General features: G+C 44.8%; 3 protein-coding genes, 1 long non-coding RNA gene and 1 pseudogene across 4 annotated transcripts; 4 read left to right on the forward strand and 1 right to left on the reverse strand.

The window, feature by feature from the left end:
- The first annotated feature begins 10,958 nt into the window (after positions 1 to 10,958).
- LOC135393353 (caspase-3-like) lies at positions 10,959 to 96,347 on the forward strand. Its single transcript, XM_064623827.1, has 7 exons — positions 10,959 to 11,023; positions 25,943 to 26,087; positions 40,591 to 40,732; positions 40,823 to 41,013; positions 95,225 to 95,336; positions 96,085 to 96,284; positions 96,339 to 96,347. The coding sequence occupies exons 1-7, from the start codon at positions 10,959 to 10,961 to the stop codon at positions 96,345 to 96,347; spliced, it is 864 nt and encodes a 287-aa protein (XP_064479897.1).
- LOC135378939 (uncharacterized) lies at positions 47,246 to 49,077 on the forward strand. Its single transcript, XM_064612121.1, has 2 exons — positions 47,246 to 47,270; positions 47,599 to 49,077. The coding sequence occupies exon 2, from the start codon at positions 47,629 to 47,631 to the stop codon at positions 48,862 to 48,864; it is 1,236 nt and encodes a 411-aa protein (XP_064468191.1). The 5' UTR covers positions 47,246 to 47,270; positions 47,599 to 47,628; the 3' UTR covers positions 48,865 to 49,077.
- On the reverse strand, positions 55,085 to 55,561 carry LOC135379160 (uncharacterized). Its single transcript, XM_064612406.1, has 3 exons — positions 55,427 to 55,561; positions 55,203 to 55,259; positions 55,085 to 55,117 (listed from the first exon to the last, which is right to left on the reverse strand). Exons 1-3 carry the CDS (start codon positions 55,559 to 55,561, stop codon positions 55,085 to 55,087), a joined length of 225 nt encoding a protein of 74 aa, XP_064468476.1.
- On the forward strand, positions 62,288 to 62,828 carry LOC135379161 (uncharacterized protein K02A2.6-like; annotated as a pseudogene).
- Positions 89,721 to 90,216, forward strand: LOC135375160 (uncharacterized). The gene is made up of 3 exons (XR_010417173.1): positions 89,721 to 89,917; positions 90,050 to 90,085; positions 90,143 to 90,216. It is a non-coding gene; the product is annotated as an uncharacterized LOC135375160 (long non-coding RNA).
- Positions 96,348 to 144,179: the final 47,832 nt, after the last annotated feature.

Raw genomic sequence — 144,179 nt, forward strand, 5'->3', positions numbered from 1 at the left:
ATACCACTACAAAGAAGGTAATTCTTAATCAAACTCATCAGAAAATAGACATGTTAAAAATGAACTTCACCACATAGTACGATCCTAGCCAACAACCAGATCTAATGATATCTATCCTGATTTGTTCAAGACGGGTGCCAATAGGTGTACGGAAGACCACGGAACACGAACGACAAGAACGACACGAACACGAGAGGAAATAAAATCTATACCACTACAAAGAAGACATTCCTAATCAAAACAGCAGAGTAACCTATCATTCAGAAAATCAAAAGAAAAAATCAAACTCATCAGAAAGTAGACGTGTTAAAAATGAACTTCACCACATAGCACGCTCCTAACCAAGAACCAGATCTGATGGTATCTGCCCTGATTTGTGGGAGACGGATGCCAATATATGTATGGAAGACCACGGAACACGAACGACAAGAGGAAATAAAATCTATACCACTACAAAGAAGATATTCTTAATCAATACGATTACAATCAAATTACAAGTTGTATTATAAAAAGTCTAATATTCCTATACGTGAGAACCATTATTGCAATAGCGTGAATATCTGTCATAACATTTCGAGCGCAATAGGGAATCTCAGTTTCATATTCCAACATTACTCAACTTTTAATTTCTTATTAAGTGAACAGCATAGACGTAAGGAAATAACGAGAAACAGCACAATCAACAGCTACAATTAATAGAGAGCCAAACCTGCGCACCAGCCAACACATAGAGAAATAATAGCTAATCAATCTATCAAAGGCGAAATAGCACAGACTTAACGCTGAAGAACAGAGGAACACGCGGCGACACGTAAACAACAACAGAGGAAAATAATCTATCATTGAACCATCATAAAATCGGCATATATACAATTTTCATTCTAACAAACACTACGAACCTTGATGGAGGTATCGAAGACGTAGGAAATATGCACTGCTTTCACTCTTTTCCTCAAAGCCAGGAGACTTTATGTCTCTATCTATGTGACCATAGCACCGCGCATGCTTTATCACTCAAAGGGTTAGGGGCTATATTACTTCGTCCAGCAAACGGGGCGCTCTAGAGGTCAGATAAGACAGTTCAAAGGCGATATATTTTATTGTGCAGCGCAAATAGATGTCGATATCACTCGCGGGGGTCACTATCTTTTCGCATCATTTCCCTGAAACGGAAAGCTTTCGTCAAAGTGGTTGACAAGTCGACTAAGTTTGTAGAGATGCGATATTGTTATTTAACATGTAGAGAGTTTCCAAATTATTAAATGGTATTAACAATACTCAATCAAAAACGGGAAACAAATGTAATTACATCAATTTTTGTAATATCTTGCAACAGAAAGTTCTAAGGAACCACACAGAAATATCAAATGTGAAATGCAACTCAGAGGTATGAGGCAATCCAATCTTAGAGGTACTTACTTATGTTAATCGAGTGAACAATTGAAACAAATACAAGACAATAATTATTTCAGGCAGTGACTTCACAACGTATAGAATATCAATCGAGTGAATACTTGAAACAAAGTCAAAACAATAATTCTCACGACAGGTGGAGATCATAGCATTCTAACCAGATAATAAAATTTTAATCAATAAAATGAGCATAGATATGCTTTTAATGAAGTGTAGACGTACACTTGAAAACAGAAGAGACATTTGCTCTACATTGAAAGATGGACATATTTTGTAGCTTCCATAGCTTCCATTATCTCTGCCTTCCAATACGTCCTAGACATGGTCGTATTCGGAGATATGGTAAAAATTACAGAACTGAAGGGGCAAGTTAATTAATTAAAGTTAGCTTCCATATTGTGCTCGAAATTACTTACATCTATCAGGTTCTTGCATCTCAGACTTTTTATAATAAATCCTCTTTGATTAAATGTGCTATCCCTTCTGATTCATTGAAAACTTGTGTGTATGATTAGAGTTAATAAAAAATATTGTGTTTGATCTGTGATACCTATTCAATGCTATTGTATCGTGCCTGTAATAAGTATATTCTTTGTTACGTGTGTTGTATTGTGTTTCTTCTGCTTCAGATTTTTGGCTAAGTTTTTCTCCTCCACACAGAGTCACAACATAATTCCCTGCACTATTGAATTTAATAAATATATTTTCGCTTGTACTTTTGTGTATGGCTATCCTTTGCATGTAAACAGCTTACTGCACACCTGTTGTATTGGAAAAAAATATGTGAAGTCGGCCCACGTATGACGAAAGAAGTCGAACCCTGGCGGAAGGGTGAGTGCGCGCGCAGCCCTCCAGCCACGCGCCTCCCACCGGTAAGCGCCTCCACCCGAGCGCCGCCCACTGGGTGCGTAAAAAAATACGCGAACCAAGTCGACCCAGGTGGCAAAATGACGAAAGAAGTCGACCCAGGCTGAAAAATGTGAGAAGGTAAGCGCGCACGCAGCCCTCCCTCCGCCGGTAATCACGTGGACAACCCTCCGCACACGCGCCGCGCAGGGAAAAATACGCGCAGGGCTCAGTGGTAGGGATCCTGTAGTTTCGCCACCCTGTAATTTCGGCCCACCCTCCTACTACTCAAAATGTAAGATAAAAACTAAACAAGTTTCATTAAAATTTCACTGTCGCTAAGTTTGCCACAGCCCCGTTACTGCGGAGCTATTTTCTTTTTTCACACCGCATGAAATGCAAATGGCGCCGATTTGGTGCGAACTTCACTGGAAGCTCAATTATTTTTCTGTGTTTGCTGTCAAACTCTCGAAGGATTACTGATTGTTGGTGATTATAGGTTACGGCTGTTGTACGCTTCTGAAATATAGTTTGTAAGTTTCTCTATGCCCTGGATTCTTTGTGAGCCCCAGTGCAAGTACAAATAAAATGCGAGCCCCAGTGACATATAAAATCCCTTAGCCATATTGCTGTATCTGAAATGGTGACTACCCTGGACTATAGGCCTGTACATCATCAAGTGGATGCAATCAGTGCACTTCACACAACGTTAAAACCGGACACACAAAATTAAGCACTTTTTTGCGTGCGTGTCCGTAGATGTGTGCAACCAACGGGCATATGCTTTAGCATGAGACTACAGAGTGCATCAACCGTGGTAATGAATATATATAAACACCCGCACGGTGGGTGGGGGAGGGTAGACTTCCGCGGGATAGTGGGGAGAACTCAGTCACAAAGATTGTTTCAACCACTTTGGCCTAGGGTATGTCAACCACTGTTCTACAGTACATCCTGCCAACCGCGTATAAACATTGGCAGGCCGACGGCGTCTCAAGCATTGTTATGTGCTACTTTGGGCCACCGTCGTTTTAACATCGGCAAGCCGACGGTCGTTGGCCGACCCGCAGCCGACGATTATCCGACCATTAGCCATCGGCCATTGCTTGCTTGGGTATGGACGAGAGCGAACGTCCATGATTCACCAGAGTGAATTATGGACGAGAAGTTGACAACCAGAAGTCGGGTTGCCCTGGACCGGTAATCCAGAAGATGTGGGTTCGAGTCCTACAGCTGGCTGGTCTTCAGTGACTTCCATCTTTCATCCTTAAGACAACCGAAAGTCGGGCTTAGACCGGAAAACGTGCTTAAAGGGACTCCGACCAGAAGTTGTGGGAGCTCTTTCGTACTTGCAGTCGATAGAGCACCCAACAAGGACTCTCCATGCGAAATTTCACGCATTAAAACCCCACAATTTCTCTAAACTTGAATTTTAAACATTCGACTTCATCCGAGTGCAGCACGCCTAGCGTCAAACCGAGAAAACATACGTTTATATAGAATATCCACCCCGGCCCACCATCAAAATGACGTCAACATGAGGGCCACTGGCAGCACCCACCATTGGCTCAAACGTGTCACATGGTCACGCAGTGCCCTGTCATTTCCCTTTATGAAATGACATTTATATGTTAATGTGTTTTTGTTACAGAGTCTCAAAAAGAAAAATATACCCTGCATTTAGCACATGCAGTAGGTTCAGCGATTGCCATTTCACTTTGCGTTCTGTTGTCTTACGTTCCATATGGTTCCGTATCCGGTCAGCTGTAATGGCTGCCATTTCACGAGCTTGCGAACTTGTGTGATTACCGGCTCCATCCTGCCTTTTTCGGGTCATTGTATTTGGTGTTGGAGTTGTTCGCCATATAATGAACGTTTCACCTATCACTGCGGCGTACTGTTCTTCACCTGTTGCGTAGCAACGAACCGCTACGGCAGTCACTCGCCTCAGCGAAATTCTGTCTGCTGCATATCAAAGGAGCATCGGGACCTGATGATGTACTGCAAATGCTGAAGTTGAATTCTCTGAACCTTCATCTAAAGAAACCAAGTGTGCTCTCGTGTGGTTCTGAGGGAAAGCCAGTTTCAACAAGGTTAGCACATTTATTTTTCAGTTCCAAGTTTACGTACTCAAAACCATGCAAGTGCATCCGATCATTCTCGTAGCTGTTCTGTAGCACGTATGCTTTCTTACGTATCCCACAGAACCCTCCGCTTCATGAACCCAGTTATATTTTATGTGGCTCATCTGATGGCTCCTGACTACGCTATGCCGCTCTGAAGCATTGATATGACGAAAGGTCGTGTGGGCTGCACGTCTGCTTTCGAAAGATGAATCAGTCATTCCACACTGTGCTTACTGGATTCGTATCGAGTCTGACAAATCCGACAGACCTGGAACTGCCTTTTTCAAGGAAGTTTGAAATGTAAGTATGTGTCATATTGGTTTCACATATCCCCACCACATAGTGAGTCTGTATATCGCTGTATTTTTGATGCTATAGCATGTCTAGCGTACATTATTATTGAACACCTAGTGTGGAAAAATCGACACCAGCCACACAATGCCAACAATTGTTTCTGCATTTTCTTCCACTGCTTGATCCGGAGTTGCTCATTTCAGAAGAATAGTCACTGTGAAGTTTGTTTTCGGAAACATTAAGAGGACTAAAACCAAACGATTTTCTTTCAGACCATCCCTTGTGCACCTGCATTTCAATTAAGATTCGTGTTAGAAGAATGACAGACTACTCAACAGCGATGAACATTTGAAGGTAGAAGTGCTGGAACGAAGATGCGTTAATCTGTGCGAAAGGTGCTTTGTATATGTCTGAGTCGTGGGTATAGGTCACAAGCTAATTTCTTCAGAAGAGGTGTCAACTATGCTCTTTCTATCTACTAACTAGCTCCACTTTTTTGGGTTCCCTGTAAACTAATGGAGCACATCATATGCCAGCACGTTGTTAACCATGTTGAGTCTATCAATTTCTTTTTTTAAATTCCAGCATGGCTTTAGAAAAGGGTATTTAGACAAAACGAACATAATTCAGTCACAGGAAGGGAGTTGCCTCAGGACAGAAGCCGCCGATATTTCGAACAGAAGAACAGTCTCTGTTCGAAATATCGGCGGCTTCTGTCCTGAGGCAACTCCCTTCCTGCATCTCTGCCGGTTCGCTGGATTTCTACCCATCTAATTCAGTCACAGCATTTTAAACTGTCTTGATTTCTGGGTTCACGTAGATGCTGTATTTTTTTTTGTGAGGGCTTTTGACACTGTGCTTTATGCTTGCTTATTGGCCAAACTAGCCTCATTAAAATTTGATCCTGCTACCCTTAACTGGATATGCGGTTTCTTGAGTAACCGCAACCGTCCCAATAATTCGTGAGGAGAACCTATCATATTGCCACAATGCAGCATTTGTCACGTTACATTTCCATCACATTTTTATCTAGTGTGAAGCAATGACTTTAGGTGATCGGTCTTGTATAATTACACGTCCCTCCGTTATGTAACACCACACGGTTCTTCAACCTGTGACAGATAAATAAATATATTGCCAAGTAAATTGTTTACAAGGCTCATAACCCCATTTCACCACATCACCCCAAGCAATTGTTAGAGTAGTGGCCCAGGCTATGACGCTCGCCACTAATCATCATTCAAACAAAGTTCATAATGTAGAATCCTTTACTGAAAACACCAACTTAACACAACAATTGAGAACAAAGAGAGTGAACGTTTCGTCGACTATCCGGATGGCATGATCGCTACAACAGAGAACAGTCAAAAACAACATCGAAGGAGTCAAATCAGTGGTGTGCATTCCTCTCAACCAATGTATTTCATACGCCATTTGAAGGGCACTGTACCAATCAGGCGTTAAGACAGTGCATATAAAGTTAAGTCCATAGACTGTGATGCAACCTACATTAGCGAGACCGATAAACATGGGACAAGACTAAAAGAACACACAAGGGATGTTGCCAAGGCTTCTAATGCTACTCAAACCAGGACCGAATTAGTCTACCATTGTTGGCCTAAGGGACATGTATTTAATTTTGATGGTTCGGTAACCTTTGCACATGACTAGCGATGTGACCCTAGAAAGTGCTTAGAGTCCTGGTTTATCAGACGTGATGCATCAGCCTGTAATACAAACCGTGGCCCCCTATCGGATGTGTATGACGCCCTCTTAGATAAGTAGGCTGACGTGCTCGTCTTTGGCCTCTGTTGTACTGATGATGCCACCCGGGTAGGTGGCAAAACGTTTACGCTCTGTTTTTAATTTGTGTTAAGCGGTGCTTGCAGTAAAGGCTGCTACATTATGAGGTCGTCACCCGGCATTTGGAATATATTTTCAAATAAAGTTGTTGTTTTACAAAGCTCATTACATTGTAGAAATCATTCTTACTGCCTATTGTTTAGGGGATACCGCTCTTGCAGTCACATGAAGCACTGAAGGGCCAATTTCGAAAGTAAAGGCAATCTGATTGATGTTCATGCCGACGTGGCACAGCGTATGCACGAGGTAGCTCCATTTCAGGAGCCTGAGAACAATCAAAGCAATTAGTATGCTAGCATTAGATATTGTCTGCAGCACTACATATTTGCTTTTGCTAGGGCAACTAAGAAGGGTGGATAGAAAGACAGTTGCAACCTGTTTCCACAGAAGACACTCAGATTCATTAGCAATTTCCGACAAGAGGGCTAAAGCTTTTCCAGATTACTAGAACATGGGTACCTGATTGTTGATAACAAAAACTCATACACCAGAGGTCACTGTGACATACACCCTGCTTTCCATCAAAACTGTTAAAAGGCGTGACCCCTAAACCTGCACAAAATTCCTGGTGTGTTCACTGGGCATTGTCGCTGTTCCTCTCATTAGGTGCTGCTATGGACCTGACTCCCAGTTCTGGATGCACTGCCTGAGGTAACTCCAGTATGCTTTCCCAACATGAATGGTCACAACTTCTATTAGCAGTGTTGTACTTACTGCAAGCAATATGAAATGCTATACCTTGACAGGTTATGTTGATATCCTTCTTAAGACCGCCAGAGATATGTTCCTTGCTCCCTTTATTCCAAACCTAACAGTCAGACACAAGCCCACTTACCGCCAAGCCGATGAGTATTGCCTCACAGTCAGGGTAATCAAGGGAATCAATAACTCAGGCTTAGAAAAGCTGTTTTCTATGGGGATCTCATCCAAGACATCAGTAGCCCCGGGAAACACCAGGGTTTCTTTGAATTTAGATGTGTCAGCTTTAAATTTCCTCCTTCCCCTTTTTTATGTAGTACCTGATTACTTTAGCCTTGTACAGCTTTGGAGACTAAGGATGTGGAGATGATGTAAGGGGTGGAATTAGGCTTTAGGCACACTGAGACAAAGTGTGACAACATACCTTCTGAGAATGTTTATATATCATTCACACAAAAAGAGTATAGGTATTACAATATATGTTACATCTTTTTCTGGTTTTGATATTTATTTATTCATGAATATACTTCAATGGCCCTTACAGGCATTACATGAGGAGGGACAACAACATGGGTCACTTAACAAATACAGAAGTTACAAGGAACATGCATAGTTGAAAGACAGACTCTGCTTTTCATTTGTTCACCAGTCTTGCTCAAGCAATTGTTCAGTGTAGCAACGGTACACAATGTCATGAAAGGAGTGCTCATATATCGTTCCGCAAGACTCATGAAAAAGGACTAGTGTTGTGTTTCAACACAACATATTGAACTCATGGACCATGCATCATCCTGAGAGCTATTAGTAATCCTAAATACAGATACTGAATTAGTTTAAATGCGATAGACGACCTGTGGGAAGAGGTACCTCCAGTTAAGTTGTTGGGTACTTGAAGCCTGTGGCAGTTTCTGTGTGGAAGGCTCGCCAGACCCTGTTCGCTGCACAGGCTGGGATGACCATGTTCTTGGTTTTCCCAAGCTTGTGGTAAAAACTCCTTACAAACTGGCGATACGCAGTATATCCATATCGTCTACGCAGATGTACATAAAATATAATTTAGGCAAATAGGTAGCCGGTCACAGTACAGGGTGTGTGTCGTGGCATTTCCACATGTACTTGAGAGCGACTGCAATTTGTCTGCACACGCCCTGTATATACACATGTTGTGCTCTTTTAGAAGCTAACAGTTTTTTACTTTTCAGTGAATCGAAAGTAAGAACACTCAATATCGCTAAAAATCTACGCTGAAAACCTAAGCACAGTGCAAGACATAAAAAGGTGACTTAAGACACAGCCCACTGACAATTATGCAGTTGCCTATATTGCTTTTTAGTTCACAGTTCTGTATTGTGTCGTCTTTTATATGGTGTGCCCTGTACTGGAGTTTTTGTGTGGGAGCGATTTAGTGAACGGATTTCACGAGGGCACTACACATCAAGCACAACACACACGCAAGATCAACGATACAGGACGATGCAAAATGCGGCTATTAACAAATGAGAGGCAATGAATGATAAATGATCATGGATGGGGAAAAATATGTACCAAATATGAATACGCTTATACGCTTTAGCGACTTCAGTGCAGGACCAAACCAATTTTGAGCGACCAAATTTTAACATCGTTCGACAGGGCCAAATGTGACTTACTTGTGAATATGGTCGCTCGTAGGTTCGCGCTGCCCACCTAATTCAATATATGTCACCTTCAGGACGTTCGTATATTGAGGCATAGAAATCCGTAGCATAGAGATCCGTAATGCACTTATATTGCTGTCATTCGGCTGCGCTTTCGAGCTCCTTGCATCACAAGCATTCGATCTCCTTCGGCATTATGACACACCAGCCGCACCGGCACCTTAAACAGCAAGTACGCATTAAATATGAGGACACGAAATTTCAGAGAACGCGTTTACATGTTCGATCGCAGTGTGCGTTAAAAAGCTAATCGATTACCTGTCTGTCGAAGACAGGCGACTGATTGCTTCATCTGTGACCGTTGTTCGTAGAGCTTAATCGACTTGGGCTCGCGTTTGCGGCATCGGCGACGTTTCGAAAGCGAGGCTTCCGAACTGTTCAGCACACAGATTCCCTTCTCGATCGCAGAAAGGTCACAAAAAAAGTCGAAGTCTCGAGGTCTCCGCATTTCTTGCTTCGACGTTCATATTGAAGATCGGTTTCCGGATGCCGCCGCTCTCACAAACTAACAACAGAACTTCCGGTCCGGGCGCCGAATGAAACATGAACCTGATGTTTTCGTCACGCACACGGAAATTGGCGGATAACCACTACAAAGAGGCTAGATTTCGGCGCCGATTGCGCGAGTTGAGGAGGAAAAGCCAAGCTGGTTTTCAGCTCCCCGTTTGGCAAACTTTGCCGCCGCGCACAGCCAAAATATTTCGCGTGTGGCTTGGAGGCATATTATACCTTCGCAATAGATGCAAATGAAAGATTTGTTGAACTTGAAATTTGAGGACACTTTAAAATGAGCCCTCAGGTGGGCAGAAATAACCCGGTTAAGCAGCCGGTTAAAAATCAGTGGCGATTTAGCTGTAACTATGAGGGAAACACGTCAGCATTTGGCACTTTTTCCGGTCTAAGCCCGAGTTTCGCGTGTTCACTGACGGTCTAAACACAACATCCTGTTGTCCACGTCCGGTCCAACTTGGCTTCCAGTTCTCAACTTCCAGTCTAACCTTACTTCTGAGTGACTGTCTAAAGCCACTGGCAATATGGTTTATTATACTACTCATGTTCAACACGTCCAAACATCCACCTGAGTGGAATCATGATGGAAGACACGGAATAAAGCGCAAAGTTGTGCCACCCTTTTGCCACTGTAGGCTAAAGGGCACCTTTGGAAACATGTGCGCAGTAGCGTGACGTCATATGCAAACGTTGTTCATTAAGTCATCCGCTCGGAAAAAACGGAAATACTCAATTTGTGAAACTTTTATAAACAGCTCATGGTTGTTACGCTGGAGCGTTGCAACTGCCCTCCGTACCTCGATGTACTGGACCTTTCTTGGAACACAGTCGACATAATTCGCCAGAGGTAGCGATCATTTCCCTCTATATACTCCGCACAGTGGACTGTCCCTCTCAGCAAGTACTGGGGTTCTTTAAACGAAACGCTTGAGAACATACTGACGGCTGAGAGGACTTACGCGAAGAGTTTCCCTCACAAAACAAAAAAAGAGAGAGAGAGAAAAAAAAAGAAAAAGAAGAAGATAAAACCGTGCGAGTGATTTGCTCGAAACGACGGTGAGGAGATTCTCACGTGAGATAGGTCTTGGAGGTAAAGTCACCCCACAAATGCGTTTCTTCAGTTTCCATCGCCAACTTAGCCCCGCCTTATGTTCGAGCGCTCTGGACCAACCACTGCCGGTATAGGTGTCGGAGGCGATTCCAGTAGACTCGGTAAACGTTTTCACGTACTCAGCGGCGTGAGTAGCGTGTGCCTGCCACGCTCTACGATGACAACTGCTGAAGAAAAAAGCCGAAGGCACCGAATTGGACTGAAGAAGAAACGCTCGAACTCGCGTAGGAGGACAAGAAAATATATTATCAAAAAAGAAAAAAGAAAATCAACAAAGGGTTTCGAAAGACGTGACAACTCAAACGAAACGAAAAGCTTGGGGAGAGGTGACGCTAGTATTGACATAGAGGTTATCCCACCACCATAGATCGCTGCAGGAGGTTAAGAAGAGGGGGGACAATGTATGCACATGAATGCACAGGCAATACTGCTAAACTGGACAAAGAGAAAAATGAACAAGACAGGTAAGTACGCACGACGACGCATGCTGTATCCATATACCTTGAATTCATTTTCCGTTATGTGAAGCCTGTAGTAGTCTTAAAATTGCGTGAGTTGAGTTGTTTTTAAATCAACACTGATTCACAATTCCCCGCTTTTCATGCGAGGGAGGTGGATATGCAAAAAAGGAAAAGAAAGAAAAATGCTTTCATGGGGATTCGTTCACGAAAAGTATGTGGAGGAGTGGAAGAGATGAGTACAACTAATCCGTTTTTGAGGTGTCTGAGACTGGCAACATATTTTTGTTAGTTTGTTTTTAGGTGAAAAGGTCCAAATTGTAAAGATGCCTCTCATGTATGCCTGTTAGAGATGCCTGTCACGTATGCCTGTCATGTCCGCTGCCCTTGAGATCATAGGGACACGGTCGGCAGGCGTAATTGGGATTACTGGAGGGATTGATAGCGCAGAGACTCCAGTGAAACTGCTGTAAGTTACCATGCGGCATTCTGTACAACAGTATTCATCTTTAATTGGATGATCAGTCAAATTGAATACACATACATTTCGGCCTTATTGGGCCTTCATCAGCAATGCGTAGGTGGACCACCTACACATTGCTGATGAAGGCCCAATAAGGCTGAAACAGCTGTCCAATGCTGGTGTGGCGACGTTTGGGACTTATAAACATATGTTCAACGTGCAGCCAAAGAGCCTAGGCTTTTTTTTTTCACTATATATATTATATGTTGTGTGCCTAGCCAAGGCCAGAGAAAAAAGCGGCTGTTAGCCGTTCCCGTCCTAGAGTATTTTCAGAATGACACTTCGGGATTCCCGGCTGTGCTGTCTGGGGTTTTTCCTGGGCTTTCCTCAGACGCTTGCAGACATATGTCGGCACAGTTCCCCTAGAAGTCGGCCCAGGACGCACATTTCCCCAGGGCGTCAGTCGTGACGTTGCCCATATACGTGAGGCCGACAACGGCAAGCCGCCCTTTCACCATCACCACCACCACCACCAGAATGACACTTTATTTTCCTCCCCACGCGTTCGTGCCCCATCTTCGTCCTCCTTGTACAATATATATGATCGAATTTCTTAGAGGACGGTTAAAAAAACAGAAGGAAGAGCAAATATTCCTTTAGCAAGTACATGCTAACATTTCAGTGGACATGTTTGCAAAATGTTTAGTGTATGTTTAGTATTCCTGTGACACGTTGTTTGTTTGTTTATTTGGAAGTCGATGAGCATGTCAATCACAGGCTTACATCAAATATCAATCGAATAAGTTTTCCGCGTATCATTTGTCTCTTGTGCATACCTGAGCATCATTACGTAGTGCTCTACTTGTTGTGAATACTTGAGTAAAATGCTACGCGCATAATGAGAGAAGCAACGCAAAGATGCCGCGTTGCTTCTGTTGCATGCGTTGCTCGTCTCTTATTCTCTGGTTCCTTCTCTCACCGATCCCACTCCTTATATAAGCAATCTTTTTGTGTGCTGCTTTCGTCTGAAGAAGGGCAGACTCGTATTAAACAGTTACTCTCTCTTCGTGCTTCTTTCTTTCGTTGTTATTTCTCTGAACGACTCTCCTTCATGTGTATAACACGGCAAAAGGGATCTCTGTCGCCTACAGGAAGAGCGAAGTGGTTGTTCCGGTCCCGAAATCAGGCAATCCCCCAAAACTGACGGAAAGACCGGAAAAACTGATGGAGGGAATCATTATCGAGTCATCGTCTCTACTGGTGACTTGAAAACCGAGGTATTTCCCCTGACGAAATGGCTGGAGCTCTTCCAGTGCACGCCGGAGTCTTCCTCTCGAGAACGGCTATTTTTCGGTGCATATCCTACAAGACACATCATTTCTCGTTTTATGAATAGGCAGCTCAGAAACACACACATGCAGTTACTTTCAAGCCAACAGTAAGTACTGACCACGTGTATCCGGAAACGCTACAAGGCTTCTGGACGCCATTAATTAGCAATTACAGCTAATTGGGACCCCCCACATTAATGAGCATCATCCAATGAGTCATCACACTAATTGGGGAGCGTCTAACTAGTGTCCAGACGACCCTGTGCGTTTCCGGATAGACGTGGACATAAAAAATAAAAAAATAGATAGAGAGAGAGTGGAGAGAAGGAGTTTAGTTGAAGATCAACGACGCCATCTTGAAGAAAGCGGCCCGGAAAGGCCGCTGACCGTCGCCGGGCGACAGAGCACAGAGGCAGGTTGCAAAGCATCTCAGCTATGACCACAAGTTCCGGACATCCTGTGACGTCAGCTGTGACGTCATCATGGCATGTCTAGGCAAGTTAGGACAGCTCTGGACATGCAAGGAGAAAAACACTCGTAATACAGAGGCTGGGAAAGCAAGAGTATGCAAACCACCAATAGCTAACAACAAAGAGAATTAATTACACAACAAATGAGCCCACCAGAACAGGAGCGCAGAACCATGCGACTGCTCCATCCGAGCGGCAGGCAGAGAACTGACTCGTAATGTTTTTTTTCTCCTTTATAAAGCCCCGCAGCTGCACCCCCTAGCGGCTACTTTCTCAACTACTCTCACAACAAAATTATTAAGAATCACGCCAGCGCTACTCCCGGTCCCAAGGCAGAAGAAGATAGAAAATGACGGGAATGCCCGGACAACAGCAACCAGCACCCGACATGCACGGGCACGAAAATCACGAACAAAGCGGGAACAAAGTTAGCGAAAGCATTAGTTACACAACAAATCACCTCACCACAGCAGGAGCGCAGACCGATGCGACTGCTCTCTACGACAGCCAGCCAGAAACTGAGCGAGCGCGGGGAGCGCACGTCTGCTTTCCGCGACAGCCGGAGAGAAACTGACTGGGCGCCGCTCCGCGGCCGCTACGCATACGCGCTCCTAGCGCCCTCTGGGCCGACTACCTCCGAGAGGCTACGAGTGAAGAGCATTCCTGCGCCCCCTGCTGGCCATTCTCATTGGTCGTGAGGCTAAGAGAGAAGAGCATTCCTGCGCTCCCTGCTGGCCGTTCTCATTGGTCGTGACGTCATCCTATTGTCTCAGGGCTACCCTGTTTTTTTCCACTAATGCTCCTTTGGTCAATCTACAATGAAGCCACAGTATGACGTCATCATGCACCTGCAACCAGTAAACTACCACTGCTCTTTTTAAATAATAAGTGAGACCACTCAACATCACCTCCAGGATTATGTAATACCTGACCCTTTCTATGCTCATACATTCGTTGTCTGAGGCTACACCTGCGAGCAAAAAGGCGGGAAAGCCGGGAGCAAAGTTCCATTCGCGCACGCCAAAACACAAGACAGAACGCCTTTACGGGAACACGATGGCATTCGTATACTATATTAATGATTATTGCATTGCAGTTTAGAAAAACTACTACAAAACTATAATTTTAGGAGCCCATTAAAATTCTACTTTCTATGGAAACTATAATTGCCCTATTACTTGGATCGCTATTAATGAAGCGCTCCAATTTTTTCTCTCTTCCCATTTCAGCCTTGTCATGCAGGGAAGCAGACTTACATCCAAAATAATTAATTTACACTGAGGGTGCCGTGCTTCAGGAATTCCTATCCTGCGCTCAGATGCAAGCATTTCTTTACGGATACAGCTGACTTCCTCAACATACCGAGCTCCTAACAACATCTAACAAACAATCAAAGAAACCCTCTTCTCAGCTGTACCATGCGACTGTCTTCCTCGTAAAATCGGTGATTTGAGGAAGAGAGCAGCGAAAAATTGCGCGCACTTGTGCTTGACTTAAAAAACCTGAAGCATATGCCAATAAACCAAGAAAAAGACACTCATGTCTGCTATCTGATAGTGCCACATACACAGACGCATTGTCGCAAAGAAAGCACAGGACAGGGATACACAACTTTCCTTAGGTGAGCAGGGAAAAGGCTTAAGACCTCAGGAATAATAGCAGAGTCACTGGACATCGCTACGCGGCTAACACAAGATAATAGCGGCGGGTAAAATTGCAACACTGCTAAACAAGCCCCAACATGCCATCATGACGTCGCAAACCAGGAAAAAGAAGCACGCGCACGCACACAGCAGCTCAGGAATGCACAAGGAGAGGTGCTTTATAGGGATTTCTACTCCACACACTCAGATACCAGCATTTCTGCACAAATGCCTATAACGGCTGACTTCCTCAACATATCGAGGAAAGCGAATACTGACACTCAACATATAACAAAAAACAAACAAATTCCATTCTCATGAACTCTCCTCTGCCGAGCGGCTTTCTCCTGCTCTACCTGGATGCTGACTGTTTCCCCTTATCTACATTCTGAGTAAAAGCCGTGAACGGAGAAAAGAACCGCGAAAAATTACACGCATTTGTGCTCCAATAGCTGTACGTAACTGCAAGAAACCGTAGCGCACGCCAATACACTGAGAAAGAGACACCCATTCCTGCCACCAGATAATTCTTGCATAATGCCACATACACAGCCGCATTACCCTTGCGTGAAGAAAGCACAGGACAAGGATACACAAATTTCCATAAGTGACCAGGGAAAAGGCTTCAGTCGAACCGCTCAGAAATAACCGGAGAATCAACGCTTATCGCAACGAAACTCGACGGCTAGCCCAACATGACACCAACAACATACTAGCAGCGGGTAAAATTGCAACACTGCTAAACAAGTCCAGACATGCCACGATGACGTCACAAATCAGGAAAAAAAAGCACACGCATGCACGCACAGAGGACAACGCATTAAACACACGGAGCGCTCAGGAATAATCGTAGCGTTACCGCACATTGCTACGAAGCTCAACGTCTAACACAAGACGGCAGCAACAAGATATTAGCGAAGGGTAAAAATTGCAACACTACTGAACAAGTCTAGACATGCGACATCGAATGCGAAAACACTGGTGATCGGGGAAAAGGCCTAAGCCTGCGGTGGATCCTCATAGAGCATACACAACTTCATTTTTCTATTTTGCGTAAACTAAACGCGGTCTGCTTGGAAAACGGCGTACAAATTTTCTTAGGGAGCAGAGAAATATAGAAATTTGTACTCCGTGCTCAGATACCAGCATTTCTGCTCAAAAACCTGCAAAATTAAGCTCTGCTTACTTCGTCAAGATATCGAACACCCAACAAAATCAAACAAACAACCCCACTTCCACTGGTAGAACACTATTCAGCTTTTACGCAGGAGGCTTTCTTCTACATAAAAAGTAGAGAAAATAAGAAAAGAGCAGCGAAATATTACACGCACTTTTGCTCGCATAGCTATACGAGAAAAAAATAAATAAAACAACGACGCACACGCTAATAAACTGTGACAAAGACACCCATTTCTGCTATCAGATAATTATTGCATAATGCTAAATACTCATTTGCATTGGCCCTGCGTGAAGAAAGCACAGGACAGGGATACACAATCTATCTTAAGCGAGCACGGAAAGTCACTTCTACTCGAACAGCTTAATACCATACAGTCTGAATTTTTGCAAAGAAAATAAAGCTTGAACAGCGCTACGAAGGTGACAGACACATACTAACAAACAAACAAACACTTCTTCGAGTCTGTATTATCTTTTAAAAAATAACGAAAGCACACATAAAAAAAATCAAATCGGCTAGGTAGCCTACCAGACGTTGTGCCTTAAAATTGGCTGCACGCAATGCGCGGAAGCATGCTGTGAAGCCAACTTGCGGTTTTGCTGGATGCACATGAAGTCCGATTCCAATTGGAAATCGCGCTAAGGACGTGCCAAACGTGGAATTTTCGCAAGATTAATCCCAATACCTGGAATTCTGTTCATTTTAGCGGAAATGCTGGCGCTTGTGCTCCATTATTCGAAATTTTCGAATATTCGAATTTCTCGATTATCAAATTTTCGAATACGAATAGGGTTCGAATATCAACAATATTCGAACAATATTCGAAATTTCGAATATTCGCACACCTCTAGTGAATACTGACACTCAACGATATATGACAAAAAACAAACAAATTCCATTCTCATGAACTCTCCTCTGCCGAGCGGCTTTCTCCTGCTCTACCTGGATGCTGACTTTTTCCGCCCTCACCTACATTCTGAGTAAAAGCAGTGACAGAAGAAAGGAACCGCGAAAAATTACACGCATTTGTGTCACAGGACAGGGATACACAAATTTCCTTAAGTGAGCAGGGAAAAGGCTTAAGTCGTACCGCTCAGGAATAATCGGAGAATCACCGCTTATCGCTACGCGGCTAGCGCTTGAACAACGCTACGAACGTGACAGATACAGATACAGATACAGATACAAACAAACAAACAAACAAACAAACAAACAAACAAACAAACAAACAAACAAACAAACAAACAAACAAACAAACAAACAAACAAACAAACAAACAAACAAACAAACAAACAAACAAACAAACAAACAAACAAACAAACAAACAAACAAACAAACAAACAAACAAACAAACAAACAAACAAACAAACAAACAAACAAACAAACAAACAAACAAACAGACAGACAGACAGACAGACAGACAGACAGACAGACAGACAGACAGACAGACAGACAGACAGACAGACAGACAGACAGACAGACAGACAGACAGACAAACAAACAAACACTTCTATTCATTTCTATTGATAAAGGCGTAAACCACACTACAAGAACAAAGCACGCTGCTTCAGGAAAGCGTATCAAATGCATCGCAACAGGACCGGCTCTCATAAAATAGCCTGCCCAAAACAAAGACTTCACCAGGTTCGCGAGGTAATTCCATTAAAAACGCTCTCGGTCTATCCTACAGATAGCAATGCAAGCGCTGCTACCCTTATTTTTTAAGCCACTATTCCACGCAATAGTACATAAATGTATCACTCGTGTCACATGAAAAGGCACACACACAAAGAACTTACTTGTCAAGTGGGATCCCTGGTTCAGGAAAGCGCCCGCGCCCGCGCACACACATACACAGACACACACTCACATTTTCACACTCACAAACACAAAGTCTATTCTCACAACCACATAAATCCATATTATTCCTCAGGTCAATAATTATCCTACCATCGTCAAAAGATGGCTCACTCTTGTATGCGATCGCAAAGCGATAGGTCCTCGTTCCGGATGTAATAGGATATCGCCACTCGGCCGACGCGAACCAAAACAGAAAGAAAGGAATGCGCGTTCGCTATACCTCCACAAAGAAAACGGTGCCGTGCTTCTACGCAGCGCTCATCATACAGGAGTGAATTGTCTTCTTCGTTTTCCTTTTATTTTCTTGCACCCATATATTTTGCAAGAATACTATAGAGCAGAACGGACAAATGTGAACATCATTCGCTACACACTGTAGCTCTCATCATTTTTAAACCAAACCACTTAACATGTGTTCATAGGTCTTTACTAAATAGGTGAGCCGATAATGACTCAAAATGAAATGAAATCAAATAAAATAATCATTCCAGCATCGCTGGCTGCAAGCTTGGGTACCCTGCTTGGGTCTGCTGGCGCTGGAATAAAAGATTTATCGCGAGGGTACTACAATGGTGAGCTCTGCTGCTGTTTAAGTGATAAAACAGTGCGCCTGCTCGGGGAAAGAGATCGCGCGCGTCCAAACCGCGAGGCCCGCGTTGCGCTCGCACGGGGAATCGCGCGCGTCGCGTCCCGAGAACGGGTCCGCGCGCGGCTCGCGTGGGGCGCGGTTCGGGAGCACTGTTTTATCACTTAAACAGCAGCAGAGCTCACCATTGTAGTACCCTCGCGATAAATCTTTTATTCCAGCGCCAGCAGACCCAAGCAGGGTACCCAAGCTTGCAGCCAGCGATGCTGGAATGATTATTTTATTTGATTTCATTTCATTTTGAGTCATTATCGGCTCACCTATTTAGTGAAGACCTATCAACACATGTTAAGTGGTTTGGTTTAAAAATGATGAGAGCTACAGTGTGTAGCAAATGATGTTCACATTTGTCCGTTCTGCTCTATAGTATTCTTGCAAAATATATGGGTGCAAGAAAATAAAAGGAAAACGAAGAAGACAATTCACTCCTTTATGATGAGCGCTGCGTAGAAGCACGGCACCGTTTTCTTTGTGGAGGTATAGCGAACGCGCATTCTTTTCTTTCTTTTTTGGTTCGCGTCGGCCGAGTGGCGATATCCTATTACATCCGGAAGCAGGACCTATCGCTTTGCGATCGCATACAAGAGTGAGCCATCTTTTGACGATGGTAGGATAATTATTGACCTGAGGAATAATATGGATTTATGTGGTTGTGAGAATAGACTTTGTGTTTGTGAGTGTGAAAATGTGAGTGTGTGTCTGTGTATGTGTGCGCGCGGGCGCGGGCGCTTTCCTGAACCAGGGATCCCACTTGACAAGTAAGTTCTTTGTGTGTGTGCCTTTTCATGTGACACGAGTGATACATTTATGTACTATTGCGTGGCATAGTGGCTTAAAAAATAAGGGTAGCAGCGCTTGCATTGCTATCTGTAGGATAGACCGAGAGCGTTTTTAATGGAATTACCTCGCGAACCTGGTGAAGTCTTCGTTTTGGGCAGGCTATTTTATGAGAGCCGGTCCTGTTGCGATGCATTTGATACGCTTTCCTGGAGCAGCGTGCTTTGTTCTTGTAGTGTGGTTTACGCCTTTATCAATAGAAATGAATAGAAGTGCTTGTTTGTTTGTTTGTCTGTTTCTTTGTTTGTTAGTATGTATCTGTCACGTTCGTAGCGCTGTTCAAGCGCTAGCCGCGTAGCGATAAGCGATGATTCTCCGATTATTCCTGAGCGGTACGACTTAAGCCTTTTCCCTGCTCACTTAAGGAAATTTGTGTATCCCTGTCCTGTGACACAAATACGTGTAATTTTTCGCGGTTCTTTTTTTTCTGTCACTGCTTTTACTCAGAACGTAGGTGAGGGGGTAAAAAGTCAGCATCCAGGTAGAGCAGGAGAAAGCCGCTCGGCAGAGGAGAGTTCATGAGAATGGAATTTGTTTGTTTTTTGTTATATATCGTTGAGTGTCAGTATTCACTAGAGGTGTGCGAATATTCAAAATTTCGAATATTGTTCGAATATTGTTGATATTCGACCCCTATTCGTATTCGAAAATTTGATAATCGAGAAATTCGAATATTCGAAAATTTCGAATAATGGAGCACAAGCGCCAGCATTTCCGCTAAAATGAGCAGAATTCCAGGTATTGGGATTAATCTTGCGAAAATTCCACGTTTGGCACGTCCTTAGCGCGATTTCCAATTGGAATCGGACTTCATGCGCATCCAGCAAAACCGCAAGTTGGCTTCACAGCATGCTTCCGCGCATTGCGTGCAGCCAATTTTAAGGCACAACGTCTGGTAGGCTACCTAGCCGATTTGATTTTTTTTATGTGTGCTTTCGTTATTTTTTAAAAGATAATACAGACTCGAAGAAGTGTTTGTTTGTTTGTTAGTATGTGTCTGTCACCTTCGTAGCGCTGTTCAAGCTTTATTTTCTTTGCAAAAATTCAGACTTTATGGTATTAAGCTGTTCGAGTAGAAGTGACTTTCCGTGCTCGCTTAAGATAGATTGTGTATCCCTGTCCTGTGCTTTCTTCACGCAGGGCCAATGCAAATGAGTATTTAGCATTATGCAATAATTATCTGATAGCAGAAATGGGTGTCTTTGTCACAGTTTATTAGCGTGTGCGTCGTTGTTTTATTTATTTTTTTCTCTTATAGCTATGCGAGCAAAAGTGCGTGTAATATTTCGCTGCTCTTTTCTTATTTTCTCTACTTTTTATGTAGAAGAAAGCCCCCTGCGTAAAAGCTGAATAGTGTTCTACCAGTGGAAGTGGGGTTGTTTGTTTGATTTTGTTGGGTGTTCGATATCTTGACGAAGTAAGCAGAGCTTAATTTTGCAGGTTTTTGAGCAGAAATGCTGGTATCTGAGCACGGAGTACAAATTTCTATATTTCTCTGCTCCCTAAGAAAATTTGTACGTCGTTTTCCAAGCAGACCGCGTTGAGTTTACGCAAAATAGAAAAATGAAGTTGTGTATGCTCTATGAGGATCCACCGCAGGCTTAGGCCTTTTCCGCGATCACCAGTGTTTTCGCATTCGATGTCGCATGTCTAGACTTGTTCAGTAGTGTTGCAATTTTTACCCTTCGCTAATATCTTGTTGCTGCCGTCTTGTGTTAGACGTTGAGCTTCGTAGCAATGTGCGGTAACGCTACGATTGTTCCTGAGCGCTCCGTGTGTTTAATGCGTTGTCCTCTGTGCGTGCATGCGTGTGCTTTTTTTTCCTGATTTGTGACGTCATCGTGGCATGTCTGGACTTGTTTAGCAGTGTTGCAATTTTACCCGCTGCTAGTATGTTGTTGGTGTCATGTTGGGCTAGCCGTCGAGTTTCGTTGCGATAAGCGTTGATTCTCCGGTTATTTCTGAGCGGTTCGACTGAAGCCTTTTCCCTGGTCACTTATGGAAATTTGTGTATCCTTCTCCTGTGCTTTCTTTACGCAAGGGTAATGCGGCTGTGTATGTGGCATTATGCAAGAATTATCTGGTGGCAGAAATGGGTGTCTTTTTCTCAGTGTATTGGCGTGCGCTACGGTTTCTTGCAGTTACGTACAGCTATTGGAGCACAAATGCGTGTAATTTTTCGCGGTTCTTTTCTCCTTTCACGGCTTTTACTCAGAATGTAGATAAGGGGAAACAGTCAGCATCCAGGTAGAGCAGGAGAAAGCCGCTCGACAGAGGAGAGTTCATGAGAATGGAATTTGTTTGTTTTTTGTTATATGTTGAGTGTCAGTATTCGCTTTCCTCGATATGTTGAGGAAGTCAGCCGTTATAGGCATTTGTGCAGAAATGCTGGTATCTGAGTGTGTGGAGTAGAAATTCCTATAAAGCACCTCTCCTTGTGCATTCCTGAGCTGCTGTGTGCGTGCGCGTGCTTCTTTTTCCTGGTTTGCGACGTCATGATGGCATGTTGGAGCTTGTTTAGCAGTGTTGCAATTTTACCCCCCGCTATTATCTTGTGTTAGCTGCGTAGCGATGTCCAGTGACTCTGCTATTATTCCTGAGGTCTTAAGCCTTTTCCCTGTTCACCTAAGGAAAGTTGTGTATCCCTGTCCTGTGCTTTCTTTGCGACAATGCGTCTGTGTATGTGGCACTATCAGATAGCAGACATGAGTGTCTTTTTCTTGGTTTATTGGCATATGCTTCAGGTTTTTTAAGTCAAGCACAAGTGCGCGCAATTTTTCGCTGCTCTCTTCCTCAAATCACCGATTTTACGAGGAAGACAGTCGCATGGTACAGCTGAGAAGAGGGTTTCTTTGATTGTTTGTTAGATGTTGTTAGGAGCTCGGTATGTTGAGGAAGTCAGCTGTATCCATAAAGAAATGCTTGCATGTGAGCGCAGAATAGGAATTCCTGAAGCACGGCACCCTCAGTGTAAATTAATTATTTTGGATGTGAGTCTGCTTCCCTGCATGACAAGGCTGAAATGGGAAGAGAGAAAAAATTGGAGCGCTTCATTAATAGCGATCCAAGTAATAGGGCAATTATAGTTTCCATAGAAAGTAGAATTTTAATAGGCTCCTAAAATTATAGTTTTGTAGTAGTTTTTCTAAACTGCAATGCAATAATCATTAATATAGTATACGAATGCCATCGTGTTCCCGTAAAGGCGTTCTGTCTTGTGTTTTAGCGTGCGCGAATGGAACTTTGCTCCCGGCTTTCCCGCCTTTTTGCTCGCAATGCGCGAATGGAACTTTGCCCCCCCGGCTTCCGCGCTTTTTTGCTCGCAGGTGTAGCCTCAGACAACGAATGTATGAGCATAGAAAGGGTCAGGTATTACATAATCCTGGAGGTGATGTTGAGTGGTCTCACTTATTATTTAAACAGAGCTGTGGTAGTTTACTGTAATTCTAATGACCATGATGAGCCTTTGGGGTGAAAATCGTTAATATGCAGGGTGCTTTTTTGTTGAATTTTAATGAGAGAATGAATGTCATTAAGAGTAGGACAAAGGAAATAATCTTGCGATTCAATGAATAATAGGAGTCTTTGCCGCTGTCTTCTTCTTCAGACAGGATGTGATGACGTTACGCAGTCTGTAGCAATGCATTCACCGTCACTGGAAAAAAAGTGTAGCAATAGAAAAATGGTGTGTATTGCCCTGGACGGATTTATGATGCGCACTGTTTTTGAATAAGAGGAGTGTGTGTGCTTAGAAATAGTTTGATGCTGGTTTCCTTCTTTGTTTCTTTTCGCTTTTCCCCCTTGTTGCACATGCACTGACATGCCTGGGCTTGTTCTGATATGCTTTCCTTCTACATGTAGCTTTTTCTTTTTGTACAAGAAATATTCTTGACGATAGTGCTGCCTTGAATGGGAGTAGAGCTATTCTTAATAATTTTGCGATTCATTTAGTTCAGAGAGTAACCGTGGGGGGGGACAGGTGTGTGACTTTATTCAGGAGGAACAAAGCGTCATTATTCACTTAGCTGCATGGCTCTCGGCTGGGATGGACATGTCTTGCTGAACCATTATTTTTTTCCCTGTACAGTAAGACTTTGGGAATGAAATGCTACAGCCTCCTCTTGTCTATGGTGCTCTTCTGCAATAGTTTCCTATGCAATCATTATAGTAGAATAAAGGAAATAATCTAGGGATAGTGATTCAATAAATAACAGGTCCCATGTCTAGAGCGTACGCGTCCTTGAGCCACGCACCTGCATGATGACGTCATACCACGAGACCATTGTTTCAGGTTGATCTTGTCTAGAGGAGCATTAGTGGAAAAAAAACAGGGTAGCCCTGAAACAATAGGATGACGTCACGACCAATGAGAACGGCCTGCAGGGGGCTCAAGGATTCACGTCTCTCTTGGACACTGACGGGTCTGTACACGCAAATTTTGCTCCTGGCGTTGACCGTCAGTGGAAGGACGTAGCTTCGGTGGGGTTCTGTCTGCCTCTGATGGGATGCGGATGTGTGGTTCGTCACTGGTGAATGGTGTTCGACGATGCAGGTGGATTTTGTGACGAGCGGATTTACAATGAGGGAATGGTGTGAATGGGAAAAATGATGGTTAGTGTCTTTTTCACTCTGTTCAAGTGTTTGTTTGTTTTCCTCTGTTGCCCAGCAGTCGTACAATTTGTCCTGACGTGTTCTGACATGCCCCGATATGCATGCTTTCCTGTGTTGACATTTTGTATTTTTTTTCTTTTTTGACAAGGAACATTGTTGTCTTGACGATAGCTGCCCTGAGTTTTGCATTCCTGTTTACCCGTACTCTGTGTTGATTTGTTGAGTACCTAGTCCTCTTATTTGCCGTTGATGGAGTTACGTGTTAGGATATTTTGTTCTTTTGCAAGTCTCATTGAGTAAGACTTTGGAATTCCTACAATCAGCTTTCATGCATGGTGCTCTTCTGCAATAGTTTTCTATTCAATCGTTATAGAAGAATAAAGGAAATAATCATGGGATAGTGATTCAATAAATAATATGTCCCCTGTCTAGAGCGTACGCATCCTTGAGCCACGCAGGTGCATGATGACGTCATACTGTGGCTTCATTGTAGATTGACCAAAGGAGCATTAGTGGAAAAAAACAGGGTAGCCCTGAGACAATAGGATGACGTCACGACCAATGAGAACGGCCAGCAGGGAGTGCAGGAATGCTCTTCTCTCTTAGCCTCACGACCAATGAGAATGGCCAGCAGGGGGCGCAGGAATGCTCTTCACTCTTAGCCTCTCGGAGGTAGTCGCCCCAGAGGGCGCTAGGAGCGCGTATGCGTAGCGGCCGCGGAGCGGCGCCCAGTCAGTTTCTCTCCGGCTGTCGCGGAAAGCAGACATGCGCTCCCCGCGCTCGCTCAGTTTCTGGCTGGCTGTCGTAGAGAGCAGTCGCATCGGTCTGCGCTCCTGCTGTGGTGAGGTGATTTGTTGTGTAACTAATGCTTTCGCCAGCTTTGTTCCCGCTTTGTTTGTGATTTTCGTGCCCGTGCATGTCGGGTGCTGGTTGCTGTTTTCCGGGCATTCCCGTCATTTTCTATCTTCTTCTGCCTTGGGACCGGGAGTAGCGCTGGCGTGATTCTTAATAATTTTGTTGTGAGATTAGTTGAGAAAGTAACCGCTAGGGGGTGCAGCTGCGGGGCTTTATAAAGGAGAAAAAAATCATTACGAGTCAGTTCTCTGCCTGCCTCTCGGATGGAGCAGTCGCATGGTTCTGCGCTCCTGTTCTGGTGGGCTCATTTGTTGTGTAATTAATTCTCTTTGTTGTTAGCTATTGATGGTTTGCATACTCTTGCTTTCCCAGCCTCTGTATTACGAGTGTTTTTCTCCTTGCATGTCCAGAGCTGTCCTAACTTGCCTAGACATGCCATGATGACGTCACAGCTGACGTCACAGGATGTCCGGAACTTGTGGTCATAGCTGAGATGCTTTGCAACCTGCCTCTGTGCTCCGTCGCCCAGCGACGGTCAGCGGGCTTTCCGGGCCGCTTTCTTCAAGATGGCGTCGTTGATCTTCAACTAAACTCCTTCTCTCCACTCTCTCTCTATCTATTTTTTATATTTTATGACCACGTCTATCCGGAAACGCACAGGGTGGTCTGGACACTAGTTAGACGCTCCCCAATTAGTGTGATGACTCATTGGATGATGCTGATTAATGTGGGGGGTCCCAATTGGCTCTAATTGCTAATTAATGGCGTCCAGAAGCCTTGTAGCGTTTCCGGATAGACGTGGTCAGTACTTACTACTGCCAACCAGAATTTGGGGAATTCATTATATTTGTATTGACTTGTCAGAACCGCGCAGGGTTCATTGCATAGTAACCTTTGAGAAATGTTTTACTTTGATACAAGTGTTAGTGAACACGAAGTGTGCGCTTCGAAGTGCTTGTGACACGTACACTCGCTTCGATGAATTCTGGTCGAAATTTATTTTAATTGTGACGTTTTATTCCTCTGAAGCTTGCTACCTGTGGACACCGACGCGGGAGAAGATGACTTGCAAGACATTAGCATACCCGAACATTATCGTCATGATGACACCTGGTACAAGATGGACATTCTGAACGCAGAAAGCGAGCGTAGAATATGTGTCATCATAAAAGTTGTGAGTGACGTGTTTGGAACACAAGCATTTTCTTACAATATGTGTGTACAGACCCTGTGAAAAATGAGAAAGAAAACGATGTGGAGGATGGGGGTAGTGACATAGTGCAGTGATATCCTCTCCGGAATTTTGTCAAATCATGTGTGCTAAGTCAGTGGTTCCGAAACTGTGAAACGTTCACAAATTACCAAAAGAAATGACACGAGTGTGTCCGCTATCCTTCGTTACCAGGAAGCCCGTTGCTGCAGACCCGGAGGTTTCTCACAAACGCACTCACAAACAGGGTGCGCAACGCTTTAGATGCATCACAAGAAACTCGCTTTCAAGCCTTATTTGACACGCAAGAAGGCCAAAATCGATGTCGTGAGGTCCACTCACTCCCTCAAAAGGCCACAGCGTCTGCGTCAGTCGCGGCATACACGGACGGGCTGCCTTTACGATGCACCGCGCAGTCGTGTGACACTGCTGAAGCTCTCAGTTATATTAAAGGGCATATCTCGGATCTCTCAACATTCAGTTTGAGAAGTAGTTCGCGCAGAGCCAGGGCAATAAACACGACTGGACGCATTTCGCACAGTTTCTCTTTCCGACGGCTTTAGTACAGCAGACGAAGGGCATGGGCATAAGTTCAGATTCAAGTTTGAGGCTGCAGTTTCCGCAACGATCGCTTCCCGAATTTTGCAGATGTTTGGCCGCGGAATGCCCGCTATTGACAAGAAAAGTAAAAAAGTAAATTGCTTCCATTCGTCACAACGTACGAGTGCGACAACGTACGAGTTTAGCTTCTCCGCTGTGGACTGAAAACGAAGTGGAGGCCACCCCTCCATATCATGCACGGGCTGGGAGTTGCGGTGCCGAAACGCTGTCCTCGTCTAGAGGAACTATGCCCCCTAAAACAGGCTCACTTTCATAGTATGCTCTCATGGCCGTGCGATGCTGCAGTTGCGCAGGACGTTTTGGCTGAGTAACTCGCTCTAAATGTAGCCCCAAGAACACGTCATAGTATCGTTTTCGGCTAACATTCATGGACTGAGATGGGAAAACGTCCGGCATCGTGACAAGGAAGGGAGGTCGCCTCTATTTCGATGGGCTGCGGTATGGTCAAGTTTCGGAACCATTGTGCTAACTATTTTCATATGATACGTTTTCTTGTTATGCTCATTAGCTCTGAACCTATAATCTCATGATATGTGGAGTTTAGAATTCGTGAGGAGACCTGCATATTATGCATTGCCTACCTCTCGTGTGTTCACCTATTGCGTCTGAATATACGCCTAAAGGTCACATATGCAGATTTTTAATGCCATAGAATTCAACGATACTCACGCTACGTGTCCATTAGGGAACACTGAACGTGTGGGATAAGTATTTTGCTCCAACTATTCGTAGTTCATTAGAAAACCCATTCCTTAGTTTCCCAGCCATGCGCTCAAATCGTCGGCAAACCGACGTCACTGCTCTAGTTTTTAATTGTCTTAGCATGGCATAAGCTGGCCTCTTGGATTCTTTGGTTTCCTTCTGTGTGCACCGTGCATTAGCAAACAGCTGTTATGCATTGTTAACGCACGAAACAAGTGACATGTGAACATTTCTTTGCCATGACATCGTTCGGAAGCTGCACCGCCTTGTGCTCACCTTGCCTTTTATGAGCTGCAGCGATTTGTGATATGCCAGAGCGGGGTTGTCGGGAATGCGACGATGCTACACTCTCGGCTGTTAGAAGAATTCACCTGAGCATTCCAGTGTTACCCATTACAAAGTACCAATAGTGCAAAGTGTGCGAAGCTCTTGACTCGCAGCGATTGATTGCCGTGCGGAGTAAGTTCCACACGCGAAGACAACGATTTACTCTAACGATTTCGTCCATGAATGCTATCATACACAACGTGCGACTCCAGAGGCAATCTGGAACCTCGTTAAGTAATCGTCTAAAGCTACATGCCGTACACAGAAATTTTCAACGTGCTGCGGAGGACCAAGGCAAAAAGAGAGAGAGAGCACAATGGAGGTAAGTCGAGGTTCAAGTTCATGCTTATGAAAAATATAGCTCCTACAACAGAACAGTCGTGTTAAGACACTTGCGATATGAAAATAGGAGGATTCATGAATCCATTGTGCAGCTGTCTGTTAGTTACGGCGCTCCGTCTGAAATATCCACTAGTAAAAACACAATAGTATTAAGAATATAACTTGCGAATTATCACAGGCGGACGATGAAGGTTGAATGAAGCTGGGTCTGTCTGGCATCAGGTGCATAAAGAAATTGCTGACACGTCACATGCAGTCCAGCTGCCATGTACACTAAACGCGTACAATCTACAATACTTGTTTTGCACTTGGTGCATTACTGTCGCGACTAATGCCATATTATTTACATTGTAGAGGGGCTACTGCACAAATGTTGTGGGTGTACGGCATACATCCTGTTCACTAGGAAAACATACCTAAGTGGTATCGTGTTGTCTTTTAATCAGAAGTACATAATATTGGTGCGAAAAATTACACAGTAATTATGGCTATCCATTTCCTGTCGCTAAGCTTTCTTTCTTTTCTGCAGTGGTGAACAAACTTGAAGACACATGCAACACAAAGAGTCATCTCATCTTCTCATGACGAATCAGTTGTTCATAAATGGTTCATGTACTCATACACAGAAAGGCTTCAAGAAGTAATTCACGAGAAAGCCAATGCATCGGTGCCAGCACCAGAAGTTGAACATGGACCCCCCTGTTACCGATCAGGGATGTTACATTTTAGGCCCTCATTCACTTTTCGTGAATTACTGCTTGACATTGTCCCCGCTCTTGCAGGCTCTATGTATATGTTTGTCCATAGATGGAGCTCGCCACAGCTCATTTGCCTATCGATTAACGTTGAGGCTGGTGTCGTATTGTCTCTTTGTGTGTCATGCCCATGATTTGCGAACACGTCTACCTAAAGTGTGCTTAGCCTAATAGCACGTGGCGTGTAAGTCAGGCAACGTTACGTTTGTACACGTGTATTGGCGAGAGAAGGCATGAAACTCGAAGGGAAGGAGAACAGAAGAGAATGGGTCTCTTCCTTTGATTAGTGCTAACGGGTACTGCGTGGCATGCTTGATGAGCATTATTCATGTTGCTCCATCACTTTCAAATGCCATCTTTTTAGACGAGTATCGCTCGTGCAAATGGCATTATCAATGCCGTCATACCTCCGGCGTATGAATCCCTGAAGTATGCGTATAAAAGGAGTCAAACTTTTTTTGTAAGTATTGTGCGCTGCACTGGAACAATACTTAGCGCGTAATGTTAGTAAGGGTCCAAAGATAATAAGTCTATTTTTCCTCGTTAATTAATTCGTTAACTGAAATTAATGGGTCATTTAAACTGCAGGGACCATAGCAAAACGGCCAATGTTGTTAGGGGGGCCTTCGATCCTCATATGCGTTATTATGTACCATCTCTGAGTTATTTTTCTTTTCCCCCGGTCTCAAAATAAAAAATAAAAACAAAGAAAAGGCGCGCCGGAGTTTTGCCGAACGACGGCAGCACAGACCTAGGGCTGTCAATCGGGATATCCCGGATTCCGAAATCCCTGCTAATTTCTGACGTCCCGAAGCCTCGGTATTTCTTAAGTCCCGGATTTCGTGAGAGCAAATATTCCAAGAAAATCAAACCCGTGCAAGCCATCACGTACAGACTGACTCCTTGATAAGGAAATGGCATTTTTTTATGACTGGAAGTGGCAGAGGACCACTGCCTACACGTGCATACATATATTTGCTGATTGTCGTTTCTTACAGCGCGGAAGCTGAACTGGCCTTCAGTTCGACAGCCAGTGTTTGCACAAAGTTCGTTCCGAAACGGGGGACACCACCCTCACCGCTCTGTGCTTTCTCACGTCGTGTTTCAACATTGTACAACGTGATAAGCACGCTGCGGCGGTATTTTAAACCATTTAATGTTTCGCTGCTTTCCATTCTTTTTTTTTTAATTTTTTGTTCTTGCTGTTCTTCATTCAAGTGAAGCGGGACTCGGCACTCGGGAGTCGGACTCGGCGGGACACGTGCAACAGTAAAAGAAGATGAAGATGACTAAAACAAGAGTGACATTATCATAGAAAAAAAATTAACTATTTCGCCATCACTATTTCACCGATGTGGTTACACTACGAATTTTCGAGTGTTTTCCTTCAGGAAAAGTTAGAATTGACAAAGCGCACATGGACTTTGCACAGTACGCCGATATAGTCAAGCCAATATAGTCACAGTAGAGTCCTGCATGGCCCGTGGGATATGCGGGCACCCGCGCGGGTGACCCGCACGTTGTTGCGGGTGTAAGCTTTCGATGGAGCGGGCAGCGAGTCGGGGGCAGGAGTCATTATTGACTGCGGAGCAGGGCAGCGGATCGGGTGCCGTCGATGCCTTTTACCAAGACACTGAAATTACGCTAAGTCGCCCAATTGCTTAGGCGTCTGTGCTGCAGTCGCTCAAAATATGACGTGAAACGTCGCTGACAAGGGCGGATCAAACGCTCACACGTTAGACGGCGTAAACGGCTCCTGTGTGTGCCTTTTTGTCCATGTCGCGTTTGGTATCACCATGCCTGAAGTCAGACACCAACATGTATTTGCATCTTTTCCCCATACAAGAAACATGCACACAGACACATCTAACCATCAGGCGTAGACCACGAAGTACTTTTAGTTTATTTATCAACGTTCATCGGGTTGCGGGTAGCAGATCGGATGCGGGTGAACTTTTGGAAAAAAAAACAAAAAAACATGCGGGCTGGGTGAGTTGTACAAGTAGAATTCCTATAGTCAAGAGTTTTCTCGAATCCAAGAGAAGGTAATTCTAATCCAGTTCTAAGCCAAAATCCACTTCTAATCCAACACAAGCTAATTCTAAGCCATCTGATCCGTCGCCATTAGCTCCGCCCACTTCACGTTGATTGGCCCATGCTAAGCCTACTGATCGTTGATTGGTTGACCGTAGCTCCGGACCTGTATGCTAATTAGTTGGGTTGGCTCTGCCCACTTCACGTTGATTAGCCCATTCTAAGCCTACTGATCGTTGATTGGTATACCGTAGCTCCACCCCTTAATGCTAATTACTTGACTCCGCCCACTTCACGCTGATGGGCGCATGCTGATCGCTGAGCACAGCTCCGCCCCTTTATACTTATTAACTGGCTCCACTGATTGGTCCATTCTATGCTTACTGATCACTCTCCACATTTTGCAGATTTTCTAAGCACTCTCATTGGCCATCCTCAATCTAAGCCTAGTGATTGGCACACTCTGAGCCCACTGGTTGGCCGACTAAGCCCGCTGAACATAGCCCTCATTAGCGCCCGCCAAATGGTGCGCTCGGCAGCGGCCCCGCTGCGGCTTTATCTCAGATGTCCAAACTTACCTCATTTGAGCGCCACCACCTGTCGCAACTCAGGTGCATCACCTCGACGTGGTTCCATTTCGACGCTCCACACGAGCGAGATAAATTTGTCGAGATGTGTTGCCATGTATCATGATCCTGTTTCATCAAAAACAAGCCGCGGGACATCGTACACGAGGGCTTCGACAATTACCTGTGAGCTTACAGGGAGCAATCACTGCGCGAGCTTCAGGAACTATGTCAGGAAGATATAAGACTCCTGCAGACGATCATCAATCATTCTAGGAGCAATTGATGAAAATAAAGATGCAGCACACCTCGCTACACAGTCTGCTCAAGTTATTCCACGATGCACATGCAGTTCCAGCACATCGCTCGAATTCTCATCTCAGGCGCCTCCATGTGTGGCAAGACAGTGCTCACGCAGAGTATAATGGTACACCCCAAGTTATTTAGCATTCCACCGCAGAAGATACTCTATGTACGCAAGTATGCAGCTGGATCCGAAAAGGATTTCGTATGGCATGGAGTTCATGGACAGGATACCCACAGACTGGGATGAACAATGTCCAACCCTCATAGTTATTCATGATCAAATTACTGAAACGGGGGTTCTATCGGAGCTAGAGCCACTGTTTGTGCATGGGAGTCACCATAAGAATGCGTCCGTGATCCTGATCACACAAGCCTTGTTTTATCATAATGCCGCTTTTCGAACGATATCCCCGAACGGCAGTTATATCGTATTGTTGTGGAACGCTCGGTCCGTACAAGAGATCGAAACCTTTGGACGTCAAGTATTCGGGAAACTGGGGCTCCCCTATTTCCTTGATGTATATAACCAGGCGATGGAGAAGGTGCGCCGCTATTTACTTGTAGATCTTGACTCGCAAACACCTTCGTGTCGAAGCCTGCAAACGGGTATTTTACCGCACAAGCGGCAGTTCCTGTTTGAGCCTGGGAAATGAGCGATCTTAGAAGACATCTCACGCTCCTCAAAGTATTGGCCACCAGCAAACGGCGCACCTCCAGAGTTAATTAAAGAGCTCTGCTGCGACGACATTCGAATCCTTTTGGAAATCTATCTCCTACGTGGAAATCCTACACACATCCTACGTGGAAATCCTACACACATCCTACGTGGAAATATCCCACTTTCAATGGAACTTCATAAAAACTTGAAAAAACACAAAAAAAAAACATGTACTCCTCCACTTTGTGGGGGCAGTTGATAAGTGCCCACAGCAGCAAGGGACAACAAGGTGGTTTCATTCCCATACTTCTACTGGTGCTCTCAGGGCTCTCAACTCTCGCGGCGGGAGCCGCCGGGCGAGCGATATCCAAAGCCATCGGTCATGGCTCATACAATAGAAATAGGTGAAGTTCTGAAATGCAACGATTCCGACGATATAAAAGTGGGCACAATACTGGAAGCCGTCTATTACTTGCTCAACCGCGCTCACTATCGTCCTCCTCCTCTGGAACCTATCCATTCGGAACCCAAACCGAAACCGGAACCCAACCAATTTGATTTTAATCTTCTACCCTCGGGCGTTGATGAAGCACGCGCGAAATCTGTGCTAAAAGAACTGAAGAAAGTTTTCCCCTGGCATGCGGGTAATGTTCTAGTATATGTATATATCTAGGAAGCGAATCAACCGCTCAAACATTGTGGCTCTCGTGAGCTACTTAGCACGTCGTAGCGCACTGATCATGAAACCCAGTTGGAACAAGAAAGTATAGAAAATTATAAGCGCTCTCAAAATACACTGAACTACTCGCTGGAGCAAATCTGGGGCCCTATAGAAAGATGAAGGAGAAAGGGTTAGGTGGAGTGGATCGATACCAACGTTATCAGAAGCTCACGCACAGAGAACCACCGAACAGCTGAAAAAAGATGCTTGCCCTTCACAAGCCCCTGAAGAAAAAATATCGGTGCTCTATCATTGCAACTCACATGAGGGATTTATATCAGGTGGACATTCTGGATATGCGGAAATATCAGAAATTTAGCAAGTGCTGCAAGTACATCTTGACAGTCACAGATACGCTATCCAGGTATCTGTACATGATCCCAATTGGCACAAAGCGCCTGCAAGAAGTAAATAAAGCTTTCCAACGAGTTTTCCTTCATGGAAATCTGAAGAATCTCCTCACCGATTGTGGAAGCGAATTTTGGGGTTCCCCCATTCCTCAGTATTTTCAGTCGCTAGTAAAGCTCTATACAACACAAAGCGGAATGAAGGCGGCCTCCTGTGAACGCGTCCAGAGAACAATTAGAGAAAGTATAGCCAGCCATTTCACTAGTACGGGGAAGTTCAATTATATCAACGCGCTGCCGAAGATAGCGGCCAATTATAAAGACTCGGTATATTCCATCACAGGCCAAAAGCAGAAAATTCTGGGAGTGAAGCAGTTCTGTTCAACAGAATGAATCGTAAGACGACTCAGCCCGAGACCAAGTATAAAGTAGGGGTCCAGGTGAGGCTCGCGTTTTAACGCGGCGTGTTCGCCAAAGGCTACGATCAAATGTGGACGGCCGAGGTGTTCGAGGTGTCGCGAACGCGAAACCCCGATCCACCCGTAGTGTATGTGAAAGATTTGACGGGAAAAGAAACACTAGGATCATTCAACGAGCAGGAATTGCAGCCCGTCTGCCATCTTTCCTCGTACGATTAGCGACTGATATCCGTGGTGATTAGAAAGAAAAAAATTAACGGGGTATTGCACTACTTGGTTCGTTGGTCCGGATACGACAAAGATCACGATTCTTGGGTACCCGCCAGGGTCATCAGAAAATGAATTTTGCGTGTATATGCTCTCGAATGCCAGCATGTGCCTGCACTCATCCAATACTCTGAACGACTTCACGATGGCGTTATAGATAAGCCGCTACACCTGGATTATTCGTACCTTGTTGGTCTAGAGGAATTTTCCATTCCCGACAGCTTCCTGAACGTGAGGCAGGCGCCGGGTAACCTGATAACTCTATCAACGGTAAACGGGCAAACAAAACAGCTCACTTTCAAAGACACAGACACACTATTGAATACAATATTCCCCAAATATGGGATACAGGGGACTTTCGAGGAAGATCACTACGTGTTTAAGCTATCATCGCGCGTACGCTCAGTGATATTAATCGACAGACCGCTGCATCTCGCTTTTGGAATCGCCGACGTCGATGGAGATCATCTGGAGGGCGGCAGAGTACGCACCGTCCCAATGGTGTTACCGCTTGCGGAGGAAAGAGTCGTCATCATGCTATCTCGCCAGCCGTCATTATTGGGGCGATAGTGATCAATAATGATCTAACTTTGGAAGCCCGATCGCTAGTTACTGACACATTCAACGAATTCTTCTGAGCTACGAACGATAGAGAATCAAGGGTGGAATACAAAGACAACACTTACTCGCTTTCTCTCCTGGTGAATTTCAACCAATGTCTTCAGTGTCAACCATGTTCCTGGACCTCATTCAGGTGAAGCACATCCGCGTTGAAGGATCCTGAAAGTACATCACGTGAAATCCCATAGTGAAGACGTAGTGCCTTGACATAAACACTCGAGAGACGGAAACTCGGCACATTTCACATCCAACAAATTACTACGAAACACCCGAAGCTCTTTGAGCGCCGTCAATGAGCGACTGCAATCCGAGGCTTCACTCGCGTACGATGCATGGGCGAGGAGGTGTTCACTGAGCCTGCGAGAAAACGTGTCGCTTACATTTGATTACTTTGCGTACCCACTGGGTTTCGGCGCGAAAACCATATTTACCGAAAATGATACGGGCGTCGACGAAGTCACCATAGATCTTCCTATTAACTGTATTATGATATAGACGGATCTCGTCACGCCCTCTGTACTGGGAAACGGACGTCACCCGATACTGAAATTATGTACATTTGTTTACGATAGAACGAAAGAACAACTGAGTTACAGCTTTCTTCATGTTCAGTACTTTAAGTTAGTGCAGTGCAAAATTTTCCCAATCACCGAATACACGATGACACCGGTCGCAAGCTACCGCTACAAAATCGCAGCACATCGACGCTGACGCTGCAGTTTAAGGGTGTACACTAAAGCAGTACCAATCTGCGGATTTGGCGTTCCGACGGTATACAGGTCGCACCTGTACCAAAAGGGAGGCAATTTCTTTTCTCAGCTCTGGCGTTTCGCTATTCCACTCTCTAAACGCGTATCGCCATGCATAAAAAAGACGGCTGTCGCCGCAGCTAAGCGAGTGGCCAAACAGCTGTCGAAGGAAGATTCTTTCCAAAGAGCGCTTAAAAGATCGGCTAAAGATACGGGCCAAGAAATTCTACGAGATCTCGGAGGTGCCGGACGAAGAAAGAGGAGAAAACCGGACGCCTTCGACAGCATAAATCATGCCGGTGGCGCGGCAACAATTTAGTTGTGAGATGGACACAATTACCGTCGTACACCCTTACACTCCTCTGTTGGAGAAGTCGAAAACACAAATATTTTCTGTGCCGGGAACGAAATAGCATATACTGAAGGGAAATACGAGGTATTCTACCCGGTCGCTGACATATCCTCAGTCATAGAGTTCCAACTCTCGAATTTGGGTCATCACTACCTGGATTTGAACTCCGCGTACACTCTAAATCAGGTAACGCATATGTAACGGTAAAGTACCCAGTGGCGTATCTAGAGCTACCGGCGCCCATGGCAACATGGTTAACATGATGTCCTTGGGGATGCGTTTTCGTGTTTTCCGCACTAGGTTTCACACTACAACCTCTCTAATGGAGGGTGCTTCTAATGGCGGGTGCTCTAATTGGCGGGTGCTTGTGCCAGGTTGAGTACCCGACCTGGCACATTAACACCCGACCACATAATGGCGCCCCTGTTCACCTGGCGCCCATGGCACCTGTCCACACCTGCCACACCCTAGATACGCCACTGAAAGTACCGCTTGGCCAAGAGGTACATTTTTAAAAAATGTACCTCTTAAAATTAAGAGGTACACGTGCCCTCACATGCGGTACATGTAACGGATAGCGCGCAGCGATTTAGGCCTGGTTTAGGTGGTTCCCATCCTCCACGATATATTAACAGCCCCAGGAACCTACGCTGCACGATAAATATAACAAACAAATACCTTTATTCGAAAATTACATCCATTTCAGGGGGTGATGCTTGTCCATCGCGAGCGTGCATTGTCATGATGCACAAACGACGAACACACGGGACACAACGTATATGGATGAACGACGACTACTGCATCTCTCCTTCGCCATTGCAGCTGCTCTGTGGTCACGCTTCTTTATCTCGTCCACACCTTTCGATTGCTGTTCTCCCCCAACTTCCGTTTCTTCCGCAGAACGTAACACCAACCACAGTAGACGATTCACTCACCCATTTACGACATCGCCTGGACGTAACCACGGAGAAAATACAATGTAAAAAAAAAACTAACAACGGAAATAGCTTGCCTGAAAAACATGCCTATTGCTTGTGTAATCCAGGTGTAAGGTGCAATCTAGGCTCCTCTAATTCACGCATCAACGTTCGTGCATGAAGCACAAAGTTCGTTGTTTCCGCCCTCAGTCGTTGTGTCCAGCCTGCCGGTGATCAGGATCACTGGGAATCAGAGCGAAGATGAACGAAAATGCGTCGTGCAGACGAATAATTACTTCAGGGATATAATACGCACCTTAAATGACTCCAATCTTGAAAGCGTCGAACAAATTTCTTCGAACACCGAGCAGACTCGTCCTCGCTCCCCGACGTTTCAAAGCAAACTGATTTGCAGCGGTTGCAAGAAACGCATTCTTCCCAAACGTACGATCCCTCACGGTCACGGGTTCTAGTTATTGCACTTCTTTTGACAGAATGATAGTGCTCATCGATTACGGCAACTGCTGCATAAGGGAATTTATTGACTGGCATTCGGAATCACACGGAATATTTTTGCAGCGCATGGATATCGGTACCTAGGCGGTACGGATGGGTCTCGGAGCCTTTGTACCGTTTGAATTTCGCAGTGGTCGCGAACTGTACCTGCTGGTTGAGGACTGTGCCTCATGTGTACCGCTTGGCCAAGGTGCGGGTCCTCTTTCATGCGGTACATATCGGGTGCCGGATTTAGAGTGTAGGTAGTGACGAAAGTCTGCATCGTACGTGATGATGGGTCCCTACCGGAAACAAATACGGGTGATGGGACGACGGGACGACAAGGTGTACCCCGTCAACGCGTTCGCCAGCTCGCTTTTCATGAACGTAGCCGTTTTCTTGAATCAGACTGTTATGACGAATAATTATTTGTATAGCTATAGATTTTTGCTTCACGCCAGCAGCACGGAGCAAAATACCGTGCATAAAGCGGGTCTGTACACGCAAGAAGAAGCACGTCAATCGAAAAACAACATTCGCGCTCGTGGACCGGCCCAACAACCTCAACACGGGGCGGCGACCACCGACCTGGTTTCCAAGATCAACTCGGACATTTTCCTGTAGCCCAAGCTACTCATATCGGGAGTAGAAATTAGGCTTTTTTTTTTTTTTTTTTTATCAAGGCTCCGACGAATTCCGAATTATGACGACCGATCAGGAGCAACACACGCATAAAGCAGACTTCATGAGTGCTGCCTTGTACATAAGGAATATCACCGTGTCTCCCCATCCTATTCCTCAGGCACGAAACGGAATTGCTGCAGCGCAAGGCTCTCTACACACTGGCCGGAAGTGCATCACGTATTCGTTCAGTACTAGTTGGCAACCTGGATGCATGCCTGGAAGATTTATTTCCAGAGAAGATACCGTCTAAGGTGGTGGTTGCGTTCATGCCCACCCTAGCCTACCCGGGAGGTTGAATCGGCGATGCTCACTGTGAACTGGACGCAGCGAATCGACACTTTCGATTTCAACAATAACTTGAGCCACCGAACCTATTTCAATCCCCTGGAGCAACTGCGTGAGAGGCACGTCTTTCACGAATAAGACCACAACGTTGGAAATAAGTTCCTAGTGCACTACGACCTGGATCCCGATCAATCCTCCGTCCACCTGTCACCCGTTAGGCGTGGAAACGTTCGTCTGCAACTCAAGTTCCGGCGCGCCTTGGCCAAACACGCGACCGTATTCATATTGTGCGAGAGTGTGAGACTTTTAAACTACAACGATTACACTTCGGCGCTCTTCCGTGGTGTATACACTCCAGATGATCGTCTGCCCTCTCTGGATAGACCGGGAATAATCGCGGTCAACACGGATCGGCGACAGCAAGCCGAGGAGCATTGGATTCTCTACACAAAAATGAAGGATAAACTGATATACTTTGATTACTTCGGATTGTAGCCCATCGAAGATTAGCTTAAACGTCTCACCGTCGACGAATATAATGATGTCTCTATTCAAAGCCTGTATTCTCTAATGCGTGGTGTGTACTGTTGTATCGTGGCGACATTGTTGGCGAAAGGGAAATCACTGAAGAGCATTGTTTCCTGTTTTCCAATAATCTCGCCAGTAATGACCTAAAATAAAAAAAAAGATGCTAGAAATGTTGTTTGTTGCCTAAAAAAGCGTGGTGTTCTTTATTCTCTATAACCCCCTACAAGCTATACTTGCTTCGTCGATGAATACGTGTTATAATCCTTGTATATAGCTCCCTATCATATCATTCTGTCAATATTGCCTCCTATCATACCAGCCTATCTATCTACCTCACTAATCCATCAGAGCAACACAACATTTGTTCTCTTAAAATCAGAAATACATGTATTTTTATTTTATTGATGATAGCTTATGGGACGCGGAGTTTCGCTGGTCTCGGTGATATGCGTCACTTTTTCTTCGTGTGAGTAAAGATGATGTCGGGCGATGCGACTTTTTTATCATTCGTGAAGCTCTCTTTCTTCTCTAGTTTCAGATCTGGTAATTCACACATTTCTTGCAAATCTTCATCTGTGAGTCGCTTAAAACGACTGGGTAGATACACCTTTACGCGTTTATCGTTTTCCATTAGGAGTTCCACGTACACGGCCTCCCCATATATAGTGTCCACGTTGTGCAAGTCCAACACGTCGAACTTTTCGTTCTTGAGAACAATGCCCATTTTCTGAATGTCCCCCATCACCTGTTTTTTTTAGTTCATCCAGCTTCTCGAAAATAGATGACATATCTTGCTTACTTCTCAGTGCAACTCTCTACAAAAACCGAATGAACTGAAAATGAGAACAACTGTTACCTAACTTTTTTCATCTTGGAGATAATAGTGACACACAGCTTTCTCGTTGTGCGCTTCACCCGGAGTCCACTTTGTGCAGTGATGTCCAACATATACAATTTTTCGATATTATCAATGTATTAGCTTTGAGCACCCTACGAAAGGACGAGGCTGTTCTCTATCATGCACTCCTTTGTTCTTTGTTTCTCACGTCACGAATCGGTCCGCATATGCATGAATTCCTCCCATCTGTGACATGTCAAAAAAAGAAATACAGTAATACACCTTGGGCTGTAGGTCACCCATAACTTCAACTTGTGTTTCAAAGCTTCGTTCAATGCAACTTTTTACGAGTGTGGCGTGATCCCTTCTTGACTTCAGCAGCATCTTAGTGAACATAATAGAAGGGCCCCAATATTCGCCGTCTCCTTACGCCGTTTTTATTGTGCGTATGAAAACAGCTGTTAGCTGAAAAAACGAAGACCATAGCACATGCGGTACCTACCTAGCAGGTAGCGATTACAAGTAGCGGGGTCAGACCGCGTGCATTTACAAAAATATCGCATTAACGGGGCAGCCAAGTGCAAAAATTTCTCTTCGCCGCATGAATGGTTACATTATCTAAACACCAAGAGAAAAGGAATGAGGCTGATCACTTGCGTGGTTTGTGAATTTTGAGAGAAAGAAAGCGCAATTATAGCTTTCGAGGGGATATTTTTGCATTTGAGTTCCGCTTGAATGAAACGTTGACGGCGTCTAAGAAAAGATAGGTGCAATGCGAATACTATCAATAGCTTGCTAATACTGCGGTAACAACTAACGTATTTGCGGGCAGGTCTCCTAAGAATGAGAGGTAGCAGATATGCCTTATCCCAGTACATCACTTGTGGCAGCAACACACAGTTCACAACATCTCAGGCTGCCGTTTATTTGCAGAAGAGTCCTGACGCGCAAGAACAATCGGGAGCTGAAGCAGACGCCAGGACTATAGAAAGCGTATTTAAAGGCATCATTGGCTTTCAAGTTGAAGTTTACGACGTTTCCACACCGGCAGATATCCGCGAACAGCTCAAAACGTGTAAGACGTGTTTTTTACTTCTAACGCCCCAAACTGACGTTTCCCTTTTAGGAACCCGAAGAATAATTTCATTTCTTTGTTTTTGATCAGGCAAAGAGGATATTGACAAGGATTCATCGAGAGAATTAGATTGCTTCGCCTGCTTTGTGCTGGGTCACGGCAAGGAAGATATTACGTTCCCCTTCGGCGGTGAACTCATTGACCTGGAATACATCTACGAACAGTTTAATAGGAACGTCTTCAGGAAGCTCCTTGAGAAACCCAAATTGTTCTTCTTACACGTAAGCTTTTCTACCATAGCCTCGGCTAATGCAGTAAGCATTCCGAGCAAATGTGTGTTTATACCATAGGATACAAGGGGTTTACATTTATTAGAACAAAGAAAAAAAGGGAGGAAAGGTAAGCGAAATGCGACGTCGGCTTGCCATTCCGAAGTAAATAAATAGAAGAAAACTAAGATGAAAAGAAAATAAGTTGGAAATAAAGGATAAGCTAACAAACGATGAAGGGAGGATGATGTAAAAAACGAAGACGATTGTCTTTAAAAGGATGACTAGCAAACGGAGAAAGGGTAAGATAGATTTAAGAAAAGATTACTCAAAATAAGATGAGGATCTTGCGTTGAGGGTGAGGGTGGGGCACAGGAACATCAAAACTGTTGTCACAGACCGCTGCTGGCTAATGCTGTAATGCTCAGATGTTGTTTGGAAATCAGGAGCCTATATTGCACAACACTGTACATATCCTTTCATCTACCGTCAGATAATGTGAGCTATATAATTTGATTATTGAATACCATGTTTGTGTATTTGTGAACCAAATTTTGTGGCAATTGTGCGGCTAGTGTGTAATTTCTCGTGCACAAACAGCACAATGCGAATGTTATGATACATGCCAAATACTCCTTGTATTGTAAGTGCTGTTATGAAAAAGTTTACCTATTAAGAAACCTAGACTGTTCAGACAATGGTCTCAAGGAGTGTACCCCTGTGTCCTGGCAACTGCAGGCCAGAAGATGGGGACTTCACTAGGTTGGGGTGATTGCTTACTCTGGTTCCAATTGCTCCGCGCCTGCTGAAGAGCCCGCCTTCAGACCAGTTTCTTACATGTAGCAAAATTCTACAAGTTCCAGATCGTACAAGATAATCAGGGAACAAATTAGTACCATTCTGACTTCCTCAGTGTGCCAGTCATTATTGTAATCGTGTCACCGCAGGCTGAAACTCACTCATGTCTCACGTTCAGGAGGAAGAGAGCCACAAAACAGACCACTATAATTACTCGGCATTCTTTGCAACTGTTGCAACCGAGTGCAGAGAAAGTTTTATGCGGCCATACGTTGGTTGCCCCATTTTTTTTCTAGAACACTAGAAACAGACAGTATTTTAGGATTGCATTTCATCCAAGGCGAACTGGTGGCCTTTTTCCAGCTTCCTGCAAAGTTCCTGCAGCAATTTTCGGGGTAAATTTAGATGTACGGTCTGCCTCTGATTGTGTAGAACAGAACGACTTGTGAGGACAGCAGCACATCACCGTGTCTTCGTGACCTCGCTACGTTGCTACTGCGAAAAGCATTACTGTTTGAGCTGGCAAGGTGGAACCGATGGGACGTCCAAATACCACAGCCATTCATAATTGTGTAAAGCCCCGAGAGTAGACAGAGAAGAACACAACACATTCGCTTTCACTACAGCCATCACTTCAAACGTGCTTGGCTCGGATAACATTGGCTATTTTCGGGAAGTAGCCCGTTTTGCGCACAATGTACTCAGATTGCTCTTGCTTCCCGGGGCCGATTTCTCCATGCTGGCAACAGAGTTCCACATGAGGGCAGCTCCCGACGTTTGACGCGGGGTATAGGCTGAAGTGCATGGGAATATGGCGACATTGACTCATCTGCTGTTGACAGCCTGAAAATGTGCCTCCCCACCATCAGTGCATTCCTATGGCCAATCAATGTGGACTCTTCGTAGACCCCCTGTATGTGTTGTGTCCACATTCCTGGTCTTCTGAAGAAAAACACTGTTCTTCCCGGTGTTGCTCATCAACTTACCCTGGAACACCCTAGCTCAGCTTACTCTCGATGGCTCCCTGTGTACACCGATGGATCAGTGCCTCAAGGCGGATCAACATCAGCCTTGTATATCGCACATGAAAACCTTGAAGTGGCACAGAAACACCCCTACGAAACGAGCCCAAGTTCACCGCCAAACTGACCGCGTTAAAGAACATTGCGGGATCTGCGCCCGGCGCGTGGACTGTGATCAAGGAACAGTCAGGCAGCGCTAGAAATTCCGGCAAATTATTGTACCAGAACTATCAGCTGCCTAGACACAATGACAGTCGCAAAATCCAACCGACTTCTATTCTAGAGTCTTGGCATCTGTTCCCAATGGGTACCCAGTCACACTGGCATGCACGGAAATAGTATTCAGTCTGGTCCTGTTAGTCCATAGCAACGACCCCCTAGGCCCGTAGCAACGGCCAGGAGAGTCTGGGCCGACTTCACTCGAGTTTTTTTTTCCCGCGCGGCGCGTGGGCGGAGGGTTGTCCGCGCGCTTACCGGTGGGGGGAGGGTTGCGTGCGCGCTTACCCTCTTACATTTTTCAGCCTGGGCCGACTTCTTCCGCCTTTTTTCCATCTGTGTCGACTTCAATCGTAAAAATTTTCCTACTACAACAGGTGTGCAGTAGGCGGTTTACATGCAAGCATAGACGTGCAAAGGATAGCCATACACAAAAGTACAAGTGAAAATATCTTTATTAAGGTCATTACTGTCGGGAACTGTGTTATTATTATTTTTATTATTTTATTATTATTAGAAAGTGCACATAACAGCTAAAAGCCTTAAAATGTTGCACTTAAAATAAAACACCAATCATCATGGAAGACAATATTCTAAGTAGTCAACAACAGAAATCTTATACAAGGTAACACTACCGAAAATGTCAACATCGTACGGTATAGAGTTAAATCTTAAATGTAGCCTCGACGACGGGGACATAATGGACGGCATCAACGGATAAAAGAGCAGTAACAGTCGAGAACACCTAAGCGGAGCCTTGAACGACAAAGAAGATAAAAATTCCAGACAAGACAACATGCCATTGACAACTTTAAATAGGAAAATAGCGTCACGCCATACACCTCCTACCATACAGCGTGCCCACACTGATCCTAGACAATATTGACAAATAGTCAAAATAACAACTTCTCCTAAAATATCTATCGTACACGACCCGCACAAGACGCCGCTGCACACATTCAAGTTGAGCAGAAGAACTGTCCGATAATCCATTCCATACTACGGAGGCGAACTCAAGTTTCGTGCGTACAATAGTACAGCATAAATACACAAGACAATGAAAGTCACGGAAGTGACTCGTTACACGGCAAAGAATTCCAGAAAGTCTTGTTGAATCTCTAACCAACAAACGTACATGTTGTAGGAAAGATAAAGAACAGTCTACGTAGATATCCAAGTCTCGAACGACAGACACACGTTCGATGACAGTACCATCAATGGCGTAATTCACTTTCATACTATCTTTTTTCCGTGTCACTGTCAAGACTTTGGTCTTGGCCGGATTGATCATAAGTCCATTTTTCCAACACCAATTATTTACTTTTGAAACATCACTCTGAAGAAGAGAGTAATCCACAGTATCCCGTATACTTAAAAACAACTTAATATCATCGGCGAACAAGATAAGCTTAGAGTGTTGCACGACATTACCAATATCATTAACAAGAATTACGAAAAGCAGAGGACCGAGGTTGGACCCCTGCGGCACTCCAGATAGCGACGAGTACACATCCGAACTACAGTCTTGTATCCGAACAACATTTTTTTTCGATGTCAAATAGGATTGAAACCATTTCTATAACTTTCCACAAATTCCATACCTTTCAAGTTTGTACAATAGCAGACAATGATGTACTCTATCGAATGCCTTGGTTAAGTCAAAATATACAGTGTCCATTTGCCCCCGATCCGTCACACGAGAGACACAATAGTTGACATACTCTACTAGGTTTGTTTCAACGGACTTTCCAGGAGTAAAGCCATGTTGAGCCTCACATATCTTGTGCTTAAAGTAACGCATCAGTCTTCAATGTATAACAAGCTCAAATACCTTAGAGACACTGCACAGAAGAGAAACCGGACAGTAATTGGCAACCGAAGTAACCGATCCCGATTTATGTACTGGGACTACAACGGCACTTTTCCACAACGAAGGAAAAACACCAGACTCCAAGGACAAATTGAAAAGATGAAGCAATATGGGCATAAATATTTCACCGCATCCCTTGACAATGAACCCCGGGATACCACCCAAACCAAAGGAACGTTTCGGCTTCAGCTTTCTCAAGGCCAGACTAATTTCATAAGATTCTATACGATCAAACGATAGAGAGTCGTACCACTCATTATTTACATCCAAGTGTTTGACATTTAAAGAAAAGTTAGTGTAACATACCTTAAAAAAACGTCGCAAACTTATTCGCCACGTCTTGAGGTTCAGAACAATATCCCGTGTCATCAACTAACTGTATGGCCGAAATATGGTCTTTGGTATGTTGTCTCACATATCTCCAGAAACTCTTAGGCGCACTGTACAAACTGTACTCGATTCTTCTTTGATAGGCTTTAAAATCCATTTTATACAAATGCTTAACTAACGTACGGCAGATCCTAAACTTCTCGTGTCAAACACTCAACTGAGTAGCCTTTAACTTCTTATGGTAATGTTTCTTCTTTGGAAGATAATAAACTACTCTATTCGAAAACCATGAAGGATAATAGGAAGACGATACACTTCTCCTTGGTATAAAACGTTCTAAGCCACTTTTAACCACCGAAGTAAAGTTCTCTGTCGCAGAGTCTACATTATTATGATTCAATACTGACGACCAGTCATAGGTATCAAAATATTTGTACAGCCCTAGATAGTCACCTTTAGCAAAATGATAAGATGGATAGCTGTGGGAACAATATCTACGCCCCCTACCCACGTACGAGACAATAAACGGCGGATGAAAAGAATCCGGCTTGACAAGCGGGGCACAGGTAGGCACAGTATCATCAACACCACAATTCGATAAGAAAAGATTGAGAACATTTCCCGAGCAATTCCTTAGACTATTGTACTGATAATAACCACCTATATCCCTAAACTCAAACAGACAATTTGCTTTCCTTGCTTCCTGAGCACCTTTGTTTTCAATAACATCCGTAGTCCAGTCAATCCAAGCAATGTTTAAGTCTCCATAAATATGCACTTTGAATTTCGTGACATCTATAGCTCTACTCAAACTCGCAATATGTTCACAAAACGAGTCCGCACAAAAACGTGGACGAAAGTAGTAGTTACCCACGAGGTGGTTGTAGCCATCTGCAGAAGGGACTTCAATCCAGACACATTCAGGGTAAGTCTCAAGGTCCTGCCTCCTATGACTTCGCATGTTCGATCTGATTGCGATCAGAACTCCACCGCCGAAACACTGTCCGGTTTTCTCATAGTCCCTATCACGTCGATGGACCACGTAACCCGTTGGAAAGTAATTTCCACTGAGGAAACCCTATGGAGCCATGTTTCAGTAATGCAAATGAGGTCAAATTCGTTTGTGACGACGTTCGCCTTGAACTCATCCATTTTAGTGCGGATGCCACGAGCATTCTGATAATAGGCAAATGTTTTCTTATTTATCATCTTCGGGTTGGAGGACTTCCGTTGCTACTCTAGACATATCAAGCCTGCCGAAGAACTGGTGGAAGATGTACCCCATGGGCCAAACTTCAGGCTTGTTTATAGCCTCAAAAAGATCATCGTCGACGACTATATGGAAGGACGGATAACCTTCATACCTCGGATTCAGCTTCGTGCAACGTACGGGCTTCTTCTGTACAATAGGCTCGTATACGAAGAGGGGAGTCAAGTCCTGTAGATCACATAAACAAAATACAGACGCCGACACTGAAGATTTTTGTTTAAGTTTAATTTGTACAAGCTTTCGCGTGGAGGTCCACGCTTCCTCAGGTACAAAGTGAAGTGGTGACACACATAAGTATATATAGTATAGACACTGCTGTACAAAGAAAGGGAAAAGGAGAGGAGATATGGTGCCACATGTCTGTGTACAATGAATAGCTGGGCAGACGGATAAGTGACCTCTAACCGTTTAAGAACACTAAAAGGTGTTGTTGCGAACAAAAAGGCTCGCCAACCCAGTTTCGCGGAAGGGGGGTCAGGAGTATGGGAAACGAGTGGCCCAGAATGGACAAAAGGGAAGGTTACGGATTATCTAACGGAGTACCAGACGATGACTGAAAGTGGGGATTCAAGAATTGTGCACAAATAAATATAGATATATAGTGTGAGGTCCGATTGTATCACAGGCCACCAGATGGCAAAACTGTGCGGCAGACGGAGTAGGGGGGCGTGCCCGCGCCAGGAGATAAAAGCGCGGCGATAGGAGATACGGGGGGAGTGACTGAAGGAGCGTCGGCGGCTGCCGGGTGTTTTCTGTGCGAGCGGTATGGAATAAACCTTGTTTGTTGTTTGAACCCTTTTCGTTTGCTGTGTCTTCCTTGGCGACGGAACGGACGGACTGACGCCCCGAGGTTGTGGAAACACCGGGTTTCCACAACTGGCGCCCAACGTTTGGGGTCACACTTCGTCCGTTCGACAGCGGGGAGGACGCAGCACGCGTTGTTAATTTTTCCTTTGGTACGTTTTTTTCTTTTCTTTCAGTCAGGACCCGCCGGTTTGTTTGTGTTCTTTTTCCGGGGTGTCACTTTTTCTTTTCTGAGCTAGCGTTTTGTTTGTTCGAGTGTGTTTCAGTTGTTTTCGAGTGCTTCGCAGCTCCCAATCGGTGCCCGAGCCCAGGAGTCGATGGAGCATTCGCCGCCGCGAGGCCGATACGACCTCCGGAACGGATGGAAGGGCACGGTGCAGCAGGAGTCCCGTACGGAGGAAGGGTTGGTTTCCGGCACCGAGGCGCCTTCGGAGCCGAAAGGACCAGCCGGGGGCAAAGGAGCACATGCAGTGCCTCCGTCCCAAGGTACGTCAATTACGGTATCTGCAGTGCCTGCAGTGCCGCAGTTGGACTCCGCTATAACGACAGAACTCTTGTCACGCATGACGGAGTTATGTTCGTTGGTGGCAAAACGCCTCGATGCCGGGTCGGTTTCGCCGCCGCAGGCACAAGCGCCCCTGCGACTGAATTTACCGGTCCCTACCTTCTCAGGGTACACCGATAAAAAGTCGGTCGCAGACTCCTTGGATGACCTTACAGCCTATCAGACTGGTATGGGAATCTCAGATGAAGTCCTGATACAACGCATCCTGCAGGTTGCTTTGATCGGAGACGCCGCTCGCTGGCTTCGGCTGCAGTCGAGGTTTACGTCCGTTCAGGACTTTCAGAAGCGGTTTAAGAGCGAATTTCTTCCACCGGATTACGAATATCGTATCCTGGAGGAGCTGCATAAGCGTACTCAGCATCCAGATGAGACCTTAGCAGAATTCGTTCGGGCCTTGCAAGACCTGTATAGCAGAGCTGAACCTACTGCTACAGAAGAGCAGCGTGTGACGCGGGCTATCCGTCAGTGTCATCCTCGCTACCGGCCCTATCTTCGAGCCCATCGCTTTAATAGCCTTGAGGCGCTGGCGCAAGAGGCTCGCTCAATTGAAGGAGACCTCTTAGCGGAACTCGACTATCGGCCCCCGCCGCCGCCTGAATTGGCGTTAGAACCGCGCTGTGCGTGGTCAGCGGGAGCAGCCTCGGTTGAGCGCCCACCTGCAGTGGGACTGGATGAGCCGAACCGCAATTATTATGCGGAGCCATCACGCCGAGCACCCGATCCCTTCCGTTATGAACAGAGGGCGATCCCCGCAGGAACGAGCCTTGGCAGACCCGTCCTGTCCCATAATCATGGGCAACCCGGCTATTTAGCTGGCGAAACCCCAAGGAGGCCGCAGGAGCAACGGCATGCTCCGCGGCAGCAACGCAGAATGCCAGCCGGCTGTTGGACGTGCGGCAGCCCGGACCACTTTCGTCGGGACTGTCCGCAGCAAAGACCAAACCCCCGTAATGTGCCAACGGGAAACGGTCGCAGCCGACGCCGGTAAACAATCGCTCAGCGACGTCGGCTATCTGCCGAAAGAGCGAACGAACGGTTACAATCCGTGACCCTGATAATTCAGAAGCTGGCTTTGCAAGCAGCAAGATAAAAGGAGACGCTTTAGCTCCTTTTGCTTTTTCTGTCCGAGATAACATCGAGGACAAGGAACCAAACATCGCTGTTCGAATTTTGGGGAGAGATTACATCGCCCTTATCGACACGGGAGCTACTGTCTCCCTTATCGGCGATTGTGTTTACGAGCACTGCGCATCACGGAATGTGGAATTGCAATCCACAGATGTCACTCTACGTCTTGCTTCCAACGACGTGATTCCAGCACAAACTGCAGTTGTGCTCTGGCTTCGCTTTGATGGGAGACGACGAAAGCAGCGCTTCGTCCACCTTCCTGGCCTGGCAGTGCCCGTTATCCTGGGCAGGGACTTCATCATCCGGCAGAAATTTGTGCTGGACCTGCCCAATGGAGGATACGTCTACCACGGATCGTCAGGATTTTTTCCTTTCGCCGTGCCACAGGACAGCAGTTCAGCTAAGCAAGCTGCAGCAACGTCCGTCGAACCGTACCCGCTCCCGACTGTCTTGGGGTCATTTCATGGTCCCGAGGAGGAGCGCCGTCAGCTTGAACAAGTACTGCGGCAGTTTGACGGTGTCTTCACGGAAAAACCCGGTAAGTCGTCTGTGTTACAGCATAGCATAGACACGGGTAACGCTAGGCCCTGGCGTTGTAATCCGAGACCATTGAGTGTGCATAAGCGTGCTTTGTTAGACGCTGCTCTTGATGAAATGCTCCAAACCGGTGCAGTTCAAAGGTCCCAGAGCCCTTGGGCGTTTCCTGTCGTCCTGGCTCCGAAACGTGATGGTACGGCTAGGTTATGCGTCGACTACCGTCGACTTAACGCAGTAACTGTAAGGGACTCTTACCCCTTTCCGTCCATCGAGTCTATTATGTATTCCCTGGGCAACGCTACAGTATTTTCAACGCTTGATTGTAGTAGAGGGTTTTTGCAAATCCAAGTTGCCCCGGAGGATGTCCCGAAAACAGCCTTTACCTGTCATAGGGGTTTGTTTGAGTTTGTACGGATGCCTTTCGGTCTGTCTAACTCTCCCGCCAGTTTCCAACGGCTAATGGATACCGTATTGGGAGATGCGAAGTATAACTTCGCGATGGCGTACATGGATGATGTCGTAGTGTTTTCCAGAAACTTTCAGGAACACTTGGAACACCTGTCAATCGTCCTTGCAAGGATGAAGCAGGCGGGGCTAACCATCAACCCCCGCAAGGTGCAGCTGGCATCGCCTACGATCAGCCTTCTCGGCTTCATGGTGGACGGAGGAACCATCAGTCCTAGCGATGACAAGCTAAAGGCGATCATGGAGTATCCGGTTCCCGGTAACGTAAAAGCCTTGCAGCGTTTCTTGGGTATGGTTGGTTTCTACAGACAATTCATTCCTAATTGCGCTGAGTTAGCACAGCCGCTTAACCGGTTGTTGCGCAACGATACACCCTGGCAGTGGGGAGAGGAGCACGAACGATCATTTCGAGCTCTTTCTCACGCGATCGCTAATACGGCCAGGCTATATTTGCCTGACCTGAACAAACCGTTTGTAGTGCAAACAGATGCTAGCGATTATGGGGTTGGCGCAGTTCTCTTGCAGGAACATGACGCTATTCGCTGTCCAGTGGCTTTTGCAAGTCGTACGCTGAATCCGGCAGAACGGAATTACTCCGTCACGGAAAAGGAATGCTTGGCGATCATCTTCGCTCTCAGGAAGTTTGATCTGTACCTGGACGGCACCACTTTCACCGTCCAGACTGACCACCAGGCACTTTCCTGGCTGCAGCGGCTCCACAACCCATCTGGACGTCTTGCCAGGTGGGCCCTGACGCTACAAGGCTACTCCTTCAACGTGGTGTACAGGCGGGGCTCGACAAACGTGGTAGCAGACGCGCTTTCCCGTGCGCCTCTACCGGAGGGGGGAGAGGAAGGCACCGATGCGCCTTCCCAGCTCCTGGCAGCAGCACAAGTGGCGCGAGACGAATCTTCGTCTTGGGGCACGGTCGTGAGCAGAGAGCAGCTCCTAGACGCTCAGAGAGCGGACGGCCTTTGTCAGCGGGTGTCTCAATGGTTAGCTGAGCAGGACTCGGCAGGCACCGGAACGACTGACGGACGGCACGACTCCTATCTGCTGGGCGAGGATGGCATCCTGTTCAGATACATACCCCAGGCGGATGACGATGACGGCTCATCCCCATTCAGAGTCGTGGTGCCACGGAAGTTGCGTAAGTCTTTCATACGTTACTTTCATGATTCGGCCTTGGCAGGTCACAGCAGTGGCAGGAAAACTTATGAAAAGTTATGTCGTGTTGCGACATGGCCAGGAATGAGGCAGGATGTAACAAAGTATGTTCGTACTTGTCCCGTATGCCAGAGAGCAAAACCTCGTGGTGGTTTACCCCCTGGGCGCTTACAGCCTATTCAGAGTAATAGGCCCTGGCAGATAGTTGCTTGTGATGTGATGGGACCGTTTCCACGTAGTCCTAGAGGTAACCAGTATTTGTTTGTGGTTACTGATCATTTCACAAAATGGGTTGAGCTGTTTCCTCTCAGGACGCTGACTTCCCAGAGAGTGTGGGAAAGACTACTCGACACCTTTTGCCGGTTCGGGTTTCCTGCTCAGCTCATCACAGATAACGCTAGCTACTTTACAAGTAAGGTGTTCTAAGATTCTTGCGCAGTCTTAGGCATTCAGCACAAGAAGACTTCCCCATATCACCCTCAGGCTAACATTACCGAACGTGTTAATCGGAACCTGAAAATGATGTTGGTTGCTTTTACTAGTCAGCACCACCGTGATTGGGATCTTCGCCTGGCTGAACTGGCGTTCGCTGCACGGACAACAGTAAACAGATCTACAGGCTTCAACCCGGCGTTCCTGAACTTGGGACGAGAGGCCCCTTTTCCAGTGGAGAATGCTCTACGCCTCCGGGATTGCAGTACCCAGCCTCCTTATTCAAGGTTCGCTGAGGAACTCCGGAGTCGACTGGACGATGCAGCTCGGACGGCTCGGGAGAATCTGGACGTCGCACGGTTGGACCAGGCTCTCCAGTACAACCGAGGTCGACGGAACCTCACCTACAGCATCGGTGACCTCGTCCTTCGACGGACTCACCCGCTAAGTGATGCCGCACGGGGCTTTGCAGCTTCACTCGCAGATAGGTGGGATGGCCCCTTCGAGGTAAGTGCGTGCTCCTCCGGCCTCACTTACAGGCTTCGTCGTTGTGACACGGGCGAAGAAACTGGGCCAGTACATATCTCGGACCTGAAGACTTACCACCTCCGAGACCCCGAGAGTGAAGAAGCAGACGGTCAGCTTCCTCCTCAAGACCTGGACCAGGAACCCGTTCCCGGACCCTCCAGTCGCTACAGTTTGCATCCCCGCAGGCGACGCACGTAGCTGCCACTATCCTAGTCGCTAAATCCTAGTGCTCTTGAATAGTTGGTTTTTTCCTAGTGTGATTTCTGTTTCACAGTCTTCAACTATAATCTTCTGGGGGAGAGCCTTTTCAGGCCCTCGCGGTTTGAAATGCCTTTCTTACCGGATTCCCCTTTTTCTTTCCTCGCAGACTAGGATGCCACCTCAACGAAAGAGGCCCGCGGGCCCTCGACCCTCAAGTGTCGGTCACTCTCCTGACACTCCCAGGCCACCAGCTGGAACCTCGACGGCCACCAGGCGATCCGTTGCAACGTGGACGGTCGTGTCGGATGGACGACCTATTGCCTGGGCTTCCCGGTCCCGTTGGACCGCCCAACCTCGGCCTCTACGCTCAGATGACCCCACGAGGGCTCCTCCGCCCTTCCGAGGGCTGCTGCTCACTGACCGCCACCTAAATGATCCACCCCTCCCGCTATCAGAAGAAGAAAGGCGCCTCCTGTGCCCGGTGTGTCGGGTACCGGAAATCCATCGACGGACCCACCGCCGGGGCACACTTCATCGGACTAGGGTCCAGACGGCCTCCCAGCCCCGGTACAACGACTTGTCAGCGGCTCTGGACACCATACGGAGGCTGCAACCGGAACTACTGAGGGACCAACCTCCGGCCCACCCAGTCCCTCAGGTCGAAGACGTCCTCCTGGACTTCGCCGATGACGAGGACTTGTAGACGTGATGGACATTTTGGGGTGGGGGAGTGTGAGGTCCGATTGTATCACAGGCCACCAGATGGCAAAACTGTGCGGCAGACGGAGTAGGGGGGCGTGCCCGCGCCAGGAGATAAAAGCGCGGCGATAGGAGATACGGGGGGAGTGACTGAAGGAGCGTCGGCGGCTGCCGGGTGTTTTCTGTGCGAGCGGTATGGAATAAACCTTGTTTGTTGTTTGAACCCTTTTCGTTTGCTGTGTCTTCCTTGGCGACGGAACGGACGGACTGACGCCCCGAGGTTGTGGAAACACCGGGTTTCCACAATAGCTACTAAATTTACATAAGCGGATATAACGAGCCAGGACTAAGATTCAGACCATTTGGTGTGAGACACTTGAATTGCGAAATTAAGTAGGACTCTCTATTCTTACGTTTAATGTCGGTGCGGAACCCAGATTCTAGCAATATAATTTTCAAATCAGTTTCAAAATCGTGATTAGGTTGATTGAAGTGAATGGCGACAGGAGTTTGGCGGGCATTTAGGATATCAAATTTGTGGCCATAAAATCTTTTTCTCATTGTGTTGGAGGTTTCACCGATGTATTGTGAATTGCACTTGCTGCAGAATATCAAGTAACAAATATTGGGTGAATTACAGTGGAGTGAATGACGAACTTTCAAACAGAAGTCACCCAAAGTGCTACGGGCAATGGTGGACGGCGCGATAAATTTACAGGTCTGGCACCGTGTACTACCACAGGGATAACAACCCGGCGAGCGCTTCATCATGCATGATGACGTGAGGATGTCGCGCAAATTTTTCGATCTACGGAATGCTACTAGTGGGGGAGTGGGAAAAATTTCCTTTAATTGCTCGTCAGCATGTAATATATTGAGGTGGCGTCTAAGAATGGAATTGGTATTGACAAGTGATTTATGATATGTGGTGGATAAAACTACATTACTTAAGTCCTCTTTACGTTTCGGGGTGAATAAGGACTCCCTGGATAGGCTAGATGATTTGGCAAACGAGTCATGGATGAGTTCAAATGGGTAATTTCTTTTTTCGAAATCAGATACCATTTGCTGAGCATGTTTTACAAAATCAGTCTGATCTGAGCAGATTCGTTTCAGGCGCAAGAACTGACCATATGGAATAGTCCTTTTCTGGTGATTGGGATGATAGCTTTCATAGTGGAGATACTGGCGCTTGTCCGTTGGTTTCTTGTATAGTTCAGTGGTCAGCCTACCAGATTTACATGACACTGTCACATCAAGGAAGTTGATGGATGACCTTGAATAGTTACAGGTAAATTTAATTTTGCTATGCAGGTAAATATAATATATATGCTATACAGGTAAATTTAATTTTGCTATCCCCACTTTCAGTCATCGTCTGGTACTCCGTTAGATAATCCGTAACCTTCCCTTTTGTCCATTCTGGGCCACTCGTTTCCCATACTCCTGACCCCCCTTCCGCGAAACTGGGTTGGCGAGCCTTTTTGTTCACAACAACACCTTTTAGTGTTCTTAAACGGTTAGAGGTCACTTATCCGTCTGCCCAGCTATTCATTGTACACAGACATGTGGCACCATATCTCCTTTCCTTTTCCCTTTCTTTGTACAGCAGTGTCTATACTATATATACTTATGTGTGTCACCACTTCACTTTGTACCTGAGGAAGCGTGGACCTCCACGCGAAAACTTGTACAAATTAAACTTAAACAAAAACCTTCAGTGTCGGCTTCTGTATTTTGTTTATGTACAATAGGCTCCAAGAGCGACGTTATGTCGCTGACAGACGTAGAAGGCGCAAGCCTTGGCACGAAGAGTGCTCGTGGGGCGGTTACGCGTGGAACAGCGGCGTTCCTAGAAGATTCAGCGCTACCGACACAAGTTTTCTGTCGGCGCCGTGGCCTTACGAGCCTAAATCCACCCGCAACCACGTCGTCGGTTTCTGTTGGGCTACCAGAAGCAGCACCATGCAATCCTCGATATATCATGTTTCGCGAATCACGCTCGACGTTCACCACAGAATCCTTGTGTAACTGATGACCAACTGGTTTACTCACAGCACCCACACCTGTCGCTGGCATCGAAACTGTAGCCCCAGCGTAAGTAATAGGTACTACACTTTTAGGCCGGAATGACTGCCTGCCCTCAAACACGTTTCGTAGATCACGTACTTCAGAACGCAACTCCCGGTTCTCAGCTCTCAGAAATTTGATTTCAGCAATCAGTACCTGAAGCATGCGTTTAACCTTATCAGGAATCTTCTCCGACATAGTAGCTGCTGATGAACCCGCTGCTGTAAAAGCGGGAAGTTCTGAATCCTCCCCCTCGGCAGTAGGCTTAGTCAAATATTGACGACGCTTCGAACACCCCGTCCATTTGAAGGTGCTTTTCCCACTTTATACTCGGTTAGGCCCACGTTGATGCACTTGCAGTGAAATGCACAATTACATCCACAACATTCCAAGAATTGCTGCTTCCCGACAAACCTGTTAGCGCAGCTCCCGCACTCGTCGTGCGGTAGCTTCGGCATCTTGGCTTATGACTCTTCGTTATGACTTCGTTATGACTCTGTTATGACTTCGACTTCGTTGTGACTCTGTGTGAAGAAGAAAAACCTAGCCAAAAATCTGATGCAGAAGAAACACAATGCGATACACGTAACAAAAAGTTCTAATTATTACAGGTATGATGCAATAGCATTGAAGGGGTATCACACATCACACATGAGATCGAGAACGTGTCGTGTCGTCCCTCCTCTGTCCCTTTCTCGGGTTCCATTTTATTTTATCACACACAATATTCTTTATTAGCGGTAATCACACCAGTTTTCAATTAATCAGAACTACATAGGGATAGCACATTTAATCAAAGAAGATATTTTTAATCAATACGATTACAATCAATATTAAAAGCTGTATTATAAAATGTCTCACATTATTATATCTGAGCACCATAGGGAAGTTTTACTTTTAAGTTCTGATAGATGTAAGTAACTTTAAGCACAACAGATAAAATATCAACATGGCACAATTAATCATATTCATACGAAGTGATCGGTAGAGTTGGCATCGGGCATTTTTCAACCTGTGCCGACTTCTCTCACGAATTTTTTTCCAGCGCGCGGTGGGTGCTGCGCGGGTGAGGGGCTGTCCGGGAGCTTACCGTGCGTGCTCTTATCGTCGTATAGTTTTCACCCTGGCCCAACTTCTCTGGCGATTTTTCCGCCTGGGCCAACTTTGTTCGCATTTTTTTCAGGTGGTGTGTGAGTTGTTTACATGTAAGTAGGGGCATGCACACTGACAACACCTGGGCCGAATTTATTCACATTTTTCACCATGGGCGACTTCGTTCGCAAGTTTTCAGGTGATGCGTGAGTGGTTTACATGCAAGTAGGTACACGCGGTGAGGAGCTGTCCGAGTGCATACCGGCCAGCCGGAGGGCTGCGCGTGCCCTTATCGTTCTGTATTTTTTTCACATGGGCCGACTTCTTTGACAATTTTTCCACCTGGGCCGACTTCGTTCGCAATTTTTTCAGGCGGTGCGTGAGAGGTTTACACACAAGTAGGGACATGCACTCTGGCATCCCAGCCAGGCGATGATACCGTCACACCTGGGTCGACTTCTTTGGCAATTTTTCTGCCTGGGCTGACTTCTTTGATATTTTTTTCAGGTGGTGCGGTAGGCGGTTTACACGCGAGTAGGGGCATGCACACTGACAACACCTGGGCCGAATTCATTCACATTTCTTTCCCGCTACAACAGTTACGAGGTGGTGGGTTTACATACACGTAGGAACATACACACCGGCAACCCTACCAAACGTTGGTGCCGTCACACCTGGGCCGACTTCGTTCACAATTTTTTCAGGTGGTGCGTGAGTGGTTTACATGCAAGTATAGCTTTACAAAGGATAGCCATACACAAAAGTACAAGATTAAATATATTAAAGCCAATAGTGCCAGGAATTATGTTGTAACTCTGCGTAAAGAAGAAAAAATCCAACCAAAAACATGAAACGGAAAAAACACAGTACACATAATAAAGAATATAGAAAGGTAATTGGATATTCCAACACGACACAATTAATCATTTTCTTATTACGTGAATAGCGCACATGCAACGAAATAACGAGGAACACGATCAACAGCTAATAGAGAGTCAAACCCATGCATCATCACAACAAGAGATACGTACAGGAAAATAATTGAAAAAACCATCTATCAAAATGAGAAACATGACGATTTTATACAGCGACTAGCAAAGAGGTAAAGCTGAATAGCAGAGAAACACTCTGAACGGCGCATAATCCACCCATAAATAATAGATACATGCAAGGAAATAATGAAAAACACGATCAAGAGCTAATAGAGAGCCAAAACAATGCATCATCGAACACGTAAACAAGAGGTACACAATGGTAAAATAATTTAAAACAATCTATCAAAACGATAAACATGCACGGACTTGACACTGAATAGCTGAGAAACACTCTAAATGGCGCATCTGCCAACGTGTGAACAACAGACACATGCAGGAAAATAATATCGAAACAAACTATCAAACAACAAACATTACAAATTTAATAAATTGAAATGGAAGTAATCTATCTTTTGAACTATCATAAAATCATGCTTGCGATCTAATCTAGTCGAACAATATACAATTTCAATTTTCGTCCTACTCAGGCACTATAACCATTACCTTGACAGAGGTTTCCAACACACGCAGTACAGCCAAGCTTTACACAGTACAGCCAATGTTTGCTACGAGCCCGGTGGGGTCACTCTCTCTCTCCCTCTATACAGTCCAAAGCGAGGAAACCGAACGTCCTCTGTCAATCTATGGGGAGGGGAACTCTCTCTCTGTCTCTCTTTCACATTCTTTCATCCAAAACCGAAATATTATTAGGACTGGTGTACAGAGGCGAAACTTTTTATTGATCAACTATCGCAAGTAGACGTTAGAATTATTCGATTCTCAAGAACACAATAGGAATTCTATCAAAAACAAACAATAGCACGCCAAAAAAATCTAAGAACAGATTTCCATGTCAGTGCAAACTGGTTCTAGAGAAACATTATCTAAGCAAACGAGAAATCTTAACGATGGAAACAATACTCAATCAAAAGGAGAAACTTTGCATTTAATGTATTACAGATCAGACACAACTACCATGCATACATTATTCTCAACTCACAAAATATCAATCAAGTGAAAGTCAAGTTTCAATGATGGAAACAATACTCATTCGAAAACAAATGAGTATTTAATTACATAATTTTTTATAACTTTGCAACAGTAACTTCTACACACAGAAGCCACAAACAAACAACTCATCTGAAATGCAAACTATCGTAAAAGCTTTCTACAACGGAAATCAACGCACATAGCTCAAAAATACATTCCCAACTATTAGAATATTTTTATTAATCGAGTGATCATCTGAAACAAAGTCAAAAGCAGTAATTAATTTAGACAAAAATTTTTCGTAACCACGCAGCGCAAATATACATCACAGAAACACGTTATTTTCATTTAGGACCCACTAGTGGAAAGGAAGTGAGAGAGGGAAGCCGCTAGCCATAAAGTTCCCGTACACTTTCATTAAGGTTACGCCCGCAGGGAGTAGGGGAATCCAACAATGGTCACGATATGGTCACACAACATGGTACACGATAATTGAAAGCCATAAACTGACTCCCACAAGTCAAGTAAGGGAAGGAGGTCCTCTGGCGGTGTCTTGTACGTAGAATCATTGAAAGCACACGTTTTTTCCTTACACATTGCATCGCTTTGTAAATCCATTTCCATAATTCTCACGGTAGGTTCATATTAATAACATTGTAAACCAGATAATGAATTTTTAAACAATAAAATGAGCATAGATTTGCTTTTAATTAAGTGTAGAGGCACACTCGAAAACAGAATAGACATTTGCTCTACATTGAAGAGATGGACGGATTTTGTACTCGCTACCGTGGGTCATGGGAGGACATGATAAAAAGCTGCTTCGAAAAAAAAAAAAAAAGAAGAGCAGCGAAATGATTGTTATCACAGCATTTCAATATCTCTTAGACATGGTCGTATTCGGAGATATGGTTCAAATTACGGAATTGAAGGTGCAAGTACTTGTATCCCGAATCTACAATACTTATAAAAATATTTGTACGTCAACATCGGAAGGGCCGCTAGGATTGATAGTGGAGTTTTTGACGTTTGCTAACGAATAATTAAAATACACCAGACCAGATGCAATTGTAATCATTGCAATGGGAATTGCATTAATCAAGAAAGCAATCAGATCAAATTATCATATACAAGTAGTCTATATCGCGCGATTCATTACGGATTTGTCGAAATTACACCTAACGGTTGAAATGGAAAATACATCAAAAATATAAAATCAGGTGATATGTTCTAAATGAGAACATATCACCTGATTTTATATTTCAACTGGTAGAAGAAAATAATTTTGTAGACGCTGTATTAGAACTTCTAATACAGCGTCTACAAAATTATTTTCTTCTACCAGTTCTTGCAATGATGTCGAATGAACAGATGTTCAATATTGTCGTGCAAGGTCTGATGTATCAACACTTATTGAAACTTAACAAAGAGATCAATTGTGGTTTTCATTTGTGGACGATTTTCATCTAATACTCTCTTGTGCGCCATTCAAGAGACTGTGCAAGTTCAGCGCAACAAAGTGTAAGTTATTGAAGCAATACAAACACGGCGACAACATATCGCCTGCGTTAATCAACGCTGGATTCTGTCGTAGCCGATAGGAGGCCTACCGCCATGATGTCAGATACGCTGCACGGCATATCTGTATATATCGGCATGCGTGTCTTTGCCTATCGCATTAAACAAGTTTCCACCTAGCTTGCAGTGTGTCTCCCTGCCCGGCTACTACAAATGGCGACGAAGATGGTGAAACGTGCGGCGAAGACGACGACAGCTGATGCTGTCCGCGTCTTCGCCACAGTATCCAGCCTTGCCCTTCCGGCCCAGTTCTTCGAGCCCACTTCCTCAACTGCCATTAATCCCTCGGAATACGTAGAGGACCTGTGTGAGCACTTCTCCCACATCACACCCACTCCTACGCGAGCACTCCAGTCCGGCAAGCCAAAAGAGTCTCTCGGAGTGACGAAGTCACTTTCGTTGGGGGGCTACTGTGGCGACGACGAGGACAGCTGATGCGGTCCGCTCGAACAATAAAGCATGAGCTCAGTTCTTCGCTGATGCTTCACCAAACTGGACAGGCTCCCTGTCTCCAAAGACGAGACTACGATGGTTAGGGAAGCGGATCCCGGAACCAACGGACGCTGGAGTCGGCTGGTATGGCTAAGATGTGGGAATTTGACGCCTTCATTGACGAAGGAGATGAGGACGTCGCACGTGGCAAGATTTGGGCACTATTGCAAGGTAGCCAACGTGCAAGACGAAGAACTTAAGAAGTCAGCCTTCATCACTGCCATAGGGAAGAAAGCGTACAAGACGCTCAAAGATTTGCTTCTACCGTCAAAGCCGGAAGAGAAGTCATTCAAAGATTTGGTGAAGGTACTGAGCGACCGCTACGGGCCTACAAGTCAAGTCATTGCGGAGCGCTTCAAATTTAACCGGCGCTACCAAGGGGAAGGGGAGTCCGTTGCAGTTTTTGCAGTCGCGCTGGAGCACATGCCTGCGAAATGCGAGTTCGGACAGTTTCTCGACGATGCGTTGCGGGGCAGCTTACAGGTATTTCCCAAGGCACGACCTGTACCGTATGCCATTCGTGAGCCAGTTAGAGAAGAACTAAGGGACCTGCTAGCTGATGACGTCCTTGTGGCAGTCACGCGGGGCGACTGGGCCACACCGATAGTAGCCGTACAGAAGCGAGGCCACAAAGTGCGACTTTGCGGAGACTATAAAGTGGCTGTGAACCCGTGCATCAAGAGTGATCATTACCCCTTGCCCACGGTCGAGGACTTCTTCATTGTTTTGGCTGGCGGGAAGGTGTTTACCGTTCTTGATCTCTCCGCAGCATATCAGTCCGAATGCCATACGGAATTTCGAGTGCACCTGCAGTGTTCCAAGTGATTATGGACGAGCTTCTGAAGGGACTACATGGGGTGGTCTGCTACCTCGACGATATTCTCATCACGGGAGCGACCTATGCCGAATGCCGGGTCCGAGTGGAGGCAGTCCTGCAGCGGTTCATGGAGTACGGCGTAAACGTAAGGCAAGGAAAATGCAGGTTTTTCTTGAAGTCTGTCAAATATCTGGGCCACATAATAGATGAACAAGGCGTCCACATGTGCCCTGAAAAGGTACAGGCCATAAAGGAAGCATCTTCACCACGAAACGTGAGTGAGCTAAAGGCTTACTTGGGAATGTTTAACTTTTTATTCAAAGTTGATGTCAAACATGTCCTCGAAGTTGAAGCCCTTGTAGGAGTTGCTCCAGAAAGATAAAAAATGAAACTGGTCTGCGCAAGCAGAAATGGCATTCGAAGAAAACAAGAAATTGCTTACACAGGACAGTGTGCTAACGTTCTACGGCCCAAGGAAGCCGCCAGGACTAGTGTGCGATGCGTCCCCTTATGGGGTACGAGCTGTTTTATTTCATGTCATCAACGGCGAAGAAAAGCCAATTGCGTATGCTTCACGCAATAAGCTGGTCACGCACGCTGAGTAAAGCCGAAAGCGGTTACGCCCGCATCGAAAAAGAAACGCTAGCAGTTGTATTCGGGGTAAAACGGTTCCACAAGTATTTGTATGGGCGAGAGTTTACAATTTATTCCGATCATCTTCCCCTAGCAGGGTTCTTGGCCAAACAAAGCCAATTCCTCAAATGGCAGCTGCGAGAATGCAACGGTGGATGCTAATGCTGCTTGCTTATCGTTACAAGTGGGTCTACAGAAAAGGAGAGCAAGTGGCAAACGCTGACGAGTTATCAAGATTGCCCCTTCCTAACGACGGAGACAAAAGTGACTATGTGCAGTTCTTTTCGGCAGTGCACGCAGCACCGTTATCAGCAGACAAGATACGGGAAGAAACGTAAAGGGATGCGGTCTTGTCTCAGGTTCTTTTTTGTTTGAATGGTTGGCCTGCGAAATTGTCGGAAGACAGCATGGCACCATTTTTTGTGCAGAAAGATGAACTGTCGGTGGACTGCGGTTACGCCACGTGGGGAAACAGAGATGTCATCCCAAAAGCACTACAAGCGGAAGCATTGCAACTTTTGCACGAAGGACACCCGGGCGTGACACGCATGATAATGTTATCGAGGAGCCACGTCTGGTGGCCTAAGTTATCCACGTGCGTTGAGGAAGCCGTAAAAGGCTATTCGACCTGCCAGCTTACTAAGAACGCAGCACCTAAAATACCGTCTTCATCGTGGGGTTGGCTAACCAGACGTTGGCACAGGATTCATTTGAACTTTGCGTACTACAAGAACGAATGGTTTTTCGGTTCCTGTTGACGCCTACTCCAAGTGGGTGGATGTGCAATACATGAGGCCAACCACAGCGGCAAACACTGTGGAAACACTACGCACGGTTTTTGCAGCTTTCAGACTTCCGGAGAAAATTGTGACGGATAATGGTCCCCAATTTGTGTCCGACGAATTTTCAAGTTTCCTCAGAACGAACGCTGTGCAGCACACGAGGACACCGCCGTACCACCCAGCCTCAAATGGAGCAGCGGAAAGACTCGTCCCGACAGTCAAACGAAGTCTCGTACGCCAGCTTCGGTATGAGGAGAGCACAGGAGTGACTCGGACGATTCCATCAGTTCCTCTTCGCATACCGTAACACACCGTGTTCAACAACTGGTAAGACGCCAGCCGAACTTTTTCTATCCTGGAAGCCACGCACGAGACTGAGCATCTTGTACCCCGAAAGCAAAGCGGATGGAAGGAGGTATTACACAACGGCGAAGCCACCCCAACGGAACTTCGTGGAGGGAGTTTGAAGTAGGGGATAGCGTTTAGTAAGAGGGACCAGACCGGGTGATCAAAGATGGTTGGAAGGCACTGTCGTGCGGCGCGTCAGCTTGTCCACATGCATAGTCCGAGCTCAAAGCCAACAGCGGTTTGTCCATGTGGATGACCTTACTTCACACGCATGTGCTATTCCTGCCCCCAGAACGATCTGGATTCCAGAGGAGACCAGTACAGCGCAACCGCATGACCCGGCTTCTGTAGTCCAGTCTCAGGTAGAAGACCGAACAGGGACCCCTTTGGTAACGCCTGTGTCTGCTGAAGATGAAGTCACCACGGAAAACATCGCTCTGGTACCGCAACTACGACGAAGGTCGAGAACACGAAGGCAACCCGAACGTTATGGCTTTGAAACAAAATAAAAGGGAATGAATTTAGTAGCCGATAGGAGGCCTATCGACATGACGTCACATACGCTGTACGGCGTATCTGTATATATCGGCATGCGTGCCGTTGTCTATCACATTAAACAAGTTTCCACCTAGCTTGCAGTGTGTCTCCCTGCCCGGCTACTACAGATTCAAGCGCCAATAATCAGAATGAACTATTTGATGCTTCGGAATTCACCAATAAAGACAACAACTTCATAGTTTGGAACAGAACTGTAATTTATCGAAATAAACAAGTCTATAACTGAAATAATAAATGTAATATTCGTCATCAATGTAATGTATTCTACACATCGCAACCAATTAGTCGCACGTTAGTCTAACACATCGCATCGCTTATTAGTATGGCTAGATTGAAGATTGCTAAGGAGACGTTTATTCCACATTATGTACAAGGATCCTCGCATGGAATCAGCGCTGGCACTCAAAGAGATTTTACACGACCCCACTCTATACAACCCCGACATCAGAAGGATAGAATTGTAGAAGAAGAATCGCTAATTGAAATTTAGAGTCATGTTGCATCGTTCGATCGTTCAACTTCGTTCGAAAAATATTCGTAACTTTTAATATCCGCGACATAGAGAATTCACATTACATTATAGTGTATATAGAAAATATCAATCCATTCGATTAAATTATCTGTCATCATGAAAGAGTTCTTAAAACCTTCACATGTCAAAGTGAGCCAGCTAAAGCTTGCGTATTGTGAAATTACACTTTCTACAACTCAGTTCGTAAATTGCGGCAGCCGTTCAAATTTTAATCAAACACTTACTGATGTGTGATAGTCTCCACTGCTCTGGAATGTGATCTGCTAAATTTTAGCAATTAATGTAAAAACAAATATCTTGTATACAATGTATGACTATATAGACAGCTTTTTAATCTATATCTTTAAAAAAATGTAAATTTAAATGTAAAATTAAAGTATGCCCTTTCCATTTGTAGTGCCTCGTATCCCATGACATAATGAATAGACTCATAGTTTTTCAGTATGGTTAATGAAAACCCCAGGTACATTCTGTGAATTGGATCTGTGTTTATGTGTTATCTGTGCTGCTTTGTTTAAGTTTGCAAAAGTAATATTTACTTATTACAATTACATATCTTCCAGTGTGTTTATGCATAGTGCTCATTATATAGTGGTTAAACATTTCTGATGACAGTTGTGCGATTCGGTTCTCCCAAAATCTGATTGCAAGTCTGTGACCTGTGTTACGATTATTAGAATTTTCGACTCCGCCTGCACGTCATGCTTGTCCATCACTTGCATCGCGTCATTTGATATTAGATTCCTTTCAACATATACTGTCCAATCGTTGAGAAATATATACACTGTGCAATTTAATTCATAAAATAAGCTTTCGCAAAATATCAGTGATCCTCTTTTGTAAACAAAGATTAATGCAACATGCCTTAAATTTCAATTAGCGATTCCCCTTCTACAATCCTATCCTTCTGATGTCGGGGTTGTACAGAGTGTGGTCGTGTAAAATCTCTTTGATTGCCAGCGCTGATTCCATGCGAGGATCCTTGTACATAGTGTGGAATAAACGTCTCCTTAGCAATCTTCAATCTAGCCATACTAATAAGCTGTTTTCGTTGCGATGTGTAGAATATATTACATTGATGACGAATATTACATTTATTGTTTCAGCTATACACTTGTTTATTTCCATAAATTACAGTTCTATTCCAAACTCTGAAGTTGTTGTCTTGATTGATGAATTCCGAAGACATCAAATAGTTTATTCTGATTATTGGGCGCTTGAATCCAGCGTGGATTAACGCGGGCGATATGTTGTCGCCGTGTTTGTATTGCTTCAACAACTTGCACTTTGTTGCACTGAACTTGCACAGTCTCTTATTGATGTTTCCTTTCTGTGTGTGAAGATTCTTGAATGGCGTACAAGAGAGTATTAGATGAAAATCGTCCTGTGGTCCACCACAATTAATATGTTTGTTGAGTTTCAATAAGTGATGATACATCAGACCTTGCTCGACAATATTGAACTTCTGTTCATTCGACATCATTGCAAGAACTGGTATAAGAAAACAATTCTGGTAGACGCTGTAGTGCAACATATCACGTGATAATATATTTTTTGTATTTTACATTTCAACCGTTAGGTGTAATTTCAACAAATCCGTAATGAATCGCGCGATATACACTGCTTGTGTGATAATTTGATCTGATTGCTTTCTTGATTAATGCAATGCCCATTGCAATTATTACAATTACATCTGGTCTAGTGTATTTCAGTTCTTCGTTAGCAAACCTCAAAAACTCCACCATCAATCCTAGTGGCCCTTCCGACGTTGATGTGGAGATATTTTTATCAGTATTGTAGATTCGGCATATAAATTCTTGCACCTTCAGTTCTGTAATTTGTACCATATCTCCGAATACGACCATGTCTAGGACGTATTAAAAGGCAGCGATAATGGAAGCGTTTTGCGGCTCTTCCTTTTCGAAGCAGTTTTTTATCGCAACTTCCCATAACTTATGGTATGGAGCACAAAATATGTCCATCTTTCAATGTAGAGTAAATGTCTCTTCTGTTTTCAAGTGCACGTCTACACTTCATTAAAAGCATATCTATGCTCATTTTATTGTTTAAAAAATATTATCTGGTTTAGAATGTTATTAATATGAACCTGCCGTGAGAATTATGAAAATTGATTTACAAAGCGATGCAATGTGTAAGAAAAAAACGTGTGCTTTCAATGATTCTACGTACAAGACAGCGCTAGAGACCCTCCATCCCTAACTTGACTTGCATGAGTCAGTTTATGGCTTTCAGTTATCGTGTACCATGTTGTGTGATCATATCGTGACCATTGTTGGGTTCCCCTTGCCCCTGCTGCGTAACCGTAATGAAAGTGTACGGGAACTTTATGGCTAGCGGCTTCCCAATCTCACTTCGTTTCAACTAGTGGGTCCTGAATGAAAAAGACGTGTTTCTGTGATGTATATTTGCGCTGCGTGGTTACGAAAAATGTTTGCCTAAATTAATTACTGCTTTTGACTTTGTTTCAGATGGTCACTCGTTTGATGTTAATAAAAATATTCTACTAGTTGGGAATGTATTTTTGAGTTGTGTACGTTGATTTCCGCTGTAGAAACCTTTTACAATAATTTGCATTTCAGATGAGTTTTGTTTGTGGCTTCTGCGTGTAGAAATTACTGTTGCAAAGTTATCATAAAAAATTATGTAATTAAGTACTCATTCATTTTCGAATGAGTACTGTTTCTATCATTGAATAAACTTGACTTTCTCTCGATTTATATTTTGTTATTTGAGAATAATGTATGCATGAGAGTTGTGTCTGATTTGAAATACATTAAATGCAACGTTTCCCGTTTTGATTGAGTGTTGTTTCCAGCGTTAATACTTCTCGTTTGCTTAGATAATATTTCTCTAAAACCAGTTTGCATTGACACGGAAATCTGTTCAGATTTTTTTGGTGTGCCATTGTTGTTTTTTTATAGAATTATTATTGTGTCCTTGAGAATCGAATAATTCTGACGTCTATTTGCGATAGTTGATCAATAAAAAAATTCGCCTCTGTACTCCAGTCCTAAGAATATTTCCGTTTTGGATGAAAGAATGTGAAAGAGAGAGAGACAGAGTTCCCCACCCCATACATTGACAAAGGACGTTCGGTTTCCTCGCTTTGGGCTGTATAGAGGGAGAGAAAGAGTGACCCAACCGGGCTCAAGTAGCAAAGATTGGCTGTATTGTGTAAAGCTTGGCTGTACTGCGTGTGTTGGATACCTCTGTCGAGGTAATGTTTATAGTGACTGAGTAGGACGAAAATTGTATATTGTTCTACTACATTAGGTCGCAAGGATGATTTTATGATAGTTCAAAAGATAGATTACTTCCATTTCAATTTATTAAATTTGTGATGTTTGTTGTTTGATAGTTTGTTTCGATATTATTTTCCTGCATGTGTCTGTTGTTTACACGTTGGCAGATGCGCCGTTTAGAGTGTTTCTCTGCTATTCAGTGTTAAGTCCGTGCATGTTTATCGTTTTGATAGATTGTTTTAAACTATTTTACGTTTGTGTACCTCTTGTTTACGTGTTCGATGATGCATTGTTTTGGCTCTCTATTAGCTGTTGATGGTTCTGGTTATTTCATTGCATGTGCGCTATTCACGTGGTAAGAAAATGATTAATTGTGTCGTGTTCGAATATTCAATTCCCATATTCTTTATTTATAACTTAGCTTCCCGTATTCTTTATTATGTGTATTGTGTTTCTTCCGTTTCATGTTTTTGGTTGGGGGTTTTCTTCTTTACGCAGAGTTACAACATAATTCCTGGCACTATTCGCTTTAACATATTTAATCTTGTACTTTTGTGTATGGCTATCCTTTGTAAAGCTATACTTGCATGTAAACCACTCACGCACCACCTGCAAAAATTGCGAACGAAGTCGGCCCAGGGTGAAAATCGCGAGTGAAGTCGGCCCAGGTGTGACGGCACCAACGCTTGGTGGGTTTGCCGGTGTGCATGTTCCTACTTGTGCGTAAACCGACCACCGCGTAATTGTTGTAGCGAAAAAAAAAATGTGAATGAATTCGGCCCTGGTGTTGTCAGTGTGCATGCCCGTACTTGCGTGTAAACCGGCTATACTGCGCCGCCTGAAAAAATTATGAAAGAAGTCAGCCCAGACAGAAAAATTGCCAAAGAAGTCGACCCAGGTGTGAAGGTAACATCGCATGGCTGGGATGCCAGTGTGCATGCCCCTACTTGTATGTAACCTCGCACGCACCGCCTGAAAAAAGTGGAAATGAAGTCGGCCCAGGGGGAAAAATTGTCAAAGAAGTCGGCCCACATGAAAAAAATACAGAACGATAAGGGCACGCGTAGCCCTCCGGCTCGCCAGTATGCACTGCTACAGCTCCTCACCGCGTGTACCTACTTGCATGTAAACCACTCACGCACCACCTGAAAAATTGCGAACGAAGTCGGCCCAGGGTGAAAAATGTGAATGAATTCGCCCTAGGTGTTGTCAGTGTGCATGCCCCTACTTACATGTAAACCACTCACACACCACCTGAAAATCGCTGGTAAGCTCCCGGACAGCCCCTCACCCACGCAGCACCCACCGCGCACTTGAAAAAAAATCGTGAGAGAAGTCGGCCCAGGTTGAAAAATGCGCGATGGTAAACGAAGGCCCTCCGCGAACTCTACCGATCACTTCATAAGAATCTGATTAATTGTGCCATATTGGAATATTAGCTGTTGTGCTTGAAGTTACTTACATCTATCAGAACTTAAAAGTAAAACGTCTCTATGGTGCTCACATATAATAATGTGAGATATTTTATAATGCAGCTTTAAAATTGATTGTAATCATATTGATTAAACATATCTTCTTTGATTAAATGTGCTATCCCATTGTAGTCCTGATTAATTGAAAACTTGTGTGATTACCGCTAATAAAAAATATTGTGTATAATGTGTGATACCCCTTCAGTGCTATTGCACCATATCTGTAATAATTAGAACCTTTTGTTATGTATATCGTATTGTGTTTCTTCTGCATCAGATTTTTGGCTAGGTTTTTCTCCTTCACACAGAGTCATAACATAATTCGCGACAGTAATGACTTTAATAAATATATTTTCACTTGTACTTTTGTGTATGGCTATCCTTTGGATGTCTACGCTCGCATGTAAACCGCTTACTGCACACCTGTTGTAGCGGGGAAAAAATTATGATTGAAGTCGGCACAGATGGAAAAAAGGCGAAAGAAGTCGACCCAGGGTGATAAATGTAAGAGGGTAAGCGCGCACGCAGCCCTCCCCGCACCGGTAAGCGCGCGGACAACCCTCCGCCCACGCGCCGCGCGGGAAAACATACGCGAGTAAAGTCGGCCCAGACGCGCCTGGCCGTTGCTAAGGGCCTCGGGGCTCGTTGCTATGGGCTAACTGGACCAGACTGAATACTACTTCCGTGCATGCTAGTGTGACTGGGTACCCATGGGAACAGAGGCCAAGACTCTGGAAAAGAAGTCGGTTGGATTTTGCGACTATCATTGTGTCCAGGAGCTGATTGTTCTGGTACAATAATTTGCCAGAATTCCTAGCGCTGCCTTACTGTCGGTGATCACATTCCACGCGCCGGGCGCTGATCCCGGAATGTTCTTTAACGTGGTCAGTTTGGCGGAGAGCTTGGACTCGTTTCGTAGGGGTGTTTCTGTGCCACTTCAAGGTTTTCATGTGTGATATAAAAGGCTGATGTTGATCCGCCTTGAGGCACTGATCCATCGGTGTACACACACACACACCACAGGAAGCCATCGAGAGTAAGCTGAGCTAGGGTGTTCCAGGGTAAGTTGATGAGCAACACCGGGAAGAACAGTGTTTTTCTTCAAAAGACCAGGAATGTGGACACATACAGGGTGCCTACGAAGAGTCCACATTGTTTGGCCATAAGAATGCATTGATGGTGGGGAGGCACATTTTCAGGCTGTCAACAGCAGATGAGTCAATGTCGCCATATTCCCATGCACTTCAGCCTATACCCCGCGTCAAACGTCGGGAGCTGCCCTCATGTGGAACTCTGTTGCCAGCATGGAGAAATCGGCCCCGGGAAGCAAGAGCAATCTGGGTACATTGTCCGCAAAACGGGCTATTTCCCGAAAATAGCCAATGTTATCCAAGCCAAGCACGTTTGAAATAATGGCTGTGATGGCTGTAGTGCAGCGAATGTGTTGTGTGCTTCTCTGTCTAGTCTCGGGGCTTCACGCAATTATGAATTGCTATAGTGCTCAAACGTCCCATCGGTTTCACCTTGCCAGCTCGAAACAGTAATCCTTTTCGCAGTAGCAACGTAGCGAGGTCATGAAGACACGGTGATCTGCTACTGTCCTCACAAATCGTTCTGTTCTACACAATCAGACGCAGACCGTACATTTAACTTTACCCCGAAAATTGCTGCAGGAACTACACAGTGCTCTTCGTGGCAGTGCTGATTACGTGCACGCCCATGCGTTGCGTGCCCTGTATCGTGCTGTGGGCCCATTCCCCACCAACATTCTGAGCAACCAGTTCCCCTTGGATGAAATGCAATCCTAAAAATACGGTCTGTTTCTTGTGCTCTAGAAAAAAAAATGCGGCAACTAACGTATGGCCGCATAAAGCTCTCTGTTTTTCTGTTCACGATCATGATCGATAAAGCCATGGATTTCATAAGCTAGTTTACCTCTGTTTACGCTATCTTTCAGTGAGCAGATGCACCACTATGGTTAATGCTTAGCAACACTTGTTAGGTGACTAGATAGGCAACTTCAAATCGAACATATACGTGATACACAATTGCTGCATATATACAGTTCGCCAAGGCAGTGCAGTTGGTACTACTTGTGACACTGTAGTCTGTGGTTTCTGGTTCATGGTCTGAAAATGATGTGCGAGCTCTGGAATGGTTGGCAAAGAAAAAGTACTAACAAATGGATTCATCGGACTTCGTTACACATGTTTACGACTGCTTTTCGGGAGCAGCACGTACTGGAACTTGTAGACCAGCATTAGTTCATGGATTGGAGATCACTAAAGAGCGGACAAATATGTATTAAGTATTCTGAATATATGCACAATTTCTTTAGGATCTCCCGCATGAAAACACTACCAAAGTCGTGTAAAGCAAGTTCCAAGGATATTGAAAGGGATATCAACACACAAAGTAACAATTGCTTGCTTCTCAGACATTCAGGAATTAAGAGGCAATCCTATGTAACAAGTACAATAGCTGAATTACGGGAATAGTTATTATGTCAGGCATAGAAATGGCTCCGGGCACTGAGAACCTGCACACCCAGCATTCTCCTCCATTTTTCGGTGTCAAAACTGCACTGCCTTCTTTTGTAATCATTATGATGCACTGGTCTGTATTCCTTGAAGAACGAGGACAAGAGCATTTCACATGAAAGATCTATCATAAATTCCAACGTTTTAGGACCTCTCAGTTGTGCAGTCCTGATTCCTGAGTGAACTGTAAATACGCCAGAATATGCATTAATGTTCAACATAGAGGGTGTCCCGCGTAACGTGTCAATCAGGTGCTACATCAAAGGTACCACCTGTTTGTAACTTAACTAGTGGAAAAGTAACGGTAGGTTTTTCCTTGTATTGCTCTCTTTCAATAAAAATTTATTAACACGTGTGCATATAACACCTGTGTGCATATGCAATATAAAATCATCGTAACCTGCCTCTAACAAAGGCCAAAATACCTTTCTCATTGCACAGATGCAGGATCATATCGAGGAAAAGAAAATACTTCCATGAAAATTGCTGTTCTAGAAATCACAGACAAGTGCATCACAATCAGTATGTGTCCCACTAGAATGGTGGAAGCACTTACTGACAGATAAAGAAAAGAAAAGCAGTCGTCCTATTGTTTTATACGTTGCTGCCACTGTGCGCTGGCGCTGTTCTTCACTAACACATGCAGGTTGTGTTGCAGTCATCACTGGTTCCGAAACAATATTTGTTTTGTTAGAACATGCCCTACGTAGGATCCTTGCACCTGTTCTGAAATTGTTCGAGATTGTTGCCCAAGCCTGCAGCATCACATACTCCTTCAGAACGACGTTCGTCAAACTAATAACATGGTCTGGGCTTTCGTCAAAGTGCTTCTCTGATGCACTTACTTGATGGTGTCTTTCTGCAAACATTTTAAATGCTGACATAACTAGTAGCTGCACATAATCCTGTAGAGGAGGTGGTGTTCCTCTACATGAGCCTTGACCGGCGATGATGGAATATCCCAGCGGGCAGATGTACCTGGCCTCACGCTAGGACGGTGCCGGTAGAACTGGCTGCCAGGCCCAGTGGCACACGGCAGCAGAGGCACTTTTAATTAACTTTAATTTCTACTACTCTTACTCATTGACATCTGTAAGGAACCTCGCTTGTCGCCAGAGGTTCCTGAGCAGCTTCAGTGCATGCGCGGCATCGAAGATGAGGAATATTGGCTCCGCTGGTCTCACTGGGTGAGGAAAGGATGTTTGAAAGCCCTCAGACTGCCGTTGATGGATCGTACAGCCAACAATCTTCCCCACTGTTACATTGGATGGCAAGCCATCGCACACAAGTGCGACTACATGCATGTTGCATTCTTCCAGGACTTTAACAGCATCTGTGACGATCCCTCGAAGAACTTCTCCGGAGCAACCATTGTTCAGAAAATATCCTATGGGCAGTTGCAGCGGGCTACGACGCCAACAGCCATGAATACCAAGGAATCCGTCGAGAAGGGGATTTTATCGGAACTCTTCGGGTGTTTGGGACTGGCCAAAGTTTACATACCCAATCAGTCGGCCTGAGTTTTGATCGTCCTAATACACATGCCGTCCAGCATTATTGAACACAGCCGTTCCTTCTCTGCGGCAGCACCGTACTTTTCCTTCATGTGTTGCAAAGACAACATGGTGAATCCTGGCCACACATCAGCAACCTGCAGTCGTTTCTTATGGTAGCTGCTGTCGGCATTGGAAACCTTGTTGATAGGTACTTGTATGGACGTGGAGAATAGTAGTGAAGCCTTGCGGCAAATTTCCTGAAGTTATCACTGCAACGCCGTCCAGATGTCACCCTCTTATAGTTTTGGTTCCACTCCTTTAGAATTTCGTCTGGCAGCTCACCAAATGACTGTAGCTGTATTCCGGCCTTTTGAGGTATTAATTACTTTTCCTTCATGTCATCGATGAGCTTGTTCAGAGATTGAATTTTCTTCTCTCTCCGTCGAATAACTTACTTGGTGGCATAATGTCTTCGCCTTACTTTCCCCAGGTGCTGGTAGACCGTCTTTAATTTTGAACCCGGTGTTGTTTTCGAACCGTATGAATGATCTTGTGGAATTTTCCTGCGCACACTGTCTGGTGTCTTTTTCTGACTTTACTTCACCGGTGTTGTTGCGCTCATGTAGCCCTTTGCAAATGAACAGCATGAAATGTTGGGCCATGAGACACGCATGTTTGTGTAGTTTAACTGTACTCTGTAGAAACACTTACAGGAGAAGAAACACTTACTCTTGGTCGAGGGCGTACCAGGTGTTTGATCAGCTGGCATAGTTCTCGACACCGATGGGGTTGCCATGTCCTTGAGCTGTATTCACCATGCAAGATATAATTCACATTTTTACTTCTTTATCCTTCAAATTGACACCATTTAATGTTTGTGTATGAGAGGACAAGAACGGTAAGAGGAAAAGAGAACTGCAGATTGACTAACATGTTGTTATATATATATATATATATAGTTGAAATAAATGGGAGACAGAAGACGAAAGTAGGGGAAGTAACAAAAAAGGGGTTTATTAAAACTTAAAAATCATAAAAGTTAGGGAGGATGTCTACGTTACGGCGGAAGCTCCGCCTTCTTCGGGACAAAAGAGCTAAATGTGGCCACGAGGCTGATAAGGGGCTTGAGAATGACGTGGTCGGTTGGGGGAAATTCCCGCCACCTGGCGGTTGTCAATTGGGGAAATTCCAGAGCGTTTTTGTGTCAGGTCCAGGAGTGGGGTCATCGTCCTTGTGGGTCAGTGGGGATTTTGATCTGCCTGAAACGAGAAAAGGCAACAGGGTCTTATCTAGGTTGTTAGACTTCTTATTGTTGACAGCATGCCAGGGTCCTCGTTAATGGCCGATCGGAATTTGTAAATTAGGTAAGATTCCCGTTGTTCCCGTGAGCGGTCGGAGGTAAAGTTCGACTGGAGAATAAAAACTGAGGCTTCGTTGATTGAATGTTCTGGTTGTTTGAAATGGCGTGAGACTGGAAGATTGGGTTTCTTTGTAACATCCGATCGGTGACTGTTGAATCTAATTCGGAAAGAAGTTTTTGTCTGACCCACGTATTGGGCCCGGCATGTGTTGCATTGGATTAGATAGATAACGTTGCATGAGTTACAGTCTACGTCTGCGTTGATCTTGACGGTAAAGTTGGAATTCGTACTTCTGACCGTTTGTGCGGTCTGCATTAACTTGCAAATCTGGCATCTCCTGCCATTACATGGATGACAGCCCGCCGGATGGCTAGTGGGTTCGCCTACTTTAGAGCGGACCAAGCTATCTTGTAAGTTACGTGTACGTCTGTAAGCGACACGTGGTGGATTACGAAATATGTTTTTCGTGCGTTCTGACTGGAGAAGGATACTGTGGTGGCGGTTAAGTATGTTGTTAATGTTTGGGATATTTCCGGCGAATGTTACAGTTAAGTTCACGGCATTACTTTCTGATTTGTTTTGTCTTTTCTCCAGTAAGCTTAGACGGTTTGCCTTGCGAGCTCTGTTGAGAGCATCTTGAACTAGATCGGGTGGATACTGACGACCGACAAAGGTTTGTTGCAGTCAGTTTGTTGTCAGTTGTTTGTTTGTCGGTCGTCAGTATCCACCCGATCTAGTTCAAGATGCTCTCAACAGAGCTCGCAAGGCAAACCGTCTAAGCTTACTGGAGAAAAGACAAAACAAATCAGAAAGTAATGCCGTGAACTTAACTGTAACATTCGCCGGAAATATCCCAAACATTAACAACATACTTAGCCGCCATCACAGTATCCTTCTCCAGTCAGAACGCACGAAAAACATATTTCCTAATCCACCACGTGTCGCTTACAGACGTACACGTAACTTACAAGATAGCTTGGTCCGCTCTAAAGTAGGCGAACCCACTAGCCATCCGGCGGGCTGTCATCCATGTAATGGCAGGAGATGCCAGATTTGCAAGTTAATGCAGACCGCACAAACGGTCAGAAGTACGAATTCCAACTTTACCGTCAAGATCAACGCAGACGTAGACTGTAACTCATGCAACGTTATCTATCTAATCCAATGCAACACATGCCGGGCCCAATACGTGGGTCAGACAAAAACTTCTTTCCGAATTAGATTCAACAATCACCGATCGGATGTTACCAAGAAACCTAATCTTCCAGTCTCACGCCATTTCAAACAACCAGAACATTCAATCAACGAAGCCTCAGTTTTTATTCTCCAGTCGAATTTTACCTCCGACCGCTCACGGGAACAACGGGAATCTTACCTAATTTACAAATTCCGATCGGCCATTAACGAGGACCCTGGCATGCTGTCAACAATAAGAAGTCTAACAACCTAGATAAGACCCTGTTGCCTTTCCTCGTTTCAGGCAGATCAAAATCCCCACTGACCCACAAGGACGATGACCCCACTCCTGGGCCTGACACAAAAACGCTCTGGAATTTCCCCAATTGACAACCGCCAGGTGGCGGGAATTTCCCCCAACCGACACGTCATTCTCAAGCCCCTTATCAGCCTCGTGGCCACATTTAGCTCTTTTGTCCCGAAGAAGGCGGAGCTTCCGCCGTAACGTAGACATCCTCCCTAACTTTTATGATTTTTAAGTTTTAATAAACCCCTTTTTTGTTACTTCCCCTACTTTCGTCTTCTGTCTCCCATTTATTTCAACTATAATTACGTAGCCGTCCGATCCAACTCCAACTTCTCAAGATATATATATATATATATATATATATATATATATATATATATATGAATGTGGTGATCGACTTGAACACAACACTATGTCCCATAACCTCTGGTGTGGAGCTCGTCATAGGCTGTGCAGACGTTCTGGGAGTACTGTGGTGCTCTTTCACTTCTTCTACGTCCTATGGTAATGAAAAGTAAAAACCTGTAATTAGTTCCTGGGCTGCAACGCATTCATGCACTAGTCATGAGGCAACTGGGGGTTATGGTACCGCTTTATCTTTCCTGATGTGTGCAGGAAGAAAACTTGCCTGCATGTGCCGTTCTGGGACCACTTGAGGGGAGTCAAAGCTAGTTGCTTTCCGTGTGAAGTGACAAAAGCGTGACAACGTGTTGGTCCCCCTGCTCCTGCTGTTCTTGGTTCTGCATTTTGCAAACATTGTCAGACTCTCTTAAAACTTTGACTATGTGTTTTTGTTACTTCTGCATCTTGGGCAGGAACTGTAGGGCATGCATCAGGCTTGAGTCTTTGTCTTTGAGTGTGCTCAGTATAAAAGAAGCCTGGCTCAAAGTGCAGCGAGCACACCCGGTGGAGTGGACGATAGGAATGCGGATGCCCTTGAACACTTTCCAGCCAATGTACCCACCTTATGTGCCTGCCTGTGTTCTGTTGAGGCACCCTGTTGAAATACACAAATCAAATATTATATTTTTGTGGGAAAAAGTAACTTAATGAAGGAAGCTAGGTACAAAGTGGTATCCCCATAGCGGGTGTCACAATTTAATGGTGTGTACCTGATGAAATCTCCGATAATGACACGCACTCCTTCAACACGCTGTATACCACAACGATTAAGATAACTTTTCAGCAGTTCATCCTACCATGCCTAGCTTTTCAGATTTTCAGCCTACCATGTTTCGCGCAACTTCAGCACCACGGTATTCTCAGTGCTGCACGCTGGTACATCACGAGATGCTAGATATTGCAACGACTCCTGCATAGTTGCGGTGCAGCTACGCGCTTGGTGCGCGCTACGGCTCTACGACATGGGAAGCTCCTATCGTGGGTGCCTCGTCCGAGCTATGGTGTCCCAGCGGGCCGTACAACACGACGGCAAAGTAGCTATACATGCAAACAATACTATCTACTTACATCAGGGTAGAAGCAGCCCATAAAAATGTGAAAAGCGGCGCTACGTGCCGTGGCAGGCCTGGAGCCAGAAACAAATAGCCCCTGCTAGCCTGAAACACTTCCATTTATAACTCGATGGCACGTCTTTTACGCCCCAAACTCGCTCCTTATCTCCCTGATAAGGTGAAGAAGGCAAAACAGACGTGACAGGGGAAAGGTGTATCAAACAGCAAGGAAACAATTATCAATCAGTATTGCAGTATTGGTGGCGGTTGGCAAGAGGTTTTCAAGCGATTTATACGTAATTTTATCATATCCTGGGGCTGTTTTCTTTCTTGATGCTTTTGCAAGTGCTCGCTGTAGTTCACCCGTGGTAAATTTTGAATCCATTTCTGATGTTCCTTTATGTTTGGACAGGAGTACATTTACGTAGGCAGTTGGGGCTGATTGTACAGGGTGGGTGCAGATAAAGTAGTCCCACATTTTCGTACATAGCGCCTTTCCTACATACCGTATGAACTTCCGGCGGCGCACCACGGTGCGTTTATGCGCTGCACATCGAGAAAAAATCGTGGAAACCAAACTTTGGGCAATAATATCGTTAGCAACGCTCTCTTCGCTCTGTGTATTTCCAATGGGCCATAGCAGTGTAGCACAGTTGCGTCGCACTACCGCTGGGGGGTGCCGCTCACAGAGAAACAAAACGAGATCTGGTATGCCTAGCGGTACCTAGACACCACGGTCCCGTGACCGCGATATTGACTTCTGCATAGGAAAATCGGGATGCACGGAGAACAACGTTTGCATGGGCAACTTTTTTGTTACGTGGAGTTTGGTTATTAAGATTTCTTTGTTCGCTTTCATTCGATAAATGCGTCATGATTTTAGTGACCATGACTTTACCCGCAGACGGGGTGATTCGGAGCTTCTTGAGAGCTGGCGAACCCGAATGCTTCCACTGTTTTGATGCGCGTGTAGACTCAGGATCGAAATGGCGCACCCAAGTTTCATCGCACGTGATGATCCGTTCAAGGAACGGCTGTCCTTTAGTACCGAAGCGGTACCTTAGCTCTTGGGAGATTTCCCGTCCTCTCTGCCGGTGAAACACAGAGAGCCGCCTCGGAACCCAACGGGCACTAACTTTCCGAAACTGGAGGTGTTCACGAATGATAGTGTTCAACATTCCCACAGAAAGGTCCTTCTTTCGAGCAAGTTCGGGACATGTTATCCATCGCTCCTTGAGGATCAGGCGCTCCACAAGTTGGATGTTCTCAGGAACTCTGACACTGGGCTCTGAGCCGTCCCGGCCGGGACCGTCCTGCACTAATGTACGGATGCCTCGGAACCTTTTGCACCACTCAAACGCTTCGTTGCGGCTAAGCGTATCGTAACCGTACTGAGCCTGAAGTCTTCTGTGAAATTCGGATGACCTTACGTCTTCATTCACGAGAAACTGCATGACAATTCGCTGTTCGATATGCCCGCTCACCTCGTTGTCGGCCATCTTGTCTTGTCATTCTGTTTTGCACAAACTTTGGACCATCACGTGGTGAAGGCGGAGGCCTGTCGCGTGAAAATGACGAAAAAGAAGTAGCGCGAGCCATTTGTTCGCTTAGGAGACAGAAAGTCCCGGTTTGACTTGAACACCCCTCGTAGTTTGAGATCATGAAAGTACTGCTGATTCCAGTTTCTATGTACGCTAGCACTGGAATAGGATAACGTAACAAAAAATTTCTCACGCTACTGATCCGTCCCTGAAGCCCGTTGCAGTTCAACTGCGTAACCGTTGCACTACTGTAAGTTTTATCCATGGCTGGCTTGCGTAATGATCCTCAGCAGTTCAGGTTCGAAGGCAAGAACCTACTTTACCTCGGGATGTTGTGGGGTTTGTGGGAGAGACACAGCAGTAGCCTTAAATGCTGCCAGACCAAATGGAATGATCTGGAGGACCAAAGAGACTGTTCTGGGTAACCCTTCTGTCTGGTCGATGGATGAGTTTCCTTGGGGGCGCTGGTGGCGGGGTAAGCTTGTCACCTTCGGCAGACTCTTCAGTAGACCACACACTTGGAGGTGGTGGAGGCTTTTCTGCTGGTGGTGGGCCTGTGGTCTTTCGTGCTATCCCTGTTTTAGCTGGCCTTCGTGGTAGCTGAGGGAAATTTTCAAACGTTGGCGGTGGTGGCAGAGTTTGGTATTTCCTTTCTTGAGCCTTTTGTTTTGTTTTGCGACATGTAGCTTGTAAATAACGCTTTACTTCTTCATTACCATAGGCGCCAGCCTTGACTGCTCTGATCGCGGCTAGGCGTCAGGGACATTTGCCATAGGAAGCTGCAGTAGTAATGACTGGACTCTCATAGTGCACAACGCCCAACTGGCCTGAACACGATTTAATTAAGAATTAGAGCTAATTGGGACCCCCACATTAATCAGCACCCTCCAGGGAGTCATTACACTAATTGGGGAGCATCTAACTCGTGTCCAGACCAGCTGAGCGTTGTGCACAAAAAAGAAAAACATAGATAGAGATAGAGTGGAGAGAAGCAGTTTAATTGAAGATCAACGACGCCATCTTGAAGAAAGCGGTCCGGAACGGCCGCTGACCATCGCCGGAACACAGAGGCAGGTTGCAAAGCATCGCTGCTATGACCACCAGTTCTGGACATCCTGTGACGTCAGCTGTGACGTCATCATGGCATGTCTGGGCAAGTTAGGACAGCTCTGGACATGCAAGGAGAAGAACACTCGTAATACAGAGGCTGGGAAAGCAAGAGTAAATATGCAAACCATCAATAGCTAACAAGAAAAACTAGTTACACAACAAATGATCCCACCACAACAGGAATGCAGAACGATGCGACTGCTCTATCCGACAGCTGGCGGAGAACTGACTCGTAATGGTTTTTTTCTTCTGTATAAAGCCCCACAGCTGCACCCCCTAGCGGTTACTTTCTCAACTAATCTCACAACAAAATTATTAAGAATCACGCCAGCGCTACTCCCGTTCGTAAGCAGAAGAAGATAAAAAATGGCGGGGATGCCCGGACAACAGCAACCAGCAGCCGACGTGTAGTGGCACGAATATCGCAAACAAAGCGGGAACAAAGTTGGCGAAAGCATTAGTTACACAACAAATCAGCTCACCACAGCAGGAGCGCAGACCGATGCGACTGCTCTCCGCGACAGCCAGCGAGAAACTGACTGGGACACCGCTCCGCGGCCGCTACGCATGCGCGCTCCTAGCGCCCTCTGGGGCGACCCATCCGAGAGGCTAAGAGAGAAGCGCATTCCTGCACCCCCTGCTGGCCGTTCTCATTGGTTGAGATGTCATCCTATTGTCTCAGGGCTACACTGTTTTTTTCCACTAATGCCCCTTTGGACAAGGTCAATCTACAATGCAGCCATGGCATGACGTCATCATGCACCTGCGTGGCTCAAGGTCACTTGCGCTCTAGACAGGGGACCTATTATTTATTGAATCACTATCCCAATATTATTTCCTTAATTCTTCTATAACAATTGAATAGGAAACTATTGCAGAAGAGCATCATGCATGAAAGCTGATCGTAGGAATTCCAAAGTCTTACTAAATGAGACTTGCAAAAGAACAAAATATCCTAGCACGTAACTCCATCAACGGCTAATAAGAGGACTATGCACTCAACAAATCAACACAGAGTACGGGTAACCAGGAGCGCAGAACTCAGGGCAGCACTATCGTCAAGACAACAATGTTCCTTGTCAAAAAAGAAAAAATACAAAGCGTCAACAAAGGAAAGGAACAGATTGAAAAGACACTCACCATCATTTTTCACGTTCACAGCGTTCCCCCATTGTAAATGCACTCGTCACAAAATCCACCTGCATCGTCGAACACCATTCACCAGTGACGAACCACACATCCGCACCCCATCAGAGGCAGACAGAACCCCAGCGAAACTAAGCTCTTCCAATGACGGCCAACGCAATTGCTAGGAGCAGAATTGACGTGTTCAGACCCGCCAGTGTCCAAGAGAGAAGTGAATCCTTGCGCCCCCCGCAGGCCTTTCTCATTGGTCGTGACGTCACCCTATTATCTCACGGCTACACTGTTTTTTTCCACTAATGCTCCTGTAGACAAGGTCAACCTGAAACAATAGTGTTGCGGTATGACGTCATCATGCAGGTGCGTGGCTCAAGGATGCTTACGCTCTAGACAGGGGACCTGTTATTTATTGAATCACTATCCCTAGATCATTTCCTTTATTCTACTATAATGATTGCATGAGGAACTATTGCAGAAAAACACCATAGATAAGAGGAGATTGTAGCATTTCATTCCCAAAGTCTTACTGTACAGGAAAAAACAAAATAATGGTTCAGCAAGACATGTCCATCCCAGCCGAGAGCCATGCAGCTAAGTGAATAAGACGCTTTGTTCCTCCTGAATAAAGTCACCCACCTGTCCCCCTCGCGGTTAGTCTCTGAACTAAATGAATCGCAAAATTATTAAGAATAGCTCTACTCCCATTCAAGGCAGCACTATCGTCATCGTCAAGAATATTCCTTGTACAAAAAGAAAAAAAACTACATGTAGAAGGAAAGCATGTCAGAACAGGTTGGAGCATGTCAGCGCATGTTTGTCAGACAACAAGGGGGGAAAAAGCGAAAAGAAACAAAGAAGAAAACCAGCATCAAACTATTTCTAAGCACACGCACTCCTCTTATTCAACAACAGTGCTCATCATAAATTCGTCCACGACAATACAGACCATTTTTCTATTGCTACACTTTTTTCCAGTTACGGTCAATGCATTGCTCAGACTGCGTGACGTCATCACATCCTGTCTGAAGAAGACAGCGGCAAAGACAAAAACTCCTATTATTTATTGAATCACAAGATTATTTCCTTTGTCCTACTCTTAATGACATTCATTCTCTCATTAAAATTAAACAAAAAAGCACCACGCATATTAACGATTTTCACCCTTAACGCTCGTCATGGTCATTAGAATTACAGTAAACTACCACTGCTCTTTTAAAATAACAAGTGAGACCACTCAACATCACCTCCAGGCTTATGTAATACATGACCCTTTCTATGTTCATACATTCGTTGTCTGAGGCTACACCTGCGAGCAAAAAGGCGCGAAAGCCGGGTGGGCAAAGTTCCATTCGCGCATTGCGAGCAAAAAGGCGCGAAAGCCGGAGAGCAAAGTTCTATTTGGGCACGACAAAGCACAAGACAGAACGCCTTTACGGGAACATGATGTCATTCCCACGATATTAATGATTTTCTACCTTGCATTGCACTATAGAAAAACTACCACAAAACTATAATTTTACGAGTCCATTAAAATTCTACTTTCTATGGAAACTATAATTGCCCTATTACTTGGATCACTATTAATGAAGCGCTCCATTTTTTTCTCTCTTCCCATTTCAGCCTTGTCATGCAGTGAAGCAGACTCACATCCAAAATAATTAATTTACACTGAGGGTGCCGTGCTTCAGGAATTCCTATCCTGCGCTCAGATGCAAGCATTTCTTCACGGATACCTTTAACAGCTGACTTCCTCAACATACCGAGCTCCTAACAACATCTAACAAACAATCAGAGAAACCCTCTTCTCAGCTGTACCATGCGACTTTCTTCTGCGTAAAATCGGTGATTTGAGGAAGAGAGCAGCGAAAAATTGTGCGCACTTGTGCTTGACTTAAAAAACCTGAAGCATATGCCAATAAACCAAGAAAAAGACACTCATGTCTGGTATCTGATAGTGCCACATACACAGACACATTGCCCTTGCGTAAAGAAAGCACAGGACAGGGATACACAAATTTCCTTAGGTGAGCAGGGAAAAGGCTTAAGACCTCAGGTCACCACACATCGCCACGCGGCTAGCACAACATGACACCAACAAGATACTAGCAGCGGGAAGAACTGCAACACTGCTAAACAAGTCCAGACATGCCACGATGACTTCACAAATCAGGAAAAAAAGCACACACATGCACGCACAGAGGACAACGCATTAAACACACGGAGCGCTCAGGAATAATCGTAGCGTTACCGCACATCGCTACGAAGCTCAACGTCTAACACAAGACGACAGCAACAAGATATTAGCGAAGGGTAAAAATTGCAACACTACTGAACAATGATGGCATTCCCACGATATTAATGCTTTTCTACCTTGCATTGCACTTTAGAAAAACTACCTCAAAACTATAATTTTACGAGTCCATTAAAATTCTACTTTCTATGGAAACTATAATTGCCCTATTACTTGGATCGCTATTAATGAAGTGCTCCATTTTTTCTCTCTCCCCATTTCAGCCTTGTCATGCAGTGAAGCAGACTCACATCCAAAATAATTAATTTACACTGAGGGTGCCGTGCTTCAGGAATTCCTATCCTGCGCTCAGATGCAAGCATTTCTTCATGGATACCTTTAACAGCTGACTTCCTCAACATACCGAGCTCCTAACAACATCTAACAAACAATCAGAGAAACCCTCTTCTCAGCTGTACCATGCGACTTTCTTCTGCGTAAAATCGGTGATTTGAGGAAGAGAGCAGCGAAAAATTGTGCGCACTTGTGCTTGACTTAAAAAACCTGAAGCATATGCCAATAAACCAAGAAAAAGACACTCATGTCTGGTATCTGATAGTGCCACATACACAGACGCATTGCCCTTGCGTAAAGAAAGCACAGGACAGGGATACACAAATTTCCTTAGGTGAGCAGGGAAAAGGCTTAAGACCTCAGGTCACCACACATCGCCACGCGGCTAGCACAACATGACACCAACAAGATACTTGCAGCGGGAAGAACTGCAACACTGCTAAACAAGTCCAGACATGCCACGATGACTTCACAAATCAGGAAAAAAAGCACACACATGCACGCACAGAGGACAACGCATCAAACACACGGAGCGCTCAGGAATAATCGTAGCGTTCCCGCACATCGCTACGAAGCTCAACGTCTAACACAAGACGACAGCAACAAGATATTAGCGAAGGGTAAAAATTGCAACACTACTGAACAATGATGGCATTCCCACGATATTAATGCTTTTCTACCTTGCATTGCACTTTAGAAAAACTACCTCAAAACTATAATTTTACGAGTCCATTAAAATTTTACTTTCTATGGAAACAATAATTGTCCTATTACTTGGATCGCTATTAATGAAGTGCTCCATTTTTTCTCTCTCCCCATTTCAGCCTTGTCATGCAGTGAAGCAGACTCACATCCAAAATAATTAATTTACACTGAGGGTGCCGTGCTTCAGGAATTCCTATCCTGCGCTCAGATGCAAGCATTTCTTCACGGATACCTTTAACAGCTGACTTCCTCAACATACCGACCTCCTAACAACATCTAACAAACAAACAATTAGAGAAACCCTCTTCTCAGCTGCACCATGCGACTTTCTTCTGCGTAAAATCGGTGATTTGAGGAAGAGAGCAGCGAAAAATTGCGCGCGCTTGTGCTTGACTTAAAAAACCTGAAGCATATGCCAATAAACCAAGAAAAAGACACTCATGTCTGGTATGTGATAGTGGCACATACACAGACGCATTGCCCTTGCGTAAAGAAAGCACAGGACAGAGATACACAAATTTCCTTAGGTGAGCAGGGAAAAGGTTTAAGACCTCAGGTCACCACACATCGCCACGCGGCTAGCACAACATGACACCAACAAGATACTAGCAGCGGGAAGAACTGCAACACTGCTAAACAAGTCCAGACATGCCATGATGACGTTACAAATCAGGAAAAAGCACACGCATGCACGCACAGAGGACAACGCGTTAAACACACGGAGCGCTCAGAAATAATCGTAGCGTTACCGCACATCGCTACGAAGCTCAACGTCTAACACAAGACGGCAGCAACAAGATATTAGTGAAGGGTAAAAATTGCAACACTACTGAACAAGTCCAGACATGCGACATCGCATACAAAACACTGCTCATCGGGGAAAAGGCCTAAGCCCGCGGCGGATCATCATAGAGCATACACAACTTCATTTTTCTATTTCGCGTAAACTAAACGCGGTCTGCTTGGAAAACAACGTACAAATTTTCTTAAGGAGCAGAGATATATAGAAATTTCTACTCCGTGCTCAGATACCAGCATTTCTGCTCAAAAACCTGCAAAATTAAGCACTGCTTACTTCGTCAAGATATCGACCCAACAAAATCAAACAAACAACCCCACTTCCACTGGTAGAACACTATTCAGCTTTTACGCAGGAGGCTTTCTTCTACATAAAAGTAGAGAAAATAATAAAAGAGCAGCGAAAAATTACACGCACTTTTGCTCGCATAGCTATAAGAGAAAAAATAAATAAAATACCGACGCACACGCTAATAAACTGTGACAAAGACACCCATTTCTGCTATCAGATAATTATTGCATAATGCTAAATACTCATTTGCATTGTCCCTGCGTGAAGAAAGCACAGGACAGGGATACACAATTTATCTTAAGCGAGCAGGGAAAGTCACTTCTACTCGGACAGCTTAATACCATAAAGTCTGAATTTTTGCAAAGAAAATAAAGCTTGAACAGCGCTTCGAAGGCGACAGACACATACTAACAAACAAACAAACACTTCTATTCATTTCTATTGATAAAGGCATAAACCACACTACAAGAACAAAGCACACTGCTTCAGGAAAGTGTATCAAATGCAACGCAACAGGACCGGCTCTCATAAAATAGCCTGCCCAAAACAAAGACTTCACCAGGTTCGCGAGGCAATTCCATTAAAAACGCTCTCGGTCTATCCTACAGATAAGAATGCAAACGCGACTGCCCTTATTTTTTAAACCACTATTCGACGCAATAGTACATAAATGTATCACTCGTGTCACATGAAAAGGCACACACTTACTTGTCAAGTGGGATCCCTGGTTCAGAGCGCCCGCGCGCACACACAGACACACACTCACATTTTCACACTCACAAACACAAAGTCTATTCTCACAACCACATAAATCCATATTATTCCTCAGGTCAATAATTATCCTACCATCGTCAAAAGATGGCTCACTCTTGTATGCGATCGCGAGGCGATAGGTCCTCGTTCCGGATGTAATAGGATATCGCCACTCGACCGACGCGAACCAAAAAAGACAGAAAGGAATGCACGTTCGCTACGAAGAAAACGGTGTCGTGCTTCTACGCAGGGATCATCATACAGGAGTGAATTGTCTTCTTCGTTTTCCTTTTATTTTTTTGCACCCATATATTTTGCAAGAATACTATAGAGACCCAACAGATCATTGCGCTCCCATCAACACACCTTGGACTGACCTTACGAACCCGAAGCTTTTTCTGAATACATTCTGCTGGCGCTGGAATAAAAAGATTTATCCCCAGGGTACAACAATGTCAGCTCTGCTTCCGTTTGGGGAAACGGATCGCGCGCGTCCAAACCGCGAGACCCGCGTTGCGCTCGCACAAATGCTTTCGTTGTTCCCGCTTTGTTTGCGATTTTCGTGCCAGTGCACGTCGGCTGCTGGTTGCTGTTGTCCGGGCATCCCCGCCATTTTCCTGTCATCTTCTACCTTGGGAACGGCAGTAGCGCTGGCGTGATTCTTAATAATTTTGTTGTGAGATTAGTTGAGAAAGTAACCGCTAGGGGATGCAGCTGTGGGGCTTTACACAGGAGAAAAAACATTACGAGTCAGTTCTCTGCCTGGCTGTCGGATAGAGCAGTCGCATCGTTCTGCGCTCCTGTTGTGGTGGGATCATTTGTTGTGTAACTAATTCTATCTTCTTGTTAACTATTGATGGTTTGCATACTCTTGCTTTCCCAGCCTCTCTATTACGAGTATTTTTCTCCTTGCATGTCCAGAGTTGTCCTAACTTGCCCAGACATGCCATGATGACGTCACGACTGACGTCACAGGATGTCCGGAACTGGTGGTCATAGCCGCGATGCTTTGCAACCTGCCTCTGTGCTCCGTCGCAGAGCGACGGTCATCGGCCGTTCCGGACCGCTTTCTTCAAGATGGCGTCGTTGATCTTCAACTAAACTCCTTCTCTCCACTCTATCTCTATCTATTTTTTTTTCTTTTTTATGGACTCTCATAGTGCACAACGCTCAGCTGGTCTGGACACGAGTTAGACGTTCCCCCCCAGTAAACCACCGATGTCCCATGGACGTCCTGAAAAGATCCAGACGTCCTGATCCGCGAAAAATGTCCCAATGATGTAAATAAGACGTCATTCGAAACGTCCTAGCGTTGTCTAGCCAGGATGTATTTTAATGATATCGCTGGGACTTCGAAATGGCGTCCCGATCGGATGTTGATTTAGAAGTAGAATACAAACATACTTTCGATGCTCATTATATTTTTGTATCCTTATGATAACGTTCAACAGCGTGCAGCAAGAAACTAAAACAGTGACACTAATTTTTATCCGTGTTACCGAAGTGGCAACACACAAAAATTATTCATCTGAATTTACAAAGAAACTCCCGACATGGTCCGAGCTTAGCAGATGTACCACAGTATCTAGCTTCTGTTTCCTTTTACTGTAGCGCTAATAAAGGTAGTTGGGAAGGCCGAGAAGACCTCGATATCTCTTGCAATATCTCCATGTAGAACGGAACACACACAACTACATCTCCAGATGTGCTTCCCTGCCGGAACGAGAAGACATAACATCATTGAATTGTCGCCACAATTCCAACGAGATTCAAAGACAAATCAGGCAGTCAATTCGTTCATTATGTAGCCGTCAGGTACAAGTTCCTCACTGACAGAATCAGGGTTTTGAAGAGAAGCTATACCTTCGCGACATCATGTTCCACTATCTTGTGTGGCGAAGACCGTACCCACGGAATAAAGAAGCAATTCAATGAATTGGCTTAATGGATATAAATGCTAAACGCTGATTTCCACTTGATTTAATGTAATCCAACATGTTTTGTACACACTGCACCAGTTCAAAGAATGCGAAACCAATTGAAGCAATTGGCCTAGAGTATCAATAAAACAACAACTTTATTTCTAAGGTTAATAATGAGGAGTTTCGTCGCTAGTGTGGATACCCGAGCCCACTGGCATAAAATGCGATGAAATGTGCCCCTTCACCATAAGGATCGAAATCCTGACGTGTCTAAAAAGACCAAAAAAGCTCTCATCACAGAGTGTTGATGGGCTGGATTTCACCAGGGGCCAAGCAATTTTCATAGAGATAGAAAGGGTGAAATTCCAACTGACTAAGGATCTGAGAGAGCGCGGTTCGGGAAGGTTGGTAGCATGGACAAATAAGAAGAATGTGCCCAGGTCCCCTACGGCACCGTAGTGACATCATCGGTCAGAATAGATCAGATATGCATAGAGATTCCAACTGAGCACTGCACATGCCACTTGAGGTGGCGGTTGATACCGCGGCGTCTTTTAGCCATCCAGTGATGGTTTAACCCCATCAGAGTGACATCGCGGTGTTTCGCGATGGGTTCCCGTGTCTAATATCTTGGCCTGCAGCGGCGATATCGGGATGCTGTTTCTTGTGACGAATTTCCCTTCCATCCCCCTACGCATGCACCTTGCGGCTTGTGAGAAATCCTGGCGGTTGTCCAGATATTTGAAAATTCTAGGCAACCGTCGGTGCTTCTGACACCTTTAAAGTCTTGTAAATCCCGCCCGGACTGTTGGATCGAGACCAAAATTCAGGTCCGAACGGGCCTGGATTAGCTGTGTGATCGCGCAAATCACACAGGAGCTGATCTGTAGTGGTTTCGAACTCGTAGGCGGAGACGCGTTAGTAAAATTCGTTTTTCCGAACTTCAGTGCCCTTGTTGGAAAGACGTTCGCCTCGGACAGGGTTCATACTTGGAGAACCCACTGTTCTCGACTCGGAGCACGTGATAAAATTCACCGCGTCTCTCTAAATTTAGCAGTTCTCGAGTTAGAGGATTCCGCGTTCACACTCCTCCCAATACATGGGACCAGCGGCTTTCCCGCCCCCCCCAAAAAAAAGCCTTCCCGTTGCTGCCACATGGTCATGTTTGCCTTCGTTATGAAGGTCTCAATGTGCTCTTTCCAACAGCGTTTGTCCCGCAGGCGCGCGATGTTCCGTTCTCCCGATATCGGCTTAAGAGCATGACGAGCTGCGAAGCTGGCTAGAGCCACCCTCAAACGCTTCCCACTTTTCGGTGTCGTAAGTCGACTACCCGATGTCCGATTTAGTCGAAATTTTGTGTGCACGTGCTCTGTTCCCTGCTCTACAACTTTCCAATTGAGACCAGCCGTCGATTTCCAGTGGTTAAGACGTCATTCTCGAAATTCCTGACACCGACCACCGTTCACCGATGTTTGTCCCTGTCTTCAGGCTTGAAGCCCACGGCGGATCCGACTTCCTTTTAATGGGCACACGCACTCGACATGGGAAACGCGTAGAAACTTGCCGCATCTTTCTATCCCTCTCGGTTCTCGAGTTAGAACACAGTGGCAACGGCGGTTCTCTGATACATGGGCCTGGGGCATTTTTTTCGATATCGGGTTCTTGCTGGCGTAGGAAGGTGATTGAGATGTGTTTTTGAAGAGGAAAACGTCCTCTTTCCGATAGCGTTGGTCCCGTCTTCGCGCGACTTTCCGTTCCCTTGCTACATTCCGAGGAGGAGCGCCTGGGCGCTGGGGCATGGCGTGGCGGGCAGGTGGCCTTCCTGCCGTTTCTGCGCTGCGGGCGGCGTCCATTTCGCTTGCAAGCTTCGTTGCGTTCGCACGCCTTTTTCTGGCTCCCGTTGTCTCGCGTTCCGTCGTTGCTCTGGTGCCCTGGACTGCTGTGAATGTGCTTTTATGCCCTACTAGTGTTGCCTGGGGGTGCTTTTATGTGTGCACCCTGGAAGATAGGTCCAGAAGCCTTGCGATTTCTTAGATTAAAGGTTAGTTCTATGCTTGTACGATTCGTGCAGCTTTTGTTTGGTATCATTCCTAGCGTGTGGGTTCTATTACTTTATGCTAGCAGTGTGATTATTACCCTTTTGATTCCTATTACCCTAAGCTTTATCTTTCAGCTAAGTGTACTCGTGACCCTACCAGCACTTTTCAAGGTGAAGATGCAACATCGTCAGTGGCCCCGTTACTAATATCTAATCTATGAATTTCAGATACTTTCGACGTATTCATTGCGGTGAACAACGCGGTTGGGACAGCACATTCACGACGTGGGAAGGGCACAGAAATGTTGAAAGACATCAGGTAAGTTACGCTAAAGTGCGTTTCAGAGCTCTTCAGTGACTTGTGTTTACTGCGAAACAGATTGGGCATACGCTTCACCTGTGCAACTTCGTCATGTGCTCCACGGCAGCAAAAGCCTTTACGGCTGTGCCACTGTATGTGAAAAATGCTGAGTGATTTTAATAAAGAATTTGCAGGGAAGTACAATGTGTCGCACCTTGTTGACTCTTTTACAGATGTGTGGAAACGTCGTAGCGGATCAATGTGAATTATGGATCTCCGAGTGGCGTCGCCCGCGTCATTTTCAATATTTTACCCGTTTTGAAGGTACGTGAATGTGCGAGGCATTCACGTTCCTACTACGTGGTTATCCATGCGTTTCCCGTCTTCGCAGGCAATACGGCTGTTGATAGGGAGAATGCTAGGCTACTGCAGACTGCAACCATAGGCGCTGTGTCTAAAGGTATGCGTATACGTCGATGCGTACTTCACAGTGACATTTTGCTGTAGCAGTGTTTTTGAAATTACATTTCTTGCAGGTTAAGCTCACATGACGCGGCAGGGAAGGGAGTCCGTGGCGAAAAGTGAATATAACCGAAGTTGGATAGCGTTAATTTTTGCGCACGAAAGGCAAGCTGGACACATCGCAAATCTCCAGTTGTACGAAACACAGAGCAGCATGGTCGTCGGTTGTGGCAGTGCTTCAACATATGTTTCAGCGTCGCACTTCGGACATTGCGGGCATATACCTTTAAGTTTTTCCCCTTGTGGACCGATGCTGTGTGTGTTCATGTACATCATGTTTTCAAAGACATGTAAGTTCTCAATAATAATTCGAAAAAAATGCTGGTCATGTTACGCTGTGATATAATACCTGGTGATGTAATACGATGCTATGACGCTCAGTTTCATACGAAATAAAGTGTTTGATCTAATGTTGCTTGTTTGTGCCACTGATACGCACTGCTGTGCGGTGTTGATGTAATGTTCAGAGAACGCCAGTAAGCCTGGCTAAGGCACGGGAAAAAGGTCCACTAGAGGTCCGTAAAAGGTCGTCATTGACGTACTATGGACTTCCTCGGGACGTGCGCGGATGTTATTTTGGCAGTTCTGAGTACGTCCCAAGTATGTCAAAATTACGTTTCAGGATGTCCTCAGGATGTCTTCATCGTCCTGAGAGTAACATCATGTAGACGTCCTTGGGACATCGGTGGTTTACTGGGCCAGTTAGTGTGGTGGCTCCCTGGAGGGTGCTGATTAATGTGGGGGGTTCCAATTAGCTTTAATTGCTAATTAAATCGTGTTCAGGACAGTTGAGCGTTGTGCACTGTGAGAGTCCAGTACTTACTACTAGCTGCGTGGGGGCCATTACAGTTGGCACACTTCTTTTGCCTTCTCGCAACACAGTCACGATAGTTGTGCGGCCCTGCACGTACAGTACACCGCATGGTGCCTCTGGAATTCTTTGCCGAACCGCATGCAGTTGTAACATTGGGTTTTCGTAAAATACCCATACACTGTGTAAGTGTCAAATCCCAGTTTTATAGAGTGCGATATTTGAACATGAGACTTGAAGGTAATGATCACACTAGTGTAGTTCCTGACGCGTATGCCTGACGCGTTGACATGCACCTTGAAGCCTTTTTTACGACGACCATCCACAGCACCATAGGGTTGCAAGAATTTCAGCAGTTGTTCATCACTGTATGTAATCCTGAGCCCAACTATTTTCCCTGTGTTTCTTGCGTATGAATATGCAACTGGTGATGTCACAGCAATACTGGCAAGCGTTGTTAGCGCAAGCAAGGCTTTGGCAGCAGGCAGAGACGCAACCGATAACACAATACTGCCGTCCTTTGCGAAACGGTGGCTTTTAATTTCCTCTTGAGTTGCTTGCAGGACTCCTTTAGCAATGTTGTTTGGGTTTACGTGAAAGAAAGATTTCTTACCATTGACAACAACAACAAGAACTTTATTTTCGGTCTTGGAGAGTGGGGAGTTTCATCGCAACAGGCGATACTCTACCCCAGTGCTTGGTGGAATGGGGGGAATAAAATAACGAGCCCCTTTACAATAACGATCGAAGTCCGATGGTGTCCAGAAATGTCAGAAGAGCTTTGAGCGCAGAGCGTTGCTGGGCTGGATTGGGCCAGGGACCAAGCAATCTCGGTAGGGAGAGAGGGCGAGAGTCCAGCTGACGAAGAGACTCGGAGAGTGTGGTTCGGGAAGGTTCGTAGTGAGGGCAATGAAGAAGAATGTGCTCCAGATCCTCAAGAGCACCACAGTGGCAGCAGGTGGGAGAATCAATTTGTCTCAAGCGGTAACGCCACTGAGCTGTAAAGGCCACATCGAGGCGCATGCGGTGGATTAATGCAGCATCCTGACGAGGTGTGTTTCGTGGCATGCGGAAAGCGAGCGTGGGATCAACTCTGTTCAACATAGAGGGGGGAAGAATGTCGGTTGTCCGTTGGCGGGAAGCCAGGGGTGTCACTAGACGTCGCAGAATTGAACGGCGGTCTCCTCTGAGCAGAACAATACGGGTCCGGTTCCGAGACGAGAGTGCTGCTTCTGCGGCGCTGTCGGCCTGCTCGTTTCCCACGACACCACAATGGGCTGGAACCCACTGGAGAACTAGCCTGTGGCCTGCGGCGTAGATAGTGTGGTAAGCCATTAACACGTCTGTGACTAGGGGTGCGGATGGGCCTCGTATGCCGGAAGTTTCAATTGCTTGAAGTGCAGATTTGGAGTCTGTAAAGACTGCCCATTCCCGGGGTGGAAAATCAGCGATGTGTTGTAGAAAGAAAAGGATGGCATAGAGTTCCGCAGCTGTGGAGGAGGTTGGATGTGAACGGGATGGATGCACGACGCCTTCGGATGGAATGACGAAGGCTGAGGCGGACTTGTTGTTTCGGGATGCGCCATCAGTATATGCTGCCGTAAACGTAGAAAACTTCTCGTCTACCAGAGCATGAAAATGGGCTCGGAGGACTTGAGGGGGGACCTGATCTCTTCTTTGCAGAAGGTTTTGGAGGCGTACAAAAGTGGGCGGTACCGGTAGAGACCAGGGGGCTTCCGGCGGTATAGTGTCCTTAGTTATGAAGCCAGTGAGAGTCTGGCGTGTCCTCTGCGCTACTCGATAGAAGCACCATTGACAGGTCTCATAATAACAGGTAGATTTCTGCATCTGTTATATAGGTTACCTAGGTAACCTAGGTTAGGTTAGGTAACAAACCTGTTATGCAGACATAATAACAGATGTTATGCAAAACCTCTAATGCAGACCGCAGACATGCTAAGAAGCACGAACAGTAGCTTCAAAGTAAAAATTAGAAAGTGCTTCCTTCTGCAACTCCTTCCTCGTATATATCTATTGGAATGCAATTCATGCAAAGCACAATATGTGGGCCTAACTACAACGTCATTCCAAATTCGTTTTAATAATTACACATCCGATATTAGAAACCAACCAAATATCCCTGTGTCGCGTCATTTCAATCAAGCCAGCCACTCGTTCAACAATATTAGCGTGTACATCTGTCTCTACGCCAAGCCATATGGCCTTTTTGCACTGATTTCTGACACCTTGAGTGTGAAATCCGTCCATCCATCTATCCGGCCGTCCATCCGTCCAGTTTTTCTTGAGAGCACAGCGGACAACAGACCCCAGCATATTGTCTGCAGTTCGCGACCTTACGTCATAGACCAAATCTCCTGACCCTCCCCTATTCCTTCTGCCGTCTCTTTTTATCGTTTTGAGGTTTTTAGAACGACCAGGAGGAATCTCTCATAGTTAATTTCTTATGCAAATTGAAGCTTTGTATGTATTTGTCCCTTCTATGTTGTTCCAGCCTCGGAACATCAGTTGTCTCATGACCAGGATGAACTCTCCTGGAGCATAGCCCCTGGAAGTGTTCAATGGACGACCAGGAACGATGCTCCTAGAACATCACCAAACCCGCTTTATGTCTGCTGTTCACCTCTTCCCTTCCCCTTGTATATAAACACTTGTCACCTATTTTCAAGTTTAGTCCTGTTGAGGGCATCGGTGACTGCCGAAAAGTCGACCAGTAACTGTACTGTAAATCTATTTCTAGTACCTCCCATATAATTTTAAAGTAATCAAATTAGTCATTCTTTTTCATCCTTATGGGGCTTCCAAAGTTCCTTCGTTGCTTGTACTTGTACAGTCTGTATCTTTTTCGGCGCCCATCTGCACTAAGTTTTCAATACACACACACACACACCAGATAAAAGTTCAGAAGGCCACGTAGTAAACACAGTTATGAACGAATGAAAGTGGAACAACCAAGGTAGGGGAAGCAAAAAGGGGTGATCTATTACAATGTAATCTATTTGAAATGTATGTGGGGGTGTTGTCAACCTCGCACCGGAAGCCCAGCCTCGATTGTGCAGTTATAAAACATTTGCATGCATTGCGGGATGGGTCCTGCATGGTAGGCAAATGAAACATGTTTCGAGCCGTGTCGCCTGATTGCTCCATTTAAACAAAGAAGCTACGCGTGCATATCGAAACATCGAGAAAATAACAACAACGGTAACTTTATTTCGAGAGAGCTACTCTCTACTACTCTGTACTACTCCCGAGGAGGTCGAAAAAACAACGGTTACAAACTAACGTGCTCCTTACAATATCACAAGGTATTTCAGCCTATACACATTCAGCGTATCGTAAAATAAGCCGTTGTAGAAATCGGAGGTGATGGAAAAATCAGATATGTCTTGACAACCGATAAATCTATTGCTAGTGCTGTTGGTTGAGTCTGGCGTACCATGTCAATCACCATACTCGAGGCTCATTTGTACATTCGGCCTAACTAAGGACCATTTTATTTATTTATAGATGGGCGACTTACCACCACACCCAAATGTTTCTGAATGTGCGATTTTACACAACGCTATTCATAGCCATATAAAAATGAAAGAGAAGAATTATGACAGCATTAATGCCTCAAAGGTTGAATTTCACTTACCTTACTTACCTCACTTTCCAGACTTTACGTGGCGGGAAACAGGGAGGCAAATCTAACTTTGCTGACGGTCCGAGCAAGACTACAAGTGTGCCTTTACATGCTGATTTCTTTATCTTCGAGAGTACCTCGACAGGTATTTCTTATCCTATCTTCTACACTGCTGATGAAAAGTAAATTGAAGAGCGAGCGAAAGGAGTAGAGAAAACTTCCCCTAAAATAAGTACTTTACACAGCGAGGATTTCCGTTTCCGTACATTCTAGCTACCCTGTAGTGTTCGTACTACGCGTTTCGAGCCTCCTGTGGAAACGCTAGTTTTACCTTCCAATACTGAGGGACACATCCACAGGTCTTATCTTATTCTAAAGTATGCAACCGCACATCTTATGACATCATCAAGACCTTAAAAGACTATCTTAGAAGCAACTCACTTGCACAGTTTTCCTTCACCCTCTCCCATCGTTGTTTCTATGTAACATTGACACAGCCGCTCTCTAACATATCCCCCAGCTCTATACTCCCGAAAATAATGTCACTAATAACTTTCAGCACTTTTTGTCTTGGTATAATATCCGTCTTTCAAGTTTTGTTGCATGGCCGCATTTTTTCATATCCTAATATCCTCTCTTTTTCTTTTACTTGCACTTCTGACGCTCCAAGAAACTATCTAGAAAACACCTTGCAAAGACGTCCAAATCTCATAATCCCGAAGGAGGGCGTCCTAGTTACTTCCTACAGTATTGTGCGCGATCAAATTTTTGTACTTGTCTTGACTCGTGAACAGTGATGATTAACGGCTGGTGATTGTGAACGCCCCAGTATATCAACGCGACACAAAAAGGTTGCTGTGCAATGATAACAATATGTGTATTATACTTTGCAGGTTATCTTTCGTCTCCGGGTTCAGTTGGTGGTTCGTTATTCGTCCAGGCGCTCTGTCAAGTCATCAAAAGAGACTATCTTACCAAGAATTTCCAAGAAATTATGACACTGGTCCAGTATTATGTAACACTGGAAAACAAAGCGGATGAGACACTGTACAGATACTGCACGCTCAGGAAGAATATTCTGTTTACAGCTGAAGTAAGTTAAGTCTCACTCATTCTTCGCATTTCGTGTGTGTTATTGCTCCTACAGAGCCTTTAGAAAAAATTGAGGAAATAGGGAAGAGTCTCTTTGCGTCTTTATAAAACGGCTTCAGTTCTCGTGCCTTGCTACAAGGGCACCCAAAAATCCTTCGTGAAGATGTGTGAAGTGTATTTCGCGATTCTGTTTCTGCCTCTTGTACACCCGTCTGTACGGAGCCTTCTGTGGGCTTAATCGTTGCGCGAGCGAAACGAACCGACATAAGGAATCGTTAGCTTACGGAAACGAAAAAATGATAACGAAGTTGCACGCATAACGAGGAAACGAGGCTGTCACACACTGTCACAGCGATTTGCTCCTCATGACGCATGACGTAACTTCCTCGTTTTCGTTAAAAGTGGCGCAATCTTTGGCTTAGGCAAACTACATACCGTGATCGGTATTATACGAGAGGGTAACGCAGGTGAAAAGACGTTGTAGAGCGAGAAATGAGGCGACCAGGCTCTACTGAGGTTGATGGGTTTAATGACGGTTAATGGCGATGAACCGAAAACGAAAGCTCGGGTCACGCGCAGTGCTGCGCGCAACCGATGGCGGTGCTGGTGATGATTATGACGCTGCTGCTACAGGGCTCCCCCCCGTGGCGGATGACAAGGCTGGCGAGGAGGGCCGAGGTTGGCGGAAAGGTCGGGCGCCGAGGCCAAGGAGTGCAGGAGGCGGACCCGAGGCGGCGGGCGGCTCGTAGTGTGCGAGCTGCGGCGCCCAATGCACCCGACGTGGAGGGGAAGGAATGCTGGAGACAGGAGGTGAGGACGGACGTAGGGAGGGCGGGTCGGGCGATACCAGAGGTGCCGACTCCAGGAATGCGGGCTTGAGCCTGTCGATGGCCACAGTGTCAGGTCCCCGCGGAAGATCGAGGCGAAAAAACTTCGCGGCTCGCGAGATGACCTTGTAGGGGCCGTCATAGGGAGGCTGCAAGCTGGAGCGCACAGAGTCCCGGCGGACGAAGACGTGGGTGGCTTGATTAAGGTCGGGGCTCACGAACACGCGTGTTGCGGGAGCGGAGCGGGTAGGCGTGGGCTTGAGGTCCCGGAAGAGCTGGCGGAGACGGTCGATGTAGGAGGAAGGGTCGTGCACGAGCGGGGCCGATGGGGTGAAGAATGCTCCGGGAAGGCGGAGCGGGCAGCCGTAGACCATGTGGGCCGCGCTGCAGTCATCCTGGCGGATCGCGGCGCGAAGGCCAAGCAGGACGAAGGGTAGACGCTCGGGCCAGGTTGTGTCGCCGTGGTCAGTGGCGCGGAGGGACGCCTTGAGCTGCCGATGAAGGCGCTCGACCAGGCCGTTGGCAGCCGGATGGTAGGCCGTGGTTCGGATGTGATGGGTTCCGAGGGCGCTGCACAGGTGACGGAAGAGGGACGATTCAAACTGGCGTCCTCTGTCCGTGGTTACAGTGGACGGGACGCCGAATCGGGAAACCCAGGAGAAGAGGAATGCGTGGGCCACCGTCTCTGCCGTGATGTCAGGAATCGGCGTTACCTCCGGCCAGCGGGTAAAGCGGTCGATGCACGAGAGCAGGTAGCGGTAGCCTTTGGCCAGAGGAAGCGGGCCGACCAAGTCGATGTGGACCTGGTCGAAACGGGCATCTGGCGGAAGGAACCGCGAGGGAGGCGAGATGGTGTGGCGGTAGATTTTGGACCGCTGGCAGGCCAGGCAGGCCTGCGCCCAGTCACGGACATCGGCATTCATGCGAGGCCATATGTAGCGCTCTGCGACGATCTTTTGCGAGCCGCGCACGCCAGGGTGGGACAGCGAGTGGAGGGCGTTGAAAACATGCCGGCGGAAGGCCAGGGGAACGAAAGGGCGCGGGGTACCAGTAGAGGTGTCGCACCATAGACTTGCCGTCGAACCGGGGAGCGAGATCTCCCGAAAAGTAGTGGATGAGGCGGGGGAGGAACGAAGATTGGCGAGATCTTGATCAGCGTGTTGCGCCTGGGCGATGCCGTCCAAATCGACCGCGGGGGGCGGATGGAGAGCATTGACGTCCGGCCGCGAGAGTGCGTCGGCAGCGGCATTGTCTTCGCCTGCGACGTGTCGCACATCGGTCGTGAACTCCAAGAGGTAGGACATGTGGCGGGTTTCACGAGGCGAGTGGTTGAGGGAGGCCGATCGCAGGGCGAACATGAGAGGCTTGTGGTCGGTGTACAGCGCAAACGGGCGGCCCTCGAGAAAATGGCGGTAGTGTCTGCATGCCAGGTAGGCGGCGAGGAGCTCACGCCCGAAGGTGCTGTAGCGTGTTTCGGCTGGCGAGAGGCGTTGGGAAAAGAAACCGAGAGGTTTCCAGTGGCCATCCTGACGCTGCTGCAAGACTGCGCCGACAGCAGCAGTGGAGGCGTCGACGAACAACGCTGTCTCGGCGTCAGGACGAGGATGGTGGAGCAGCACAGCATCTGCCAGGGCCTGCTTGACCTCTTCGAACGCGCGTTCTGCTGCCGGTGTCCACTCCAGAGTGGCAGCACGGGCCTCTTTCGGATGGTCAGCGCCGAGAGCTGCGTAGAGAGGCTGGAGCAAGGCAGCACAGCGAGGCACAAAACGTCGGTAGAAAGTCACGAGGCCGAGGAATGAACGAAGTCCTTTGCGAGAAGTGGGGGCAGGAAAGTCTCGGATTGCCTGGACCTTGGATGCGAGTGGCCGGATGCCTTGCGGGGTGATGGTGTGTCCCAGGAAGGTAAGGGTGGTAACGCCAAACTCGCACTTCGCGGCATTGATGGAGACTCCGTAGTCCTCCAGGCGCGAGAACAGGGCGCGCAGGTGGGCGCGATGAGCCTCCGGAGATGGACTTGCGACGAGGATGTCATCCATGTATGCGAATGCGAAGTCCAGGCCGCGGAGCACTTCGTTGATGAATCGTTGGAATGTCTGCGCAGCATTACGCAGGCCAAAGGGCATCCGCACGTATTCAAAGAGGCCAAAAGGGGTGGTTATAGCAGTCTTCGGGATGTCAGGGGGATGGACGGGAATTTGGTGATAGGCTTTGATGAGGTCGATCTTGGAGAAGATGGTCGCTCCGTCAAGATTCGCGGTGAAGTCCTGAATATGGGGAAGCGGGTATCTGTCCGGTACCGTGACGATGTTGAGTGCACGGTAGTCCCCACATGGGCGCCAATCACCAGGTGTTGCTTTGGGCACCATGTGGAGAGCGGAAGACCACGGGCTGGAGGAAGGCCGAATGATCCCCAGTTCGAGCATGTGCTCAAATTCCCTCTTGGCAATGACGAGGCGCTCTGGAGCCAGCCGTCTGGGGCGAGCGAAGACAGGGGGGCCCCGTGTCACGATGTGGTGAGTGACGCTGTGGCGAGGTGGGCAAGAGGCGTGCGATTGGCGCAGGACAGCGGGGAACTCCGTGACAATGTCGGCGAAAGCAGTGGGCAACGGTAGCCGTATCGTGGGACTAATGGCGGCTATATGCGCTGGGGCTCCATAAACGTGCAAAGAAGTAGTGTTGTCGACGAGGCGCTGGCGTCTAATATCCACAAGAAGGTCGAAATGGTGGAGGAAGTCGGCACCAAGGATTGCGAAGGGGAGGTCGGCGATGGTAAAAACCCAACGAAATACTCTGCGCAGGCCGAGGTCAAGGGTGACGGAGCGTTGACCGTAAGTTGAGATGGTGGACTTGTTGACGGCCTGCAAAGCCAAGTCTGGTTGTCGGTGTCGTTTTTCTGCGGGGGTTGGTGGAACGACGCTCACGTCAGCCCCGGTGTCCACCAGGAAGCGACAGCCGGACACGCGGTCCGTGATCCGGAAGAGCCGGCTGTTGTCGCCCCCAGCCATGCCAGCCGTTAATGGTTGGGGGGAGCGTTTCCCGGCCACGAGCAAGGGGCCTGGCAGTTCCTTGCGGCATCGCCGAATTTTCGATGATACCAGCAGAAGTGGTGCTGAGAGGGCGAAGGAGACCGTTGACGGGATGGCGAGCAGCGACGGCAAAACGGGCGCCGAGGGGAACGTGGTCGCTGCGGGGGAATGGCGTCCACCCGGTTCACCAGGGCCGCCACCGTAGTCTGGAGTTGCTGGAGCGACGTGCTGATGGCATTGATTGCAACGTCCACCGGTGGAGGGGAGGTGGGGGGGACCAGGGCGGCAACGGCTCCTGGAGATGGAAGGCCAGCAAAATCCAGAATACGGTCCGCGGCGGAGAAAGGCGGCAGGCGGAGCGGTGCCACAGAAGCCTCAAGCGGTGGCGGTGGCCGGCTGGGAGGCGAAGAGCTGGTGGAGTGCTGGTCACCGTTCATGATGGTGGAACGCTAAGACATCACGTCCGGGTCACCAGTTGTAGAGCGAGAAATGAGGCGACCAGGCTCTACTGAGGTTGATGGGTTTAATGACGGTTAATGGCGATGAACCGAAAACGAAAGCTCGGGTCACGCGCAGTGCTGCGCGCAACCGATGGCGGTGCTGGTGATGATTATGACGCTGCTGCTACAACGTTAACGTTGCATGCGCCCACAGAGAACAGGAAAATGGCGGAAGGTTTCTTGCCTGGTGAACCACGCAGCCGTAACCTTCAAGATGGATTTCAGTTAGATGAAATAGATTTTAGGAAGCTATTCCGCCTGTCAAAAAGAGCAGCGCACGTACTACACTGTTCGAAAATTTTATCCCTTTTAGGGTATAAACAGCTTGTCGTAGGGCGCTTGTTCCAGGTATGAAAGTAATTTTATACCCCCTGAAGGTATATTATTTGCACCTAATGGTATAAGCATATATCCCCTTGAATGTGTATTTTGAAACCCTGGGTCTAATCTTGGAAAACTGGTAGATTCGATTTATTTAAGCGCTTTATATAAGAGTGGCACTTTCATGATCTAGCTCGTAACAAAATTAGTACAAAATAATATTGAGCGACAAGTGCTTTAATAACATCAACTACCGCGAGAAGGAAATGGAGAAAGAAAATGCCTGGAGACGAACGCACACAAACGTACCCACACACTCATATTCACAATGTGCAGGTGTAAAACGTAGAGCGGAGCTCCTGCAGATTACTCGCCACGCAGGAAGCAACGTGGGAGGATTTAATGGAGAACAGATACTGGTATAATACATGGCTTCGGAAAATGTGGGGCCGCTTTCGCCGGCACGGTTTTCACGGCACCTCCAACAGCATTCAGCCTGGCTGCTAAGTCTTCCCAGTCAGTATATGGTGGACGAAAATGCTCCTCGGAATATACTACGGATGTAGTTCCATATCGGGACCACGGGCTTTTTTTAAAGAAAAAAGGATAAAATACAAAAATCAAACGCTTTTACGTGAAAGAGGAGCTAATTAGTAACGAAACTAAACAGGAATGACCCTCGTATATTGCGTGAAACGTATAACAATTTAATTTTATCGCCCGTTTCTGGAGGGCGATCCGCCATCTTTACTGAGAACGTTCTGATCTAACCCGAGGCACAGTCTCAACGCCCGCACCGCATAGTGCCTCTTGCACCCCACCTCTTACAAGATGGCAAGTTTCCACTCCGTTAGGCTAAGCAGTCCCGTGTTCCCCTGCGCTAAAAGTGAATGAGATGGGGTTGTTGAAATGCATATAAAAAAGTTCTAGTCCACAGAATTTTATAATTCGTACATGTTTAGATTCAGTATATGACCTTCTTCTACTTCTCTGCAATATTTACCTTTCTATCCCCTTCACAAATTTTTAAAAACGAGTGGTCCCGATACGGAACGGGTGTACCCTGTTACCCACTCTTAGTAATAAAACTTTTGAAGTCCGCGCTAAGAAATCCACCCTTCAAATTCCAATCCTTTGAAATCCAAGCTGTCAAAATAAATCACAATGGGTCTATGCAGTCCAGTGTTTTACGTGAGAAAATCACTGTTTAAGAGGGTCACACTCCAGAATAAGGAGTGTATGCAATTCTGTGTCGTATTCAGCATGTATCTCTCAATTATTCATTAATTTAATTAAGTTACAGGCGTAAATAACTACGCGTATGAATAATAGGAAAACAACGCTTCAGCGGTTCGGCTGTTCGGCCACCATTGAGGACGAGGCTATTTGAGAAAATGGAGTAACGACGGAACGGATTTTTCTTAGCTCTCAGAACACACACAGTGAATTAATAAGAGTAGACAATGTTAACATGAATTCTGGGCTATTCTTCAATTAAAGATTCACAGATAGTAAAAGCACCTTCCTCAATGGACGTTGATGACACCGAAAATTCTAAAACGTTATCAGCTTCGGTGTGTCAAAGGATTGTATGTCCAACAGTAATCTAGCTAAGAGTAACAAAAACGTGCAAAAGACAAGCCGTATTGTGTTGCGGGATCTGCTGCATAAAAAGGATAATCACTGCAAGCTCTAATAAAGCATATGTTTCTTCTGCCGATTTCGTCAGGTATTTATTCTTCAGACGTGTAACGACTTGGTGTGCTAACACGCGCGTGCAACTCATGAAGGAATTCATGGGTGAAGTGACATTGATGCAGTCGTAGCTGTTTTGGACAGGAAATCGGGTAGCGAAAAATGTCCAGGATGAGCAACATATAAAACGTACCGCAAAACTGCTGTGTTGACCATTTGTCACGACGGTAATCACGTAAACATCACGTAAACGTCTCTTGCGTTCCTCGGCCTCAGCCTACGAAGAACCGCTAATGTTATGTTTGATAAGAGCCGCGAAAAGTGGTTCAGCAAGGTAAAACTGTGCCGGGAACACCGTCACATGAGGGAGGTGTTTAATTAAATCACAGTGAAAGATAGCAAAGGACTGTTAGTGGTCAAGTAGACAGCATATGTCGTTCACCAACACATCAATGGATTGTATAAATAGTCTTCCTGTCAATGGACAACTGACATTTTCCTCCCGTCTATACTGAGCAATGTTGACCCAGAGCTTGGTTTGTGGATGCCACAAAACACTTCTCGCCAAGATGGTGCACTGTGACTCATGGACTGTGACTCAATGGGGCATTTACAGCTCAGTGTCATTACCATCTGAGCAAGCTGACTCTCTCAGATACTGTCACTGCAGTGCTGTAGTAGACCCAGAGTATATTCTGTGTCACTGCCCACACTACCAAGCTTTCTAAACTGCCATTTTCAGATAAAATTGCTTGGCTTATGGCTAAATCAAGCCCACGAATGCCTGCTCTCAAAGCTCTTTTGGCAATTTTGGACTCCATGGGACATTATTTCCTTCCTCACACCACAAGCAGCTATGGGGTCGAGTATTTTCCCAGGAAATGACACTCCCTGTCCATCCCAAAATAAAGTTGATGAACGTCTGCAACTTCTGCGAGGTGGTTTAAAGGTCAGCTATGCCGATATCCCAAATGGTCGAAACGGTTGTGATATTCTGAAAGCCCACATCCAGCTCTCCCCAAAATGCCCCTTCTTTCTCTCAGTTCGGTACAGTACCATGTCAAAAAAATAGATAATTCATTCCGAAACACACATGGGCGCAGCCATTTTTATGACGTAGATGCACCCGAACGAGCATTGTGACGTGTACGCGCCTTCGTACTTGTCAGTGGATTTCAGCTACGGCTTCTCGCGGCTTCACGTATCTGTGCTTGAAGATGGCGGACATCCGGGTTCCACCGTTCCGCGATAAGTAAACATTGCAGCAGCTGCGAACCGATTCGCGAACCAACCTCTGTGCGATGTTGTGACTCGAATTTGTCGTTTGTGTTTTGTGAGCACGTACAATTTGTATCAAGTCGCATCTGCGTTAGCCCCTTTACAGCACTTGCCCATTGTAGAGACTGACGTTTCGACAGCCGTGTTAGCAAGAAAATGCCGACAGCGTTTTATTCCTGCAGGAAAAAATTGTGCTATGTATTTGAGAAACCGCATACTACTATGGGAAAAGTTTTGCGTACGATTTATCAATGTGCAACAGCGTCGACGATGGTATGTAACGACGAGAGACGTAAAACGAAATACAAATCACATTTTAAACTTTTGTGGGATTCTGTGCGTTTTCCAGAAGCTTTCTTTGAATCACACACTCCCATGTCACGCTGCGTTGTGTGGCACGCTACAAACTACTCCATTTTATGTCTAACATCTGGATATTGTTTGTAATGAGCACCATCGCACAAAAACATGCACACGAAAGCTCCAGTATCCATGTGGTTGCACACTATGCAGACGCAAAAGAAGTACCAGAGCACATATTGCCACTTAGAAATGGTATTTTTATAAATGTGGTGCCTGAAAAGTTAGGGCATAGCATAGATCCTAGAAATCAGGTGCACCTTATCCCTCTGTAGAGTGCTCTTTGAATGCACAACTCAGCCCATGGGGTGTAAAAGTCTTAGAGGCAATTATGTGACTTGTCATCCTGGGTGACATCACTGGCCAGCCTCGGAATTAATTCCGTGCTCAGGAATTATTGTACAAAACACTTTGTATGTAGGACATGATAAGCAATATGTAAGTTGCAACCTTGTCTGCAGCATTCTCGATTGCCTCTTACCCTTACAGTTAGAGACACGTTACCAAACCATTTGCAAAGGACACTCTTACAGGGGCCTTGTAATTTGAGTTTTTAATTTATAAAATTTATAAAAATATAAGTATACAATATGTAATATGAAATTTATATGAAATAAAAACATTTTCATAAAAAGAATTTATAAAAAAAAATAAAAAGGCTTCATGGAAACAATCCGTTAGCGTACCCATTACACATGAAGCACAATTATATATGCTTGGACATCATCTAATTAATCTTCTGAACCATATGTGTGGCTGCATACGAAATTTTTTATGCGCATGCTCTACCTTCCTATTCCTACATGTGCACACGAATAATAGTGAATATATGTGAAGTGGCAAAAAGCTACGCTAGACTCTACAATCATTGTGCCCCTTTAGCTTATGTCTGGTGAACAGGGAATATCTCACAAGAAAAGAAGACATTTGTGCATTGTTTGGCAAGCAAATAAATATATTTATTTACATTTTCCATCAATCAACAATGGTGTGACCTGGTGCAACGTCAACAAGGAAAGTACTTACATCTTGTGCGATAATGTCAGGAACACAAAAAAGCTAGATTTGAAACCATTCTTACGTCGAAGTAGTAGTATTTGTGTGAAGCTACGCAATTCCTATCCTGCAAATAATTTAAACCATATGTTTCATCTGCCAGCGTGATGATCCCCTAAAAAGCAATTCACACTTGGCGGGAACTACCGGTTCTGAAACCTATCCCTGATATGTGTAGCCATCAGGGAGGAAACCCAAGGGCTGCGGTGGAAAAGACAAACACACACGGCCTATGTTCTCACTGTGTATCAGCTGCTCTGGCTACTAAGAAGAACATGTTCCAAATTAATATAACATGGCTTGACATGATACGCCGGCGAAAGCTAACCAATTAAATTATTAGTTAAATGTACAATACGTAAACACTTGCCATAACATGACAGTTTCCTTCCTGCATTCATGCGCTACCATTCAACCCACATAAACAGTGTACTGAATTTTTTTATAGCATTACACGTCGTTTGACAGGACTTGAACAAGATTATATAGCACACAATAAAAGTAGAGTGAACATAATGTGCAGAAAAAATGGCTAGGAAGCAAGCGAGCTGGTGAAGATGATGCATATGTAAAACCCCGAGACTAGGGAACACAAGGGGACGTGTTTGTGTCTGTCCCTTCGTGTTCCCTAGTCTTGGGGTTTTACATCATGCATAATGTGCAGCTTTCCATTCACGCGTAATGGCCGTAGCAGTAATCCATGAAGGCCACTGCTAAGTTGTGTTGAGAAACACCACTTTATGTTTGCCATGTCTAAATGAAACGTTCCTGACCTGATCCAAATTAACCGTTCTGAGTCTGGAACCCACACAGAGAAAAACGCAACACATACCACAACATTAACAGATAGGCAAATGAGCTGTGGCGAGCTCCACCTGGGGACAAAGGCAACAAGTAATTCACCAAATGTCAATGAGCGCCTGAAATGTAACATCTCTGACTGGTAGCAGGATGGTCCACGTTCAATTCCTGGTGCTAGCACTGACTGGCTTTTTCATGAATTATTTGTTGAAGCGCCCTCGTCAAACAGCATGATGCTGTTTTTTGGCCACCCCTATGTAACTCTGACTTGTATTGAAATAAAGATGAATTGAATTGAAATTGAATTGAATTGAAGTTTCGATGGTGTTGAGAACCATTCGTCAACCATTGCATCCTCATGAGGTGATTAGGGTTTGTCATCCCAAAGAGGCTCCCTTTCTGGCATGTGTCCTTATGGATGCTCATCACTGCAGAAAAAAGAAAAAAAGAAAAAGCATTTAATGACAAGAAATGGATAGTCGTATGTACTGTATAGTGATTGTGCACAACAGAACGAAGACTTTCGCACAGAAGGCTGTACTTCTTGACGTCTAACATCAAGTTACAAAATTCCAGAATATATGACATGTTGTAAGGTAGAGAATAAGTAGAGTTATTGAGTTGTCGAGTTGAGTTGAGGGGGGAGTTGTACCCCCTTTTTATTTTATTATATATGATTGTATAATTATTTTTATGTCTGTACCAACCCTCGCTCTCTACATGTTTTATATATTCTGGGATTTTGTAACTTCATGTTAGACATTAACAAGAGCAGCCTTGTGCACGAAAGTCTCGTCTCATTAAAATTTAGATGCTCTCAATAGTCTTCTTTCTGTTGTGAATCTCTGTCGCAGCATACCTGCACATTGCTGTTCTACGTACTGTGACTTTGCAGTAAGAGTATGGACTTTGGGTAAAAAGACTACCCAGCACTGCTCAGGTATCTTTGCCTATCGAACAGTGTGTATGTATGCAGTATGCACACAGTATTTGTGCACCGGACCCACTAAAAATGTAGTGAATGTGGCATTGCCCACGGTAATGCACCAAGTTGAACACAATTATTGTAGAATCCAGGTATTTTAGCTTACATGTCAAGCCAGTAGCACATCCAGTGTGAAGTTGTGACAAATAAATAGTTTCCATTTTTCTTAGCTCTCAGAACACAGACAGTGAATTAATAAGAGTAGACAATGTTAACATGAATTCTGGGCTATTCTTCAATTAAAGATTCACAGATAGTAAAGGCACCTTCCTCAATGGACGTTGATGACACCGAAAATTCTAAAACGTTATCAGCTTCGGTGTGTCAAAGGATTGTATGTCCAACAGTAATCTAGCTAAGAGTAACAAAAACGTGCAAAAGACAAATTAACTGAACTAATGTAATGTACCTTCTATATCAGACAGTGAAGCTTGTAACACCCCTTCCACAGGAACCAGTGTCCAGACAGCAAAAGTGCTTGAACTGGGAGATAGCAGCTAATCGGAATGGCGACCTTTGTTTTCCACCCTGAAAGCACAGGTTGTAACTTTGAGGGCAGATTTAAATGTGGTGTCAAGATGTCTGCATGCGAGTGCACATGAAAAGTTGAACATAGGTGAATGTTCAAATTACAACATCACATTGTCATACCTGTTGGTGTTGGTAGACTGCAACTAACGTGTCAGCAATTTCTTCATGCACCAGATGCAAGCCAGATCGTGCTTCATTTCCGCCTTCAGCGTGCATCTGTGATAATTCAGAAGTTAGATTATCAATACTATTGTGTTGTTAATCGTGGTTATATCAGAGTAGGCGCAGTAGGACAGCTGCACAATCGATTCATTAAGCTTGCTATTTTTTATATCTGAACCTCGGCTTACCCTTTTTGCTCTCGTTGTTTGCCTTGATCCTCCGTGGCACGTTCAAAATGCTGTGCGTCGGCCACCTCAGATTTTCATCAGACGATTTCGTGCCGAGATTCCAGATTGCCTCTGGAGTCGCGCGTAACCTATGATAACATTCGTGGACGAAATCCTTGCAGTGGAAATTAGCAGGCACCACTGTCAGCCAAGAGCTTCGCACTGCTTGGTCTTTTGGCAGCTTATAATAGGTAACACTTGAATGCTCCGATGAATGTTCTAACAGCGTAGCACCGTCGCATCTTCGACAACTTCGGCGTGGCATATCACGTATCATACAGCTCCAGCCCATAAAAGGCAAGGTCAGAACAAGGAAGTGCACTTTCCAAACGACGCCGTGCTAAAAAAAAATATTCACATTCTTTGTTTCCGGCTTAGCAACAACATAACAGCTGTTCGCTTATGTACGATTATGGCGGGCATAGTACGATGCACAGAGGACGAAACGAAAGAAGCCAAGCGGCCAAGCCAAGAGTCCATGCCAAGCCAAAGACAGATAAACCGAGAACAGTGACGTCGGTGCGCCCGTGCGCAGGGTTTGCCGACAGTCTGATGGCCTGCGTGGGATCTAAAAAAACTATTTTCTAAAAAAACTACGAACAGTTGGAGGAAGATATTTCGCACACATATTCAGTGTTCGGTGATGAACACACAGCGCGAGTATCGCTCAGTTCTGCGGCACTTGAAAATCGGTATATCTGACCTTTAAACCACTCTTATAACTACATGTTACATAAACAAAATACAGAAACCGACACTGTAGGGCCAGGTAGGACCTGAGGAAGCGTGGACCTCCAAGCGAAAGCTTCTACAAATTAAACTTAAACAAAAATCTTCAGTGTCGGTTTCTGTATGTTGTGTATGTGATCTACAGCAGCGTTTCCCAAACTTTTGGCGGTTACGGACCCAATTCACGGACCCCCCCCCCCCCCCCCGCCCCCCCCCCACACACAATTATACCGGGATACGCGCTGTGTACACTGCATTGCAGACCGCGTTTAATATGAGCGACAGGGTATAACAAGGAACGAAATTACATTTGTGGTACGTTACATTTGTGGAACGAAATTACATGGTCAAGTAGACAGAAGCGAAGTTGACTTCCAACGCCGCGTTCAGTGCGAGGTACCATCTGTAGTGCATCATCACTCTCAGTCAGTTCGAACTCGAAGCAAAACGATATAGCGCACTGTATTTTCCATGCTAGCCAGTGCATAACCAGCAACCTCGTCAGCTGCTGCGTGCTTTCGATACAGCTTCAGAAAGGATTTTCGGACTGGTTTCTTCTTCTTCTTTGTATGTGTATGACGCGGACAAACGTGCATTGCAGGACTTTTCTACCAGAAATTAGAAGCTAGCCGTTCAAGCATGCTTGTGCAATTTTAGAAGTTCTGGGTGTTTGGAAATCGGGCAGCATGTACGAGCGCGTGTTTGTGGGGACGAAAATCTACACTGAAATGTGAGAGACGGTCGCGGACCCCCACGGACACTCTCGCGGACCCCCAGGGGTCCGCGGACCACACTTTGGGAAACACTGATCTACAGGACTTGACTCCCCTCTTCGTATACACTTCAACTACATGTTATGTGTAACCTAGGAATGTTGGTATGTGGGTGGAGTGGCTAGTTTGCCACAGTACCACAAACAGGAACACAAATGGCTGTTAAATCTGCTGCAGAATCTGGGCCAAGAGGATGAGCACTTGGAATCGTCACAGTTTTTAGTACCATGCAGAGGAAGATAGAGTAGAGTACCCTCAAATTTTGTACTACTTTTTTTCTGAATTACTCGTAATTATGCTGCAGCTGCATAGGCAGCAGTTCAAATGCTACTCCCAATTGCCAAAACTTCATGCTAGCACTCAATTCTTTTTACGAACTTTGGTTTGTGATGTGATCAATGTTTCGGTGACTTCCATAGGCCCGGTTTCACCAACTCTGGTTAACTGAACCAATATCAAGGGTTGCCAATTCTTGAACTTAATAGACACTTATTTTTTTCCATCGATGATGTGGTGAATACTTCAGTAATAACTCCTTTAGTGGAGCAGATACTTTAATGACCGTTCATCTTAGTTCAGATGCTAAAAGGTTGGTGAAGCTGGGTCATTATGTAGCCTTTGTGTTCTTTATGGTGTTGTGCAATGGTTTTTCGAGGGATTCAAACTACAAAAAAGGTTAATAATAAAACATTTCTCGGCATACCTACCTACATACATGTCCCGGACAGCACGTAAGAAACTCAACAGAATATAAATGTCGTCATGACATTGGTAGTCAGACTGATACCGAAGCAAATCGGAAAGGGGTCCACGAATGAACACTTCTTCGCTGCCTCCTCTTGAAAGAAAAGTAGGACCGAAAGTCGCTTGCTCTCTCAGAGATCACCGTAATCCCCTCAAGACCGTGCCTTTTAGACGCGAACTCGTCCCCCCTAGCTTTGAGCGTAGCTCAACCGTACCAAATTGGTGGCTCTGTTGAACAGTGCGATGTCATTTGTTTTTATGATGAACAGTATGATGTCATTTGTACCGTTTCTAAGGCACTTTGTACAAGGGGTTTGTATGCCAGCAGTGTACTGTCTGCGAAAGGTAGTTTCCGTGTCCACTTCAAGAAGAGAATTTTTTAAGAGGCTTAGAGGATACGTAACTAATGCGTGATTTTCACTAAATATCAGAAGAGAGGTACATACCTAAATACCTGAAACCCTCAACTCAATTAATTGTAGGATCACAATTACGTGGGAATATATTGAGGTTTGTCTCGTTCACAAAAGACATCATTGCACACTCTGCAAAGTGCATCGGTAGTTGCCATGGCTTGCATCAATCATAGATACTGCAAACCACTCATTGAGCATAGTGACTCCGCGGTACGCAAAGTGAAAAGCGTCATTGCCCATTGTGAACATGGCCATGCAACAGTGCTTGCGGCTTCGCATTTCTCACTAGTTTCTTTCATCACTTTGTTATGGATGACTAATGCTTTGCCAATTCAACACTTGGAACTTTGAAACAACTTTGCAAAGCATATGTACTCGTATGCACTTCCTTTAATCGCTTCAGGAGTATTTCTCCTGTAACATATCTCAGCAAAGCAGTATGTCATATAGGTAACACAATTTTGGCACAGTATTGGCTTGATATGTCCAACAAGCAGAGATATCAAATCGTTGTGCCAAAATGTTGCCACGTGTCCGTGTAAAGACGAGTCGTTTAGATGGAATAGGTATAGCATCTTGATGTTAAATGCAAGAAGTCAATGTTTGACAGCATATATGTCATCGGTTAAATAGAGCAGTATATCGTACACATCAGCAGAATGCCAACACTTCAGTGCTTTACCTTTACCTGTTATTCCAATGTTTACTCTCCCTTCTATTGGAATTATGTATTTCAGAATCATTTTTGTATTACTGAATTTTAATTTGGCAATCCTTTCACATGTCTTGTGATAGACAGGTTAGCAATGTAAGCAGTGTTTATGTGCCTCTCACAACCTGCATCTTTATGCAAAAATACTCCAAAATTGCACAACCGGTCATTATTTAAGGAGATGGGAGTATTGTTCGGGGAGGGGCCATGGTTTTTGTTAAAAACCGAGGGGTCACTGCGTATGTGCCAAGACTCGAGAAGCTTCCTGTGTCCCCATCTTTGTTCTCTCTTGTTATGTTAAGTTGGAGTTCCCTACTTTTTTGTCTGCATTTTTATGTCTGAGGGTGTTTTTGTGACAAGAGGGCAAGGGTGCCGGCAACATGGCTCATGTTCACAAAAATTCAGAACCAGAGAGACACACACACACAAAGTATAGCATAACACAGTCCCAGTCATTTTGTCGTGTCCTTTTTGATGTGCCGTCTGTTCTACAGTTGTTGTTGTTTTTTCGTGTGTAGTTTCTGGATTTTAAGCCCAGGAGCAGTTGCTGTAGAGGATGCTGAGAACATGTGAAGCATACATTTTCTCATTCTCACATTATGCTGTAAGCAGTGTGAAATACAACCCAAAAGGAATTTAATGAGAGACAACTTGTCATCAAGATCAGTGTGGGAACATTGCAAAGGAAAAATAATTCTAAACCATAATGGATTCCTATCCTGTTTAATGGTACAGTATCAGATGAAATTAATTCAAATAATATTAAAGAAGTAACCGTGCAAATTATCAGTCAAACGGTGAAGCTGGCTGCAGTACACTACAATGTGTCACTTGTAACAATATCAGTGCTTCCAAAACTGACACATAAACCTTAGGGAGGCCGCAATAGTCAAAGCGGGGGTTACACCACTTGGCGAAAAGAAAAAGCAGATGAGGTGAACGCAATATGCGACAAAACCAAGGAAACTATCTCGCTACAACTACAATATACTGAAGTTGTTTTTAAAAAATAGAAGTTCAGTTCAGCGCACAGATATCAGCTGTCGCACACACAGCCATCCCGAAAACTATGCCCATCTTCGTTGATGCACCCACGAATCCACAGGAAGACCGCCGAGGCTTTCCCACTCGGATTAAGTATCTGTACCTTGAACTGTGAACAGTTTGGTGTACACCCCAGGAAACGAGAACAGTTGATTGCCGATTTCATGGGCGCGGCCATGCGAGCCGACAACGACAATTCAACAGAGGAGCAATTTGAATGCGAATGTGGCGCTAGTGGTAGGCGCAACAATTTGCACTTCAAACGACGTAAAGTGACCAAAAAGTGAGCAGCGAGGATGCTTGCTTGCTCATTTGTCATTATTTGGGCCTGTAATCCACATCACGGTTCAGAAAGGCTGCTAAAAATGCCGATGACCGGCACAAGAAAAACGAGTTTGCAATGTTTTGACCCGTTGCGGTTCAAGCGAATATACCTTTTTTGTGCTTCCTTCCTCTTTTTTTCTTTCTTGTTTTTTCTTTTTTCTTTATTGTTTTTTTTTACTGTTGTGGGTTCGTTCCGGAGCCCTAGCTTGGAAAGCTGCTCCTGTTTAGTTTCGGTATAAATCGGAATGTGGGGGCAGGGGGAAGAGTACGCTCCTCGAGTTTTCACGGTGCTGGCTCTGCCCCCCCTTCCCCCCGAATTTTCCCTCCATGGACCTCTTTGAAAATGCCGTACTTCTCAATCTCTAACTCCATGTCCAGCAGTGCTCTCCTTCAGGTCAGGTCAGGTCAGGTCAGGTCAGGTCGGGTCGGGTCGGGTCGGGTCGGGTCGGGTCGGGTCGGGTCGGGTCGGGTCGGGTCGCGTCGGGTCGGGTCGGGTTGGGTTGGGTTGGGTTGGGTTAGGGCTCGCTGCCCCTTGCCGACTTCCGAGTTAGTGCGAGCGAGGTATCTCCATAATGGAAAATCTGAAACGGTGCACTAAAAACAAATGTCACCTCTGTGGATAATAATTTGAAGCATATAGATGAAGGATTCATCTCATATCTAAACCGATTGCCAGCAATTCTGCTCTTTCTGTTTATCGAAAGAAAGAAAAACAGCTTCATAAAAAAATACATCTTAGTGAATTATGCAAATTAGAATGCCAAAATACCTTGCAGATAAGGTTTTCCTCGCGTACGCGTAAGTGCGAAACTAATGTACACGTAGTCCTGGTTGTTTTATTTCAAAAAATCTCTATTAAAAATGGCTATGACCACGAAGTATGCGTTTGCGGTACCACGTTTATTTTGTGTGTGTGTGTGTGCGTTTTTCAGCTTGGACAAACTTTTATAAAAAAGTCACGAGAGCACGTCATTTTCACAGTTGAGTTTTACGGGCGCGTATCTTTTCCAAGAGAGACTATAATGACTAATAAGGATGACTAATCAATTAAACTCTAATTAATTTAACTCTAATAAAGACGTCTTGAACAAAAGCCAGATACCGATATGAGAGACTGTCCTAGTTCAAATCCACGTTTAAAAATTTTGAAACACGTACGTGCATTAAAATATCAATCCCTGAATTTTGACATGCAAATAGGCCAAAACCGAAACCGTGCCAACCACGTTTGGGTTGTGGTCTTCACGGTACGGGATACTTTTGTATGTCAATTGCGCTCGCAACTATATTGTCTTGGCTCAGAAACCGTATGTTTCTGGAACGTAGAGAGGGAAAAAGGAATTGCACAACACGAATATACTTCAAGTACTCTTCTCCTTAGGGAAGCGAGGAAGCGAAAGATTTATTGACTCTACGTTGCACTGGTGTCAGTGCGCTGAGCGGTTGAGCTGGAATTGGAATTAGAATTGGAAATGAATAAAAAATAATGATGAATAATACTAAAAAGAAAAAAGAACGAAAAAAGCGCTATCTGAGCTGATCGAGCTCGGTTCACTCTGGAAATTGTTGCACCGACGACTGGCGCCACGTTCGAACTCACCTAAAATTGCTCCTCTGTTGAACTGTCCTTCTCGGCTCGCATGGCCGCGCCCATGAAATCAGCAATCAGCTGTTCTCGTTTTGTGGAGTGTGCACCAAACTGTTTGTCGTTCATGCTACAGGTACTTAATACGAGTGGGAGAGCTTCGGCAGTCTTCCTGTGGATTCGTGGGTGCATCAACAAAGATGGTCATAGCCTTCCGGATGTCTGTGTGTGTGACAGCCGGTGTCTTTCTCCGTCTGGTACGTCGCCAGACAACTGAGATCACCGTCTGTGCGCGCTCAGGAAGCTTGAAATCTGCCCTGATACATATACAGTAATATACACCTTCAATATACGCTAATACATATACGGTCAATAAATTGGGACTTGCTCCACGGCAATCTTTCCCGGAGTTCACAAGAGACAGCGTTTGTGGATTTTTGCCTTACATTTAATCTATGGTATGTCGTTCCACATCCTACCCGAATAACTCATGCCACGCAGTCAACCCTTGACTTGGTTTTAACCTCCCATCCTGAACACATCACTTCTTTGCATCTCACTGATGGTCTCAGTGACCACAAGGCCATTTTCTAACATATCTCTTCAAGTAGTCCAAATGTTAATAAATTCAACGATAAAACCATATACGACTACGCTCGAGCTAACTTCCAAGCCATCAACGAGGGTCTTGAAGCTCTGTATGAAAATTCATTTCATGGCACCTCGCCTCACTCCATTGAGGATAACTGGTCCCTCTTTCGTGACAACATAAACTACCTTACCGAGTACAATGTTCCAAAGATAAGAGTGAAATCTTATGATCGCAATCCTTGGTTCACGAAAAGTCTTAAAATCTTGCTAACCAAGAAAAAGCGTATATTCAGGAAGGCAAAGCGTTTTGGCGACGACGTATCATGGGCTAAATTTCACTACTGTGAACGGGAATACAGGCGCTCGATCAAGGAAGTGAAACATAAGTTCTTTACCATCGGCCTCCCGTCTCTGTTGACGAATAAATCAAAACAATTTTGGAAAATTTTATCTCCACCGAAATCCCACCTTATCGGTCTAACTGACACCCGCCGACAACGACTGCACCAACGCTTTCGCGTCCTTGTTTTCATCCGTTTTCAACACCGATAACGGGTACACCCAAACTCCATTATCAGTAATCGCCTCGTCACCTATGGTCTCCATTCATATCAGCACTCATGGCATTTGTAAAATCATTGGGTCAGTTAAGCTATCGTCAAGTGCTTGTCTGGACTCTATTAACCCGAAGGTTCTATACAACACGAGATCTGTTTCCAGCAAGATTCTACGTTGCATATTCACTCAGTCACTCCAAGATCCTGCTTTACCGCAGGACTGGAAGACGGCGAAGATTGTCCCTATTCACAAATCAGGCAGCTGCAACATCGTTAATAACTACCGCCCCATTTCGCTCACTTCTATAGTATGTAAAATTCTCGAACGCATACTCCAACGTAGTTAAGTACCTTGAAGAAAAATGCTTCTTCTATCCCTTGCAGCACGTGTTTCGAAACCTCTTTTCGTGTGAAACTCAAGTAGCCAGTTTTGTTCACGACATCTTTCTCCACGCGGACAATAATCATCAGACTGACGCCGCTTTCTTAGACTTTCGCAAGGCCTTCGATATGGTGCCGCACTCTAAGCTTCTATACAAACTCTATCTGCTTAACGTCGACCCGTATGTCGTCCGTTGGATAGCTCAGTTTCTGACTAATCGTACGTTATTTGTTACTTGCAACAACCACCTATCCCCAGATGTACCTGTGCTATCCGGTGTCCCTCAGGGTTCAGTCCTCGGCCCTCTCCTTTTCTTTATCTACATAAATGACCTTCCTTCAGGCATATCTTCCACGATTCGTCTCTTTGCTGGCGACTGTGTAGTGTACAGGCAAATCATCTCTCCTTGTGACCAACTAACCTTACAAAGCGACCTTTAACTAATCCGGCGTTGGTGCAATAAGTGGCAAAGGCCTCTGAACATTGCAAAGTGTCGGATTTTGTCGTTTACTCGAAGACGGGTCTCTTTCTTCCTTCCTTCCCCTACGTTCTAAGTGATATCACATTAACCCGAGCAGAATCTTACAAATATCTTGGAATCCACCTTTCCTCCAACCTAACTTGGAACGAGCACATCAACCACACAATAACTAACGCTTTTCGCTCCCTAGGCTTTGTTAGATGCACCCTCAGGTTGGCGGCCTCCATCTTAAGCTCCTAACCTTCACGGCTCTTGTACGAAGCAAGCTGGAATATGCATCACCTATTTGGGACCCTCCCCAAAAGTATCTCTGCGACGCCATAGAAGCCATCCAGAATCGGACTGCCCGTTTCATTTCCAACGACCACTAATTCGGTACCTCTGTAACCGCATTAAAATCAAATCTTAATCTCGACTCACTTGAACATCGTCGCCGTCTTGCCAAGTTAGCCCTCTTCCATTGGTTCTTTTTCATCTTGCACCGCACCAATCGCCCATCACCTGCCCGAGTGTCATTTTTCCTCGCATCGACCACACTAATAAGGTCACACGCTTTCATTGTAATACCAATGCATTATTCAGATAATTCTTTTGTTCAACTGCCATCGAATGGAACAACCTCCCATCACCTCTCACAACTATTATCGAGCATACAGTATTTTGTAACACCCTCTCCCGTTCACTCCACCCACAAGACAACCACGCTTGTATATCAGCTGCTATGACATTTTTCACCTCCCCCTTATCATAATTGTTAATTATCTGCACTTATGTGAATGAACTCCCTGTTTCACGCTTTAATACTTGTTTTCATATAAGTTTGTACTGTCGTCGTTTCTTTATTTTCCTGTTTACTTACTGCTAATTGTGTTCTTCTTTTTTGCTTGGTTCTTTGTTTCTATCAAGTTGCTGTAAATGTATCTCACGCTCCAGTTCCCACCCCCCATGTAATGTCCTCCGGACCCTCGGGGTTTTCGAAATAAGTAAATAAAGAAATATGAATGCTATACTAGTGCGTGCAAGTAGCGTCTGATGTAGGTCCACGGTCTCGTCATGATACAGTGAGGAATACTGCGACACACTTGATTCAAAGCATTGCTGCGAGTTAGCTTCTTTCCCGACTGATTGTGCGCTGAACTGAACTTGCATTTTTGTAAAACAATTCCAATATAATGCAGTCGTAAAGAGGTAGTTTCCTTGGTTTTGTGGAATATTGTGCTCACTTCGTCTGCTTTCCCTTGGGCCCCGTTTGGGCTGTCGCGGCCTCAATGGGGGTCCTGACACACGGTTTGGGAAACACTGAGGCATACTGTATATTGTTACATGTGACATGTTGTAGTTGATCAAAGGGAGGAAGAGGGGGGGTTGGTGATAGTTCATGTCGCTACAATGCAGTGTAGTTACATTGCAGCATTACATTACGCTACAGTGCAGTGTACAGCAGCGCCCTTTCCCATTAGCTACGAAGAAGGCCTCTCAGTAACAAAAATGGAGGTTGTCAAATGCACGTAAGCAGTGCTTAGATTTTTAGGGGTATTTGCTCATCTAATGTTTATGTCAGAAAATGCTCCTCTAGTTCACATGGCATACTGAATATGGGTGTGCTCCACAGCCACAAACTACATTGTAAATTAGCACTGCAGTATGTTTATCGTCACACATGAAATTACCCTTCATAAGTGCATCATGCAAGCTCATTGACTCTGATGCTAATTCCTCACGAAATAACGTGGGGTGGGGTGAAAGACACTGGAATCACATGTTGCGTCACTAGCAGTGCCGTACTCACTCAGCAGCGACATCACAAGCAGTGATTTTTCACTGAAGCCTGCAACTCAACGATGTAATTCACAACTTGATTGCAGAAAAAGTAAGCACATGTTTGTTATTACTTGGTATACAGTTGAAACTTGTTAATGTGATGACGGTCATTCTCGTAGATTTTGGCAATGAAACCATTTTAGGATAAAAGACACCTGTCAAGGTGTAAGCTATGAAAAGTAGTCAATTGAGTGAGGCATTTTTTCAATGCTGACATACATCAGCTTGTGTAACTGTCAATCTGGGCTATTCCAGCCTAAACCAGCCAGAGATGTAGCTTGCCCCTCTTAAATATCACTGGAAAAAATTGTGTGCATTTTTTAGACGATGCATATATCGAATGTAACTCATCATTCTGTTTTCTTGAACAATGGGGGCGCATTAAACTGTGCCGAAATATGAAGTTGTCCCTTACGAGCTTCCTTCTGACATCTACATATACATCATTTGTGCGCTTACCTTGCCTGGTGTTAGAGGGGAAGCACGGGTCTGCCATCCCAAAGGGTATGTAGAACGAGAATAAATCTGGTGACGTGGTGAGAACTCGAGAACGAAGCACATTTGGCGTCAAGTTTACAATAAATTTCTGACAAATTAGCATTCTTGAAGGAGCCCCAGATAATTTATGCTTGTAACTGATTGCTTGTGATTAGCTTCACATAAAAATATCAAGCTGATCTACATTCATTGTTTAACCATGTGTTTGAGAAAATCAAGCACTTGCGAAAAATTACTTTTTTTTTCAGATAGTATATTCACATATAGGTTGTCTAAAAGAAATCTTCCCTTATTTGTATAGCTCTCCTGCAACATATTGAAAATCTACAGGTTTATTTTTCTTTAAAAAAATTAAAAAATTGTCACCATAATGTGCCGCAGCTTCTTCGTCAGTTGAGGCCATCTAGGAAGCAAAAAAAAAAATAAAAGATGCCTCTCTCCTGCAAAAATCGAAGCGCTGCTTTTCCATTTTGAGAACCTACAGGTGTATTTGATCTTACGCAAGAAAAATGTTTCGTCAGCTTATTCATATCCCATATGTATGACGCTATAGCACACTTTGAACAAATTTTGCATTCAATTGTTCTGCCCAGTTGTACAGATTAGTTGCAGTCGCTGCTTCGTAACAGCTTTGTTAACATTTATGATTGTTTTTACATACCTGAAGTCATCTGGAAAGTGAACAAATCTCATCATTTCAAGGGCATACCCTCTCCTATAGCATGTTCAGAATCTGCTGGCATGTGTTTTCTGTAGATCGTATAGATCGTACAGCTTTTGGAAACAATTTATTATGATCTCGTGTGCCCTTCAACCACAAGAGAAAAAAAGCCTACAGTCTTTATTTCAGTGGAAATAGGTGTTTTTGCTGCATTAACAGAAGGTGGCTCAAATTCATTGTACCTCCTTTTGGTCTTGGTGGAGCATGCCTCACTGTGCTTTATGTCCAGTAATTTCTTCTCTAACCGTATCTCTTTGGCAGTGAGCCACAACGTACGCAGTCTTCAAGCCTTCTTTCACCCGGAAGAACAGCTTACAGCTCTGCAGGCATCAGAATATCTGCACGCAGTAGGGGGCTGCAATCTAGCCCTATAGGTGCTAACGTTTTGAACGGTACTGCGGACACAGTTATAGTACCCTTTATGGAGGCAAAGCCATGCTTGCCAAAGCCAAAGAGGCCAAGTGATGTTTATGTAGGGTTTTTTATGCCCTGCTGCTCACTGTATGGCTTCTGTTTTTAGCTGGGACAAACCAACAAAAAAATCTGAGGAAAGAAATATGCCACCTTCAGTTGCCCTCGACCAAGCAACCTAAGTCAATAATGGTGGTTGTTATTCACTCTGCTATGCGATTGTGTTCATGTTAATTCACCTGTTTGGTACTGTGGTACCAGCTAGCTTCCTTGTAGTGTAACGTATATGTGACCGCATGGAGGACAAAGAGATTAGCTAGTCTTGCGAAGGAGCTCTCACGCTGGCATAGCCGGTCAAAAAGAAAATGTGGGCCATACACCACATAAAACACAAATACCAGTACATTTCCAACAAGCACTGGTTAATTTCTAGTAGGAGCGGTGCATATAGCATGTCTATGGACTAATTTTTTATTCTCAGAGAAATCATATTTTTGCAGTTATAAGGGATGACAACATGTTCTACATCCCAAGTGGATGTACTAATTAGGTCTCGTTTAATTATTGGAAATAGAAGGTCGGTGCAAATGCAACGTCGGTTTCCTTATGTGCAGCTATAGGTTCCAAAAGTATGCCCGTGACCATTTAGTGCGAGGACATGGCCCCGAAATAATGGTTGTCTGAGAGTAAGTCTCGGAGCGTTCTTTTTGCCGTTTCACTTGAACGTGAGGAAGAAACATCGCTGCAGAACTGCAAGCAGCACATTTAATGTAATGTCCCGCAGGATGCAAGTTTTACAGCGATTTCATATTTCAGCACAATATTTATAAGCTGTAAAAATAGGTGCAAGGGTACCATACAATGAAGTAGCTGGTACCGTAAATTTTAGACCTCTTCTTGGCGTGGGTGCTCGGCATAAAGAGTGAGCTGCTAATGAACGTACTTCGGGATTTCTGAATGTGAAGATCATAGGAGAGAAAGGAAGGCAAACAAATGCAACAGAGGGTACCATTCATTTCTCGCACTTCTGATTTCAGTTACTTATTGCGCTTGGTTTTCTTCAGTTCCAACATTTGATAATCAGAATTTGCACTGTATATCCACGTGAATAAAAAAGATGCAAACATTTCTGTGAGAAAATTTCATGGTATTTAAGAAAATGGCATTCTTAGGTTCCAGGGTATTCAAAGACCAGTGAAAACAAAGTGCTTGAAGTATTACGTCTAGATACATCTTTTGCAGCTTTTGCATGGCAAATCGTTGTCTAGGAAGGTGCGCGAATCAATGTGGATGTTCCTGAAATTAGAATCTTATTTCGTTACACTTTGAGATTACCGTACGCTGGTTCCAAAAAAATAGGACCTCTGCTGACTCAAGTTATTCATCCGAGAGAAAATAGCTTTTCTTGCAACCAAACAAACAATTTCTTCACATTCATATGCAGCTTATTTGCAGAAATGCATTTCGAGAGTCTGTCCAGTAATCAGACCCATCATTCCCTGCGTTAATCAGAACGTAGGCTCACAAGGAAAAACAGGCAGGTTCCGATTTCAGGATTCTACGGTTCTGAGGCTGGAACACACACAAACACATACAGACGGATGAACACAACACATCCACACGGTATCGGAATCAGACTTTTTCGTCGATCGTCACTTTTCAACTCTACGACTTCACAACCAAGGCAGCTGCAGGAGAATGGCGATGTTCGCGACAATGTTCATAATATAGCAGGTGTCCACCATAGCTGGAACCAACACCGGGAACTCATTTGGTGACACGACACGAAATCAGAGTTCGACATACTCAAATTTGACAGGCGAGCAGCAAAACAAATCATTAACTGCAGTATCAACAGAATGCTAATAGGCGGCGGAGAAGGGTGTACCCTGTTGCCCACTCTTAATAATAAAACTTTTGAAATCCACGCTAAGAAATCCACCCTTCAAATTCCAATCCTTTCAAATTCAAGCTGTCAAAATAAATCACAATGGGTCTATGCAGTCCAGTGTTAAGCATGGTTTTACGTGAGAAAATCAGTGTTTAAGAAGGTCAAACTCCAGAATAACGAGTCTTTATGCAATTCTGTGTCGTATTCAGCATGTATCTCTCAATTATTCATTAATTTAATTAAGTTAGAGGCGTAAATAACTACGCGTATGAATACTAGGAAAACAACGCTTCAGAGGTTCGGCCGATCGGCTACCATTGGGGACGAGGCTATTAGAGAAAATGGAGTAACGACGGAGCTGTATGGTGTTGCGTGATGTGCTGAATAAAAAGGATAATCACTGCAAGCTTTCATAAAGCACATGTTTCTTCTGCCGCTTTCGTCAGGTATTTTTCAGACGTGTAACGACTTGGTGTGCTAACACGCGCGTGGAACTTATGAAGGAATTCATTGGTGAAGTGACATTGATGCAGTCGTAGCTGTTTTGGACAGGCAATCTGGTAGCGAAAAATGTCCACGATGGGCAACATATCAAACGTATTGCAAAACTGCTGTGTCGACCATTTGTCACGACGGTAATCACGTAAACATCATGGAAACGTCTCTTGCTTTCCTCGGCCTCGGCCTACGAAGAACCGCTAATGTTATGTTTGATAAGAGCCGCGAAAAGTGGTTTAGCAAGGTAAAACTGTGTCGGGAACGCCGTCACATGAGGGATGTGTTTAATTAAATCACAGTGAAAGATAGCAAAGGAATGTTACTGGTCATGTAGAAAGCAGATCTCGTTGACCAACATATCAATGGATTGTTTAAATAGTGTTCCTGTGAATGGATAACTAACGTTTTCGTCCCGTCTATACTGAGGAATGTTGGCCCAGAGCTTGGTTTCTGGATGCCACAAAACACTTCTCGCCAGTGTGGTGCACTGTGACTCAATGGGGCATTTACAGCTCAGTGTCATTACCATATGAGGCAAGTTGACTCTCTCAGGTGCTGTCACTGCAGAGCTGTAGATGATCCAGAGTATATTCTTTGTCATTGCCCACACTACTGAGCTTTCGAAACTGCCATTTTGCAGAGTTCGAGGTAACTCGTTACAAGTAACTCGTTACTGTAACTAAGTTCCTTTTTCCGGTAACTTGTAACGTAACTCGGTACTTTTGCGCCGTGGTAACTTTCAGAGGAACTCGTTCTTTTTTCAGGTAACTTTGCCAAAGTAACTTAAGTTAAGTTCCAAGTTACTTTTAACTCGCTTTTCACTCACGTCCACATATTTTTTTGCTCTCTCCGGTTCCTTCATGGCATTTCTTGCCATAAAACGTGATATTCAATCAATGACAGTATTTTATTGAGGAAGTGAAAACCGCTGCTATTGAAATGAAGCACCATTGTGCGCCCACAGGGAGTAAGATGCAAAGCGTTCGAAAAGACCTCTACCAGAGAAACGTCATCATGACATTGCTAGACAGACTGAAACCGAAACAAATTGGAAGGAGAGGCCTGGGTTCCACGAACGGGCACTTGTTCGCTGCCTCCCATTGCAAGAAAAGTAGTACCGAGGGTCGCGTCTTTAAGGGACCATATCGTAATCCCCTCAAGACCGTGGCTTTCGGGCGCGACCTTATTCACCTCTAGCTTCAAGCGTAGTTCAATTCTACCAAATTTTGGCGCTGTCGAACACGATGATGTCATTTGTTTACAAACAGGGAGGTGGCTATTGTTGGACATAAACGAAAACTATCTAAGCGTGTTGCACTCCTCCGCAGGCAACTCAAGGTCTAACTCAACTGCTCACGCGCGCTGCACATGCGTAATGCTATTTTGTGTCCGAAGTAACTTGGAAGTAACTCGTTCTTTTTTTTAAGTAACTCAGTAACTGCGAGTTACATTTCAGGCTGAAGAACTTCGTTATTAACTTAGTTACATTTTGCACAGGGTAACTTAACTTGTAACGAGTTCTTTTTGACGGGTAACTTCTCAATCTATGCCATTTTGAGATCTCAATAATCTGAACTCCTGCCCCTCTCTCTAAAATTTCTTGTCCTATAGCTAAATCGAGCCCACAAATGCCTGCTCTCGAAGCTCTTTTGCCAATTTTGGACTCCATGGGACATTATTTCCTTCCTCACACCACAAGCAGCTATGGGGTAGAGTACCGCCCCAGGCAATGAAACTCTCTGTCCATCTCAAAATAAAGTTGATGAACAGCATCTGTAACTTCTGTGAGGTGGTTTAAACCACTCTTATAACTACATGTCATATAAACAAAATACAGAAACCGACACTTCCTCAGGTAGGACCTAAGGAAGCGTGGACTTCCATGCGAAACCTTGTACAAATTAAACTTCAGTGTCGGTTTCTTCAGTGTCGGTTTCTGTATTTTGTTTATGCGATCTACAGGACGTGACTCCCCTCTTCGTATATCAACCACATGTTATGTGTAACCTAGGAATGCTGGTATGTGGGTGGAGTGACTAGTTTGCCACAGTACCACAAATAGGAACACAAATGGCTGATAAATCTGCTACAGAATCTGGGCCAAGACGATGAGCACTTGGAATCATCACAGTTTTCAATACCATGCAGAGGAAGATAGAGTAGAGTACCCTCAAATTTTGTACTACTTTTTCTGAATTACTTGTAATTATGCAACAGCTACATAGGCAGCAGTTAAAATGCTACTCAGAATTCCCAAAACTTCATGCTAGCACTCACATCTTTTTACAAACTTTGGTTTGTGATGTGACGAATGTTTCGGTGACTTCCATAGGCCCAATTTCACCAACTCTGGTTAACTGAACCAATATCAAGGGTTGCTAATCCTCGAACAGACACTTAACAGACACTTCTTTTTTTCCATCGGTGATGTGGTGAAGCAGATAGTTTAATGACCGTTCATCTTAGTTCAGATGCTGAAAAGGTTGGTGAAACTGGGTCATTATGTAGCCTTTGTGTTCTGGTGCTGTGCATTGGTTTTTCGAGGGATTCAAACTACAAAAAAAGGTTAGTAATAAAAAAAATTCTTGGCATACCTACCTACCTACATATATGCCCTGTACAGCATGTAAGAAACTCAACAGAATATAAATGTCATCATGACATTGGTAGACAGACTGATACCGAAACAAATCGGAAGGGGAGGGCTGGGTTCCACGAATGGGCACTTGTTCACTGCCTCCTCTTGAACGAAAAGTAGGACCGAAAGTCGCGTACTCTGTCAAAGACCGCCATAATCCCCTCACGACCGTGCCTTTTTGATGCGAACTCGTCCCCCCTAGCTTTGAGCGTAGCTCAGCTGTATCAAATTGGTGGCACTGTTGAACAGTATGATGTCATTTGTTTTTATGATGAACAGCATGATGTCATTTGTACCGTTTCTAAGGCACGTTGTACAAGGGTTTTGTATGCCAGCAGTGTACTGTCTGCGAAAGGTAGTTTCCGTGTCCACTTCAAGAAGAGAATTTTTTAAGAGGCTTAGAGGATACGTAACTAATGCGTGATTTTCACTAAATATCAGAAGAGAGGTACATACCTAAATACCTGAAACCCTCAACTCAATTAATTGTAAGATCAAAATTACGTGGGAATATATTGAGGTTTGTCTCGTTCACAAAAGACATCATTGCACACTCTGCAAAGTGCATCGGTAGTTGCAATGGCTTGCATCAATCATAGATAGTGCAAACCACTCATTGAGCATAGTGAGTCCGCGGTACGCAAAGTGAAAAGCGTCATTGCCCATTGTGAACATGGCCATGCAACAGTGCTTGCGGCTTCGCATTTCTCACTAGTTTCTTTCATCACTTTGTTATGGATGACTAATGCTTTGCCAATTCAACACTTGGAACTTTGAAACAACTTTGCAAAGCATATGTACTCGTATGCACTTCCTTTAATCGCTTCAGGAGTATGTCTCCTGTAACATATCTCAGCAAAGCAGTATGTCATGTAGGTAACACAATTTTGGCACAGTATTTGCTTGATACGTCCAACAAGCAGAGATGTCAAATCTTTGTGCCAAAATGGTGTGCCACGTGTCCGTGTAAAGACGAGTCGCTTATATGGAATAGGTACAGCATCTTGATGTTGAATGCAAGGACTTCATGTTTGACAACATATATGTCATGGGTTAAATAGAGCAGTATATCATACACATCAGAAGAATGCCAACACTTCAGTGCTTTACGTTTGCCTGTTATTCCAATGTTTATTTATTTATATTTTTATTTTATATTTATATATATATTTTTATATATTTTATATATTTTTTATTATATATTTTATTATTTGTTATTATTTTTATATATTTTATATTTTATATTTATATTTATATTTTATATATGTATTTCAGAATCATTTTTGTATTACTGAATTTTAATTTGGCAATCCTTTCACATGTCTTGTGATAGACAGGTTAGCAATGTAAGCAGTGTTTATGTGCCTCTCACAACCTGCATCTTTATGCAAAAATACTCCAAAAGCCGGGAGACGACATAACTAGACAAAAAAGTAGAGAACTCCAACTTAACATAACAAAATAACAAGGTTTACTCAGACGTTTCATCCGTCATGCGACGGACATCATCAGTGCCAAACTGAATGAGCGATTGCACAACCGGTCATTATTTAAGGAGATGGGAGTATTGTTCGGGGAAGGGCCACGGTTTTTCTTAAAAACCGAGGGGTCAGTGCGTATGTTCCGAGACTCTAGAAGCTTCCTGTGTCCCCATATTTGTTCTCTCTTGTTATGTTAAGTTGGAGTTCTCTACTTTTTTGTCTGCATTTTTATGTCTGAGGATGTTTTTTTTGACAAGAGGGCAAGGGTGCCGGCAACATGGCACATGTTCACAAAAATGCAGAACCAGAGAGAGACACACACACACACACACACACACACACACACACACACAAAGTATAGCATAACACAGTCCCAATCATTTTGTCGTGTCCTTTTTGATGTGTCGTCTGTTCTACAGTTGTTGTTGTTGTTTTTTCGTGTGTAGTTTCTGGATTTTAAGCTCAGGAGCAGTTGCTGTAGAGGATGCTGAGAACATGTGAAGCATACATTTTCTCATTCTCACATTATGCTGTAAGCAGTGTGAAATACAACCCAAAAGGAATTTAATGAGAGACAACTTGTCATCAAGATCAGTGTGGGAACATTGCAAAGGAAAAATAATTCTGAACCATAATGGATTCCTATCCTATTTAATGGTACAGTATCAGATGAAAGTAATCCAAATAATATTAAAGAAGTAACCGTGCAAATTATCACTCAAACAGTGAAGCTGGCTGCAGTGCACTACAATGTGTCACATGTAACAATATCAGTGTTTCCAAAACTAACACATCAACCTTAGGGAGGCCGCAATAGTCAAAGCGGGGGTTACACCACTTGGCGAAAAGAAAAAGCAGATGAAGTGAACGCAATATGCGACAAAACCAAGGAAACTATCACGCTACAACTGCAATATATTGAATTTGTTTTTAAAAAAATAGAACTTAGTTCAGCGCACAGATATCAGCTGTCGAACACATAGCCATCCCGAAAACTATGCCCATCTTCGTTGATGCACCAACGAATCCACAGGAAGACCGCCGAGGCTTTCCCACTCGGATTAAGTATCTGTACCTTGAACTGTGAACAGTTTGGTGTACACTTCAGAAAACGAGAACAGATGATTGCCGATTTCATGGGCGTGCGGCCATGTGAGCCGACAAGGACAGTTCAACAGAGGAGCAATTTGAACGCGAATGTGGCGCTAGTGGTAGGCGCAACAATTTGCACTTCAAACGACGTAAAGTGACCAAAAATTAAGCAGCGAGGATGCGTGCTTGCTCATTCGTGATTATTTGGGCCTGTAATCCACATCACGGTTTAGAAAAGCTGCTAAAAATGCCGATAACTGGCACAAGAAAAACGAGTTTGCAATGTTTTTTGACCCGTTGCGGTTCAAGCGAATATATCTTTTTTGTTCTTCCTTCCTCTTTTTTTCCTTCTTGTTTTTTCTTTTTCTTTTATTGTTTTTTACTGTTGTCGGTTCGTTCCGGAGCCCTAGCTTGGAAAGCTGCTCCTGTTTAGTTTCGGTATGAATCGGAATGTGGGGGCAGAGGGAACAGTCCACCGCTCCTCGAGTTTTCACGGTGCTGGCTCTGCCCCCCGAATTTTCCCTCCATGGACCTCTTTATAAATGCCGTACTTCTCAATCTCCAACTCCATGTCCAGCAGTGCTCTCCTTCAGGTTAGGTTAGGTTAGGGCTCGCTCCCCCTTGCCGACTTCCGAGTTAGTGCGAGCGAGGTATCTCGATAATGGAAAATCTGAAACTGTGCACTAAAAACAAATGTCACCTCTGTGGATAATAATTTGAATCATACAGATGAAGGATTCATCTCATATCTAAACCGATTGCCAGCAATTCTGCTCTTTCTGTTTCTCGAAGAAAGGAAAACAGCTTCATAAAAAGAATATATCTTAGTGAATTATGCAAATTAGAATGCCAAAATACCTTGCAGATAAGGTTTTCCTCCACTCGCGTACGCGTAAGTGCGATGTACACATAGTCCTAGTTGCTTTATTTTAAAAAACATTAAAAATGGCTACGACATGCGTTTGTGGCACCCCGTTTATTTTGTTTGTGTGTGTGTTTCAGCTTGGACAAACTTTTATAAAAAAGTCACGAGAGCACGTCATTTTCACAGTTGAGTTCTACGGGCGCGTATCTTTTCCAAGAGAGACTATAATGACTGATAAGGATATGACTAATCAATTAAATTCATTAATTAGCTCTAATAAGGACGTCTTGAACAAAAGCCAGATACCGATATGAGAGACTGTCCTAGTTAAAATCCACGTTTAAAAGTTTTGAAACGCGTACGTGTATTAAAATATCAATTCCTGAATTTTGACATGCAAATGGCCAAAACCGAAACCGTGGCAACCACGTTTGGGGTGGTAGTCTTCACGGTACGGGATCTGTATGGGATACTTCTGTAAGTCAACTGCGCTCGCAACTATATTGTCTTGGCTCAGAAACCGTATCTTTCTGGAACGTAGAGAGGGAAAAAGGAATCACACAACACGAATATACTTGAAGTACTCTTCTCCTTAGGGAAGCGAGGAAGCGAAAGATTTATTGACTCTACGTTGCACTAGTGTCAGCGCGCTGAGCGGTTGAGCTGGAATTGGAATTAGAATTGAAAATGAATAAAAAATAATGATAAATATTACGAAAAAGAAAAAGAATGAAAAAAAAATGTTATCTGATCTGATCGAGCTCGGTTCAATCTGGAAATTGTTGCACCGACGACTGGCGCCACGTTCGAACTCACCTAAAATTGCTCCTCTGTTGAACTGTCCTTCTCGGCTCGCATGGCCGCTCGCATGGCCGCGCCCATGAAAGCAGCAATCAGCTGTTCTCGTTTTGTGGCGTGTGCACCAAACTGTTTGTAGTTCAAGCTACAGGTACTTAATACGAGTGGGTGATCTTCGGCAGTCTTCCTGTGGATTCGTGGGTGCATCAACAAAGATGGGCATAGCCTTCGGGATGGCTGTGTGTGTGACAGCCGGTGTCTTTCTCCGTCTGGTACGTCGCCAGACAACTGAGATCACCGTCTGTGCGCGCTCAGGAAGCTAGAAATCTGCCCTGATACATATACAGTAATATACACCTTCAATATACGCTAATACATATACGGTCAATAAATTGGGACTTGCTCCACGGCAATCTTTCCCGGAGTTCACAAGAGACACTGTTTGTGGATTTATGCCTTACATTTAATCTATGGTATGTCGTTCCACATCCTACCCGAATAACTCATGCCACGCAGTCAACCCTTGACTTGGTTTTGACCTCCCATCCTGAGCACATCACTTCTTTGCATGTCACTGATGGTCTCAGTGACCACAAGGCCATTTTCTAAGATATCTCTTCAAGTAGTCCAAATGTTCATAAATTCAACGATAAAACTATATACGACTATGCTCGAGCTAACTTCCAAGCCATCAACAAGGGTCTTGAAGCTCTGTATGAAAATTCATTTCATGGCATCTTGCCTCACTCCATTGAGGATAACTGGTCCCTCTTTCGTGACAACATAAACTACCTTACCGAGTACAATGTTCCAAAGATAAGAGTGAAATCTTATGATCACAATCCTTGGTTCACGAAAAGTCTTAAAATTTTGCTAACCAAGAAAAAGCGTTTATTCAGGAAGGCATAGCGTCTTGGCGACGACGTATCATGGGCTAAATTTCACTACTCTGAACGGGAATACAGGCGCTCGATCAAGGAAGTGAAACATAAGTTCTTTACCTTCGACCTCCCGTCTCTCTTGACGAATAAACCAAAGCAATTTTGGAAAATTTGATCTCCACCAAAACCCCACCTTATCAGTTTAACTGACACCCGCCGATATCACATTGACCCGACCAGACTGTTACAAATATCTTGGAATACACCTTTCCTCAAACCTAACTTGGAACGAGCACATCAACTACATAATAACTAACGCTTCTCGCTCCCTGGGCTTTGTTAGACGCACCCTCAGGTTGGCGCCCTCCATCTTAAGCTCCTAACCTTCACGGCTCTTGTACGAAGGAAGCTGGAATATGCATCACCTATTTGGGACCCTCCCCAAAAGTATCTCTGCGACACCATAGAAGCCATCCAGAGTCCGGCTGCCCATTTCATTTCCAACGACAACTAATTCAATACTTCTGTAACCGCTTTAAAATCAAATCTTAATCTCGACTCACTGGAACATCGTCGCCGTCTTGCCAAGTTAGCTCTTTTCCATAGGTTCTTTTTCATCTTGTCAACGCACCAATCGCCCATCATCCGCCCGAGTGTCATTTTTCCTCGCATCGACCACACTAATAAGGTCACACGCTTTCATTATAATACCAGTGCATTATCCAGATCATTCTTTTGTTCAACTGCCATCGAATGGAACAACCTCTCATCCACTCTCGCAACTATTATCGAGCATACAGTATTTTGTAACACCGTCTCCCGTTCACTCTACCCACAAGACCACCACGCTTGTATGTCAGTTGCTTTGAAATTTTTCACCTCCCCCTTATCATATTTGTTAATTATCTGTACTTATGTGAACCAACTCCCTGTTTCACGCTTTAATACTTGTTTTCATATAAGTTTGTACTGTCGTCGTTTCTTTATTTTCCTGTTTACTTACTGCTAATTGTGTTCTTCTTTTTTGCTTGGTTGGTTGTTTCTATCAAGTTGCTGTAAATGTATCTCCAGTTCCCACCCCCCATGTAATGTCCTCCAGACCCTCGGGGTTCTCGAAATAAATAAATAAATAAATTTGAATGTTATACTACTGTGTGCAACTAGCTTCTGATGCAGGTCCACGGTCTCGTCATGATACAGTCAGGAATACTGCGACACACTTGATTGAAAGCATTGCTGCGAGTTAGCTTGTTTCCCGACTGATTGTGCGCTGAACTGAACTTGCATTTTTGTCAAACAACTTCAATATAATGCAGTCGTAGAGAGATAGTTTCCTTGGTTTTGTGGAATATTGTGCTCACTTCATCTGCTTTCTCTTGGGCCCCGTTTGGGCTATCGCGGCCTCAATGGGGGCCCTGACACACGGTTTGGGAAACACTGAGGCATACTGTATGTTGTTACATGTGACACGTTGTAGTGTACTGAAGCCAGCTTCACTGTTGTATCGTTTCTTCGCGTGGTTACTTCTTCAACGTTACTTGAATGAGGAATGCGGAGGATGAGGAAATGTATGCCTTGCATGTTCTGGATGTGCTCTAATTGCTGACCCCTGCTGTTGGGCTAAAATTCAGCAACTACACAAAAAGATTAACAAATACAGAACAGGAGACAGAAACACGGACACAATGACATGATTGAGATCATGATATGCTGTCAATTTTTTTCTGTGTCTCTGGTTCTACATCTTATGAACATGTGTCACATTGCCAACACCCTTTCCCTCTACCTACGAAGAGAGCCTCTCAGTAATAAAAATGCAGGTTGTCAAATGCACGTAAGCAGTGCTTACGTTTTTTGGGGTCTTCGCTCAGCTAATGTTTATGGCAGAAAATGCTCCACAGCCACAAACTACATTGTAAATTAGCACTGCAGTATGTTTATCGTCACACATGAAATTACTCTTCATAAGCGCATCCTGCAAGCTTGTTGATTCTGATGCTAATTGATCATGAAATAACATGGGGTGAAAGACACTGGAATCACATGTTGCGTCACTAGCAGTGCCGTACTCACTCAGCACTGACATCACAAGCAGTGATTTTTCACTGAAGCCTGCAACTCAATGATGTAATCCACATCTTGATTGCAGAAAAAGTAAGCACATGTCTGTTATTACTTGGTATACAGTTGAAACTTGTTAACGTGATGACGGTCATTCTCGTGGATTTTGGCAATGAAACCATTTTAGGATAAAAAAACACCTGTCAAGGTGTAAGCTGTGAAAAGTAGTGAATTGACTGAGGCATTTTAAATTGCCTTTTTTCCTTTATATTTTCAATGCTGACATACATCAGCTTGTGTAACTGTCAATCTGGGCTATTCCAGCCAAAACCAACTAGAGATGTAGCTTGCCTCTCTTAAATATCACTGGAAAAAATGGTGTGCATTTTTTAGACGATGCATATATGGAATGTAACTCATCATTTTGTTTTCATGAACAATGGGGGCACATTAAACTGTGCCGAAATATGAAGTTGTCCATTACGAGTTTCCTTCTGACATCTACATATACATCATTTGTGCGCTTTCCTTGCCTGGTGTTAGAGGGGAAGCACGGCTCTGCCATCCCAAAGGGTATGTAGAACGAGTATAAATCTGGTGACGTAGTGAGAACTCGAGAAAGGAGCACATTTGGGGTCAAGTTTACAATAAATTTCTGACAAATTAGCATTCTTGAAGGAGCCCCAGATTATTTATGGTTGTCACTGATTGCTTGTGAAGCAAAAAAAAAAAGATTTTGGGAACCTACAGGTGCATTTGCTCTTACGCAAGAAAAATGTTTCGTCAGCTCATTCATATCCCATCTGTATGACGCTGTAGCACATTTTGAACAAATTCTGCATTCTATTGTTCTGCCCAGTTCTACAGAGTAGTTGCAATCGCTGCTTCATAACAGCTTTGTCAACATTTATGATTGTTTTCACATACCTGAAGTCATCTGGAAAGTGAACAAATCTCATCATTTCAAGGGCATACCCTCTCCTATAGCATGTTCAGAATCTGCTGGCATGTGTTTTCTGTAGATCTTATAGCATCAGCTGACCATATTGGCTCAGATGATGTCAGAATGCGACGCAACAGCTTTTGGAAACAATTTATTATGATCTCGTGTGCCCTTCAACCACAACAGAAAAAAAGCCCACAGTCTTTCTTTCAGTGGAAATAGGTGTTTTTGCTGCATTAACAGAAGGTGTCTCAAATTAATTGTACCTCCTTGTGGCCTGGGTGGATCATGCCTCACTGTGCTTTATTTCCAGTAATTTCTTCTCCAACATCTCTTTGGCAGTGAGCCACAACGTATGCAGTCTTCAAGGTTTCTTTCACCCGGAAGAACAGCTTACAGCTCTGCAGGCATCAGAATATCTGCACACAATAGGGGGCTACAATCTAGCCCTATGGGTGCCAACGTTTTATATGGTACTGCGAACACAGTCATAGTACCCTATATCACGGCACAAAGCAATTATGTCAAAGTTATGCTTGTGGAGGCAAAGCCATGCTTATGGAGGGTTTTATTATGCCCTGCTGCTCAGTGTATGGCTTCCGTTTTTCGCTGGAACAAACCAATAAAAAAAATATGAGGAAAGAAATATGCCACCTTCAGTTGTCATCGACCAAGCAACCTAAGTCAATAATGGTGGTTGTTATTCACTCTGCTATTTGATTGTGTTCATGTTAATTCACCTGTTTGGTACTGTGGTACCAGCTAGCTTTCTTGTAGTAACATATATGTGGCCACATGGAGGACAAAGAGGAGGAATTAGCTAGTGTGGCGTAGGAGCTCTCACACTGGCAGCTGGTCAAAAAGAAGATGTGGGCCATACAACACATAAAACACAAACACCAGTATATTTTCAGCAACCACGTGTTCATTTGTAGTAGGTGCGGTGCATATAGCGTGTGCATGGACTGATTTTTTTTATTGTTAGAGAAATCCTATTTTTGCAGTTATAAGGGATGACAACATGTCCTACATCGGAACTGGATGTACTAATTAGGTCTCGTTTAATTGTTGGAAATGGAAGGTCGGTGCAAATGCAACGTCGGTTTCCCTATGTGCCGCTATAGTTTTCAAAAGTATGCTCGTGACCATTTAGTGCGAGGACATGGCCCCGAAATAATGGTTGTGTGAGAGTAAGTCTCGGAGCGTTCTTTTTGCCTTTTCACTTGAACGTGAGGAAGAAACAACGCTGCAGAACTGCAAGCAGCACATTTAATGTAATGTCCCGCAGGATGCAAGTTTTACAGCGATTTCATATTTCAGCACAATATTTATAAGCTGTAAAAATAGGTGCAAGGGTACCATACAATGAATTTCCTCGTACCGTAAATTTTATACCTGTTCTTGGCGTGGGTGCTTGGCATAAAGCGTGACCTGCTAATAAACGTACTTTGGGATTTCTGAATGTGAAGATCATAGGAGAGAAAGGAAGGCAAACAAATACAACAGAGGGTGCATTTCATTTCTCGCACTTCTGATTTCAGTTACTTATTGCGCTTGGTTTTCTTCAGTTCCAACATTTGACAACCAGAATTTGCACTGTATATCCACGTGAATAAAAAAGATGCAAAAATTTCTGTGAGAAAATTTCACGGTATTTAAGAAAATGGCATTCTTAGCTTCCAGGGTATTCAAAGACCAGTGAAAACAATGTGCTTGAAGTATTACGTCTAGATACATCTTTCGCAGCTTTTGCATGGCAAATCGTTGTCTAGGAAGGTGCGCTAATCAATGTGGATGTTCCTGAAATTAGAATCTTATTTCGTTACACTTTGAGATTACCGTATGCTGGTTACAAAAAATTAGGACCTCTGCTGACTCAAGTTATTCATCCGAGAGAAAATAGTTTTTTCTTGCAAACAAACAAACAATTTCTTCACATTCATATGCAGCTTATTTGCAGAAATGCATTTCGAGAGTCTGTCCAGTAATCAGACCCATCATTCCCTGCGTTAATCAGAACGTAGGCTCACAAGGAAAAACAGGCAGGTTCCGATTTCAGGATTCTACGGTTCTGAGGCTGGAACACACACAAACACATACAGACGGTATCGGAATCAGGCTTTTTCGTCGATCGTCACTTTTCAACTCTACGACTTCACAACCAAGGCAGCTGCAAGAGAACGGCGATGTTCGCGACAATGTTCATAATATAGCAGGTGTCCACCATAGCTGGAACCAACACCGGGAACTCATTTGGTGGCACGACACGAATTCAGAGTTCGACATACTCAAATTTGACAGGCGAGCAGCAGAACAAATCATTAACTGCAGTGTCAACAGAATCCTGATAGCCGGCGGAGAATACAGTAAACGACTCGTCCGGACTCGGTACTCTCGTTCCCAGCCCACCGCAAAAAGCCTCGCCCTGCGGGGAACTATTTTGAGAAGCGGGAGCCAAAAGCCTTCGCTGCTCTGAGGCTGTCGTGCCTGTCGACCAATCAGAGACGATTTATTTTGAAAGTTTGAATCTGAAGCGTTTGTATCCCAAAAGTTGATTTTTACAGCTTTATCTTTACACCGTGGATTTTTTCGTGATTTATTTCGAGGAGTTTATTCGCGAAGTTTATTTTGCGAAGTGTAAACCAGAGTGATCCCTACGGAACTACACCCTAAAATACCGTTGGTTTGCATGCATTGGGCCATAACCTCGTATTGCTAAGCAATTGTTCGAGCACTGCGAAAACCACGCGACGACGGCATGTTTGCTGCCTTCCAAAGAATAGCCGAAAAACTGAAGAAGCGAAGTGACGGAAATGACGTTGACGCGCTCGCGCCCCATGCGTAGTCAGCTAATGTCACGTGCACGGACGTAACGACACCGACAGCTTAAAGGTCAGCTATGCCGATTTCCCAATGTGTTGAAACAGTTGTGATATTCAGAACGAGCACATCCAACTGCCCCCGAAACGCACCTTCGTTTCTCAATTTTGTCTTCCTATTACGAAAATTAATTCATCAAAGAAACCAAAACAAGGCATGGGCGCAGCCATTTTTGTGACGTAGATGAGATAAACCTGCTCCATCTACGTAGATAGATAATCGTGAATCTGATTGGATGAAAGCTGAGGCTTTCTCTGACTTCCCTGGCGTCTTCTCCCGTTTGCGAGGAAATCCAGTTATGGCCACCGGCTACGATGAGCGTTTCGTCCCAGGTAATCTCGAGAACTATTGAACGATGGAAACAACAACCGCGAACTCACCTCAACATCATTTTCGGCGTGAAATTGTGATTATGTGCTCGAGAACTTCGCAGTTCAACCGTTCAGCTGCCATTCACGTCAACCCGTTTGCTGCTTTTACTACAAGTGCAGGAATGGGAGCAACAACGTGAGGGACTTGGTGATTGTTTGAGCATATACTTGCAGAGGACTGGTCTTCAAAGGCCGTATTTCTGCCCATGCACATCGTGCGATTGACACTCTTGTTACACGAGATACATATATTGTGCAGTATCATAGCGCGACTGCAATGAACAACGTAGGAATGTATCGTGACCACTCGAATTGCATTCGTTGAACCATTCGTCGGTTATATGAAAGTGCTCATTAGAGTTGCTCCGCACAAAAAGTATTGGATGTAGTTTTTTAGTGTGTTGTTTATCTCGTAGAGCGCATCGCGGCATGTAGGTCGAGAGCCCTTATACGTATTTTTTGCATGTTTACTTGAGTGTGCGTGTTGTTCTATAACACACAGGCCATATTTCATTCATAATACTTTCGCAAATAAACACATACGGGTCGATCTCATATTGCTTTTCAGTTAGGCATAGTGTCTTCAGATCAGGGTATGTGTATCCTGTTTGCTGGGCCCAACAGATGTTATTAAGGGTAGTGCAACATTTCCCACTTCTTGAACCATGCTAACATTGCCAGAATACGGAACATTACACTGTGCTGTGTATTCCACACTCAGTTGTCTCGCGACGTAAACCCCCAATTATTATATTGGGTACTCCACATGTCCAACCAGTCAGCACTTCCCATATCCTATTTTTTTTAAACATGTGCTTAACATTGCACAACTGCCACTCAAGTAACTTTGCCACCAAATTAGTCAGTGACAAAAATTATATGTACTTTATCACAAATTTAATAACCTTGGTGGAAATGGTTGATGGTGTCCTCTGCCTTGTGCGGTGCACTTCATAGCAAAATACACAATAGTCCAAATCTTTTCCTTGTCCACAAATGCCCTGTCAAAGCTGAAAGACTCTTATCAAAGTGGGGAAGCGGGCTTCCTTGTCCGGAGAAACAAATATGGAACTGCAGTGCTCAACGTAAATAACTGCATGCTCAGCAACTAAGGCTGGTGATGCCGAAGACCTAATATTTCTAGGTTAAAAGGAACAAAGGAGAAACGATCACTGCAGCGTATTAATGTTGTTCCAAAAGTACAACACCACAAAATTTGTGAAAGTCAGTTGGTGTATTTAGTTATGTTGGTCACCTCCTGCACCAATTTTAAAACGCGTTGCTACCATCCAGGACCTAAGCCTGACCTATGATCTAATAATAATAATAATAATAGTATCTATCTATGACCTATATGGACCTTCACCACTAGTTTGGTCTAGGTTTCACACGTGGCTTCTAGTGAAATTCGAAGCTGCTCTGTAGGGCTGACAGGAGACTTGCAGAGTAGAGAATTTTTTATTTATATTTTCCAAAGAACATGTAAAAAACAATGTGCTGTACCAATTGTATTCAAAGAAATACAAATATACTTTAGCTATGTGCATATTAGCAGATTACAGGTGACCGATGACACACAATGGGTGTCAAGGGTGAGAACACAAGAATACTACCACTGCAGGCACTGTCCTGAAATTCTAAGTCACCATTTGTCAGAAAGCAATGACCACGCACAGCCTAAGGATCATATTGAGCTCCTTCCATTATTCTTTTCATTGACAGTACGTTGGCTGCCATCCAGTCCATGAAAGTGACCCTTATCGTTGAAAGAACGGTTCAACAGCAAGCGAGCTGGTGATAATGTCCATGATGGTGAGACCTTAACAGGAGATACAAGAAGGGACATACACACACTATGTTGAGACATTGTGTATGTGCCTTCCTATCCCTCGTCTCAGGGTTTTTCGCTATGGACCTTCATGATGTTTCCTTCGGCAAACTTTACAAATTTTTATGTAGAATTTTGAAGGTACAGCCAGGCGCTGTTAGCAAATCACACAGTACTTCTCTTGAATCAAGAATCCATAGAAGGTACACAGTCATCTTCATCATTGCACACATCTATGGGACATGTTAATCACTTTGGAATGTCACAGACATGTCATGGAGGCCGGCACATGAGTCGTGGTGCCGAACAGACAATTATTTGTCATAGTTTAGGCATAAAAAGCAGTTTTGTCACCTGCATGTTGAGACAGATGTATCTCTACATACTTTGCCATGACACAAATATATGAAGCAACAAATGTACCCTCTACTTTATTATGGTTATTAGTCAACACTGCCAAGAATGTGGGAACACAGTCTTGTACCACCTACACTCTTCAAAATGACCTTTACACACGACACATTGAAGGTCAACGAGACTCCAGAATCATGTCCTCTCCCTCCCCATTAGCTGAAAACATTTTTCTAAAACCTTGCATAAGGGGAAGTTAGTACAAGAAACGCACACATTCCTTTTTTGAGCAAATCAGTATTCAGAGCGTTACCATACTGTGGTAGGCCTGCAGTGCATTACGTGGTACAGCACACACTGTAAAAAAAAAATTCACCGTACAACATGTCCCCCATTTTAATGACAGTCTTCTCCAGTTTTTCAAACTGCCATTTCCCATAGTGCTTTATGGTATGACACAGTATTTTTAAATCTTTACTGTAGTTTACTGGTTGTAGCAGAAAAAAGACACCACTGTTTCCGATCACAGGACGCAAGCCATAAGTGCAATACGGAAACAGTACATGCTGCTCTCTAGCAGTTGTTCGTGTTTGGACATGGTATGGTGCATGCAGGGTAAATTCCATGGTTAAAATATCCAAACGTGAACAACTGTTAGATTACATGATGTAGAATGCTCTATAGTACAGTAAAACCTCCAAAGTCGGACACCTCCCCACCTCGGACAACTCCCTATGATTTCATTGCACGGGCAGGCTCGCATTGAAACTACATGGGGACGAAATTATACGACCCTATCTTGGAAGTAGGATAGGGTTTTCCCTGCAAAGTCGGACAAAACCCTGGCCAAATTACCTCAATATCGGCACATCTTTGCACCAAAAAGACCCAAAATGAGCCACTGGCCTTGACTTTTCCCCCTTTTTCCCCCTATTCTGGTCTCAGCATTTTGCTGCTTTAGTCCAAAAACAGTCAGTCTACATTGTCATTCTTTATGTGAGCACTTGTCTTCAGTTTGTCTAGAGCCTTTGAACGAACACTGCAGCAAAGCTATGAGAAGTGGGTTGACGCTTCAGAGACAAGTCCCTGCTCGAAAAGCTCCAGAGGTAATGCCATTGAGTAGAATCTGAACGGAATTGAATATACTAAAATCAGTAATAATTATCAGTGAAGAGTGGGTAGAGGTACCACTACCAAGCACCACCACCAGGCACCACTAAGGACCTTAAATTGAAGAAGGGGAACATTTCTCCCAGCTGCGATCTCTTCCATTTTTTGTTACCGTCATATTCTGAGACGCTTCGGCTGCACCGGGGGTGTCGAACATAGGAAGGTTTCACTGTATTTATGTTCCGTGTCATGTGACCACAAACAATAAATGCTTTTGCTCATGCTGCACAGCACAGGCGAACTGAGCTGCATGTGAGGATAATAACATGAAACCCGAGGCGCGGAGGAAAAGGCATGACTTTACTGTCTCTGTGTCAGTTGTTCCATGTTGTAATTGCGTACCAGCTGACCTGTACCTGAGAATAGGTTTGATGCATTGTTCACGCACCATAGACATGCAGTATGTGGTGTGTTGTGATAGTAATGCCACTGCCAATTGAAGAATAATGCTCCAGGTGGATTGTTTCGGTACAATCTTGAACTATGCATACCAAGGGGTAGGGCATCTGCGTGACAGGTTTACCTGGAAGTAAGAATGTAAATGTTAGCTGAAGTCATTGAATAATTAACATTATCAATATACTGCTGCAGATCATACAAACAATAGCACACAAGATGCTCCGATATGTTCTGCAGGAACGTCTCTGTACTCACAATATTAGTACAGCAGCTACAGTAAGGCATAAAAGAAGTTTTTGTATACATGATACCATTTGAATGCAAAGCTTCTGCAGCACTGCCAGAACACCACGGCGGACAGATTTACCTTACTTCACCTGATAAAAAGTATGTACTGTTGCACACATGACGCTGTTTGAATGTCTCGAAAAACATAGTTTTTGACCGAAAGACATCAACTGGAAGATTTCGATTTACCTTAGTCAAAACTGAGAAAAGTATGTGCTGTTGCACACATGAAACTGCTTGAACTGCCCTTCAGCGCTCTGGAAGAACCCTTATTTGTGACCAAAATACAACAGCTGAGCCAACATTTAATTTATACCTTACTCAAAATACACAAGATGTGTGGCCGTGCATATGATACGATGATACTGCTTAAATGTACTCTGAAAGCGCTGGCACCTCAGGCATGGTTGCTCTAAGCTAGCGAGCAACAGCATAGGTATACGAACACAAGAAGTCGAGCACAAGTGATGGAATGCACTTGATCAATCAGAAAACGAAATGTCTCAGTACCAGGTGTCGCTGTTCCGTCAACAAAAACAGATGAACTTTGAAGGGGCGTCTGGTTGGCACTGGTGACAGTCTTCAGCTTGAAACCCAGACGGTGATAGTTGAGACGTGGAGTGCAAGCTTTTCGGTGGTACCAGAATGCCTGCGAAATCATTTAACAAATAAGGCAATTCCAAATCTGTACTGAGAATACACCCGCTGGGGCGTAATCTCTAAAGGATGAAGCAGTAACTTACAGATAGCGTCTTTTTCTCTTCTACGTGATGCAATTTGCAGCGCATGACTGACTTGTCTAACATTACACGTTTTACCTTTATCTGCTGCCTAGTCCTGCCCCTGCAATCTCCTGCTGCAGATAAGGTTGGCACAGCATCCCGGACGAGACATCTTCGGCTTCTTGTGAAACAAGCTGCGCATTGCTTCCGTAACATTCGTGTGAGCCAGATGAACAGATCAAATCGCTGCTTTCGAAGGCGGCACCCAGTAGGAGTTGTAACCGATTGTTGCAGTCAATAGATTTCTCTTTCGCCTTTCGGAAAATTGTGGTTTGAAACATTGGAACTGCATGCTGAAGTGTTCTTGCAGACGGGAGCAAAACGCTCACGCATTCTCGGCACGCAGCACAGAACACGAATCACACCAGGAAGTCTGTACTGGCCTAGCAAATGCTTTGCAGTCGAAGGAAGCAAAACTCACGTTCCTCGTGGGTTTAGTGAAGTCCAGAAATATACTGGCTCCGTAATAGCTTTAACGACATCGGTTCACGAAGATATACGATTGCGCCAAGGGGATAGTGTCGTTACGTTTGTTCTATTCGGTAGCCTTCTGCTTCGCTTGCCGTGTTAAGGACGGAGAAGAGGATGAGAAGGGCCGCGCGCATCGCTCGGGTTCTGTGCCTTCCCACATATCGGTATGCAGCCGAGTACGTTCAAGCTCATAACAAATACACACTGATTTAATGAACGGAGGCAGCAAGTAAACACCAGGGTGCAGGAGAGCCGATGACTAAGGGCTGACTAAATGCAGCATGGACATGACATAATAAAAGAGTTTCCACCAGAATGCGGGTTGAATCGCGTGATAACGATGGATTGGCATCGGTATACCGGGCCGCACACTCGACACAACTGAGCACATTGTTTCATATGTCAGAGGTTATCGACACATTAGCTATGTAATTGCGCTCTTATGGTTACGCAATCTCTTATTTATGCACTGTTGAGTTTGCCCAATGTATGGCGCATCTCAAAATAAAATGATACACCAGGTGTAATGCAAAACGGGATGAACATCCGCGCGTTGCCAACCCTACAGAGAGGTCTTTGGTGCACGCTAAAGTTTCACACCCTTTTGTGTGTAACGCGGGTGTCGCATATCGCACTCCCCTTTACGTGTAAAAGGTTTCAGGTGTAACGAAATACCTCTCAGGGTGTATTTCGCAACACCTTCAAACTTTCACACTTAAAGGGGTGTGAGTTATGACACACCCACATAATATCAGGAAAGATGTAACTCCTAGTGTAGCGAGTGTGCGGTTTCTTAGCCTGACTCTTAAAATACATACACCTTTTAGGGTGTAATTGGATAATTGGATGATACCCTAACGGATTCAACTTAATTTTTCGTGTAAATCGACACCCTTAAGCAACCACGTAACGTGTGCACCATTGTTTACAGAGTGAGTGTATCGTACGTATCAGGCAAAGTATATGCGTAACATGAGCATGTAATGTATTGTGTTCTTCCCACATAGGAATTCCGAAGTGGTGGCCATATTGGAACCAATATACGTTCTGACATATTTAGAGATGAATTTGAAACATGACATAATTGGGAAAACGAACCAAAGCTCACAAATAACGGCACTTCCTTTCTAAGAGAAAACAAATACTACATTGCTTGTCTTACGAGACATCTTGAAATTGAATAGCCCTGCTCGAATTCCAGTCAAAATGAAGAGCGAAGTGTGTAAGTTTAACTTGAGTATATACACCAAAAACACTGAAGTGAGGAATCGCTTGTTGTGTCAAGTTGCCATCACGATGACGTTTGTGTTTATTGTTTCTTTTGGTATGAGGACAATTTAAGACTCATTGTACACGTCATTCTATTCCACGAAAACGTCAAACACTTTGCAATGAGGTAAAATACACTTAACCCATCCCACCCTGATTACACCCTTCATACACCTTCAACACTCTAATGTAGATGTGCACCCTATTCACTCCCATTGATGAGAGGATCAGCCTCGAAGGGGCAGAATATGAGTGTGAACTGGGTGTATATCGCAAAATACACCCCTTTTACACTAGTATAGGTATAAAAGAAATACTATGTGATCTGGACCAGATGGTGTGTGTAGGCAATCGAACAGAGCCGAACATCGAAGCAAACTTCCTTAAGTGAGTCCGCCATGGTAGAACGGAATTATCAACCCACATCTAATCACTTTCGCGGTTCAGGAACCGGATTTAAAGTGCGCTTTTTAGCTGATTGGCCTCCAGGAAACATCAGACGTTGCTAGGAAATAGAAGGGACGACCTAATGATAGCAATATCTTTTTTGAGCTGCCTTTAATGCTGATTTTGCTCATATTTGATGCCATTTATGTTGATCTATGTTGAGAAGGGGCTGAGGATCACTCCTCCTGTACCTTCAACACTGGCCTGGGTACATACAGAAGGTGGTATCTAGAACTCTCATTTCCTTGCCTGCGGGGTTACTGTGTGAAAACTAGTTCAGGGAAGAAGCGATAGCAACATTTAAGGCTTGTATAGCTGTGTTTCAATCACCTGCCACAAGGATACTATCATCTACATACGTTAGTACTTTCCCAAACTTCTATCGCCCTGTCCCGAACATATAAAACAAATTTCACATAAAATAGGGGCTACGGAGCCTATAGAAATTACATATTTTTGGTTGCAAGTTTGATCGGCAAGACATGCTACCGTGGAATTTAAGTACGATACTGTGAGTTCCAAAATGGAAGAATCACGAAGGCCTGCGTTAGATTGGAAGAAAACAAGGTCGTTTTCTATAGCGTCCCTTTCAAGCATAACAGAGGTCTGGATTTCTCGAGTCAGAAACACATATATTTGTTGACGTGAAACGTCATTCTATTCGGTAAGTAGGGGTGCTAATGAAAGATGTGTGAAAGAGACAACTGACGTGTTGTTGGAAAAAAGGTCGAGGAGGACCTTTCAATGTTTCTCTTCGTTCTTCCGTACTTTCTTCGTACTGGAACTGTGCACGTTTCTGTATCTTAAGGCCTCTGATGAGTTCACTGGCTATGTGCTCCAAATCGACACGGCTGGCTTACTTGAATGCAGATGGTCTCAACTGTAGGTTACATCTAGTGCAGTCGGTCAGGAATTTCACTACATCATCTTTTTG

The sequence above is a fragment of the Ornithodoros turicata genome, chromosome 1 (assembly GCF_037126465.1).
Source record: "Ornithodoros turicata isolate Travis chromosome 1, ASM3712646v1, whole genome shotgun sequence".
NCBI lineage: Eukaryota > Metazoa > Arthropoda > Arachnida > Ixodida > Argasidae > Ornithodoros > Ornithodoros turicata.

What these genes read in the sequence shown, in the direction of transcription:
- LOC135393353 (XM_064623827.1), top strand. Translation starts at nt 10,959, where the DNA reads ATGTATGCACATGAATGCACAGGCAATACTGCTAAACTGGACAAAGAG. An exon ending in CCGCGAACAGCTCAAAACGT is followed by an intron (nt 40,733 to 40,822) that starts GTAAGACGTGTT and finishes GTTTTTGATCAG; the next exon opens with GCAAAGAGGATATTGACAAG. An exon ending in CCAAATTGTTCTTCTTACAC is followed by an intron (nt 41,014 to 95,224) that starts GTAAGCTTTTCT and finishes CTCACTTTCCAG; the next exon opens with ACTTTACGTGGCGGGAAACA.
- LOC135378939 (XM_064612121.1), top strand. Translation starts at nt 47,629, where the DNA reads ATGGAGCATTCGCCGCCGCGAGGCCGATACGACCTCCGGAACGGATGG.
- LOC135379160 (XM_064612406.1), bottom strand. Translation starts at nt 55,561, where the DNA reads ATGCCGAAGCTACCGCACGACGAGTGCGGGAGCTGCGCTAACAGGTTT. An exon ending in TGGGCCTAACCGAGTATAAA is followed by an intron (nt 55,260 to 55,426) that starts GTGGGAAAAGCA and finishes CGCATGCTTCAG; the next exon opens with GTACTGATTGCTGAAATCAA. An exon ending in ACCGGGAGTTGCGTTCTGAA is followed by an intron (nt 55,118 to 55,202) that starts GTACGTGATCTA and finishes CTGGGGCTACAG; the next exon opens with TTTCGATGCCAGCGACAGGT.